We start from the raw sequence: 144179 nt of genomic DNA, 5'->3' as shown, positions 1-144179 counted from the left end.
CTAAGCTCCCTCAGGAGTTCAGAAAGCAAGGGGGGGGTCTACTCTGAACCTCGTGGCTCAATGGGAGGGTTCTCCTTACACTTTTGTGTCCACAGTCTCTCTGTGAATCATTTTAATTTGAGAGTAACTCAATTTTCCTTTGTATGTTTCTTCCATGCAGCAATTAGTAGAGTGAACTTTGACATTGAACTTTGTTAAGTCACACTTTTACAACATCATATTAAAACCACTTTTGCTAATACCTGTGCTGGTGATTCCTTAAGCATTCTAAATCAACCATTTGCAACAGTCTCCCAGCTAGAAATAAATGTGTTTCAGAGAGATTGGTCAGAAAAAAAAAAAATAGTATTAAATTGCATCTCTTTCAGGAAAAAGAAGAATGCAACTAGAGTTACATTTGCAATCCAGGCAAAGTTCTTGAGCACAATGACTTTATCAGCTGTGTATGAAAGAGACAAACTCATTAACATTCAAAATATGTACTATCACATTCTGTAAATAAGCAACACTCATAGACTACACAGAAAGACATAGAAACATTCTTTTTTTCTTTCTTTCTTTCTGTTCTTTTTCTCTTATCATATAAAATTATCATCTGAGAACTGTTATAGTATTTTTAGGCAATAAATTAAAAAAGAATATAAATCACTGTCATACGGCATTGTTATATGGTATGTCCTACAGTCATACCTCATCTATACATACTTATACTCTGTCATAACTTATTTTGTCCTTCATAAGACCACCGAGGCCTTCCTCAATTACCCATAATCAATAACATAAAAGGACAACTCTTCTATTCTCAGACAAATAAAACTGCTTTTCAAATAACATCCCCTTTCAGGTCTAAAAATTATAGTACTATTGTGCCTCATGGCTGAGGGTTTATGTGGGTTTAACTATGCAGACTAACTTTTCATAAAGTTTGCAACTTGAATCGAAAGATCATTTCTCCATTTGTTTTCACTACAGTCAAAGAAATCAATTCCCAGATTTCAACAGAAGCTGCATCAGACACCTATTTTCTGTGATACTCAACTTCATTCATCATTGTTATCTACTATTTATTCTTCACCACTTGAGTAGGGTTGTGATTAAAACACAACTAAACTAAACAACTCAAAGAAAGTTAAGTCATTAAAAATCATGGCTGCTTTAATGAAATAATATATGGCAAATAACAATTTATAACATAAGACAAATATTGTCTGCATAAGAATTAACAAACTGTAATGAATGAAATTTAATAAAATTCTGCAGAGTCTTCATTCCAACAGTATTTTTTTAAAATACAACATACAGTCATTTTAAAAAACAGCTATGGTTCATGGTAATTACAATTTCACCTATGACAGTGAAAAAGAGTATTAACATAGGGTTGTGAGGATCACCTCCTTCATTCATATGATTACTCTCACTTAGCTATTCCACTTTTTGTTTGGTTATTTGTCCATGTCATGTCTTTTCCTTTTTTGCCATTAAATGCTCAGAAAGAATTTTATATTCCATGTTTATAAATAACCTAGCACAACAGGACCCCAATCCTGGTTATGAGATTCAGAAATAATTCAACTTCTAATTATAGTGACTTCATCATTATTTATGGCTGGCCACAAGAACAGTCCCATTTAACTCCAAGTTAAATAAAATTGTAAACAACATTGCTGTCAGCCCCTTGTTTTTGTGATAGAAACTGCGGATTAAATGAATGCTTTAAGCATCATAATTTTCTCTCTCGTGTACGAGAGAACATGTTTTTATATAGCCTCTCTTGTCAATAAACTGAATGTACTATTTCATTCTTCATGAAAACCAGTGATCGATGTTCCACCTCAAAATTGCTAAGAAGCACTATGTTAGCCTCTAACCTCAGCTGCCCCAGTATCTGCTGGGGGTAAGTGGATGTAGCAAAAAATTTCTTGGTCCTTCAAGCTTGCCAGTGGTCTGATTTAGAGCAGCCCACGTCACATCTGGCTATAGCTGTGACCCCAGAGGGCTGCCTGCCAGCTGGGATTTGCCAGAACATCGTGTGCTTTGGACATTCCCCTGTTCCCACAGTAACGTTCTTGTCAGGGGCTGCAGGGAATGTGCTAAGCAATGAGAATACCCAGCTGAGGAGACATGGCAATTTTCCAGACATCTACAGCGCAGAATAAAGGAGCTCAGACTGACACGCTCCAAAGCTGTTTGCAAGAGCATACCCTATTATTCCAGGACTGAAAGATCACACCACACTACACCAGTCCTGACTCTGAAAGAGAGAAGGGGAAATGTTGTTTATGAAGGCATTTCTATTTTAATTAATAGGATAGCTAAGATAAGCAGTGCTAAGCTGAGACTGTATTCCGATGGAGAGCACTCAGGTAAATCCAGATAACAAGGCTTCATGTTTACAGGGCACCATTCTGTCTTGAAACAGTATTATCAACCTTGTGCACAATTTTATATGTGTATTTATCACTGTCCGTCAGTGGAACATCATATTTATAAAATCAGTGTATATAAATAAATGAGATATTTTGTGGTAATGAAATATTTTTGCACTTCAACTCTCTTTGCAAAGTAAAATACCTACTTGGGACAGGCCTGAACCAATATCCAGCAGCATGTTAAAGTACGTTTTTCTGAAAAATGCATTATTTGAATGAGACTTAAAAGTGAGGCTCTAACTTCCAAGAGCACTTAAAAATCCCAGTCCATTTTAAACGAGGACCTAATCAACCACCTCAGCTCATTATCTTCTGCTCATTCACTTCCTGTCCCAAACCACTACCCAGCATTGCTCAACAGCATTGGGCGGTTATTGAATTCCTCTCCCATCGATCATGGCGCTCCAGTGCTGTGCTTCCAAAGCTGTGAATAGTTTTGCAAATCCCTGATGAAATGCATAAAGCACTTTGGGGGAAGGTTGATAAATGAAAGCTCTGCAGAACTTTTTTGTTTAGCACAAGAGCTTAATGGAGCATGATCGTGGTGGGTGGTGTGCACCTTTGATGGGGGGTAAGGGGGGGAACGACCAGAAAACAATCTCACTGAGAAAAAGGACGAGGCAGAGACAGTAAACGTGAAGCCATGGACATTTTAAGAGGTGATTTCTTAAACAAGCGTATTCCAATATGCAGCACACATTTTCTATTGCTTTGAAATTGCATCTGCTTTTTATAAGAGTAGGGTGATTATTATATAAGAAAAGCCTATTTGCCTGAGTGTGTGGTTACACATTTTCTACTGACTTCACAAATTGTTCAAATTTCAGTATTTGTTGGCTTCATTATAAACCAGTGTTATTACTGGCAGCTACTATAAGGTATTAAAAAGACTTTTTTTATTGTTACTGTAGTGTGGCATTAAGGATCAGAAACTATCTGAAATAAGTGAAAGCTGAAAGGATAGGAGTCAATTTACATTGTATTCCAATTTAAAATCTTACTAAAATAAATTATATTTACTCACCATGTCAAGGAACCAACAGATCCCCCAGACGTGTGACGTCTTCTAAGATCTTATCAATTAGAACTCTCTGGTTCAAACAAAACCCTGCCCGATCACTCTGCTCAGTTGAAGAGATTCATTTTGACTGGCCTTTGTGCTTTCGTTCATCTTCTACCCGAGGCACTTTCTGGACTTGTTTAGGGTTGAATTTTTCCCCCCATACTTTAATATTTTCTATTGGCTTTGGTCTCATACTAACTGAAAAATTTTCCACCACAGTCACCCATGATCATAAAGCAGTAAGAAGGAACCCACACCGTGACGAGCCATGAATACATAAGCTGAACAGTTGGCATAGGTCAAACCAACAACAAACAGCTCTATTTTTGACGAGTTGCCCACTGTTAGTTGAGATATGTTTCAGTATCGCATTTCTGCCAGTGTAACACACAGTAACAGAGAGACGAACCAACGGATTTCAACCAATTGCTTATCTAAGCCTGCATGGTACCCAGCATAATGCAATCCTGTGGCATGAACGCAGGCTCTTTTGTAGCATCAGAGAGGGAACACATAGCTTCAGATATTGTTTTCAAGGGAAACAGGCTTGGAAGGACCCTTCAGGTCATCAGATCCAGCCCTGGCTCTCGCAAGCACCAATTCAGGCAATTGTTTTTGTATAAAACACTTCAGATAATCTGTGGCCTGCTTTGTTTTCATGGGTTTTGTTTCTCCTGTTCGTTTTGTTAGAAGACTGTTTCAGAAATTCACTACTCTGAGGGGTGGGAGCCTTCTCATTTCCAGCCTGGTTGCATTTTTATGACCAATATGTATCTGTCTGCTGTTCATGTCACTGCAGTTCTCGGCTTTTAATTTCTCTTTCAGTGAAAACCACAAATAACAGTGGAATTTTTTTCTCGGTGAAGCCTCTGCTAAGTCATTAGTTCTCTCACTTACTGTAGCTAATTTCGTGCATCACCATCATGAACAGATACAGGGGGCTGATTTTCAGAAGAGCAATCTTCCAGCCAGACCTGTGCCTGGAATCCCCACTGAAGTCAAAGGGCTGCCTGTTTTGCCACATTTGGGTGACCAAACTTGAAATAAACTGAAATGAATGGTAACAGTGCCCTTCACAAAGATCAGGTCATCCATATACAGACTCACGTATAGCATTTTGAGGAAATTAGAAAATCAGATAAAACTCCATTCCCAAAGGAGACAGGTTCAATCTCTGTTCATTGCTTATGTTTTTACTCTGTTTCATCAGTAAATTGAAACACAAAAAATTGGTTTATAAAATCTACAATTATAGACTCAGGTAAACTTTTTCTTTCACAATCCTAAACCAGAATTGTACAAACATGTGACGTTTTAGGGCAGCAAACCCGTGCCTATATTCATCCTGGTAAACTGAGACTGCAGAATGTACCCATATGCATTAACAAGTCGGAACATTTCAGGCTGAAAAGAATAAACCCATATACATGAATGTTATGCAAGCTGTTGATTTTGAAGACAGTACACAAACATCAATTATTTTTCTGTCTTCTAAACTGAAGTGCTCAAAGAACATGAGAATTGTCCATAATCCAAATGCCCTGAGTATGTACAGGGGCTCCCTAACTCTTCAGTGAGACACGGAATGCAATGGCTAAACTATTTCACTTCATAGGGTCGCGTTGAGTGCTAAAGTCAGCAGGAGCCACCTTGAACCCCTGAGGGCAAAACTTATCTTGTCAGGTCTGCTCTCAGGTACAAAACATTCAGAAAAATCAGGTTTAAGGTCAAATGAGGTGGGACAAAAGGACTGAAAACAAAGCCAACAAGACCAGCAAAATGAAGTGTTCATCTCAATTTATGGCAGCGCTACATGAAGACTATTAGAAAGCATATGTCCAGTTTGCTAAGTGTTACTGGGGGAGAGGGAAAGGCAGTCAGGGAAGTGTATGGCTTTCCACAGCATTACTAGCCTGGGTAAACTTCCAGTATCTACTGGTTTAACTGGATTTGAGGCAGCATCTGTAATACTATTATTTACAGCAGTGCCAAACTCTCAGTAAGTTGCCGCAACGTCGACTCTATTCTTGGCTAAGGACACAAGATACTTTCAGAGCCCTGCTCTTCATAAACCCTAGACAAGACAAAAGATTATCAGTTTCCCATCAGTAACACACTGCAGTTGTTCAAATGACAGGTTATTTTGACACCTACTGGCCAACTCAGAGTACAGCATTGTTAAATTTCCAGATTGAGACAGTGCCAAGAGCAGGCAGATGTTTAAACCAGCCTCAGTAAAGTAAAAAACCCTTTTTCTTTCTTTTTTTTTTCCCCCTACTGGAAGTCAATGTATGGTTGGAAACTGGAAAGGCAGGACAGACTGCCGAAGATCCCAGGCTAGTCTGAGTCACAGGGTGACTGGAGTACAGGGATCTTGTTAGGTCCTGCAGGGAGGAAATTAGAAAGGCAAAAGCCCAGCTAGAACTCAATCTGGCCAGTGCGGTAAAAGACAATAAAAAATGCTTTTATAAGTACATCAGCAATAAAAGGAGAGCCAAGGAGGATCTCCATTCTTTGCTCGATGTGGGGGGGAACATTGTCACCGAGGACAAGGAAAAGGCTGAAGTACTTAACGCCTTCTTTGCCTCTGTGTTCAACAGCCAGACCGGTCATCCCCAGGGTACTCAGGCCCTTGAGCAAGAGGATAGGGATAGGGACCAGAATGGAGCCCTCATAGTCCAGGAGGAAGCAGTTAATGACCTGCTATGGCACCTGGACGCTCACAAGTCTATGGGGCCGGATGGGATCCACCCGAGAGTACTGAGGGAGCTGGCAGAGGAGCTTGCCAAGCCACTTTCCATCATCTATCAACAGTCCTGGTTAACAGGGGAGGTCCCTGATGACTGGAGGCTTGCCAATGTGACGCCCATCTACAAGAAGGGCCGGAAGGAGGACCCGGGGAACTACAGGCCTGTCAGCCTGACCTCGGTGCCGGGGAAGATTATGGAGAGGTTCATCTTGAGCGAACTCCACAGGCAAGTACAGGTCAACCAGGGGATCAGGCCCAGCCAGCATGGGTTCACAAAAGGCAGGTCCTGCTTGACCAACCTGATCTCCTTCTATGACCTGGTGACCCGCCTGGTAGATGATGGAAAGGCTGTGGATGTCATCTACCTCGACTTTAGCAAAGCTTTTGACACCGTCTCGCATAATATCCTCCTCGGGAAGCTGGCAGCTCACGGCTTAGACAGGTATACTCTTCGCTGGGTAAAGAACTGGTTGGGTGGCCGAGCCCAGAGAGTAGTGATAAATGGTGTTAAGTCCAGTTGGCGGCCGGTCACGAGCGGTGTTCCCCAGGGCTCTGTTTTAGGGCCAGTCTTGTTCAATATCTTTATCAATGATCTGGATGAGGGGATCGAGTGCACCCTCAGTAAGTTTGCAGACGACACCAAATTGGGTGGGAGTGTCGATCTGCTCGAGGGTAGGATGGCCCTGCAGAGGGACCTGGACAGACTGGATCGATGGGCCGTGGCCAACTGTATGAGGTTCAACAAGGCCAAGTGCCGGGTCCTGCACTTCGGTCACAACAACCCCATGCAACGCTACAGGCTTGGGGAGGAGTGGCTGGAAAGCTGCCTGGCCGAAAAGGACCTGGGGGTGTTAGTAGATAGCCGGCTGAACATGAGCCAGCAGTGTGCCCAGGTGGCCAAGAAGGCCAACAGCATCCTGGCTTGTATCAGGAATAGTGTGGCCAGCAGGAGCAGGGAGGTGATTGTCCCCCTGTACTCGGCGCTGGTGAGGCCGCACCTGGAATACTGTGTCCAGTTTTGGGCCCCTCACTACAAGAAAGACATTGAGGTGCTGGAGCGTGTTCAGAGGCGGGCAACGAAGCTGGTGAAGGGTCTGGAGCACAGGCCTTATGAGGAGCGGCTGAGGGAACTGGGGTTGTTTAGCCTGGAAAAGAGGAGGCTGAGGGGAGACCTTATCGCTCTCTACAACTACCTGAAAGGAGGTTGTAGTGAGGTGGGTGTTGGTCTCTTCTCCCAAGTAGCTAGCGATAGGACAAGAGGAAATGGGCTTAAGCTGCGCCAGGGGAGGTTTCGACTGGAAATTAGGAAAAATTTCTTTACGGAAAGGGTGGTCAGGCATTGGAACAGGCTGCCCAGAGAGGTGGTGGAGTCCCCATCCCTGGAGGCGTTTAAAAAACGGGTAGATGTGGCACTTCGGGATATGGTTTAGTCTGGTCTACCCTTGATTAGTCTAGAGTGGGCTTGGTAGTGTAGGTTAATGGTTGGACTGGATGATCTTAAAGGTCTTTTCCAACCTAGATGATTCTATGATTCTATGATTCTAAAATAATTTGAGGGGATAGGGACAGGGGATAGGGAATATGGGGACTGGGAAGTGGGATCTTGCTTGGAGAGTGTAACATTTATATTTGTAAGCACTGGTGTGGTTAATGGCTCTAAAATAGCTCTTAGGCATTGATGCATGAAATCCATTGCCAGGTCCAGGTATTGAAAAAGGACTTGACTGATAAGAAAAGACTGGTTAGAATTGAGAGTGCTAGCAATGATATAAACAACTGCCATTTGGGGGGAAAAAAGGATCAATCACCACTGGAAGCTAATCAGAACACCATTGCCCCTAAACACCGTTACAGGATTATAGTATCAGGGTCCGTACAGAGAGAGGGGTGTTGTTATATTATAAGTCGGTTAAAATATATCATGAAAATAAAATCTAGGGGTGTGGGATGAAAAGGTTAATGAACCTTACAAGATTTTGACACTGGGAGTCAAAAGGCATGGTTATTGTCAACTCTCCTGCCAGGTTATGATAATTTTTTGGAGAGAACTGAATGCATTCATTTACGTATCGATCCCTAGATTTTCCAAGCTTCTTTCCAAGAGCTTCCACACTTCATTTTTCCCTGGCTGTGCACCTGAACAGAAGAGGGATCCCACAATACAAGGCAGAGCAAAGTTCAGAGAAAAGCTCAACTGAAAGCAGAACAAATGTTCCAGCCTTCAGCTGTTCCCAGACAGTTCTTTGGATTTAGCTACACTGTAGACAGCGTAAGCAACAAGTCATGACATAATTTTTGCAAGTAAGGAATACAAACAACATATTGCAAGAAAACAAGCAAGCAAGAAAAACATATTTACAAATCTTTTCTTTTTACCAAGGAAATTTAACAAGTATCACACTATGCAGTGAGGAGGGGTGAGAAATAAGCAAAAGCAATAGACTCTAAATTAAGTGTTGAAAGCTAGTACTATCCCACCTTAGCCAGCCAGACTTGGACATATAGCAACTGTTCAGTTGGAACATTGAAGAAATAAAGAAAAATTGATGAGAAGAGAGGGACAAGTTTTCCCAAGCTAAAAAGGTTGTGAAAAATCTTCCTGGTGAACACTGGTAGAAAGAGGGATCAAAGTTTTAATTTTTTTTTTTTTTTCTTCCTTCTTTAAACCTTTTCTATTATGTTAGGGGCAATTTATTTTTTTAACTGCACCATTAAATGGAAACGTGTTCTTCATGGACAAAAAAATTCTCCAAACCCAGCCCAGTGACTGGCCCATATAGTACAGGGAGTGCTGACATTTTCATACGAATTTCTGCTCTTCCTAGTCCTGTTTCTTTATCACTCTCAAGCTCCATATTTGTTTTTCCAGAGAAACACACTCCATTACCTTTTTTGGTTTATATTTTCACTGATTATTTTTCCCTGCCCCTTTTACCACAATCTTGAAATGAAACATGAACCTAATGATGTTCAAGCTTGAGCTGAACCTTGGAAGAGATGATATCTGAGTGGGATTGAAATGAGACAAAATTACTTCTCCCTTCCCTTCATTCAATTGCTTGGGGAAAGATGTCAACCTGTTTACAGAGATATGGGGACTGACTTACGTTTTCAAACAGCAAAGAATGTTTTTACAAGCAATGTGTGCAGTATTTGGGATACTGAGTCATTGCAGAAGGACTTTGTACCCTACTGAAGAGAAAGTGTCCTGTCTTGAGAGAGCTCATACAGAGCTCATACTTCATCTGGGACTCTTAGAGAATATAGCCATTTTTTGAACAATCAGGCTACCAGCTAATATCACCCCTGCATGGTGGCTATAAAAAAGCAAAGCAAAGCCACAGACAAAATACCACAAATTCCATTTTTGCACTTCGGCCTGATCTGGCAAAATGTGTCTCTTCAGGCTGTGCATCCTATTGAGGCAGGGAATACCTTTTTGCTCTCCTCTGAAAAGAATATAGTCGCAAGTCTCCGGTAATGTGAAGCATTGTGGTAAGAGTGATACGAGCATCAATATGCATACAAGACAAATTACACCGCGACGATTTATCCTGTACATGTAAGCAACAGCAATCACAGGCATCTGCAGAGTAAGAGGTGCTGACTGCAGTTCTTGAAGTGTTGTTAAACCCATTTTTGTTTGCATTTGAATTAGCTTCAGGGAAAACAAGTGCTGGACATGGACATCAGTGTGTAAAGTGTAGCCTGACCCTGAGCAGAACGACCCCTGCGACAGAAACATTGCAATTCCAGTATCAGACAAGAAGGTACAGACAAATGCAGATGGGCAGATGGGAAAGTATGAAGAAAACTGATCAAATCATCTTGAAGTGCAGCAGTCTCAGCTTGCCAGGTGCCTGCTGCTTTTTTTGTAGGCTTTGTGGGAAAACAGAATTCTAACTAGTGATACTTAAAATTCATCTGCACGTAAAGCTAGTGTCAGTCTCTCCTACCCAATAAAACAAGGAGAAAAATTCTTGAGTTCATGCCCTCCAGCAAATTCAGCTAAAGAACTAGAGGCAGCGTCCACTGCATCCAAAATGTTAGCAGCGCAGAATCAAGGTTCTTGAAACTTTATACCATCAAATGATGAAGTTAAAAGTCCCCGGTAGCTACTGAGCCTGAGGTCAGATATTCCACAGCTGCACTCCAAACACAAAAACAACTTTTATCTTAAGCCTCCCACGATACTTCAGATGCCTTAAGCAAAATTCTCCTCTTTCACATGCACACTGGGCTTCATCTCTGCTGTTCTTTGCTCTCCTCCTGTGGGCAGAGCCAGTGGGATTCCCACTCGAGCAGAGCAGGCAGAATAGCAGACCCGAGATCTTCTCTGTGATTTCCAAGGGGAAGAAGTTGGATTTTAGCAAGGCTGCCCAAGACGACCAGAATTGATATTATCACTGAAACTTTCACCTCCCTCCAGCATCAAAAATGCAAGTACCCTGTTCCAGTCATGTACACGGAAGAACAGGAAAAGTTTGTGAACAAATCTCATACCTTAATTGTGCTACCTCACCAAGACTTTATCTGCTCATTGTATCATTAAAAACCAAACAAACAACATACAACATTTTTGCTGGATAAGGAAAGATACTGTGCTATGTCTTTCAACATAATGTCTCAGGTATGTATTAAGAACAGCACTCAAAAGCACTTCAAAATGGGTAAGGCTTTAGGAAAAGCCTTTGCTTCCAGGGGTGAAGGCTACATGCAGGTACTGAAGAGAATAAGCATAGGAATGACAAGGCTAGTGTAACACTAGCCTTAGTGGTGCATGCTACTTGTTCTGCAGTTGTAGTTTGTATGAGTAGAAAAAAGCCATGTGTTGAGAGAGGGGAGAGAAGAGGGAGGCAGCAGTTGGCCAAACTAAGGCAATTTTGCAGCTATATGGGTTACAGATATATATGGGTAAAACAAAGGAAAGCCCAGAGCCCATTTTTCCTTCCACTAACTATCTGGCCTCTGAACTCCAATCATCTGCTCTCCCTACAGCTATAGTTCTCCTGGCTTATTTGAGGATTTAATTTCAAATTATACATGTGCAAAACCAGACTGAAATCCCATTTTACCACTGGTTTGATCACTACTGTCTGAACTATAATTCTAAAATACAGTGACTGTAATGTAGTTATGTTTCTTGTCTGCTATTTGTAGCATTATAAGATACAGAAGCCAGGAACCCACTGTATCAAGCCCTGTGCAAACATATCCCCGTACAATTCTTCCTCCATGAGTTTACAATTTAAGTACACAACGGTTGAACGATGTTAACACTACTGCTACTTCCTTGTTTTTTTCTAGGCTCTGAAAGACCTAAACATGAAGTTGACTGTATATGTTACAAATATTTTCTAAATATTATTTACCCAAGAGGCAGGATAACAGCTTTGAAAGTATAACTACAATGTAGAATCACTTAAAACACACACAACTTTCCCATGCTTCTCCCTTGCAATCCATTTAACGCAAACACCCACTACTGTTCCCTCCTAACACCTTTAAGTATTTCCAGTAAAACCAGAGCTTGTCTTTCCCTTCAATGCACCACATAACAATCATCTATTTCCTTTGCCCCACAGCAGCATCTTCTAGCTGCCCCATTTCTGACTCTGGCTTTTTTCCACACTACCATAAAGTTAATGGAACTTCCAACAAGACAGGGCAGAACCCCCTTAAAAGTACTTCTGTCCCAAACTAATTTCTCCTTTGCCACATATAATTGCTAGCAGGTTTCTGTAGTATGCTAAACTGCCTTTTTTTGTCTTACAGTGTACCCAAAGATGGCAGGTCCTGTAGGGCCTACGACTCTGAAATGGCTGGTCCAACAGACAGCTTGACACATTTCATAAAAGAGAAACAAAACTGGAGTTTATGATAAATATGATGCCACCTTCACTTCTGAATTAATTCCATCTTTTTTCTGTCTGAAAATATAACCTGAAAATTAATCCTTCCACTGGGTTTCCCAGTGCATATTCTCTTTCCACCTTTAAACACTAAACTCAATGAGCAAGGGACTGTTTCCGTTTTGTGTCTTGCACAGAATTGAGCAGTTCTGTAATTTGTGATGAATATGTGAAAGCGAACAAGGGAACGTACCACCTGAAGTTTCCATTGCAGACCACTGAGTAAATTCTTACAGAGACATTAAATATGAATTTCTGCAGAACAGACCAGAATAGTTTCTCCTTTGTGACCCACTCACAGACCTTTTGTGACTTAACCTTTTTCTTTCAGGAATCATATTTAGACTGAATGTTTTAACTCAGTGATTAAAGTTGCATAAATTTATGAGCTTGGTGGAGATTCTTACCTGTTTTTAAAACTTACCTTTTCTTCCCTTATTAGAGAACCTATTGCAGTCACAAATTATTTAGAAGTCATTATAATAAAAGAATACCTCAGAATATCTTTCTGTCGCACGTGCATTGCTCAGGAAAACCTTCCTCATTTTAGCCAGTGGCAGGTTTACCCTTACTGCTGTCAGTGGTTTCATCTTAATATACTGAATTTTAAATAATTCATTCTGGTGATTAAAAAGATCCAGAAATTTATTTAATGGACATTTAATTGCTGAAGAGGCTACAATTTTAAAGCTATTCATCATGTTTTAAGTAGTTTATTACATGTAACTAGCCCATTTAAAACTCAAGGAGCTTTGATTTCACTAATATTAATATTTGTCCTAAGTTACTACTAATGATGGATACCAGTGTGAAACGATCCCTTTTCCTTTATATATCTGACCTGCAACCACCCAAGCTGTGAGCCCGCTGCAGATGCACCAGAGAATCCATCTTATGGTTACAGTCATGTCTAGTTTTTCCTCTTTGCTTTATGACTTATCAAAACAGCTGTAGAAGTTTGGAGGGAAAGGAGCAGTTTTATATTATTGTGTATTCTAAATAGTGGACTACTCAGCCAAAATAAACTTTGGTCTTCTAGTAGCTTTAAGGCAGTATTGGCACACGTAAAACAAAACATACAACAATACATACCACGATGAGTGCCAGATGTTCATGGGAGAAAACACACAGCTGTTGGGCTTAGATCACCTGAACTCTTTTAAAAGCCAAAGACACCGGTCACCTTTGTTGAGCTGTCAGATTAGCAGAAGGACTGCAAAGACTGGAAGCAAGGAAGGGTCGTCTCAGTTACACTGAAGAATGCCAATTTATGCCTCAGCAGCCAGCTGTCATGTAAAATTCCTTATGATAGACAGGACTAAAAATAAGTAATTTGCCTTAAATGTACTGGTAGGCACATTGGAATAATCTAGCTATAGTTTCTTTTCTATTAGAAGCTGAGTGTTTCTCAAGTTTACTGTAAAAACCCAATTGACTCCAATTCTTCTGTTCTTCTATCCAGAAACAGTGTTAAGCAATTCAGCGACAGGTTATTCAGCAAGACTAAATTTCACCATGCCATCAATTACAAGCAAGTGCACAGCAAACCCCTGAATTCTATTTGATAATAAAATAATAGCTAGGAATTATGATTATCCTGCATACACAAACGTAAGATAAATAATGCATGATACATATCCTTGATGTGGAGTTTCAACAAAGATTAATTTTGCTAAAAAGATGAAGATGGATTACAACAAATCATTAAGCTATTATTAAAGGTGGAGTTACCCCAGTGCTGAAATAAACTCTGGCAAAACTAGCCCCGAAAAGAGCACTTCCCTTAAAAGGATATAGCTACAGGATTTTAAGTCATTTTGATGAAAACCAGTTGTAAGACTAAACACAATATTCCATTCCCAGTGTTGATTACAGTAAAAGCAATAAATATTTTCCTCAGTTTTCTGAGCATCCAAACAGCAGGATCGTGTATTCTTCTAGAGGGATTCAGGAGTTATGATGTTTGGATCACTTATCTAAAATTCTGCTAGGGTACACAGTCAGAAATATAAGCATACTATTTTTAAATCACTGTAACTAACTGAATAATCTATTTTTAAGCCTATTTTTCTTGAGCTCTTATGCTATGCATGTATCCAGCTGAAGATACCTAACAATCTGTTGTGTTTGCACATGATGTTTCAGTTTTTTCTCTGAAATTTTCTCTGCTCATATCCAAATTTCTATGCTAATTCTCACTAAAATTTGGAGATTAAATACTTCTAGATCCTTAGAAATTGCTAGGTTCTGCTAAGATTCTCTCATCTGCTCAAGACAATAGTTTTGTTCTCACTTTCTAGAGACATCCAACAGAAAGACACAGATTTTGAATTAACCAAACTGTGTTCATGGTGAACCTAGGATTTTACAGCTAAAAATCTTAAAGGCATTTTTTCAATACCAGTTTATTGGGGGAAAAAAACCCAAAACAACCAACTTCAGAAGACTGAGAATATACAACGGATAGCTTTACATTTCATGTGTTTAATATACATGTCCTGCATCTCTTATAGCTGTAAAAGCATGGCAACAGAATAAATGAACACAGCCACAATGTGCAGGCAAACACTCCACTACCATAAGCAGTCTCACTGCAATTACTGGAACTATTCACATCCATGTATGAAGAAGGCAGGACAATTATCATTGTACGTTTTATTCTCTCACATTCTCACCATTCAACAGGATCACCTTTTGCTCTTGATTACATTCGTATATAAAATAAAACTTCTTTTGGCAAGATGATCTTGCCCATAGTAAGTAAATGTAAAGATGTGCTTCTGATTAGCACAAAGAAACAATGTTTGAACAAAAGCAATCCTAACTCCTATCCATTGTACTACTAATGACGTGATAGCAGATCTAGGATATTTTCTTGTACTGAAGACAAAAGTAAAATTCACATGGTGCTAGCTCATGAAAGACTCGGCTCTGAGAGCCCACAGATTGTTCCTTGTTCTCGGTCTCCACACGCCTACTACACTCCTATGCTTTAATGCATCCATGCTGCATTTCCCCAGTACAACTCTGTAAATGGCAAAATTATACACATAACTTTTTAGTCTTTGTGAATCTTACTTAAGAGGACTTATTCTGTTCTCACTTGGAACCAATATGCTCTAATATTTGTCTGATAAGCAAGTTATGTCATGGTAGAAAATTCAGGATGTAGTAACCATGTGCTGAGAAGTTTAGATCAGTCTTTATGGAAAGACTTTATGCAAAGAGTCTATGAGACCCATCTGCTTTCCATAGGATGTGAGAGCCTATGAGATTCCTATAGTTTCATGTTCTACTGTTAGTTAAGGACTTTATTGCTTCCTAAATAAATACAGCAATTCTATCCATAAACTCACCACTGTAAAACATACTTAGTACCACAGGTCTGACATTACCCATCTGAACATGTGATTACCAAAAACAGGTGAACAATTTTTGGTTCAAAGCACTGTATTTCTATATGCACTGAAAGAAACACAGAGAAAAAAATGAAACTATCATAATGAAATGTAACAAGTATCTTAAATATTTTCACTGCTGTAAAATCTCATGGGTGGTTTGATGGAAACACCCCCTTTTATTAAGTCTAATAAATTCAATGCTTCCTTAAGTTGTTGCCTCAACTGAAGATTTTAATTGCTATAAAAGCACAAAACATTTATTCATACATCTGGTTAGAATTCCTTTTCTTTGACAAATTTAATCAGTGCAATTATCTATTTGACAGACACATAGTTAGACAAGGAGAAACCTCAACAAGATGTAATTTACATTCTTCAATTAATCTTTCTAAAAATTTGTACAATCTAACAGATAGATCAAACTCTATGCGAGTATTTGACCAAAGGCTATAAATCAACAGCGACATGTTTTCTTTCGGGCAGTAGCTTGAGAACTTAATATTCTTTCATGAAGTTAGACAAAGGAATTGTAAATCTTACACTTACAATAGCTCTCTTCCTCATAAAACTATCTACTACATGGAGAATATTAATGATGTAGCATTCTTAACCGTGACAAAGAAAGGATAGGTCTAAAATATATATTATTCTTGTTAAATCATTTTCTTTTGTTTATGTAAAGAACTTCATAGCCCTGCACTACTGCAAATTAATTCACGTTAACGCTGATGAACAAATAGCGAAATTGGCCAAAAAGCAGACACCACAGTTACCATCTAATATCACAGCACACTTCCCCAATTTCGTAGTGTCCATTAACATTAAAAAAAAAAAAGTGCAAAAAATTGTGATATGACAACAAAATCTGACCCAGGGCAGTGGTATTATTCTAGGAAAGGCTCCAACAGATGATTTATGCAGTACAGGAGAGAGGACTATGTCACTGCTGACCCTTCCTGTTACAGATGACACCGCACTACTGCCTGCCCATGGAGGCAGCACCTGGCAGCCCTGGCCAGGGAGTCTGTATTGCTCCACGGTCTCTTGAGCATGGACACCATGATACCGGGACTCAGCACACATACAGTCGGCTATCCAAGAACAGCTCTGGGTGTTCAGGCTGAAAGCATCTTAGTTTAGACCTGGACCTCCCAAGCTGCCCTCAGAAGGAAAAGTAAACTCACCGCTTCACCCCCTCAGTAATCAAACTACACGGTAGCTGAAGTGCGATGATCTGCAGCAGGTCACCACTGTCCTACTCTCAGCAGCGCCATAGGCCCAATTGGTCAAGAAAACAGACACATTCAGAGCTGCAGCACCCGCAGGACTCCCTGCCATCCTCCCCCGGAGGTGTGAGACACCTGACAAACTGCTGGTCTCACCAAGGGAGGGGCTCCTATTCTAGCTGAGTTCCTGCAAGCCTCACAGAGATGCCCAGAGCTGCTACCTGGTACAGAGATGTTGCTGATCAACTGAGAAATGGCATCTTCCTACAGACCAGCTTAAACAGCTTCAGCAAAAGGAAAGAATAAAACTTGCAGCTCTCCCCTGCTATGAGAAAGAGCACCATGTCTAAGTGGAATGCTTAATCCATTCACTAGGTAGGCAACCTTTAAAATAAAACCTTATTCACTAGCAGAGCATGCTACTGCGCTGCTGTCACAGTATGCTTTCAGATTAGGTACCTTTGAGAGACAAATAATACTGCTTAGTCTTTAAAGCACCACGACTGAGAAGCCATAGGAAGACAGTTTGTCTGGCATAGAAACGTAGTCTCTTGGTTGTGACCTTCCTCTTTCTACACTGCGAAGTAATAGGTGCTTTGACAACAATTAAGGAGCCAGCAACATGCAGCGCAATCCAGACTGTGCAGTGTAGAATTGGGTGGGAGGAAGAATTTCACTTAAATCTTCCACTTGTTAAACACATCTTTCCATCTGTCTGAGTCAGCAGCATCCCCCTCAAGGCTGATACAAAGCTCAAGAGGAAACAAAACTGCTCCAAAACATTTTCAAACTTAACATATCAAGCCAATATTTAAAAACATCTGAGGTTCATTCTGCTCTAAAAGAGGGGGTGGGAGTACTCCTTTCTGAACCGTGAGTGTACTTCAAAGGTACGCTCTTTTCAGTTCAATGTGAAAAGCAGACCTAGTGCTCTAAAGCTACAAAGCCCTAACGCCCTTGATGTCTTAAAGATTATTTCAAATCAAATCAAATCAAAATTAATACCAGATGGGGAGGGGCAAGGAGGCCAGAGAAAGTGAAAAAACTATTAACGTTCTGTTTTATCTGCAGTTATTTTTGGCATTTCGTATTGGTACTTTAATTTTTTTACCCTTCAGTCTGCTATGACTAACTAATTCCGAGCTTAACCGGTAGTGACTATTGGCAGTTTTGCTCACTTGTCAGATAATCACAGCAGTTAATTTTTCCAGATCTTTTATTTAATGGTGCTAGGCAAATACATCAAAATTTATTTGCAAATACTATTCCCTTGTTGATTATTTCTTCTTTTGATTCATTGCACTGGTATTTGCACCCTGCTTGTTTACTTAGGCCTTGGATCCTGCTAGCACGTATGTTCACAACTTATTGCTCACAGGGAGCCAGCCAGTGGGACTATGCATGGATCGAAAGCTATCTCATGCAAACCACGGATACATGCAGTCAAGCTTTGCATTTACAGGAAATAGAAAGCTCCTATTTCACAGCATAGAAATAACTATTACAAATCTTTAACCAACTTGGAAATGGAGAACAAGATAGCACATTTCTCAGTCTTGAGCTTTCCATAAAGAAACAAAAACAATAATGTGCAAAACCAATGAATGATCCTATGGCATGAATAACTTGCAGCAACCGGTATAAGAAAAAAACCCACAGACTAAAATGAATTTACGCAGATTACTGATTGAACTTTACGAACATGAACACACTCCCAACACAATCCGTTTGTGGTAACTTGGAATAATCTTGAGGGATACATTTTAAGAAGATGAAAAGGCCCCTTTTTATCATCTTGCTAGTCCAATCTAACTCAAAAACCCAACTATAATGTAAGATAATTTGCTTTAAAGTCTACTAAACATCACATGGCAGCCTTGGCTCCACCACAGGATATTTATCTATGTAAGTATAATATATTCAATGTATATTATATTATATTATGTTATATTCAAAAAAGCCATATGGAAGAACATTAAGGCTCCAAAGCCAAACACTGAAAAGTTATCAAAAAGCCAGAGTTCAGGTTGCCTGTTCCATCATAGCGCTGCTTGCTCATGCATATACATTTTGACACCATCTCCCATTACACGACCGCTTAATCTTTTCCCTAAAGAAATCCTCCCCCAGATATTGCATATTTTCTCCCTCCCTCACCCAGAAAGGTGCGGCACATTCTGTTATTTACTGCATGAAAGCCTTGCTGTGAGGACAGGATTCATTTCCTCAGTGGTGAATGTGGTGTTGCACATCCCCATAGTAACTGAGTGCTTCAACCACGCACGTATTTTCACAACACCCCTGTCTCCATCCTCCGTCACTCTGCTTGGTCCCAATCCCTTTGGCAGGCTGTTGCCTTCCACAGTTTCACACCCCAGTCACCCAATTCCTCATGTAATCTTGGTCTCAGCCACACCTAAAGAACAAGGTTTCCACCCAAGTCATAACTCCAGCAAAAAAATTTTAAAAGGTGGGGTTTAATCCTGACTTCCTTGAACCCCTTCTGATGAAGCTCCTCTCCAACTCCTGCAGACCTGCTTGAGAGGAGAAACACCAGCCCAAAGCCAAAGTTTAGCAAAGTTTTCACAAACTGAGTGCAGGGAATTAGAAGGGATAATGTAAGGTGGTAAATCTTTGCAGAAGAAGTTGCAGCAGTTCTGCCGATAGTTTTTATGAAAGAATACACCAGCTTCTAGGAAAAATGAATTTAAACTGAGAAAAAAAAAGCACATGGGGTTAAAAACATCCCCTGGAATAGAGAGAAGCGCTCACTTGCAAAGGCCACTTTCAAGGTTAGGGGTGCTTCATTTTGCACCACTTTAAGGGCCAGTTCCTAGCAAAACGTGCCAAGGAAAGAAAGGTGATTTTATGAAAAGCAGGCAGTGTTAACAGTTGTAGTGAAAAGTGGGGTTTATGCGTATTTTCTAATCCAAAAAGCAAAATATATTACATATTTTGAATTAACTCTTGCTATCTTTTCAGATTTGAGGTTTTTTTAAAAATAACAATAATATGAAATTATACTTCAAGATTGGTTTTGGGTTTGGGGGTTTTTTAAGCTTAAACACAACGTTAAAACTTCTTGTCTCTACAGTAACCGGAAAAAATATTCTTGGAAATTTTCTCCCATTAACACACATTTTGGCGGTCAAATCACCACACTCCTGCATGTCGAGGAACAATCTGTGTTGATGAGTCACTCACAAAACCAAAACCGGATTCCTTTTATAAAGGCTGTGTTGCTCTGCATCCCTGTCTGCAGGTTCTCCTCAACCCGACAAACTTAGCTGCATTAGAGGACACAATCTGTACAACGCAGACAAATCAGCTGTGGGAGCCGTGGGGATCAAATAGGTCTCTTCTGCAGTATCTCTGAGCACAAATTACACCAGCTCCTAAGAGGAAGCCATAGAGTGGTGTGGGGAATGCTATGCTAATTTAAATCTTTACTGTCCTAAAACTCAGCAGTCTGCTCTCTGTTGGCCTCTGGGAAGATGCCTCTCAAACACTGAGTCCCCAGCAGCTACTTTAAACCTCGGAGTCTGAAGAAAATCCTGGCGTTACCTCTGCATTTCAGAGTTGGCTGTCTGAGTGTAGATGCTCAGGGCCAAGACTGGTGGCCTTCGAGCCAAATGCTTGAGGCTGGAGGCCTGTCTGCACTCCTTCGGTCACTGTTGCACCTCTGAAGCTCCTCTTCGCAGGACAGCAGTGCAGCTGAGCACCTTGGATGCGGTCACATGAACAACAGTGGAGCAATTTCATTTATGTAGATCAGATGATACTGTGACAGCATAGAGGTACTGGCCTTCCACTGTGCAGTATCAGCTCTGGTAGCAAACCCCTGTTAGATGTATGAAGCAAAATTAACTTTTATCAAATAATTCATACAAGAATCACCCCTGCAATGTCACCTTCTAAAGACCTTGCAGCAACCAGGAGCACTCAGTCTTCACAGGAAGCCTCTCCACCTCATAACATCAGAGACCAAGGCAGATAAATTTTTCCTACTTGCAACTTTAAGACCAAGTAAAATGTCTCAAGTTAAAATAAAACTTAGCAGTACACTGACAAAAAAAAAAAAAAAAAACCACCCAGGCTTGGGTTTATTTCAGCTTTATCAAATCCCAGTGACTTTTTAGAACATTTATTCAGCTGGTCTGGATAAAAAGTAAGATCTAAAATATTTTGAAGTATCATCAGATGTAAGACTCTCTCATAAATTACAAATTGAAAGGTCAATGACTCTGTGAGTGTAAATGGTAACCAATTAGTAATCAAGGGCAGGAGTCCAACTATTATGAAATCCATATCTGACTCTATTAAGTAGCAGATGAAGTACTGTGTATCTGCATGGATAGACCCTTAGTCCTTTATGCATCTATTAGTTATTAAAATTTAGTGAATGTTTCAAAGACCACACAAGCTTAGTATAGAAGTAACCCTGAATCAAGAAGTCTCTGCTTTTTTGCCATAATTAGTTGCACTGCTCATGGTTTTAACACTTTCTAAAATGGGAACTCTTCAGGCGACGGATGTAAACCCACCTTATGCTTCCAGCTATCTCCTCAGGTTGTGAAATATTAATCTAAAGGAAAAGAAACCTTATAATCTCCCCACACAACAGGTACGGATTTCCCGAGGTCTTACTTCATGTCCATAACAGAACCAGAGAGAGAAGCCCAGGTCTCCTGGCCCCAATCTGAGGGCTCCATCCATGGAAGCCGGCTCTCTTTTGAAATGTCTGGTTGACAGCATTTAACCAGAATTGTTTTTCTGACTAGGTATCTGCCTAGACACCACTGTTAAGCACTGAATTAGAAATTTTTCAGTCAGTAACACAGAAGTTCCTGTACAGCTAACGCGTTTATAGTGAAGGTGGTGAAACACTGGCACAGGTTGCCCAGAGAGGTGGTGGATGCCCCATCCCTGGAAACATTCAAGGTCAGGTCGGATGGGGCTCTGAGCAACCTGATCTAGTGGAAGATGTCCCTGCTCATTGCAGGGGGGTCAGACTGGATGACCTTTAAAGGTCCCTTCCAACCCAAACCATTCTATGATTCTATGATTCTCTGAATCTAGCAGTGATGGCTCCGGCAATGCTGTCAAATGTGCACGTCGTGTGTCCCCAGCTATTGCCTCCTACTTGGATGTGCAACACCACCATGCAGCTTCTTCAACATTGAACATATATTGTGAATACTACCATTTACACTGTAGCATTCTGAACAGTAGGAATTTGAGGACAGGCTCCCTTTGGTCTCTCTGGGAGTCCAGGAGGCCTCATTTGGCCTCCACCTTGAGAGGGTCATATTAAACAGAAAGGCTTTACCAGAGTCCAATGAATAATTTTCATGAGCAAAATTAGTGTCACCAAGCATCACAGATCTTGCAGAAGAGTGGGCTGTTGCCTTTGTCAAAATCCAACCTATAGAGTTTCTCATTTCCACCTCTAAAAGCATACTGTCCCTCAATTTATCCTTTTATTTCCACATCCATGTTTGGCTCCTGACTCCTACTTACAATGGCAGCTCTTTTGGGTGAGGCCATCATTTCTTTCTGCATCTGAACAGCAACAAGCTTCAGGAATTCCAGATCACAATTGTGGTTTTACCACTTTTTTATAAATATAGGGATCAAATATTCTTACATGTTTCCCCTAGCAAACAAACAAAACAACCCAAAACACAAACGGGAGAGGAATGCTTAGATTTGAATGATTTGACCAAACGTATATCATTTACATGGCATAAGCATTTATATACATAACATACTTATACTGCAAATATAAATTAAAAGGCTATGCCTGGGGACTGTAGCTTCTATATGAGGAGGCAACCTCAGCTTTGATGCATGTAGGCATAATTACATTAGCGTCAGTTGCAGCCATATGCTAAACACATGCTTTTCTCACACAGAATTTTTTGATTCAGGAGCAAAACTACACAAGAAAGCTTCTAATCAGTATGGAACCATCTTTTCCATTAAGTTACACACCCTTCCTCAACTCACTTATTTACCATCAGATGGAAGAAGAGAAAAGCCAGGTATGTTAAAAACAGCAACTGCTCCTTTTGTAAAAAAAGTGCCAGAAAACCCAGGGAGGAATGTAAAGCATTTCTTTGCAACAGATTTCAGATAGACTGAAAGGGCATCCCTGTGCGTTTCCTCTCTCTTTCCTCTGCTGTTTCAAGAAACCACTACAGAGGTACAGAAAAGGGGCAGGTCATTTTATACTTAAGGTAATAATCTTTCTTCATTGAATTTAAAAAAAAACCCAAAACAACCACAAACAATTTTATAGAGAAAGAAGTTAGAGCGATCAATTTTCAAAACTTGGGGCAACCCTAGCCCTGCAATCAGATGCTCAGGTATTCTGTGTCTCATTTTAGGAATCTCTGAAATATCCCCTATATGGAACACAGTCAGGTCTGTCTTTTGGTGCCAGATGTTCTTTGATGAGGCAGCTGGCTTGGCAAAAAAAGGAGAAATTCTTGAAAATCATTATTATCTTCTGTGTTTCTTCCATTAATAGCAACATGCAAGGAAAATAATGTGAACTGAATATCTGGGAGCCCAGGAAAGGACGTGTTTGCAGACTGAGTTTCTGCAGGTGGAACTGATGTCAAGTGGAGGTCAGACAGTGGTGAGAAGGATGAGAAAAAGGTAACTTTTCTTTACAACTTTTGCACGGCCTGAGGAATGGAGGTCATAAAGAGCTATACATTGTCCTATGTCTGTGATTCCATGAGAAGCTGTCTTCACTGAAACACTGACCAGTTGTGCTTCTGTGCCCCAGCTCACTGTCGCCTCTGCTGTGCTTGAAGAATGTGTGCCAGGCCACATCAATCCTGTCTTCTAATAAAAACTGATTCTCTTATGCTCCTCTTCCACCTTTTGTAAACTGGATCGTTTTCCCAGTCCAGATTATAACATGGCCATATAAAAAATTGTGCTGCCTTAGTGACAGTGGAGCGGAGGGAGGATTTGAAATACTGTGGGCTGATACTACTGGGAATATCCCAGTGCTTTGGTGAAATGACGACAGCTGGTTTGCGTACCTACTCTACAGCCATCTTCCCATTTCCCTACTCCCCATTGCAGTTCTTATTGCACCATGTAATTAAAGCAGAAGGTGAGCTCTGGACAGGCATGTCACTCCTGCACCAGCAACAATGTTCCGGTGCTCTGCAGGACTCCTTGGACCTGCTTAATTTACTGTATCGATGTAGTCAACATAGCCTAGAGACAGCTATATTTAATATATCCCACTAATAATTGTAAGTATTTCCAGGTCTTAGCTATGTGATCTAGTATGTGCTTCTAGCAGTACTGAAACGTCTGGCTTAAAACACTAAATAGAGACAGGTGAGGAGACAACCAAACATCTATCTAAAACTTTGCTAGCAGCAGCTACCAAGACATATATATGTGCACGGGTGTATGCAGGCTTTTATATATATATTTATATACACACAGACATGCGTGTGTCTGTGAGCAATATAATGTCCTACTAAAGTACACAGCAATAGACGAATCAGTTATGCTCAGACTGGTTGCTGTTGAGGATGACTGCAGCTGCCAAGTATACAACAGAAACCACTGCTCTAATGAGTTGAACATTTAAGGAAAAAAAAAGGTGGTTTTGGTAAATTTTTGTTTTTACTAGAATAATTAGGCAAAGAGACAGACCAGTAAAAAGACTAATCTTTTTTCATTAATTCAAAAGAATCCCAAGACTGACTTACATGACTAGTCAGTCAGGCAAAGCATTCATCCGTCCCCAGGCTTTGACAGAATACCTCAGTGATCACTTGCATTAGCCTTCAGATGCCATTCGTGTGTCTGCTAAGCAGAAATGGACAACATTTTTTAATGTTTATGGCTTGTATGATGTAAACAATCAGCTAATCTTGCTGGAATAACTTTTATAAACTTGAACCTATTTGTTACCTGAAACACACCTGGTCCAGGTCCCTCCCCGTGTGTTTGGCTGTAAGGGGGACACCATCAGACTGCACAGCTGCACAACGGAAGCATTAAGAAGAATCCTAGATAATGTTACTCAATGCCTCCCGTGTCTGAACAAGGTATCAGTCAAAACTAAAACTGCCACAGTATCCAAGCATGGGACATTCACACAAGTGTCCATGGCATTCCTGCTGGGTGGAGCATTATGGTCACCCTGCAAAGAGTCCCAAGACACAGGCAGCTTACCTGGTTTGTACAAAGGCATACAGGAAGCATTTGCACCTCCTCCAACTTGGAGCCAGAGATGCCATTCTGCCAATTTCTTTTGAAAACACCCACCTGCAATGCCCAGTTCCAAATAAACTTAAAGACGTTGTCATTTGAATTTCTTGGTGAATAGGTGTTAATTAGACTAGCAATGTCCTATAAGCAGGAAAAAAAAAAAACAAAAACAAAAACAAACGAAAACCAAATAAAAAACCCACCAATATTCGGCAATTCACCAATTTTCATTGCCCAGCACTTTCACCATGCTGGGGGCAGGGGATGGAGCATAGGGACACAGTCACAAAGATCAGAATTACCACCAGCTATTAGACCATCCTCTTTTAATGGATATTGCAGCATCATACTGAATGTTACGCAGAGAGCTGGCTAATGAGGTCAGTGCATGCACAAGGATCTGGATTCAAATTTTCTTAATGCTGAGTCAGATTCAGTGGTCATGATCAGAATACCTTTTATATTGGAGAATAATTCACTTCTTTATTGCAGGAAATCTTTAATGCCTGACAAACCTGCAGTAGTAACAGATCTCTGGCTCTGTAAAATTCCAAAGAGAAATATAGGTAAGCTGCAAAGTGCAGTTTCCACACGTAAACTGATCTCTGACAACCACCTTTACCCTCCTTCTTTCTTTCCAGTTAAGTTCCCTGGTGATGATTCAAACCAGGTACAACACACAGCTTTGATTAACTTCATACCCAGAAACAAATAATGATGCTTCTAAGAACTTAGCTTGTATGCAGCCCTTGGCAACCCAACAGAAAAGTTATTTTTCGTATGTTGAATGACAAAGAAGATTTTTACCAGTAGCAGATCATTATTAATGATTTGCAGATCTTCATGGACCCTACAGTTGCCATAATCTACCATGTGTCTGTTGGCAGCATAAACATTTTGCCAGAATAGGCAAATCCATGGTTGCAAATATCTGTGCCATGATTTAGCAGATTTGTGCCTCTTATACTGGTTTCCAGTCAGCTGTCAGAAAATGTTGAAAGTTGTATTTACAACAGTTGTGGTATTTTACCACACTTGGAGCGTGTTGTATTTTACCATACTATTTGCTGCTCAGATGAACAACAGACATCGGAATCAACATTCTTTTACTCTTTTGGGGTGACCTTTGGCCTCATCCTTGCTACTTCAGCCTAGGAAACTGGAAAATGCTAAGAATCTGATTCAGAAAAGCTGAACTCTTGTTCACAAAAGCCACAAAATGTGCCCTAAGAGAGAACCATCTACTGAATAATGGAGGTTCATGTACACAGAGGGTAGTAATAATTTATGAGTAGTCATTCTGAAGTATCTGGGTACAAAAAGAGTTATAGGACTTTATCGTATAACAAAATGCAGAGCCCATCTAGCATTTCTCTACCTTTCCCCATGGCCACTCCACAGCTCAGTGTAGGACTTACATGATACAGAAGACCCTGCATGGACCCTGACCACAGCCTTCTTTCATGTGCATGATTTATGCCATTATGGAGATGAGCATATGTGCAGAAACCCACCTTTATTTTGAAATTGTTGCATTTTCCTTGAGTCTGTTTTGTCTCTGAAGGGCATGGATTTCCCAGTCCCCGGTATCAATCACTCTGAGTTTTTCCCCTATATTTATTTTAATGAAACTCTATTAGCAAGGCTAAATTATATGAACTAAATAAACTTCTCTGCAGTACATACTCAAATAGCAACAATAGCAGACAGCATTAGGTATAAAACAACAGCACAGGTGTTGTGTAAGTACCTATATAACAGCTGCAAGGAACTGGATTTGCTCTGCATGTGGAATGGGAACATTTACCTGGTATTTCCAGACTTCCACAACCTGGGTAGTGTCCAACCTGAATCAGTATGGTTAGTGACTCTGCACTGCAACAAGCTTCTCAACCAAAGAGGAAAAGACTATGCCCACACCCAGGAGAATGCAGAAACATCCAACCTGTTGTCACAACTAAACAACTACAGTAAACTTACACTTGCCAAAAAAAAAAAAAATTAAAAAGTAAGCTTGTGTCTTACCCAAAAGACAACAGAAGAAATTCAACTGCTGGTGACGTGTACAAATCAAAATCAAACTAACTGTATCTCAATCAATTAACTTACACCTCTGTGATTACAAAATCTGGCTGAACCTCCTGCAAGCATGCTCAGCTGCGCTTCAGCATCACCACTGGCTGTCACCTCAGTCTCTGCTGCTGGGGACCTGGCTGGCCACTGGCTGCTCTTGACAGAGGAGACTGGAAAGCCCTCTCATCAACTCAGCTGTTGACTGCATGGAGACAGAGTTAAACCCTGGCTTTCAAAGGTTGGCCATTTAGTCAGAATGATTAGCAAAACCATAGCGAAAAAAAGATAGGGAGCTCTCTCTTAAGACTCTTGATTAGAGTCAAGCTTAATTAGCACAAATACAAATTGTGCTTTTAATTTGAGAATGTGTAACCTGTTGAGTACAGGCTTATTTGCATCCCTGAATTTGTGGGTGATAAAAACAGGAAAGAGGTTAAACTGAAAAACTTCCATTTCCTTTCTTACATCAGTGTGGGATTCCTGGGGGATATGATTAGTTTTCTTGTAGTTTATGCTAGGTTGTGAGCTCACTCACTGTTATAAATGGGTTGTCTGTATAATTGTTACCAATTACATGCAAATTGCTGCTAAATGGCACAGACAGCCCATTCGTGCCAAATGTTGGTTTACACTTTGCTCTCTTTCCAAGACAGTGGGGAGATAAAAAAGCAATTGGATTGATGAGTGGGATGTCAAAATTTCTCTCCAGTTTCCATTATGCAGTTAAACATTGCCTCACCATTCTTTGACAAATACTGGAATACATCCAGAAATCACACTTCATTTTTTCCAAGATGGTGATCAAATACCTCTGCAAATCTGAGCAAGAAGTACTGGCTCTTGTTTATCCTCCATGTCAGATCTGCATTTCAGACACTACAAATGGGATCTTGGTATGTTTTCCTGCACTATCAGTCGGTATTCGGTTTGCAATGAGACTTGCCAAGCATCTCCAGATTCTTTTCTCTGTTTCTGATTCATTATGGATCTGAGGAGCATTTGTTCCAAAAACAGCAACTCGCCCAATGTCAAGTAAATGCTCTGATCGCACAACTGGACCACATTTCAACCTTTTTTTTTTTTTTTTTTTTTTTTGCAACTTCTGTAGCATTCATGACAGGCAAGAGTATCAGAAAAGCAATTGAATAGATGAGAAACACCTTTTTTAATTTTTTTTCTTTTTACCTTGGGAGCGGCTTTAGTTTATACCCTACACAATGGGTAGAAAATTTAAGAAATAACACTGAAATTCCTGAAAGAACTTTAGCCTCAAAGGCATTTATTTCAATGGAGCGAGAATTTCTGTGTCAGCAAAGTATGCCAGAATGTATTTAGCTTCAAGTGTGTACTTAAATCACGTAGACTTCAAGGGAACTTAAATACATGCTTAATTTTGAGCATATGCTTAAGTGCTTTTGGTGAATAGTATTAAACCACAGCATTCACTTCTTTGTGAAGGAGAGAATGCTTCCAAAGCAACATTTACTTCTCAGGGCACGGTGTGTGTCTTTTAAATCCTCCTTTGATGTTTCTTGGTCTACTTTGTTTTTAAAAGCTCACCAGAAATCAAAAAGGATTAGTAGGTCATGATCCTGCAAGTTACCTGGTATGGATCAGCCCAGGAAAGGACAGAAATTGAGTTTAGCTAGCAAAGAAAAAAATGTTTGCCTGGAGCAGTTTGCAGGACCAGTTTTCTGAGGCACAAATTAGTTAAAAACAGTTTGGTATTTTATTTTGTATTTATAATCATCATTCTAAAAGACATTTTAAATAAGAAAAGTACAAAGCAGAATATAGGATATTCAGCAGATCATAAAAAGTAAAGATGATTACTAATGTGTATTAAAAACCTTCACCTATGCCAGTGATACCTCATACAACGTAAGTAGTTTTTTCCACTCGTCCTTAAAAGAAAAATTTTCCTGAACCAAAGTATAATTACCACATTTTGTTTTTTAAATGGGGACTTGAATTAATATTTTTATAAAAACACTGATTGCCAATATGATATTAGAGAGTAGAGGAAGAGAAAGTCTTGAAAGTGAAATAAAAAAAGATCTGGATTCCTATTTCCTCCAGAATTCAGTGCTCTAAATGTGGTATCTGAGCAAACACAAGCTCTTGACCTCAAATCTATATTCTTCTCCGAGGTTCGTCCACTAGGATAAGGAACGCTGTGTAGTGGTTAGATACAAAACAAACCTGAAATTGGTACCTTCTGAGGTTTGGTTCTGACCAACCTTTGAAACAAGATTGCTTTCAGTCAATTGGTTATTTCAGCACTTGACATCACCCCCACATAAAACAAGGCAAATGGCCAATTAGCTACCTGGAAGTTTTCCAGTTCAAAATGGTGCCAAAAAGAACGAAGATGAAGTGGAGTAGAAAAAAAAAAAAAACTTTAAATTGGCTGAACAGTCGGCTCTCTATGGGAAGCTGAAAATAGAAATCAGTTCACAGAACTCAGGAGCTTCACTATCTTCTATTTGGGGAAGATCAAACTTCGACATTTGCAAGTTAAACAGGGATCCCCAAGGCTTCTAGAGAGTACTTTATAAAAAGAGGTTTTATATAGGACTGTGTATTTTGCAAATAAAACTGTAACACATTAAATTCTAATCACATTCTATTCATAGCATCTGAAATCAGAGTATAAATTTGCTTCCTATGGATAATTATCTGGACTGGAGTTTTAATGTCCTATGTATGCCATTACCCCTATGCAAACATGGATAGATTTTGGCTTTTTCATTTCAGCAGCATTCAGATATTTTGACATTTCAAGTGTTTATGAGTTGGTTTTAAATAAAGAGAGCCTAAAGAAATCAGATTATACGTTAAGCAGCAGTACTTGAACTGACAAAGAAAAGAATACAACATTGTGGAATAACCTCTTTGCTTGGTAAATAATGCTCAAATTCCAGAAGGCAAAGTAGTTAATCACGCCAGCTTTGTAAATGTAACTTCTATAACAGTTAATGCTGCTTTAAAGATATCTATCAGGCCCCTCACACAAACTCTTAAGCTACACCAGAAATGAATGCAAGTATTCTAAATAGGAAAAATTCTCCTGCAGAAAATTTCCCATTATTACAAAATTGTTAATTATGTTAAGGAACAGCAATTTAGTCTTCTGTCAGTGACAAAACATGAGCAGGACAGTACAGTTTTAGTTAGGTACACCGACATTTACTTCGAAAGGGTTGAAGAGACAGGTTATGAGGGATTTTGTTTTGCTTTCGGCCTGTTACAGCTCCTGGGGCAGCTCCGAGCCGTGCCCCAAGCGTGGCGCAGGCACGCAGTGACGAGGCTGCAGCGCCGCTTGCTCTTCCCAGTGACACCTAAACCTTTGGCCTCAGATCAACGCATGAAATAGGGAGACCTTTGGGCTGGGTTTGGCTGGGGTAGAGTTCATTTTCTTCACAGCAGCTAGTACGGGGCTATGTTTTGGATTTGTGCTGGAAACAGTGTGGACAACACAGGGATGTTTTAGTTCCTGCTGAGCAGCGCTTACACAGAGTCAAGGCCTTTTCTGTTCCTCACCCCACCCCACCAGCGAGCAGGCTGGGGGTGCACAAGAAGCTGGGAGGGGACACGGCTGGGACAGCTGACCCCAACTGACCAAAGGGATAGTCCACACCATACGACATCATGCTCAGTGTATAAAGCTGGGGGAAGAAGAAGGAAGGGGGGAAGGTTTGGAGTGATGGCGTTTTTCTTCCCAAGTCACCATTACGTGTGATGGAGCCCTGCATCCCTGGAGATGGCTGAACACCTGCCTGCCGATGGGCAGTAGTGAATACATTCCTTGTTTTGTTTTGCTTTGCTCGCATGCACAGCTTTTGTTTTACCTATTAAACTGCCTTTATCTCAACCCATGAGTTTCCTCACTTTTACCCTTCTGATTCTCTCCTCGATCCCACCACGGGGGAGTGAGCAAGCGGCTGTGTGGGGCTTAGCTGCCAGCTGGGGTTAAACCATGTCAACCTTCTAAACAGTACTCTTTACTACAACTTGTATGAAAAGGTCACGGTCATCATGAAACAAAGATTACAAACCTTCTTTTGTGAAAAAGCAACCATATTCGTAACATAAAATAAATGTAAAAAGCAAAAAATATTATTTTGACTTATTTAAATTGCCATCATCATCAACAAGCAGAATAGCCAACTTCAAACATTACTATGATATTTTTCATTATAAAGTTATTAGAAAATTTTGGCTACCAGGTTCATTATCAGGTGCATTTGCCAGTGTTTACTCTGACAAGCAAATTAGCTCTGCATTTAAAAGAAGCTGCCTGATCCAAAAGCCCTTTAGTTCCAGTGAAACCCAAACAGTGCTTTATGGAACAGGTTTTTTTGGTACATAGATGCCTAATGATGCAGATAGATAGCACCAACAATTTTCAAATTCCTCAAAAGAGCACACTTCATGTAATTTTTCTAGTAACCTTGTTCGTGTCCTTTAAAACTTTTTTTTTTTTAAAAAAAAGTTATTCTGGTTAAAAAGAAGCCTCATGTTTTCATAACTTTTATGAACTGTCAAAAGAACGATGTATTCAGAGAGGAGATCATAAACTCGTCACAGGGTCTGGTACTCACAGCAGGGAAAATACCTTCACACTGCTGTTGTGAAAGAGAGTCAATTTGACCCCACCAAATTTGAGAACCACAAAAGATAAGAAGTTGCATGAGTCTAGTAATGCTTCAAATACATGTTTTTAAAGCACTGGTAATCTAACGTACAGCCAGACACAATGTGCCTATTGGTATCCACCATGTCACACAAAACTGACCCTAGCGAGGAGCTGAACTTAGAAATAATTTTTAGCTGCAGAGCTGTTACTGAAATGGTTACAACAGCTCTGAGCAGGCAGATCGCTTCACCAGTGTGGATCCGTGTAAGATCAGTGTAAGATCAGGGCCTGAACAAGTTTCTTCCCTTCCTCTGGCCTCAGCTTCAGGAAAAAAACACGCTTCCCCCCCGCCCCAGCCCACTCCGCATGTCAATGGACATTAAGCATATGTCACCTCACTTTTGGAAAGTGTTGCATTATTTAACTTCATTACTGTTTGTTGAATTGCTTTCAACCACTTCTCACCTTGCAAAAAATTTTTAAGTGCACTGACATGGCACGTGCTTAAACTCCACCATATGTGAATTGTATGGATCAGTAGTGGGACATTACTTACGGAAGGAGACCAGGCACGGTGCAGTGGCTCACCTGCCTCCCCCTACCACCTCTCTGACTGAATCTGTCTCTATTCCTCCAGTCTCCAGAGCCCTTGCCTTCCCTGCAGAACAGTGTCTACTCCCTCTCTCCATGTTGCTTAATCCTCCAGAATTCTCTCTGACCTTTCTGCTCAGCCTGGTGGAACTTGGGCCATGCTGACGGCAAAGGCACCCCTGAATCTTCAACCACAGCTGCTGCAGTACTTCAAAGGCAGCTACCACAGCTAAGGATTTAGACTGCAGCTGGAATCCGAAAGCTCAAGGTGGGGTCCCCAGGGCTGAGCAAAAAGAGCAAAGCTCATCTGTAAGGATTAAAATGTGGACAGGTAATGGATCTAAATGGGGCAGGAAGGGTAGGGAAAGGCAGGGAGAGTGGAAGTCAGTATACAATACGGAAAACCCGAGGAGGTTAAGAGGGGCAGCAAAAGGAGGGGCTGGGGGCACAGAAGACAAGAGATTCCTGGTTAGCATAAATAATATACACGTATGTTAGGGAGGAAGAATGAGAGCAGCTTGGAAATGTAAACAAAAATATCTTCAGAGGAGGTAGGGCTTTAACATAGAAAATGGTGAAAAGATCAATGGGAATAAAACACAAAAGGATGTAAAAGTCAAAAGACAGCTAGAAAAACAGGCACTGAGAATAAAAGATTGTGATGAGACAGAGACATAAGATCCATCTGCAGAATAGCTTGGACTGGGACACATATCACAGCCTTCATTCTGCAGGTTACCCCAAACGTAAAAGCAAAAGTTTTTTATTATGCAGGGTAATAATGGGCTTTGTGTATCAAGTTATGAAAAAGCATTTTCTTCTAAAGATTACAGAACCGTTTCGTCTTTAAGACCATGCCCCTTATTACTTGGGAAGCAACACTATGAAGTTGACTCAGATGCACTAGAGAAAGACGGCCCCAGCCACCTAGCTGAGCCAGGTAGTGCCAGCTCCTCAGAGAGGGGGCAGTTCTCATGAATATTTGAACACACAGGCAGAGTTTAGGACACAAACACGCAAGAAATCTGAGGGTTCAAAACAAACCTTACCACATGCTTTGGAGGGCATAAACTTGTAAACTTACCAGCTACTTCAGCAAAACTGAACAGAAGTTCTCATCTGGTGGTAGTGGAAGCTGGTTCACCTTTCAGTTGCATTTAAGTAAAGCTATGCAGTGGGACACGAACTCCATGGGACAGGAGCAACACCACAGATTGTAAACCTAGAATAAATAATTTACTGCTAATTCACACCTACCTTAGCATAGAATAATTTCTCAATATCTCAGCTTGTTTCTTAGAATTTCCCACATTTGAATGACAAAATATTACAACACTAAGTCATTGCTGTGTAGTTATAAAACTACTGCATGCTGAATGGTTTAAAAATGAACTTAGCTTTTTCATGAACTTGGAATATACCAAAATAATAACAAATAGCACATTTTTGCCATCTGCAATCTTTTTTTTTTAGCATAGTTAAAATAGTTAAAATATCTTATTAAACTATTAATAGTTTAATAGTTCCAACTATTGAGCACTTGCTTGAACAGCTTAATAGGAACACTCACTTGAAGGACCTTATCATTTTCACTTGTGATATATAAGCTTCCTTCACTCAGCCTCATTAATTTCCTAAATCTCCAAATTTTGTTGTATTTTATAAGAAAACACTTTCTAGAGTTAAAACAGGGAAAGTTTTCTAGTTTGGAATCAAGTGGCTCAATTTTTTTTTTCTCTCCTTAGCTTTCTATTCAGATGCACCAGCAGAGAACTGCATGTCTAAAAGAGACTGTTATAAAAGGAACAGAGGAGAGATGTGATGATCACAGAGCAGACAGCTTTTTATTTGTTGTTTACTCTGAACTAGAAAAAAAGTACCAGGCCAAAAGTCATTCAGTTAGTTATTAAAAATGACTGATCCTAATTGATCTATCAACAGTTTCTAATGCATGCTGAATATATCACTCAACATTTACAGCCCAAACTGTTGACTGAGGTTCATCCATATTCATGAAGACGTATGAGCATATCTACTACTGCAAGAAGTAATGCTGATGTGGTAATAAAAATACACAAAACCACAAGCATTTTTCAGAGCATTCATGGAGACAGCTCGAGACTTCAGAAAAGTAACTATTTTTATATTACAGCTTTATCTCAAGCACTGTTTCTTACTACATACAATTTATACATTTTGCACTATGTGTATATATATTAATGGAATACCTTCCAAATTAGTCGGTTAGAGCGTGGTGCTAATAACACCAAGGTCACAGGTTCAATCCCTGCTCACTGCAGGGGGGTTGGGCTAGATGACCTCTCAAGGTCCCTTCCAACCCAAAGCATTCTATGATTCTATGATTCTATCCCTAGATAAAATATATTACGTGCCTAAAATTATTCCAGCAATAGCTTTCCCAAGTTACATTTTGCTGAGTGTCAGTTCAGATCACAGGATTTAAAAAATGCTTTAAATTTAAAAAATGCTTTGGCAAAATACCTTTCCATGATGATGTTTCTAAAAGTATTTTAAATGCAGGACTTCTTCATCCATGTTTATTCTGGTATCAGTCAAATAGATAGGAGGAAACATATAAACACAGTTATACTCCTTTATTTAAATATAATTTAAAAGAATACAGATCTTAATTTTTCAAAGTGTGTGGTCTCATGTTTGAATTTCGGCCAGTCAAAAAACTGCCTGCTGCTTCTCAACGCACAACGGTGCAACATGTTTTTGAAACCTCTAATTGCATTGTTGCGATGGTCACTGTTAAAACAAAGTTCCTGGTAATCCCAGAGGCTGTGTCAAGGTAGGAGGACCGCCAAAGGTATCAAAACAGAGGAGAATAGCATGGTCATTGAACTGCACACATTGAGCTTCTAGGGGGATTAATGGTTCTTGTCACAGGCTCCTGACTGTAGTTGACAATATCTGCCTTCACCACCCTCTGTCATAAAAGAAAACAGAGTAACAATCAGAAAATGTCATCTCATGCTGGCAAAGCTTTCAACAGATATTTTACTATGAAATACGAAGGGAAAAAAAATTAGGCAAAACAGACATTGTTTAGGGTTTTTTTTTTTTCATCACCTCACAGAAAGTCTTATCAGGTGCTAATTCTCGTTCTAAATACCAGTTTATCCATACTAAGCAGAAGGAAGTGCCTTGGTAGGTTTTCACACTACCAATAGAACATGACTTTTTTGCAAAAGCAATGAATACAGTTTTAATTCCATGAAAATTGATTTCTGTGGAAATAATAAAACAGTATTTGTTTACAAAGACTATGGTATGCATTCTTTAAGAGTAACTGCATAAATTGTAATTGGAAACTGTACGTAAGTTTGTCTTTCTATCTTTACTCCAAGTACTTCTCAGGAAAATATCGACAGAATTCAAATCAAATTTCAAATACAACCATATTTCAAAAAAGCTTTGATAGGCAGACTGACTAAGGACTAAATTAACATAAAAAGAACCTCTGCATACCATAAATATTTATTTTCTAATACAGATCCAATGGATATTACCCATTCTATTTACAAAGCATTTGATAAGACTGTTGGTCTCTCCTACATGAGAAGGAAATGAGATTCCAATTTTGTGTCCATTTCCATCTGAGGCAGCTATGTAACATTTTGAACATACAGCACTGAAGGACCTTCCTAATACAGTAACATGAAGTATTTCAAAGTTTCTATGAACTATCTGGTTATCAGAAACACCATGTAATTGTACACAGAGTTCCAAATTAATATGTTAAGTATCACAAGTGCTTACAGATACAAAATATATTTTTCCAATAGAACTCACTGTTAACAGTTGTTACGTCATGTAAAAGCAATGCAGCTTGAAAAAACCCCCAAGTTTTCCATCAATACCTGAACTACTGCATTGAGCAGACTTTGCTCTGGCAGTTGGAAGTGTTCTGACGTTGGTTATCTTCTTCAGGATATTTCACTAGTTCTGCCCTGACAACATGCTGTTAATCATGTATCAACATAATGGATTGAGGGCAAGGAGAAGAATGTAAAAAGAAAAGAGAAGGAAAAAAAATTGAGAGATTGATCAGTTGCTGAAAAGAATGAATGAATGACATAAAAAGACTATGCAGAAGCAAAATGAAAGTGCATTTCTCTTCAGGCCTTATGCTGATACAAGAGCAACATGTCTAGCTGAAAGTGTCACTACCAGCATCAGGGCTGCTTCTCAAGCTTCTTCAAGGACATGCCCTTTCGGAGCACCACAGTGAAATATTCGTAAGTGCAAGCAATGAAAGCGTATTGAAGCAAGAGAAGGGACAGAATAAAAAGGAAGGAAATTCAGTGGAGGAAAAGATGGCAATGGTCTATCCCTTTAAGGCTAGGGTACTTAAATATTGCATTAGTCAGCTTCCTACCGAAAATTGTAACAAGTGCATTAGATGTACACATGCATCTTTTCCATTACATAACTATCACATTGTAACTAAATATATAATCAAAAACAGTGACATAAATTAACAACCTCACATCTAAGTGCTGCAAAGCTTTGGTTTTTCTTTACTTCATATAAAAAGAAAAGGCTTTCATTTTTCCCCTTAAAGACAAACAAAACTGTTGAAAGTTTTCTCACTGTTAATACAGTGTTCGTGCAAAGGGGAGAAAAATTCATAGAACAATTTCAGCAAAGAAGTAACAGAGGAGGTGGGTCTGCTATAAAAGATACCCTAGACCGGTTTAATATTTTTTTCTTAAATACTTCAACTTTTACACAACATATTTTCAATGTTAAAATGAAGGGATAAATGAATAAATACTATTATTTTAAAGGAAACGATATATAAACTGGATTATATGAATATATAAACAGTATATGCTAAAGATTACCTCTGTAAATAAAACCTGTATGTCAAACAAGCAACAATAACTGAATTGGCTGGTAAGGGATCTGGATTTATTAGCTGCTGATGTACTCTTCTTGAGTTTAATTGATCACATTCATATTATCTTATCTAGTGGACAACACTCATGATTTACTGGACTCCTGGACTGCTGTTATCAAGGGAAAGGTTGGCAAATCCCATGTGAGGCGGTAGTAGGAGTTTTAGCATTAAACAGTGTTATCTGACCTCACAGGACCTAGTTTCTTCATACCAATGTTTTGACTAGAGCAAAGGAAAAAAAAAAAAAGGAAAGAAAAAAAAAAGTCTTGCAATCAGTAGGCAATTAATTGTTCCTCAAAACACTGGTCTAAATCCCATCCTGTAAACACAGGCAGGTTAGTGACCCATGTTTAGGCATGCTACAGCAAGAAACTGACTATCATAAATGACTTGGATTTTCTAAAGGAATTTCATCTAACTAAGAAAAAAAAAACCCTAAAAAAGTAAAAAAATACCACTGCAACATTTCTTTTATTAACTTCATGGTAATTAAAAACTTGGGCTTCTTTGTGTCAGTTTCTATGTCAGGCATATCATTTCCATGGTTCAAACCACTGTCAATAATGAGAAATAACCTTTCTTGGTGCAGGTGCTCCGAATTCCAGATCTGACTTTATCTGCCAAGCATTTTATTGTACAAAGCTCGCACACACACCCTAATTTGCTGAACTGGCATTTAGTTAAAGAGAAAACTACACATCACTTACAAAAATGCTAGCTTTTGCCAATGCCAAGGAACAAAGCTGTACCCCATGCAGGTTTTACACTATGGTTGAAAGTAAAAAATATAGAAAGAAAAACATTTGATTAGTAAAGGAGCTATTTCTGCAAATTTCATCAGACCCTTGCGATTTAAAAGGGAGAGTATTTTGCGGACTGAAAATAAGTCAGAATCTGCAGTTTTCTTACTTTGGAATGGTTCCACTTCAAAAACATGCTCTACTTTCCAGTCACGCATAAAGAGTAATCTAGTTCTTTGTTTCACAACAGTTTTGACCAAATAAAGGTTTGATTAACAGTCATCTCAGCATGTTAACAGACAAGGTTTAGTAGCTCTAGCTGAGATAGTTTAAAAACTTACCACCCCCAAATGTCTGTCCTATTCCTCTGCTGGAGATCACTGCTGCCAAAGGAGGGCTGGTGGAATGTAACGTGTACTTGCACCTCATCCGCTTCAGCACAAAGTCTGGCAGCTTCACTTAAAAACAGCTTTCAGCAGCAGTTTAAGCTAAGCTGCTCAACTTCACCCTGATGTGGCCAAGGCACATGATCACCTTCCATTTTCTGTTTCTGCTGTGGGAGCGATAAATTCCAGCAAAAGGGCAGTAACAAATAGCTTGGGTTGCATTAATATCTTAAACTGCTGCAGCTGTTTTCTAAAACAATGCATGGTAAATAATTCCATTTCTAATGCTTGTTCTTGCAGATAATTGACAGAAGTTTTGCTGTTAATTTGAAGGGGACCAAGAACCCCCATCCACTTTTCACAAGAGCTTCTGCAGTTCTGTCTGTCATCAAAGCTCAAAAGTCATGAGGCAAGCCCCACAAATTCATACAAGTTAAAATAATATGCTTGGGATTCCTATTACTTATTTCTAACCACCTGAGTCTCTTCTAAGATCTTCCTAGTGACTGTGACAATTATAATTGATCTTAAACACAAGAAATACAATCTTCAGCCATAAAATAAAAAATGTGAGAAATTATTTTTAAAGAGTATTCTCAATATTAGACAATCAGTAATAATGAAGAAATGCATAAGAAAACATAATTCACATATAGCATTTCACTGTTGTCATTTTACACAAACTCAGTATTTCATCTTACACTTTGTTACCACCTAGATTGAATGAAGACATCTGATGTCCTCTGACAAACATTCAAGCAAAAACCTTCTCATTTTTCAAAATTAGGAAACCTCACATTACACAAAATATGGAAAATTCAAAGATATAATCCAGTGTGTAAATAGTGCACATTTGTAAAAACTAAAATGTATTTTACTCTTTGTTTAAAAATTAAACCTAAGTCAACACTTGCATGCTTAGGGATTTAAGGATGAGTCACACTTACTATTGTATTTTTTTGTTTCTTTATAGCATTTATCTAGCATCCATCTATCTACTTTTACAGTCCAATAGCTAGAGTATTAAATGCCTAAAAATTTTAAGGAACACATTCACATAACTGTTCCATAATTTAAGGAAGCCCTGTGTCCATTTTACAGATGGGGTGGGGAAACAAAAAAAACCCCACCACCACACTAAGGCACCTGTACCTATCACACAAAAAGTCTGTGGTAAACCAGAAACCTAGTAATGACATCATCATCTAACACCACCTCCTTCCAGCTAAGAGACCAGCTCCATGCTTTTGGGAAACATCATCAACACATTACTTTAATTAGTCTTTTCCACTGCAAACTAATAAATTTCTCTCAAGAAATGTCCTTCTATTCATCTCCTTGAGGATATGAAGGTTAAAGTTTTCCTCCTCAAATTTTATGTAGAGACTTTACCTTTCCTGTCTTAAGAAGTGACCAAGGTATTTGGTTCCATCTAACAATGAACTTTGAGATACAGCTAACAGACAGACACTCCAATACAATTCCTATTGGTTTCTCACTGACTTAAATTTGGGCAATTCATATGGCCCACTCAAAATAGCACTCTGAAAGGAAGCAAATGTTTTACTGGTAACAACTTGTTTCAGAATAGACTGAAGCTACACTTGATTAGCAGAACCTTGCGAAGTCAGGCAGCTGCTTTCCAGCTCTCACTCTTCAGCTACAAGCACAGTGTAGCACCACACAGTGACTTCTGCTGTACCTCAATGGGGACAATGAAGTTTCTTTTCTGTCCAACTCCATTTACCAGCTTTGTTTCTACTTTTGTTGTTGTTTTTCTGTTGTTGTTCTTGTTTTTTTGGCGGGGTTTTTTATCTTTTTTTTTTCTAATCACTATAGCTTGGATTCACATTAACAGTAGTGTGGGCCACAGTGGGTAATTTATGCATATTAACTATTTATAGGCTATTGCTACTGCAATTTGCATAAGATCGACTTTGTCTGATCCACATATTGCATATTTCATTGATCTGCTCAACAAAATTAAAAATTGTAATTACAAAACTAAGGTAGGAAGAAGCCTACTTAAAGCTGCTATCAATTTGATATAGAAAGTTACGTACTCTTGAGTCAGGGCTATATAGAGGTTCTTGCTTTAAAAACAACCTAAAAATAGCCACTTTCTTTAGAAAGCTACAATTTTCTGTATAACGACATTTCTCATATTCTCTCTTTAATTTAAGGTATTTGCATACCTGTCTACAAGCTTACACCTGAGTTACTGGAACACACAACCACACAGCACAGAGAGGTCTAAGACTGATGTTCCAGTGCTAGTTAAACAACCAAAGAAAAATTAAAGAACTCTTTATGTGTTGAATTATCTATATGCAAATAAACATAGAGCTCAGAACAATAGATGGATGGTGCCTTAGTAGTAAAAGATCATTGGAAAGACACAATATTTTTCTACCTATAAATTACAGCTCTTCGAAGCTCCTTAGCTTTGCTTGTTAGGTAAGCACTATAAGTACATTTTACCATTTTACTGTTTGCAATACAGTTTTCTAGTTAACCACTTCAACACAGACAGTACACACTGCTGTGGCAAAACATTTTCAGAAATTACATATTTATTGTATATTTCAAAAAGCAGGAGACCAGGCTGTACATAAGAAATGTTTTGACTTTCTTTTGAACAGACTTGTTGACTTACTTTGTGGTACTTGTTCAATGTTGGTAGTAACTAGCAGTTCCAGGATATTACACCACTAGAACAGCTAGCTACCTTTTGGTTCAATAAGTAAATTTAAAATGAGCGTATTGTAATCTCAAATGTCATTATACAGTAAGGGTTGCCTCAGTCGTATAATCTTCATTTTTGAGGTTTCTGAAACTGGGTTTGTATAAAATCTTTTTGGTTTAAACCTGTGCACACAGTCTTCCTGGCAGGAAAATTATTTTTAGAAGCAGGAACTAGGAAGAAGGAGGTGGTAACAGAAAAGGCGTTATATTAGAAAACCTCTTGCTTGATTGCTTATTTGAACAATTAACACATATTGGATCTCCTAACTTTCACTGACAAAATCTAAGTGACTTCCAACTCTTGTAGATACAGTTAAGCAAGTACTCACATTTTAATTAAGATATAGTTCAAATTTTTAAAAACAGTGAAAACATCTTTTCCCCACTCATTCATAAGGTCATAAAACTCATTAGAGCTATTTTGCATACATTAGTTACTGAACAGCAGGAACTGCAACAAAGCTCTGCTACAGTTCAGAGCAGGACATGCAGCAGGGTTTTGCCATGCGTTCACAGCGAAATCCCTATATTCACATCCCTAACTCACTGCTAACCAATATAAGAGAATGGGGCACAACCTTCTTGATGACCTTCCTACCTATTGCTGGGAAACATTCTCCTCTCTCTCAGCCGTTTCTTACTGCAGAGCAAATGGCAGAAAATCCCCAAGATAACACTCATAACGCAAAGAACAAAACACAAAATGCAAGGGCAGAAACTATGCAGCTCCTTTAGGGGGAGATTATTTGGGACCAGTACAGTGAAAAAACAATTGCAGATGCCAGGGAGCCGTAACAGCCACCCAAACACATGATTCCACAGGTCTGCCTGCTGTTAAGAATGGGTATGCTGAACCAGAATAGAATTAATTTCTCATCTGCACTTCAGAATAAAATGGGAAATAGTGACTACAAAGTTGATATTCCTTCCCCAAGGCAGACAGTCACTACTGAGGAAAGTATTCTTGTCCTGTATTATACAGGCACACAATGAAAACTAAAATCTGAGATTAACCAAACACAGGATTTGACAGTTAATTCCTGACTGTATGACTGACAAATAGTATTTTTTCCTGTATGACTACAATGAAGATTGATTTAGAACATTTCCACTCACAGAAGCTTATGCCTTCTACCACTTACATCTGTAGTGTTCTAAAATGAAATTTGTTTTTAAATATGTAAAGAATTAAAAAAGAACAATTATCATAAAAACTGTATCTGACATCAATGTACAGTAATTAATGTATATATGAATGTCTTCCATGATACCTGTATATGCATACATATAGAGAGGTTTTAATTTCTAAAAGAATTTTAAGTACTATTTTTAAACAAGCAGCACTCAAACTTTTTCCTAATTTTTTGAACATACATTTTCTTGTTTCAGCAAGTTTATAATGATGGATAAATAAAGAATTATAATAATAAAATAAAGCTGTTGCAAAAGTAAATAATTGTCTTCAGGACAACAGATGCAGCTTGCTTTAAAGGACAGTTATTAATTTGCAACTAGACTATTTTTTTAATAGTAAATAAAATACTAGGAAAAAACATGTATTTGTGGAAAACCACCTGTGATTGTTCCAATTCTGCTTTGTTTAATTTGATGCCAAGTATGTCAGCAGCAATTCTCTGAAAACACAGGAAGACCTATGGAAAAAAATTAAATTGCATTTAAATGATTAAAACCAGACATTCTTGAGGTTCTTTCAAATACATCAAACCATTCTTGAACTGTAAACAATGAGATATACAAAATTATGACCTTTGCAAAACAGATCTGAAAATAACCTTATCTGGTACATTCAATTTTGTTTAAAAATTGGAGAAAATAACTCAACAATGGTACAAGGAATGAGCAGTATGCTGGATTGTTAAGCAACACTTCTGCTCTGCCTCTAGAGACCTAAGTTTAAACAAGCTTTTACACAACCCACCTCTCAATTACTATTCTCAGTGCTATAAAATATGAATAAGGGTATTCACTAATGTTTAGCCCAAGAATATTTTACCAGTGTATTGTGCAAGAGAGATGTAGGTTTCTGAAACTGAGAACAACAGAACTGTGCATCAACATCACACCAAAATCTCTACTGCACGTTCAAAAAGCATTAGCAATACAAAAGCCAAGCAATGATACATTTGTTCTGAAGAGTCTTGCAAAACATTACGAACGTTATACTGAACAGAAGTTATCTAGGAAACAAGCAAAATGGTGTACAGCACACACCAGCCTAGCAGAGTTAGACTTTGGACATGGTTTGACAGATAACATGGGGTGGTAATGCTATCTTAAATAACTCCTTTACTTCATCTCAATCCAGGCCACCAATCTTACTATTTAGGCAGCTGCATTTTAAATGAGATTAAAGAATGCAACAGATGGTAAAGAGGAGCAGCTTAAGCTTGCACTGCTGCTGAACACTGTATTGTCAAGCTACACATTATATTTTATGTACATGGTTATTTATAGAATCATAGAATCGTTTAGGTTGGAAAGGACCTTTAAGATCATCCAGTCCAACCATTAACCTAACATTACCAAGTCCACCACTTAACCAATTAAGGGTAGAGTAGCAATTTCATGTTTCCTGGCTTAAACATTTGACTGAGCTCACTATCTAAACTACTAACAAACATTACTTTTCATCTGCCATCCCCAAAAGGTAACGCCTATGGAACTGCTTTTAGTAATTTTCGATGAAAATTTAAAAAAATACCATTTACACAACCTCTTCTTAAACCTGACATGGAAACTAGTAATGAATTAGTGGCACAACCAACAAGCCTCGGTAGCTTCCAAAATAATTTCTCTTTCTCTGAACTACTTGGTCTAGTACTGGTCTATTCTACTAGCATCCACACAGCAAGAAAGGAAATCCTGAAGAGGCTTACCTTTTCCAGAGACCTACTTTAACCCATACCAGGCTCTCAGGTCTACTGAGCTAGATCACCTGCCATGAGGATGCTTTGTGCACAAAACATCAGGTGTGAGTTCAGTGCTTTAGGTATGCAATTTGATGGACAGTAAAACAGTTAGCTATACTAAATCTTTCATTATTTTTTTTCAAGTTTTTCTCCCCTGAGGAGACTTTTGGACTATTCTATGTACATAAAATTATCTTTTGCAAATGAGTCTGTTGGAAAGATCTGAGGTGAACAAAACAAATCACTTAATTTATCTTAACTAAGTATTTAAGACTCCTCTAGTCTATATCCACAGTAGCAATGGATGGCCCCTTCTTAAATCACTGTCTAGGGTAAACACCCTGTCTTTCCCACACAACTATTCAAATACATGAACATTTTGAAAAGCCAGTGAAAACAGTGAGTTAATTCAAATCTATATTGACACTAAAAATGAACTACTGTAAACTATACCTCATACCTTCTTTTGTTAGTAGATATTTAAAGAGATTTCTGGTTAATGCTTTCTAGGAATGTTCAGATTTACTTTTGTTTTTAAACAGTAAGTTAAAAAAAGTACAATCAGTTTATATAGTGGGATGCTGCTGTAATTCATGAATGAATTAAAAAGATGCACTAAAGATCCTTCATAATTTGTAACGTTAAATATATCAATCTTACAAAAAGAACTGCTTTTTCTTCCTATTACCAAATCCCACAAAAAGGTTGTCTCCTTGAGAAAGGAATACATTTTATCAGATGCACACTTCATCGACTGAAGTATTATAATTTTTTTCTTGTTTCTAGCATAAAAAACTTGAATTTTCACACTTTAAACAAAAATTTATGCCAAAGATTTGATGCAAACCATAAGGAGAATCAGGATTCACTGCATTTGTAACAGTAGTATTGTTAGACTTTACAGAATAACTATTATCTTATAAAATTAGGCAGTGCAATGTAGAAGTTACATCAAAGATGTTAAAACAAGCGATTCCATTTGTGTTACAGAATTATACTTCCACATAATTGAACACGGCCTTACTGTTGAATAACATAAAAATAAAGTAAATTATGTTGTCACAAATAGGAGACAGATACAGGACTGTCTTCGGGGAATGGCAAAGTCATTAGGCATGTGACAGAAAGCAAGCAAAACAATACAGTGTGATTTAATTTGACTGATACAGTCAACTGAAATAGAACCTTTTCTTCCACAGGCTTCCAACTAAAACAAATAACCCAGTTAGCTCAGACTCAAAAGATTGTTCAAAAATGTGCTCTGCAAAGAATTATAAATACCAGAATGTTCAAATTTCAGTGGACCTGCAGAGGAAGTGTCTCTCATGGCTCAGGACCCGTATTAAAAACTTTGATCACAACAAGGTCTTGTGACGTTATCAACTGCCAAAAGTTTCTATATTGATGGTCTGTAGCTGGGACTCAACCTGGACTGAAGGAATACATTTAACTACAGGCTGACAGCAGAGATCCAGCTGGTCTCAGTTCTCATGCTGATGTATAAACTAGACCATTTCCATATTAAAATCTATACCTCAAACTGCAAATCAGATGAGAAACCACTGTAATTAATAAAGAACATATACACTTATACAAAGATCTATTTTTCACACAAGCAAGTAGGCAAAAAGGACCTGCAGCAGCCAAAGTTCTCAATGGCTTGATATGTGAAGTATAATAAAACTGCTACATCATATCCCAGGATAATGGCTTTCTTTAAAAACCAAAGACATCTACAAGGATTTTATTTTTCTTACTTACAGAATCTCCTGTCTTGGCCGACACAAAATGGCTACTGAAATTGTTTTCCTGACAAAATCGTTGGTGCTTGTCAACTTTCACTGTGCGCATATGCTCCAAGTCAACTAAAAATAAGTTGAAAAAAGGAAAAATTACTACAATGGAGCCCATTTAGTTACCTGTCTTAGAAATTACTCATTGGAAACCATCAGATGTAAACTTTTCCTTTACAGATGTATGCAAATACAAGTTTCTTTCTTTTTACAATCATTTGCCAAAATAAAAATAACTAATTACCTCAGATTAATTTTATTTGCAAAACTAAAATGAAACCACAATTAAAATTATATGGTCAAATGCAACACATCCATATTGAAAAAAAGGACAAATTTATTTCTGGATACACACAAGAAATTTGTAACAACTTTACTGCTAATTATATACAAAAACCTGAGAGAGAACTAAATTTTGAGCATTCTGTTTACAAGCATAATGCATATTGGAGATTCCAGTGTAATCTAAAGACTTTCACAAAATAGAGTTCACCAAGCACATCTGAATCTACATATTTTTTCTAAGTAAAAAATGTAAATGAGTTATAAAGAATTTTATTGCAGAACATGGTAGAGCGAAAACATTCACTATAATAAAAAAATTAACTGAGTAAAACCACTGATGCTTAGTTATTTGTATGTGAAATTTTCAATCCCACAAAGATTTAATTCAGAAAATTAAAAAAAGTAAAATGCATATCACGCACATTTTCATTTTTATCATTTTACAACCACTGGAAGCAGAGCAAAGCTTTCAAATGGTATTTTATGTTGAAAAGCACTGGTTGCTTCCAAAACAACATGGAACTCAAGTCTTGCACAGGTTTTATTGTGTACATTCCAGTTTCTCCAAATCTGATCCTAAGGTAACTGGAAACTATATTGAACAGTTTCTCTTTTTATTGCATTACTGTTCCTATACGGGTGTTGACTCAATGCCTTCAAATTATAAGGCAAGTATATTCAGAAGGATTTAAGGACAACCAGGCTCTTTGAGTCAATACAGGAAAAAAAAACTTAAACTGATTTCCTGAGGAAGGGACCCAACTGACTTGTAAAAACTTGTAAATTTGCAAATCTAGTAAGCCTGCATAATAGTGTCATTTGATTATCAGCTGAAAAAATGCTCTCCTACTACATAAAAGGCTTTATTTTAAAATGATATTGGAGGTCTTTAATTTGTAGGCTCTGGAGATTTTCTCTTGGAGATTTTTAGTCTAACAGGGGATTCCTACACCCCATTTATACTGCTTACCTTGGTTAGTGTGGAGGTTTTGCCACATATTACTGTTCCTTGCACATCAGTAAAGCCTTGTTTATAAGAACAGGCCTAAAATCATCCAGTTACCACAGGCATTAATTTGTGAAGGACTAAAATACTAAGCTATTAACACTGATGTTCGTAGTACAGTTTTTCATAATACTAAATGTAGAATATATAGTTTCATAAAATATGGAGGAATAAATACATTTACTAAGATAAAACCCTAAATTGATAACAATTTTGTTAAAACTCCTGCAGTTTATGTAACAGCTACTTAACTTTTTTCTCTGAAAAATAACTACCAGAATAGAGCCTCTGTTGAAACTCTTTTAAGAATAAAATACAGCACACCGCCCAAACCATATCATTATTAACTATTATTTTTAGTCTTCACATATTAACTTTAAGTGCAGCTTGGAAAACACAACAGTGAGATTACTCTTTTGGGAAAAATATATATTTATTTTCTTTATTTGTATTTGACAAGCTCTGAAAGGAACCTTAACCCCACCTCCAAATTTCACTCACTGTATTTCTTCGACCATACCCAAACTCCAAAAACCTACACGCAATTACAATAAAAATAAGTAAATAGATAGATAGCATTTACACTGTATCCCTCTAAAATACCATGACATGCTTATGCAAGTCCATAAAGACAATCTCACAAGTTACAATCTCTCTTGAACTCTTTCCCAGGAAGGAAAGAAGAGGGAGTGGAAGGACACAACAGCATGCTAAAAGGTTGAGGAATTTTCAGGAAGAAAATGCTACTGTCATATTGGAAATCATATCCTCAAATGCCTCCTATTTTCTATCTGAAGAAACATCAAGAATAATATATGGTCAGTGGCGCATATACCCTACTACAGTAGAGAACTTAAAAGCACACAAGATCCTAGAATCTAACAGAATCGAAGTGAAAATCAAGGTGAAATTATGTTTCTGAATTTTGTGTACTTCTCCGTTCCTCTCCCCACTTACAAGTATTTCACCTAGTACCTTCTGAATTATGGGCAGTCTGCTGTGAACTGTACAGTTACTGTTGTGCTAGATAACTGCCAGGTAACTGTCCATATGCACACCCTCAGCCCACAGTAAATGCTAGGCAATTCATGTTACATTAGCTCTCAATGAAAGGGGGCACAGTTTTAGTACAAGAAAAGGGTTTCAAGTGTTAATAAATATTTAACTATAAAAAGTTGCAGTTTGCAGTCAGTGAAAGACGACTATGCTAACTCAAATTACTTTGCATTGCCACAGGCTAAGCGCACAATCATAGACAGTTACTGAAGATCAGCTAAAATACAGTGAATAGTTGCCCTCCAGTCCTTTTTGTTTTAAACATCTGACACTGGTCAGCTCGACAGGCAGAATTCTTAGCACACCAGGAGATAAGTCTTGTCCAGATTTTATTTAGACATCACAGCAAAAGACTTTAAGGAGGGATTTGAAGGAGAAAAATGATTTTCTAAAAAGATGTTTATAAGGAATGCAGGGACTTTATAGAAAGAAAACTAACAGCTGGCCAATGTGGGCTGGTTTGATGAGCCAATTAACAGCAGGAATAGATATCTTGGGATGAAGGATGATACTAGAATGCACTTAAGCCATGAAAAGTTTGAAGGCAAAGACAAATAAGTTTTGGATAGAAAGAAAGTGAATCAGATACATAAATACAGTCTGATTTTACAAAGCAGGAAAATGATCTTGCGAATATTCTAAATGACTAGATAACATTGCATTGGCCAAGAAAAAGGAATTACTGAAATTAAGATGCAAAATAAGAACATTTTAACTCCAGTAATGGTTGTAATAGGCCATATCTAACAAAGGTCTCAAAGAAAGAATCTACAAGATTTGGACATACATCAAACACAAACATTTAGAGAAAGGCCCAAAGTGAAGTTTATGTGCCAGATGGTACAGTCATCCTCCTCATCTGAAATGAATGACAAAGACAACAGCAGGAGAAAATTAATAGGCCCATTTTTACCAAGTAGAATTTAAATTGATGGCTAGAAATTCACAATGGGATGTGTAAAGGAGACACAAGGATTTTAGTTTGAAAAGTGAAAAGAGATTTAACTATTTGAAAACAGTGAATCTCTAAAGCACACAAATGTTACAAACCAGTACTTTGGATTAAGTGCTTGGATACAAACTCTGCTATCTACATTAATAAATTATGTTTTCTGTTCATGAAAAGCTAAAGCAACCCCAAGATGTGTAACTTTTACAGAATGCAGTAAGAACATTTCTTTGATCTATCATTTCTAAAATTCTAAAGGTCTTAAAAAGGGGACCAACAGGAATGGCAGTGAAAGTTAGAAAAGCAATAGTTAAAATGTCAAAGGAGTACAAGAACACTGCTAATTCCTTGACTATACAGGAACCACTTAGTATATTTGCATTAAATGGAATATTTAAATAAACCACATGAAAACTGAAATCAGGAGAAGCAGAGGGACATCAGGAGCAATGGGGGGGTGAGGGGGAGAGAGGTCATAATATTGTTTCCTTGATTGGCCTGATGAGGACAGGAAAAGGGGCTCATCTGCCCCCCAAGTCATTTTGAAGTCCCTAAGAAAAAAGCATCCACAATATGGGCTGCTGCCATTTGCTCATTCTTAAGCCTTCTTCTTCATGCCTGAAATATACACTAAGAAGCTCATGTGACAACTACAAAAATATTCTCCAAAAATTACCTCCATTGTCTTAGTTGTCCTCTTCTGCAACTCTGTTTCTAACTAACTAGTCAAGAGCTCAACCTTCTGTTTCTCTGGAATCAAACCAAACATCCACCTTTCAGCTTGTCTGGGGTGTAGAGTCATTTCAATTAAAGCTAGCAAGACAAATTGCTGCTGCATAACTAACAGATCTGTACGCATTTGTATGTACCAGGATTCCATAAAGATACTGGCACAACAAAAATAACATTAGGAACTTCAGGAATTCAGACATGACTTCCACCAAGCCAGACAGATCCAAGTGAAAAATCTCACCTCATAGATGAAACCAGCACAGACCAGTGTTTGCTGCAGCAAAAGCAGGTAAGGCTGGTTTCTCATGAACTCTGGAGAGTTCAATTTTGATTTTTAGGTGAGACTAAAGAGAGATCTAGTGAGGTGAAAAAAGAAAACAGCATCTAGGAGACAAGCATGAAACCCCCATAGAAATCCCAAAGATACTCCCTCTAAGGCATTCCTGAAGATGGGTGCAGTGGGGTGGGGTGGAAACGAACAGGTAAGAAGAAAACTGCAGAATCTATGTAAGGAAAAAGATGTAAACACCATCATGGTCACCTCTGTGGAGAGCAAGTGACATTTCAAAGATGACAAGGGCAAAATAGTCGTTTTAAGTTAAGACCAGAGATCTGATTAGATCACATCTTCAGGTGATTTATACAAACAACATTTTCATTATCCTTTGAATTGCTGCTATACATCACTTACTTGCAGTCAAAAGCTGATAGACAGTGCTAACTCAAAATGGAAAAGGAAATCGTATTTTAAATGATTGTCTGCAAGGCTAGATACCAAATGATAGAAAAATTCTGAGCAAACACTTGAGACAGTATAAATAGTTATTCAAAGTCAAATTTCTATATAATTTTACTTGAGAAATTAAGAGTCAGTCACTGAAATTTTAGTTTAGTGGGTAGCAGCAAGGGAATACAAAAACACTAGAAAGTGCTAGATAAAACACAAATGGGTGCTTTACAATCTACCCACACAGAGCCATTCAATAGCAATTCAGTCTTCATTGAATAATTCTGCAATTTTTGACTTGAGACTCTGAAACCACTAATGGTAAATGAACTAATGCCGTATTTGTTTCTCTTACACTATTTAGATATATGTACCATTCCTTCAATATAAAAAAGGCTTGCAACAAGCCATGTAGCACCACTGTGTGGGGTCAAATGAGCATTTCCATTCCATCACACCATGCGTATGTGGACAACCAATAGTCAAGCAGCTTAAATACTACTTTAGTTCACCTGCTTCACTGAAATGAACTAGAACAAATATAATCAGTTTGCCAGAGTTTGCTTCAAGGAATAAATTGGGATACCAAATTCCACAGCTGTATTGTCTTAAAATTAATTACATAAAAATATGTGTAACAATTCACCAGAGTAATACAACTGGTACAAACATGAAGCCAGTAAGTATTTTAAAATATGTATCATCAGTTAGAAGAATGATGAATGTTCTGGTTTTATAAGCTTTCAAAATGCCAAAAATGTAATAGTAGTGTATTTTTATTTAAATATTGTCACTCGAGCCAATAACTGCACATACTCTAACAAGACAACAGAACATCATTTATGCAGAATGTAAAGGCTGCTACTCATGCTATTTATGTCTGTTTCCCACAGGGCTGCCAGTCTCTTCTTCCATAACATCACTGGAGAAGAACTCCGTGTAAAACTACAGTTTTGTAAAGTCGGAAAACATCTATTTTGCATGAATCTTCCTTTCAGGTAATTCTGGAAGAAACACAAATATATAACTTGTACAGGTACTTCCAGGCAACTGAAAAAATAGTGTCAGTACTTGTTCAGAATGGCATAAACAGCTGAGTGGCATGCATAATGCAAGTTAAACAAGTCTGAATGCTTAATAGTTTGTTGGCATTCCTCCTGGATCGTGAGATTACACTTGTAAACTATAAGGCACTAAACAGTCATTTTAGATGATTGTACCAGTGATAACTAACCTAACCATTTTCTAAACTGTATGTATGGAAAGAAACATGAAAGGGACAATTCAGAGAATTTCAGGAAAGGGACGCCTCTCCACCCAAATCTGACCATCTTTCACTTTCAAAGCTTGCAACTGTAATAACTGCGAGGGAATCTGTTACAAAGGAGCAGTTCTCCTGTTTAAGCTAAACTTTTTCTTTTATCGATAATTACAGTATCTGCTATTAAAATTGATATTAACAAATAAATGAATTTACAACTATGTAGTTTTGTAGTTATCATGCATATTATAACCATTTCATATTTTAATATAATCAAGGATAGTTTTGAAGTTATAAGTAAACATCTATATTAATCTGCAGTACTGCAGAAAAATATATTCTTTTATAGTATGCTGTGAAAAAAGAAATATAAATCTTTCTGCAAAGTATTTGCAGCTGTTCACACAAGGTATACAATTACATAATGTTTAAATAATGAGCTATCACGATTAGCCCACACAGACATGACAAGTAAAATGCTTTAATAATTTATTAATTTGATTTACATGTGCTTAAAATTATGTACATATTTTCTCTTCTGAAAATACTTCAGGGTCATAAAACAGGCGGCTGTATATGACGATCTCTTTTTCATCCTATTTTTTGGTATCATTCCAGACTGATTTCTTAAGAACAAACCTAGTCTGATCACCTGAAAACCTAACAGAGGTGATGAAGACAATACTGCTTACAGTAATATCTTCACGCAGTATACACTGCTCAACAAGCATAGTCAGTTTAATTTCAGAGTGCGAAGGTTCTGCCTCCCCCATGCATAAGCAAAAGTGCATGAAAAGGGAACAAAAATGGGATTCCTCTAAGATGTGCCCAAATATCCACGGTTCTAAAGAATAAAATAGAAATCACGATGAATACTGGGAGCAGCATTCTGGGTAACAGGATTCACTGCCCAGTTTATCAGACCTCTGCCCCATAGCACCTCAGCAGAGCACAGCCCGGCAGGTCCCACAGCTCTGACCACAAGGAATCCCTCTCAGGCCTCTTCTGCCATAAGCAATATTACCAAGTTTTAATTCTAATTCTGCCACCAGTCCAAAGAAAATAGAAAAAAAAGTAACAAAAAAACCTCCCTAGCTTTTTATTGCTCAGCTTACCAGTAACCTACTGCTTTCCCACTAAAAGATGGAGCTATTTCATTATGCCTTAGTTTTCCAAGAATATTTGAATGGATTACTTGGAACTTCAAGCAAGTGCACTTTCATTTTCTAATTAGACACAAAGGTTCTTTCTGTACAAATTAAAAATTCATCTGATATAACAAATACCTGATGTTTTTAATAATGATCATTATCTGATATATCATAACCAGAATTATGCAGAAATAATAATAAATTAATTTGAAAACAAATTGTACCAAGTCTGCAGTACTATCAGACCTTGTGTATTACCTAGCTTTTTAAAAATCAGTTTTGATTTGGTACTTTTAAATTACTACAGCACATACTGCTTCTCGAATATTCAAACCTAAATGTCAGAGTGCAAACTGCAGCTTTTTGTAGTCACATTTTTATTAATACTTTCAATCTTTTTCTCACTAAAATCGTATAACTGCCAAGAAAAGAAAACCCTTTCATAGAAGTCCTGAAAACTATGCCACTACTCTGATTTAAGGAAGCTTAAAACGAAATATAAATATAGTTCCAGTACAGATTTTCTCAGTAATTTTTTTAGGTTATCAAGAAAACATCTAGAGTGTTGATCTGGTTATACTCATGTCAGACAAACTACATGTCACATTAACTACCTCCAGGAAGTTATTCCAAACACAAAATAAACTGTTTATGCCCCTTCTCAGATAGATAGCATGACAGATTGTTACTAGTTGAAGACAGATGAAATACATTAATTTGATTGCAAGCATGTGTTTACTTTCTCACTGTCATGTACACTCTACTGCTGATGCTTCCCTATGAGGACATAGTAACAAATCAAACATTGTATTAGAAGACTTGCTAAGGCAGAATAATAATAGCTGGTGCTGCACTTTAATACGTAAAAAACTATACTTAACATTTCCAGCTACAACAGGAAATTACTGGTTTCAGAAAGCTAAAAAAAATTGATAGCTTAAAAACTCTTGTAATTTACACAAAACATTGTAACACTTCCTCCTCTAAAAAAATTAGAACTATCAGGAAGTATGCTTGCCAACTTTTAAAGAAAAATAAAACTTTCTAAATGCCAAATCTATGATCTGAACTCCTAAACCACAAGACAAATTCCTACAGATATAAGACAAGAAAATGTATGCCTAATATACGAAATGAAAGGTGAGCAATTCCTAGGTCTCCAGTTAAAAACAGAAGGCATCTTGCCTGTGAAGTGAGGTTTGCCTGGTTTTATGCATACCTGTCTTACGGGCCTCCACTTATTTGTACAAAGCCTATGTGGAATTCTCTTTCCTCTCAAAGAATGACACATGAAGACATAAACTCTGTGATGAGCTGCTTAGAATAAGGCTACTTCACACAATAAAATCAGGTTGAAGATGCTAGTTGTTTGTTCTAACACAGGAAATAACAAAGAAGAATGTATTTAGCGTGGAAAGTTCTCTTTAATTTGTATTTATGGAGGTAGCTGTAGTCTTTATATCGAGTTTCCTACATAAAAACATCCCATATTAAGTAAGACTTTCTTAAATACTGTTAAATAAGAAAGGATTTCTAAAGCTATAAAACATAGTGGTTCTTGTGCATCTTTGGAAGACAAAAGGTTAATAAGGTTAGCATTTCCAACATTTAAAATAGGTTTCAACAAAAAGCAAGAAGAGCAACCAGAAGCAAACGTCTCCATCTCAGCACACCAAGTGCAGCTAACTACAGAGGTCAGAATGTGAGAGGATTCTTGCCTAATAACAAGCATGTATAATGTTTGGTAGATGACAGGTCATTTTTAAGATGGTATGTTAACCTTTGCAAATACAAACAGCAGGCATCTTTTCATACCAAAGTAAAATTTCTTATGAAGAAAAAAGAATACACCCAAGTTTCTTTTCAAAACTAAGATGACAGATGACTGGCTTACACAGCTTGAAGAGACAGTTAAAGAGAAAATAAGAGTATTTTTTTCTCAGCTAGACATTTCCCATTTTCATTTTTCAATAAATTCTTGGCAAAAATTCTTGCAATCATTTATCATTTGACTGAACAGACTAAGATTATACTGATAGTTAGAATCTGACCCCTTCTGTTAGGTACCTATACTCCTTATCCTTACCCCTAATGCAGACGTTTTGGGAAACAGGTATTCAAAAAAGATGGTATTATTAAACAAATACACAACTGAGTCACCTTCTAGTATTATCTTAGGATCAAAACATAATTGGAACAATTCTGCCTTTTTTTGCCTTTTTAAAACGGTGTCATAAGGACACAGAAGCAAGAGAGGAGAATGAAAGGCATGTGTTGACTGCCATCTCCCCACACTGCAACTCAAGTGACTAAGTACATTGAAGATCTATCTAGATGGCAGACAGTGGCATAGCAAAGAGATGACCAAGTTAACTTGAAATGCATTAATCTGGGCACAAGGAGTTTAGATGTGGCAGTACAGACGTCTGTGCACATGATTTTACCACATCTCTCCATTTACTGTCTGCAGTGTAGAGACCTACATAAACATGCCCTTAGGGTAAGCTTAACAAATCAAGTCGGGGTGTGAATGAAAGAACACGAAATGCTTTTGTGCATACTGGTCTGGAGAGTGAACAGCCCAGCTTCAGCAAATGCGTTAACGCACTCCCTCTCAAACGCATCTCCTCACAGGACTTTAATGTTCTCTAATTTCACACCTTTGGTCAATTAGTTTTTACTTTCCACAAAGAAATGTGTCCTAAGATTACAAGCTCCTCATGGAAAGACAGTTTGTTCACTGTTGGTTTTTATGCAGTCAGTAAGATTCTTACATTGCCCTTTACGCCAGTTTATAAGCACTTTGCAATTACTAACAGATCATTTGCTGACTAATTCTCTTCCCACTAAATTAGTCAAATACTATTCTTATTTTTACAATGGAAAAATGAAATGTGTATAAAAAGATAAATTTAAAGCCTTGCTTAAGAAATTTCACTGAACCATGAATTTATTGCTTTGTGTACTAAATCAACTTCCATCTTCTTTAACACTTGTGTTCAGGCTTCCTTATCTTTGTGCCAATGAGAAATTTGATAGCAATTAGTTTTACTTCCTTATGAAGTTAAAGCTGTTAATTTGGACATCTTTATAAATAGCTATTTCCTGGAGACAAGGAGAAATGAGAAAATGGCTGGGTCAGAAGAACACACACACACACACACCCCCAGCTGGATTTTTCCTGCTATATAAATTCAATTATAAAAATCACCGGGCAGTCACAGTGACCAGCACAGCACACACAGCTGGGAAAGGCTAATTTATTGAAAGACACTGAGAAAGCAAAACAAAACAATCTAACCTGTACTCACACAAACCATAATCCAGGATGCCCAACAACAGCTGGAATTCCAGTCCCCAGAGGCACACTCTAACACACTGGCATTAGACAATGAAAAGTCTAATGAAATTATAAATGATACAGTAATAGCATTAGGGTGACCATCTCAGAGAAATGGCAATTCTGTTAATTAAGTACCATAACTCAAATACAATACAGCATAAAAATACATAAGAATCATTTTTATATCTCTGCAACTGTAGCTGCAGCACTTCTCACATTCTTAAGAGTTTCTACAAGTAATAAAATACAATATTTCACTTTTTGGATCCAGAATCCTTCACAAACACAGTAATTAAACACACCATTGAAAATAAAAACAAGTTTCAAGTGCTATGTCATTTTCTAATTGCCAATGTTTTAGTGACACTAACAAGAAAAAAGTTCTACCATTTAGAATCTACATTTTCTCTCACTAATCTAACACTACCCTTTACAGAGCAACATATGAGAAACACAGAATTACTTGATTCATAATCTTGTAAGAATATTTTTAACACTACGAGGACTGCAATATATATATTTTAAGATGTTCATATCATATGAACTCTTCTGGACACATGAATTTCTACGAGCCTAACTTCAGAAAATACGTTCCTCTTTAGATTACACGTTACCATTTTTATAGCAGTTTCCAAACTTCCGTATACCAAACTTTAAAGACAGGCCAAGCACTCTGAAACAAAACTTGCTGACAGAATAATAATAATAGATCTTTCTTTGATTCAACATGAAATTATTTTTATCAGGATTACTGAAACAACATTAAAAACTGCTTAAATGGATTTATTTAGCTGAGCTACTAGTGACAAATTGCTGGACTTCAACAGCTTTTTTCACAAAATAATTTCCTTCCTTGTAATATTAAATCTACTTTTTAGGACAGAGGTTAAAAAAGTGTAAAAAAAAAATCTTAATTTCTCACTAATTCAACTACAGATATTCTTTGTTTTGGTTTAATTTAACTATTTCATAAACTCAGTAGAGTGTAAAAAAGATACTACAGTACTGTGATTACTGAAATTCAAAGTTGAGTGAATATTTTTTTTAAATGTTCTTTAATACCTTAGCGAAGACATAAAGCTGTAATGTACTAAACATTCAGAAGATGGTGCTAGTCCAATATATCTGCAAACCATGGATGGATCAGCTTTTTTCATTTCTCAAATATTTTCTCTGATTTTGATGTATCTACTACATCATCACTGAATATATCAATCCCAGGACAAGGTATAGTCATCTTCAGTTAAATACTAAGAACACCACTAAATGATTTATCATTCTAAAATTCACAAAGATTTAGTGGATTGGCAGCCATAAAATATAAAGCTCATTATAATTTCATCAACTCAAGGTCTTGGGATCTTAATGAAAACTTATACAACATTTCTTAGATCCTACCTTCAGTCACTCACATCTGTCTCCTTTTGCAGTCAACAGGAAGACTTTCTGGCCACAGTTTCAAGACCTACCGATGCCAGCACCAAAGCTCAGAAAATCTCACCAACCTGTCCCACTCCTCAGGTTTTTTTTTTTTGCCTGGGTGACTAGTTAGTGATAATGAAATATGTGAGTTGGCAAATGTGAAAGAGGTTTGTACAGTCCCACTTCCACTGTCTGGCTTGAAATCATCATATTGTTGAAATATAAATCGTTTGAATTCAGTTCTTTGTAATCTTTGAAACACTGTGGCTCAGCTCCCACCCTCATGTCACAGTGCACTATTCTCTCCTCACCTACTTAGGAGGCCATGCAACTTGTATGAGCTTATGAAGCTCAATGAGCTGATCCATGTTAAAAATAGCCCCATTTCTTTTTGCAATGTTCTGTTTAACGCAGATCAAGTCACAGATCCAATTTCCTGTGGGGCAGCGATGCTAGCTTCAAGCTGTAAATGGCTTCACCGCAAAACCAACCAATCGTGGAACTGCAGCCTCCATAAGCTCGGAAGGGCCAAATTCCTTGTCAGCATTCAAAAGGACAGGGAAGCTAACAAAGTCAGTCTCACTACTGCATATGAAAAACTAAATTTTTCATGTTATTAAAGGGAGATATCTCCTTATTAAGAGATTAGACGCAGTCTGTAATTATAGACAAAATTAAAAAACAAACAAACAAACCACCTACCTCCCCCCCATCAAACATTTGCATTGCTGCCTATAATTCAAACATTCTACAGTGCTTTGTAAGCTAGGTACAGTTGTACATTTAATTTCTTCCAAAAATAGTAAATCCGGACATACTATAACATCAAGTGAAAATCTTTATCCTTACACAGCAGTTCCTAAAACAGTGTTCTAAAAATAATGCATAGGAATATATCTGAGAGTAATATATTTCATGAAGCCGTGGAAATGAGCTATTAATACAAAACTTCTTCCTATAAAAAGCATTTACCTAATAAATAACACTTCCTCACAGGACACACTCCAGCCCTCTTGATGGCTGCTGCTGCATCCATCTATACAGACTGTTGCCACAGGTATCCTCTGTTGATTCCACGCCAAACAGCCATGTTAAAAAAATGGCTATCCTCTCAAGTGTGATGCTTTTATCCAGTACTCTGAATTACTTGCTCCTAACAGAGCCAACCCAGGTCAGCTTCAGGGCCCTTTCATGCCAGATTCCATTGTTGCTTCCAGCAGATGCAATAAAGAGTTGGAGACACTTAGTGCTTCTCCTACATATCCCTCTGGGAGCTCTCCCTCAGCAAAAATTATAAATGAACATGAAATCATTCACTGGGATATAAAAAACAAGCCTTAAATGTTCAAAGATCAGGCCAAGTCAGTATTATTGTTATTACAATAAACCTCCAGCATTAAGCAATTTCAAACATCAGTTCTTCCAAACTTTTTTCAATGTAAAGGCAAGATTGGCACATATCTGAGTGAAATTACTCAGTTACTAGGCAATTTATTACTGCTTAACTGTTCCATGTGTATCAAATCCTGTTTGACAGCAGCCCAGTTTTTCTTCCATTTGGAAGCTTTTGTAACTAATTATTACCAAGCCAAACTGTTTTCAACTGGCAGATAAAAAAATTAATAGTACAACTTAACTTTATATTAAATTACTTTTTATAAGAAAGAACCAAGACTGCTTAGTAAAGAAATAGAACATACTTTGATTAACTATAAAAGGAGAAATGAAAACCAAACATATTCAATCACTGATCATAAATTTATCACCTATTTCTTAAATTGAGCCACAGCATTTCAAAGACTACAAAGGACTGAATTCAAACGATTTATATTTCAACAATATGATGATTTCAAACCAGACAGTGGAAGTGGGACTGTACAAACCTCTTTCACATTTGCCAACTCACATATTTCATTATCACTAACCAGTCACCCAGGAAAAAAAAACAAAACTGAACTTCAATCAATACATTGATGATTGATTCATCATTGTATTGAGGAACTGTTCTTGTCTCTCTTTTTTCTTCCTGACATAAATTTCTATCATGATGGGAACACTTTGGTCCAAAACTTCATTAACTTAATAGAAGGCTATATTTGATTCAGATACTGAGGAAAAGCTACAAAAGCTCTTCTGCAATATTTATATCTACTATTTTTCCAAACAAATTAAAAACATCGAATAGTGGACACACTAAGACAGAATATACTAATATTGCAACTTTACAGTATTGACCAGTCTCAGATGAGCAAGAGGAACCGACTCATCAAGCTAGCTACAAGGGACTGAACAAAAATCGTTAACAACTTTTTCCAAGACTTCAAAGCTATATTATGCATAAAGGACCCAAAGGAATAAGAAAAGTACTTTGTACGTAATTTGATTGTTACAGATCTAACAAAGCAGGGTCCATGCTCTTCTCAGAGCTAACCTGGCCATCTGGCTGTGCAGAGCAATCCAATTCCCTCTTCTTGTCTCACTCACACACAAAAACAAAAATAAATTTAAAAAAACCTACACCAAAAAAACTGTTTTCAGGAAAGTAGATGGTTCAGCGGAAGGGGCTGGCCTGAAACTAGAGTTAGAAAAGTGGTAGTTTCCTTAGCTGCTTAAGTTAACATAACTGCAAATCAAATGGATGGTCCTGGCTTTCCCTGTGCTACTGGCCAAGCACTTCCAAACCTTCTCATGTGATAGTACCACTGCAGAATAAAAGGCATACACGAGTTCATTCAAACAAGAACTCCTCCCATCGTTCTGTTCAGTTTAGGTTGGATCAGTGAACTGAACCAACCCTCTGCGCTACCATGACTACAGCTGACACAAGCGAAACTGGGTTAAGTCAATTGCAAAACCACCTCCTCAGACTGGGCTGAGTGTTCGGGGGAACACAACACTAAGAACAGCTGAATTTGGACACATGTATGCAGTCTTAAAATTTTTTGTCAGGATTCACTTTAATTTGAAAATGTTAAGCAAGCAAGTTAAGGTTCAGCTAGGACTTCTTTTTGTAAATTTTTTAACTCTTTTTTTCTAAAATTTCCTAAAACCAAAGAAGATTTTAACAGTTTCTGCTTCGTTCAATTTTTACTTAAGTTAGAGAAATCAGCTACATCTGACTTACAGTGGAATTTAGATGCTAACGGTGTATTTTCCCAGATCATTTGGTCAGTCATGACCTCAAACAGTTAAACAAACCCACTCTACTTTTTATAGTTAGGAGTCCTCAAGGATAAGCAGCACTTCCTTTGCTAGGTTCGAAAAGGAAAGGGGGAATATGAGTCAAGAAGTTAACAAGTACCTCGTAAATAACCCCAAGATATTATCTACTAAAATTTAGCATGGCCCTGGTGATGACCTAGTTTCTTTGTGACTTAGTACACCCCTCCTCTTCTAATATACATTAAGAAGGCATGGAGTTTCTGCAGGCATAATTTCCATAAGTGAAGTTTTCAGAATTAGTACAGTAAACAGACTTTAGTTAATCGTTAAACATTCATCTAGGCCATCATTAAGCACTTTTTGAAAAATTGTGTCACCATCATACTTCTATTTAAAACGTATTTATAAAAATGTATTAAACTACGTTAGATTTTCAGAACTTTTCAGCAAAACAAACTTATTTAACAGTCTACGCTAGAAGTGGGGTTTTCAGAAGAGTCTGCGTGACTAACACAGCTGAATTTGTTAAAATCAGATACTGTAAAGACCCTGAGGGCCTAAAATTAATCACTAGGGACTACCCAGATACTCAGTGCCTCCCTCTATCCCACAGACTTCTTAATTACTTCATCCAAAGACTGTTGTATTGAAAAATAAATGAGAGAGTGCGGAGCCAGCACCAGAATCCAGGTCACGTTCTCTCACCTGCACTGTTCCAACCAACCAGTTACAAAGCAACACACACAAATACAGCTACGCAACCTAAGGCACTGATGGCAAAAAAGCAAGGGCGGGGGGGTGTTCAGTTTGCTGTTCTGGGGGATTTTTTGGAGGGTGGAGTGGGGGAGCAGGAGTTGTAACAGCTCAAGATCAGGAATTTGGTGGGGTTTTTTTTAAAATCTGGTATTTGACAGTCTGGTATAACCCACGCCAATAACCCGCCTCAAGGAGCAGTCAACAGCAGGTATCGAGGCAGGAAAATAAGAAACAGTACAACTACAATGATCATTCCTTGACACATACCTCACTTTCAGACAATCTGTATTCCTCAGCCTGACACTACATCTCCAGGTTGCTAGGAATACAGCTGAAATGTTATATAGTCACTGGTGGACCAGCCCTTCGCAAATCTCTGTGGTTTTCTGAACCTGTGTGCAATTTTGGCTTCTACAACAGTCAAAGAATAGGACTTCCACAATTTAATTATTCACAATGTGAAAAAGTAGTTTCATCTGTTTATTTTAAGCTTGCTGTTTAATAAAACAGCATGAGATTTCCTTGGGTGTGTATTGAAAAATCATTCTCTAGTCTCTTCTCATGGTTTTATACACCTGTTTGTCTTTTTCCTACTGCTAAGGAACTCAATCTTTTTTGTCGCTCCTCATATAAAAGCTTTTTCATTCCTCTGGTCATTATTGCCCTCCTATACGTACTGTGTAGACTGGGACCACCTAAACTTTTCCCAGTTCTTGAGGATAATTCTGTAATTTATACCCAAAATTCTTAACCCAGCACAGAGTCCTATGAGAGCTTTACAGTTTGGCACCAGGGATACTCACTGTGACAGAAGGAAACTACTCATTTGTCATTCTGTTTGTCCCACTTGTTTCTTGTCCTTTCAGAAATGATAGTGGGAAACTCTTAGGGGATTCTGACTACAACAATGCAAAAATGAGACATCCAAGAAATTGGAAGTGATTAACAACCTTTTTGGTTCTTGCTTGCTAATAATATGAAGTCATAACATACTTACGCATATAAGCAGAAAACAATGACAAAATAACTTTAAAAGAATTTACGTTGCCACCCAACTTATCTTCACCACCTGCCCATGCAAAGAAAACATGAGCATATTGCAAAGAGAGATATGTCAAACAAAAGCCGTACCAAACCTTCAAACCTGAAACATTAGGATGCACCCTGCAGGCTACACTGTTGGGGGCAAAAGTGATACTGAAGGTGTAACACAAGTGTGGAAACCCCAACATAGCAGTTAGAGGTGTAACAAAGGTTACAGTTGCCCAGGTGGCCAAGAAGGCCAACAGCATCCTGGCTTGTATCAGGAATAGTGTGGCCAGCAGGAGCAGGGAGGTGATTGTTCCCCTGTACTCTGCGCTGGTGAGGCCGCACCTGGGATACTGTGTCCAGTTTTGGGCCCCTCAATACAAGAAAGACATTGAGGTGCTGGAGCGTGTCCAGAGAAGGGCAACAAGGCTGGTGAAGGGTCTGGAGCACAGGCCTTATGAGGAGCGGCTGAGGGAACTGGGGTTGTTTAGCCTAGAGAAGAGGAGGCTGAGGGGTGACCTTATTGCTCTCTACAACTACCTGAAAGGAGGTTGTAGTGAGGTGGGTGTTGGGCTCTTCTCCCATGTAGTTAGCGATAGGACGAGAGGAAATGGGCTCAAGCTACACCAGGGGAGGTTTAGGTTGGAAATTAGGAAAAATTTCTTTACAGAAAGGGTGGTCAAGAATTGGAACAGGCTGCCCAGAGAGGTGGTGGAGTCCCCATCCCTGGAAGTGTTCAAAAAACGGGTAGACGTGGCACTTTGGGACATGGTTTAGTCTAGTCTACCCTTGATTGGCTTAGAGTGGACTTGGTAGTGTAGGTTAACGGTGGGACTGGATGATCTTAAAGGTCTTTTCCAACCTAAACAATTCTATAATTCTATGAAAGTAACAAATACCAAGACAAACCATTTTAGTGATGGCAACAGTTAACACAGGTTGTAATCTGCTAAGATTAAAAGATAACAGGCACCTCAACAACCTCAATTTAAAAAAAAAAAAAATTGCAACTTTGAAGAAACTTCAAAAGCATTTATGAATATTATCATTCTGCTGCCCCACCAAAAAGTCAAAAGACTTAATTAGAACATGTGGCTCAGGGGATATCTCACCTCAGTGGATCAGCACAAGTTACTATGCAAAGCTTGTTCTGCCACACTCACACATACAAGGTTATATCTATATGCCACATGTAGCCCAGGCTGGTGCTACAGCCATCTATCTGCCAGGTTTCCAAACTGTATGAAGACAATTCCACATCCAGATGCATGCTCTGAATGAGCATCAGTGCACACTGACACAGGAAGCTTGAGCTAAGCGAACTTATTGTCCCCCTACCACAGTGGGACTGGTCACGCCTGTTCAGACAGACTGCCACCATATCTGGGAAGGCATTGCAGCGATGATGTCTGGCTTATGGAATGGACCAGCTAGGACAGGCCCAAAGAAAATTGCCCAAACGAATTCCAGAGATACATACACATGGCTATTAGGTCACAGAGCATTTTACACTCTATCCCCTCCTCCTCATCAGTAAAGATAAAATGTTCTTTAAGGAACTATTTTTCTTTTTTCTCTGAAACCTCCTTACAGTACAGAAGGTGGATTAACAAGGAACGGTTTAAATCTTTCTTCTTTCTTTTAAATATTCAGCAACTGATAAATTCCCTGCATGTTTCTGTCCAACCAATTAGTCAAAACTGGTAATTCAGACTCAAAAAAGAAATCCTATGATTACCTCAAAATGCTTAAGTCATGAGCAGAACTATAATGCCTGCAAAATATGGCATTAGGGAAGTACTATCCTTCCACACTTAGTCTTGGAACTCGGGAATTTCAGTGAATGAGATTCCTCATTATAATCAGATGGGGACAGATGTACCTACACAGTGGGTGGGCACGGGTGGACATCAGTCCCTCCAACCTCTCTAATGAGCAATTTCCCCAGATTCAAAGAAAAATTTCATAAAAAGTTAAAGAGAAATGGCAAGTTGCCTCCTATTACCACTGGCCTAACTGCTTGGGCTGCTGCTTCCATAAAACACAGGTTTTTTCAAAGAAAATTATTGTTAAAACCATTTGGCTGGAAGTGAAGAGCTATTGAAAAGTACAGTCAAACTGGCAGCTTGCTCTTAAAATTCCCCCCACCACTTTTATAAGTATCGCTTTGCTTGTGGCTTTTAACAGCTGTTCACACACGCCTAAGCTAGATGTGAACTTTTATTTTCCCAAAACTAAACGGGAAGCTTTAAACAGCATCTGATTTAATTTTTTTTTAATTAAAAGTGGAGGGTAAAAGGGCCATGGAAATGGATGATGCAGCTGTGCTGATGCTAGGGAAAATAATTCCAGAACAAGAAGTGAGGTAGAGTAAACACACAAAGCAAGTTTCACAAAACAAAGTGCGCACCACACTAAGTGATTTTATTAGCTAATGGGAAGTTAGCTTTATGTTTCTTAAGAAATGTTTTCCAAAATTAAATTAAGTTGTATTTTGCAAATATAACAGAATTTGGCTATCTACTATGCTCTTCCCTCAGAGCAATCCTAAAATTAATACCAGAATGAAGTGGCTTCACAGGTTCCAATATTATTCCCAAATGCATTTGGGAACTCGGAAAACTCAGACACACAACTCAGAATTAGCTCACTAATATTGCCATATATTTACTGTTTTGGTTCTCAAAAGAATTTAACTTCCCCTGCATTGAGATGTCTTCTTGGAATAATTAAACATTTAGAATCAGATTTGCAACAGTACTGAGATATTGAAAGATGCAAGCAAGCATTCCTAGTGGTACTTTTTAAAGCACCAAAGCAACTACTGGGCAACTAAGCAATGATTTAACCACATTTGAAAATCCCACCAGACAGCAGTCTACATTTTTAAGCACCAGCATAGTCACAAAAATTCTGCTCTCTTGGCCTAATTACTTAATAAATAGCACTAGATACAAAATTCAAACAAACAAAAAGCCCACAGAAAGGAGAATAAAAATGCCATGTTTTATTTCTACTTGTACACCTTAAGTACAAAAGCACACAATGACAGTTATAATAATTGTAGATATTGCCACATATTTAAAGGGTCTCTTCTACTAAAACTCTTAGGGAAAACATAAAAGTATTTTTAACGCAGAAAATTCATAGGATTATGAAGGAAATGCCACATTAATCCACGTGGATTATGAACCATGCAGACTGTAACAGCTCCAAAAGAAATCTTTTCCAGTGCACTAGTACAACTACTGTTTAAACCAAAAGACCTTAGTAGTTCATCCATCAAGTTTATTCAGCCAGAGAAGCTGCTAGACTTTTTATAAGATGTCTACTATACAAAAAAAGTATGCAAAGTAACCCACACTTCTCAAAACATAACTATTTAAAAATAAGAACAAAAACCTGGTGTCCATATCGGGCTGATGAAGCAGTACTTCCAGAAGATCTATGAACAAAAAAGAAAACCAACAACATTAAGAGCATTCCCTTTGCACCAAGCACAAGGGACTAGGTGTAAAGAGAATGGAGAGGATAAAAATTGCAAGAAAAGAGACATGTAATCCAGCCTGGACAGCAGAGCCTAAGAGAGGGAAGCAGGTGGAAAATTTTAGTGATGTAGTCATCTGTTTGCCTCTCTTGTCCACCCACATACAAGAGACTCAAGGATGAGAAATAAAGCACTCATAACAAATATGAAAATTTGACCTAATCAAAACCAGGAATCCAGAATATTCTAGTCAGGTCCAATAAAAAACAATACAACCTGGATCCATGCCTAGGGTTCCTCTGGGGCATAACTTGATATTGTCTTTGATGATATGAAGCCCTGATTCCTGTTGGGTTAGTTCCCTGCTGAACCCAAGGCACAGTTTGACAAATGAAACCCAGGTCACAAGTAAAACATTTTATGCAGGTGCATATAAATTACATTTGTGCACTTTAACACATGAAACATAACAAATAAAAGTTCACCACAGGTAAACACACTGATAAAGCAAATATAGCACTGTTTCTCAGCCTTCTACAAATAAAACCATGCTTTAAGAACTGAGATTAATATTCTGTACACCACTGACATAAAATGATTCATAGTGCACCAATTAACAAAACATGTTTCATATTAGACAGAGCAGAATGAAAATTCAACTTCCATAACTATTAAGTGGTTATAAGTCATTTTTTGTTTAGTTGCCTAATAGTACTGCCCTCAGCACTACAAAGATACATAAATCAATTATAAAAGTATCACTCAATGAAAAGACAAAAGGAACTATCAATGACCAATATACATTTGACAGAAATACAGTTCCTTAATATTCCACAAGTTAGCTGAAAAATAATTGGCCGAGCGATCTCAGAAATTGATACACGCTACAAATAAGAGAGATGCACCCACACTATAAAATGCTCAAAAATGGATGGCCTCGAAACAGAAAATGCCTTGTTCCCATAAGATATTTCTTCATCTAAAGGATACCAGAAATCCTCTTTCTTTTCCCTCCTGTCAGTCAGTATGACCCTAAAAGTATCAGAAGCTAGCTCCCAAATGGAGCACAGAGATTCTCCTGTCTTGAGGATTCTTAGCTGGAAGTGTTCTCAGGTTAAACAACTATAAAAGCATATGGTTCTGCAACCTAATAAATAAAGGCATAACATGGTGAAACTATTCAAATTCAAATGGAAAGAAAGTGTAACCATTTTCACCAATAAAGCAATATAATCTGTTCAGGACAAGGAAAGTAGTTTTATTGCATATTTGCTCAGTATTCCCTTTGCACCTTGGTTTCCTAATCTCTGACTCTGTCGAGAGACTGACTTTGTCCCCAAATGGCAGCAGGGCTTGGGATCTTAGTAGACTCTGCACTGCTTGAGAGAAAAAATGATGGCCTTTTCACAATGATCTATTCTAGTTCAGCCTGAATTACTAGACACGAAGAAAAAGTTAGAGAGCAAAATATTATGACCTGTGCCATGCAGATCAAGCCTGATTATAAAACAAGGCTTGTGGCTAAAATCTCCAAAACAAATCTTGGTGACACTGACATCAAAGGCAAAACAGTACCGCTGACAGTGGAACTAGACACTCAGTTTTGAATTTATGATTTTTCAGCTCCCTCTCAAAGCAGATCAAGAATATGCTAAAGCTTATCCCCACATACCTTTCAATATGACAACAACGTAGGGTACTGTTCAGTGTAAACATCGTAATTAAAATAATCATTCTATGATCATTTATTTCAAAATGAAGAGATGAGGGAAGTTAACAGTTGTTTTGGTGACTGTTAAAGAACAAAACATTGGATTTGTAAGTATGCTTCCATTTTAGAGGAACCATGTACAAGGCAGTTTCCTGCCCATTTTGCTCTCTAGTGACCAGCTTCCATTATTAGTTCATTGCCACGCTCCAAGTTTAAATATATGAAGGAAACTTTGGTGTTCTTTCACTGCTTTTGAAGCCAATGAGACCGCTTGGAACAAGTCAGTATAAGTGTATACTGTGGGATTGTGATGTTGCTACAGTACTTACTCTTTCATGAATAGTAATTACTCTAGCAAGTGTGTAAAGCAGACAGGCCCAGTTGCATAAGGCTCAATGCAAGTTTTATGAACTGCAGAAAAGCATGATTAGTATGAGGGGAAAAAACATGTTTCACACTTTTATTGTAAAGAACATGAGAATCTCACAGAAACTGCCAGAACAGATGTTCATAAATTGGGCCCTTAATCTGCAGCACTTTCCAGGTTTTAAGCTATATCCACTGGTCTGTAGAACATATTCCTCCCTTTTTAATATAATTCTTCTGTTTAGTTTTTTTAATAAATAAGTTTATGACTTTAGTAGTGTTGCCAGCTGTTCAATTTTGATTTACTGTCAGAGTCTGCTTTAATATATAGTGGCTTTTGTGGCTTACCCATATAGATTACATTTTAAGCTTCAAGATATCACTATAAAGCAGCTGGAAAAAGTACTGGCTCTGCTTAGAAACCAGCATTATTGCCCTAGCGATCAACCACTTAAACATGCAACTACACCAGTAACTATTCTCTAAAAACCTTTTGGATACACCGTTCCCAACATAAAACTCCAAAACTTATGGTGTAAGAGAAGGTCATCTTAACATGCATACTTTAAAAAGCCAGCCCAAGAAAATTGTTAATTATTATATTAGGCAATATATTAGCTGGCAATAGAGATCTCTATGATGACTGTTCTTTATTGTTTCATTACATTGTTTCCTTTACTTCTACTGTGTAGCTTGAGACAGCTTAAGAAATAAAAACCCTTCACATAAAAAAACAAACCTCAAACATAAAGCTGTCCCTGCTCACGGCAGGGGGGTTGGGCTAGATGACCTCTAAAGGTCCCTTCCAACCCAAAGCATTCTATGATTCTATGATTCTATATGAGTTCAAACATCATTAAGTCCAGACATATTCAGTAATTGTTCCTGACAGACATCAGTAGTGTTGTAGAAAGTTACAGTTACTGCAGCATGAAGTTACTGTAGGATGACAAGAACTAACGGAGTAAAGAACGCAATAAGTAACTTCTAGGAAAACCCAGAACCTTTCTTGTATTCTGTATTTTACAACTGCTTTATACAGTGCTTTCTAGAAAATTTCTTTGCAGCACTGTTTACTGAATATTGGTGTGAAAGAACTGTCAATACTCTTCATAGAAAACCATTTTTAACCTCACAGAATTGCAATATAACCAGGCTAGGCTTTTTTTCCCCCCTCTATTTTCTCCATGTACAGGGTAATGTTATTAAAATAAACTACCACAACAGTATTCTTAGAATTGAACAATGGATCAAAATTAAAAACTCTGGAAACACTCTACAGTTGGACTAGTCCAGAATTATCAGTCAGAACTACTAGGGTTGTGGGGGTTTTTTTGTTTTGTTTTTTTATACTGAAAACTACTTTTTCTGCTCAAAAAGGTTCCTTTTTCCATATAAAACTAACTCCCTAAAAAAATTCCAACCAAGAGAACAGAACGGTTTGATTCAGAAAGATCAGTATGGTGCCTAATGAGAGGGGTTTTTTGTTTGTCTTACACTGTTATTTTCTCCCAAGTTTGGATTTGTCAGTTGGACAGTATCCATAATGCATTACTCTCACAAAGTCCTATCATACCTAAGAGGATGTGATACATCATAGAAGACATAAAGGGAAAAATAAAACAAAAACAAAACCAGCCTTTATATCCACAGCATCAGGAGCATAGCCTGTACGAGAATGGGAAGAGAAGCACCAGCACTACACTTTCCCATGAGACATAGCAGTGGCATCTCCAAATCAAAATACTTCAAGCTTTTCCAAAATGGTTTTGAGGGGGTACTGAGAAGTAGACTCCAAAATGCCACAATTTTCTATGTGGGCAGCAGAACATAAAAATATTTTTGAAACAGTTCAACTTAACAGCCTGACCAACAACTCCTATACACTGCTTTCTTCCTTCTGCATGCCTACAGCAAATGACTTTTCAAACTTCTGTAAAAGTGCAAAGTAAGTTTTTAGCAACTGAGGGTGTCTTTCTTTCCACAACATCAAAAGTGTACTACCTGTATAAATATATATTTTTTTTTACAGCCTTCATTTTAAATTATCTACCACAAAAAATGCTTAAGATTGCAAAATCCAGCATTTTAAAGTTAAAGTTGCCCTCAATATACATAATGATTATATCCCAGTATTTTTCAAAACCAAGCCCTTCTTAAGACATTTTACTATTCTGTGTGTTCCATTCAACTATTTAGTCTGTAGCTTTTTTTTTAATTCGTGTTCGCTTAGCATCTGAAACAAAAGAACAATGATCCTGATGGCAGTTTTCAAACAATATTATGTAGGAATGCTTAGGAATGAGTTCCCCAGTCAAAGTCAGAAAAAGGTAGTGTTACTCCTCTTTCTATATACATATTTCAAAACTTTTATGATTTCTACCATCCCATACTAGTATTATAGTAGTGTGATATATTCCTATTATCACACATAATTAAGTAAACATACTGGACAATACTTACCACAAAAGAAAGACTACATCGTATACATATATAAAAAAAGTAATCCAGAAGAATATTATAATCTAGAGGCTAGTCATGAAAACACCAGAGTAAACTTGGTGCAGCTCATCTGAAGTCACTATATGTGCTCTAAATTTACATCTATGTAAACAACCAAAATTTTTATCTTAAGGTCAGCAATTCCCTACACTGAACAAAAGAATGCAGCAAATGTGGTATGGCTCATTTTACAGTGGTAAAAATTTTTAAGTGTTAAAAATACTAATCTGGAGGAGATGCGATGGTTACTCCTTGTGTTCAGAGTATCAAAGGACAAATGGATGGAATGAAATTAAACCTTCTCACAACGTTCAGCAGAAGTTACATATTTACAATTCCCTTGTCATACTCACAAAATATACTGTTGTGTTGTTAAACAAGAGAGATAAAACTTTGAAAGCACTACTTCTGAAAAAAATTTGAGTTAAGCTAAAATATAACATGAAAATTTCATAGGGAACTCAGTATTTGTTAAATAGAAACTATGTACAATGCACATAAAGCCCTCCTCTTAAGACTTCATTTTAAATAAACAAACTAGATTTCTAATTTACCATTCATCATTGCTGTACTCCACCTCTTTAATCAACATGTTTCAGCAAATCTTAATTGATTTTTAACACTGATTTTTTTGGCACTACAGAATCTTAGATCTCTCCTTTGAAGACAACAAACATATTTTGAGGTTATCCTCCATATCATGAGGGCTGGAAGCACAGAGTGTACATAACACCACCACTGTCCACATTGAAACTACCTGGCTTATCTTGGTGAACTATTAAGATCAAACAAGTTTGATACTGGCTTAGTAGTCACTCCCCTCGTAACACCTGCAGTCTCACATTATAGACAAATAATGACATACCTTTTTTCAAATACCTTTTTTCCCTCAGAAAAACCTGACCTATAAAACAAACCAAAGTAGACAGCAGAAAGAAACTGCAGCTCATTCAGAACCTCATTAGGAGATACCATCTCAAATACTGGAACAATGAAGAATTCATAACCAGAGGTGCTAATGTCATGAAGGCATTAATATGCCTAAAGATCTCTCAAAAAAGCCACACATTTATCAGAGTGTACATGCTCCTATACTGAAATGGGCTTCATAAACTCAGAGTATCTCATTATATCAAGTGTATGGAGCTATAACTGTGGACTAAACTTGAAATAGTACCAGTAATTTCCACTGCTTCTCTTGCAAATCCCCAATAAATATGATAATGCCCTGACAATTATACAATTTTAAAATATACATACAATGCATTCCCCATAATTTTTCTTCTTTGTTCTTAAATCTGCATGGACATAGTTCATACTATACCACTAAGAGAGGCTGATTTGAACACTCTACTCATTTATTCATCTTCTATCGTATTTTGCTCCTAAGGGATCTGACAGCAAATTATTTTGAACAGGAGCAACATAGCATGATAATCCAACAGTATTATCTTAACTTTAATCTCTGTACGAAGTTCAAATTTTCTAAAATATTTTCAGGACAATGTTTCCGAATTGCATTTTTTATACTACAAACTCCTATTAATCATATTAATGGAGGTTATCCGTTATGATTACTCCCCATATTAGCATAGGCTATCCTTCATTCTCTAAATTGAGCTGAAATAACTACTGGTTACTTCCAATAAAAATCTTAAATTTTTATGGTTCACTGAAATAAATAGAAAAAGTTTAAGTTTTCCCTTCTGATTAGGAAGAAACGTCTCTTCCACACTTTCTGCCAGTACAAAGTAGTAAACATATTTAATTACTATATGCATTTCAGTTGAAATTGCAGTGTACACATAAAATACTGTACAACTGTTAATATATTTTATTAGTCTGACTCTGAAACTGTGAGGCATTACAAAAAGATTAGCTTACTGACTTATCTAGCTTTTAAATAGAAAAATAATGCTACAATAGCACTTGTCTTTTTCCCACTTTGTCCAAAATCCTGATACTAATGCTCTATTCACACTTGAAATTTGGTTATCCTCTCTCATCAACTTCCTTCAATAATAATATATGAGAATATATTTCCACGGTAGCAAATGGAGACATTCCTACAAATCAATGTGCTGCAGTGATACAGAAATAAAAGCTCATTTCACTGTAATGATGCTTCCAGACTTCCCTCAAGTCAGGTGGTTACTTGCAGTTAATGATCTGTGACATACCACACAAGTAGTCCTAAAAAGACTTATTATCCACTGCATGTGCAACAATATTTGCTTTATGGATGGCTAAATGAATGAAGACATTCAATGTAACTGTAAAAGTAAAATCAAAAGAAAACTTACAAGTAACATGTTTTCTTTGAGTAAAAGAGCTGTGAACATTTTCCATTAATACTTAACCTTTTGCTGGAGCAGTGCAACCGCATATAATGCTTGAATCTATAAAGCCCAAGAGCTGCTCAGGGTTAACACTGATTAACTGCCCCCAATCAAATGTTATAACTTTTAAAAATTTCAGAGCGCTTCACTCCACTAATGAAATCAAATTGCATTTATGTCATATGGCAAAGGTGGGAGCAGGACAACTTGCAAAGAAAAGAAATTCTGTCCCATCTTAAAAACAGGTATATTTTTCAATCCAATCAAACAGACATGAAATTGACTGTTTTAAAACTACGTATTTTATGCTGCACTGACTTGCATTAATATACTAATAGAAAAGAATAGCAAATTAATTTAAAATAAGCTACAATCCAACATTACAATATCTCCCATGACTCTCAGACTGTGCAGACATTCACACATTTTCTGTTTATAATTTTTTTCATTTACTAGACTCAGCTTTTGTCCACCATATGTCCACCGTAGATTAACTATTCCCCTAGGTACAATTAAGGGCTTTCCATTTGTTGTAAGAAGACCTAAGTATGAAGGACGCAGCCAGAAAAAACATTTCTACCTAAACCAAAAACAGAAGCACATTCAGCCTGGACTATGGTTTATGCAGCATCTTTTTTATTAGACGTATGTCTACATTGCTAAATAAACTACAGACAAAATCCATGGAAACAGTAAGAGATCTCTCAGCATTTCATTTGTGTATTATTATAAATATAGGATACACATACTGTTCTAACCTTTGTATTTAAACGGTTTACTTCTACTTCCATTTTGCAATGACATCCTTAAAGATTTTTCTGAATTTAAGCGTAACTGTTAGTGAATGAGAATATATTACTTTCTGGCACTTCTGTCACACTGACGTTTGAGTTCCAACTACACTAACAATATTCTACCAGGGCCTTGAACTTGGTCTTAGCTCTTGGTTGGTCTTAGCAGGAAAACTTATGTGCGCAAATAAAAAACTGAAGTGCAGCCTCAAGATTTTAAGTGCAGGAAGAAGAAACCAAGTTATTCACACTCAACTAAAACAAAAAAGCATAACATAAGAACAGTCTATCAGTTGGACTAGCTCATGACTAGCCTCACTTTCTTGTTAAAGCACCATATGATCCAAATGAGAAAACATTAATTTCAGCAAACAGTTTGTACAATGTCTAATCTGTCCTGGTTCAAATGGATGCAAATTCATTGATTTTCATAGAATTACACCTGCTTCTATCAGGGTTCTGTCTAGCTGTACAAATCTCAAACTCAGACAAGCGGTATAACAGTAATAGATCTTCTGTGGGCAAGATGTATATATTGTTCAGCTTCAACCCTCTACTGAATCTCATACTGCAGCAGAACACAAATCAAAAAGCGAGCTCACTACTAGCTAATCCCATCTGTGTTGAACATCAGAAACTGGTCTTAAGACAGGCAGGGCAGAAAGTTATGATCATGATCATTAATTATCTTTTGAGCGGGATGACAGAAAAGATTTCCCCTTTCTACTCTATTCTTTTTTTTGTTAGTACTCTGGCACAGGCCACTTGGCTTTTGAGAGACACCATCAAAATCTATTATACATGCTCCAGTAATGGCTGCAGCACTGGAAGAAAGTCCACAAGTCTAAAACTCTGCCTTTAACCAGGTGATTTAGCAGCTGCTGTGTCCACTATGACTTCCCATCCAAGAGATCATTTTATGAAGGATTCTGAAAGAAGGGTCCAAGTAAAACATGGGCTGATTTGCAACCAGGTGTAACAGATACATTTATCACAGCAGATTACACGGACATTAGGGCCAGAATGGAGTACATATGCCCAGATCCTTGTGACCTATCCTGCGAAGTGTCTTCCCTTCTCAGCCAATGGAGTATGTCTAAGTAAATACTACACAACAGCAATAAACCTTCCTTCTTTTGTTCTGTATAATTATCTGTGAGCTCAGCTACTTTCTAAAGAACCACACCTGAGGCTCAGGCTCCATTTATGTATCTCTGTGTGGCATATATCACAGTTTAGTAGACTTGCCCACATGGCAATTTAACAGACATAATTAAATACATCACTTCGGCAGTCATGGCAGCCAGCACCTTTAATATTACACCAAATATGATTTAGGATCAAAATCTCGCAAGACAGATGCTTTCTCAGACAAGCAAGGTCACTCAAAAATGTGTATGCTTCTAGATGGCTCCCATCCCTAAAGTAATACAGAGCACATTCAGACACTAGGCTGGAAATATATTATTATGGTGAATAAAAGATCATTTTCACCTGTGATTTTCCCTTTCATTAATTTAAGTTTCTTGTTAAAAATGATTTTTAAAAAGTTACCCAACCATTGAAACAAACAAATCCATAAGACCGCAATTTTCTATTAATCTTATGAGTTTGTTGAGACAAACATTCTATACATATTTTAAAACAGGGTAGCATTCTACATTTATTCAAATGAGTTGGTAAATTGACCGTAGCACAGGACAAGGTTTTCTTTTTAAGGGAGTCTCTACATGTAAGTGATTTACCCTCCAATCCCAGCAGCATGTGTGAGGCTCAGGTGACTGGACCTGCTGTCAGGCATACAGGAACTTTAGTTTAATCAGGCCTAAGACTCAAAAGAAGAGAGGTCTTTGCATTTGCTGCTCAACCCTTGTCTTAATTACAGGTGAAGGACCTAACAAGTGCAAGTCCACAGGAAACAAGAACAGAAAATAGCTGGGGGAGGTTGGGAGGGACAGGAGAATGAATGTATAGTTCTGAATTTTAATAAGCCAGAGTCTCAAAATGAGTATTAATGAAGAAATTTTCTGAGTACCACTGGGGAGACTAAGTGTATAAGGCAGTAACAGAGTCCAAAAGCAGCCTGGGTATGTCCTGTTACCAGCCAGATTCACATTAGTACATAGTACACCAAACATTCATTTGTATCTGGGCTGAAAAATGTTTCTTTCTCAGCTCAGATAAGATAGGTAAAAACATTTTATGTTGTATGTAAATGCAAGTTAAAGGGTACACTAAAATGTAACCTTTAAACTTCACAATGTAACAGCATACCACTTCCTGTTCAGAGATAGCACTCCAAGATCAATTAATCATGGCTAAGACGAACAAATGGTCAACATTCTTAATTAGTGTTGATGCATTCTCCTCTGTGCCCTCATCTGTCATGAAGACTGTTTAAAAATCTGAGTTATTAGTCTTTATTGAGGAGTGGATCTGGTTAATATCTCTAAGAATAGAAATCATTCATCCATCCACTATACACTGGTACCTGATAATTCCTACCCCCTATATAAGCTACAGATAACCACCGCCCTAAGACCATCTTGGTAGCTATAAATCAAAATGAGTGTAGCTCCCATGCAACCTGGGTTAATTTTTGTTTACAATATATCCACTGAAAATGTTGGTAAGACACTTGAGGAGTCTGCTTATAGATTAGTGCAGAGGAAAATACATAAAGTAGTCAAGGTAGAAAGGAAAGAAACACATTAGTCATACAAAACACAGTAAAACCTCTCTAATTCACACTAATGACTAGAAGACCCATTGCGATTACTGAACTTGGTCAATACCAAATTTAAGCAAAGATCCTAAATGCACAAAACAGAATTCATTCACTTGATAGTTTAATTTATACTATACAATGTAAGTCAAAGTATTTGACAGCAACATATCTACAAAAGTTTTAAATTACTGCATTGAAACTCAAAAGCATTTGTTAATCTTAACAATAAGGTTTACTCCCTTATTTCTGGTGCAAATGAAGTGGTATTAGCAACACAGAAATAAGCACACTTCAGATATACTTTGTATTAAATAAGATTAAAATACCACAAAGTAAGTTACAAGGAAAGTAAAATTTAAGATTCAATGCCAACTGTAAATTTTAGGATTATTAAGATTTTATAACTTACAATTAATATAAAAAGAAAAATTCTACATTAAATTTTACAATTCTTTTTGTTGTTTACCAAGGACACAGACAAAAATCTATGGAAAGACAGAGAAGTAACTGATAATCGGACATAAGTGCAGAAAGCAGGTCTGGGCAAGATCTTGATTCAAATCAGTTTCCTACTCTCTCTGACCAAATGTGTACGTCAGGCTATGGAAAAAAATACATGGGAAGGAAGAAAGAATGAAAAATAAAACTAAGCACCTAGGAGGAAGGCAGTCACCTTAAATAAATCACTGCTTTCACAAAGGAAGACCGCATCTCTGAAGCTCTTGTTCTGCCAATTATTTTTAATAAATTAGTGGGCAACCACAGTCCTTCATTTTAGCTAGTCCTGAAGAAAAAAAGAAAAAACGGGGCGGGGGGGGCGGGGAGGTCGGTCCAGAATTTAGGAGATCTCAATTCATACTACTCTATTATTTTCAAATTAATTTCTGATGGATGAGAGACTGGAGACTGATTGGAATTTTGTATGTAGAAATTACAATTGGTGGAATACTGAAGAAATTCCTGCAAACTTAACACGTTTAACAGAATGACTACAAATTGATACAACAAAACACTAATAAATCATGCAGTTTTACAGACAATTTAACAGCTAGTACACAATTATGCACCACATACTGCTACACCTGAAGTAATTAGCTTTCAATGACAAAATTACCCAAGGATATTATTTTCATCTAATAGAATTCATGTGTACAGTTTTCTATATTTCATTGTGAAGGAAAATATTTTCCATTGTTTTCTTGCAAGCTTTTTTTTTTTAAACTATGGCTTTATTGCTGTTTCTGAAGCACTTCAGCAGAGATCCCAAGTGTATTTACCCCAAAATGGAAAAATGTGCATTTCTTTCAGACAGTGAAAATGTGCAAATGAGAGCCTAAGCCCAAGCTAAGTATACTTAAAAGAGCAGCACTAAATTTAAAACAAGGTTTCAAAATGGATGGTTTCAGCTGGGCTTCCAAATTCATATCTAGGTATCTAAATACTGGCCCAATGCTTTCCAGTTGCTATGAATAAAAATAACTGCGTTCTTGGCAATCTTTTAAAACTTTTATCACAAAGAAAGTTAAGTGTTAGAATAACTTGCCTGTGGATACAGATGTTTCTAGTCTTTAAGTGAGCATACCTGGATATTTTCCTAAAAGACATGTACAGCTCAACAACAAAAAAGACAGAAACTACTGACTGAAAGTATTTCTCCTGTATGATGCGTGAGGTCAAATAAGTTCATCAAATCATCAAATGGCTTTTCTTGCCATTAAACCTATTATTGCTCTTGCATTGTGTACGAGTGTCTTATGACTTACTGAGGAAAGAAGTTGAGCTGTTCTGAACACAGTGATTGTGATTCCACCTGAAGAACTTGTTAGTAGTGGCAGCTTTATCCTTTCATAATATGCAAGAGTCAACACCATGCTTCTGTATAAACACTTACCTTGTTCTCTATTTATGTAACAATAGAGGCCTGACTACAGTTACCTCTCACAGGTCATTACAGTACTGTGGTGGAAGGTCTCCTAGTTATTATTCTCCTGTTACAGAATTCAGCAAATCAATACACTTCTAAAAGCTTAATTTTTATAATGCTGAAATAAAGCAAAAAAATGACCTCTGTAAACTGCACCCTCTGCATGCTCAACATGTGCAACAACAACAAACATCCTTAAGATCACATGAAAGCAATAGTTTGCTTTTTTCTTTATACACAGCTTCTGAAGGAGAATGAGGTAGCAAGCACAGTGTTCCTTCAGCTGCTATTTTCATAAAATTAAAGGCCTTTCACTAGTCAGTGTCAGCCTTTATCTGGAAACTCACCTACGAAACCATATTCTATTTGCAGATGCTCCCAAGGAAATACTTGGATTTTAAAGAATTGCAGGCATGTATATGAGAAAAATATATATACTTAAGGTATATAACAGAAATAAAACTCCTTCAAATGGAAACCAGTGTCTGATTTTCTACCTCTGTGGTGTCACTGCAGCAAAAGAACATCATTTATCCCATGTTACAGTGTATCTTACTGTAAATACTTCATAAGATTTGCAGAACTCCAGCTAGGAAGTCCAATTTTGGGGCAAAATATAAATCAGTGAAAAACATTTTTCATTTGAATTTCAACAGAATCTGTATTATTGACTCTGGTCTGCTAGAGTACAACACTGTCTATGTTATACTTTCAGAAGTGCTATTTATATATTGTAACTCTAAGAGCTTCTCTGTTTTCTTCCCAGAAAATAAGTAGTCTTTCATAATTAATATCATCAAATGTTACAGCATCACAGTAGCAACACTACAGTTAATGGTTCTGAAGGGAAGTGTTGTCTCTACATTGTTTTCAAATGCTTTTAAACAATATTAACTTGCTGGATGAGGTCTTTTTTCCAGGTTTGTTCAGGATACAGACATTGCGACATGGACACAAATTACTTGGATAGTCAACAAAAATCAAATCTGGTTTTTGCTGTTCAAAAAAACATATTTACAGTGTTAAAAAAAAAAAAATCTGTATTTGTTTCCACCACTGTTTCTAAAATTGCTTTATGTTGCTTTTATCATCTTCAGTAGTAAAAGGGTAAGACTGCCAGGATCAAGATCTCAGATATGCTAATAAGGACATTTCTGTAAGATTTCTTAGCTGGAAATGGGGGAATTTGGAATCCACCTAATTAGGAAACTAACTAGGTGATGGCTATTTAAAGTGGCATATTTTGGTGGTCAGAAGAAAACCATTACATCACACTTACACGATCAAAAAGAGGACAGGTTAAAAAATCCCAGAACAACAGGAAATATGCATGTACAAAACTACAGATAGCATGCAAAAAAAGCCTAATAAGCAACTCATAAATATTATGCCTAGTGTGTAGTGCAGTTATTCTAAATAATATATACCAGTACTTAATTTAGCAGTCTCTTGACATACAGAACCATGAAATATACTGTTATTAAATCCAGGAATGCTTCCCAGTTCTCCATTCTAGGTACATGTCATGTCTATATTCTGAAGCCCTATCAAATTCAAACATGGGTGAGAAATCTCTCTCTGCTCCTGTGTGCCGCTCTCCAAGTAAAGAAGACACAGGCAGAGAGGCTGTAGGCTAGGCAAAGCATGATGCAGCAAGTCCCTCAACCTAACTGCTGAGAACCAGAGTCCTGAGGTACACCCAAATATGTCATCTGTACACAGCAACAACACACAAGACAGTATTTAGTTTCATTTTACTAAAAATATATGCCCTGCGCCATTTCTTCGATAGAGCACAACATCCGAAGTATTTCAATTAATATTTAAGTATGAATAACTTACTCTTATTTCCAACCAAGGCCACAAGTGGCTGTGTTTCTGATTCTTCATTCACTTTTTTTACCACATTATACCAGTCTTCTAAATTTTCAAAGCTCTGGCCGTTGGTAATATCATAAACCAAGAGAATACCCTAAATAAAAAGATGTATTTTAAATGTTACAGGTTGTAAAAATATTTTAACATGGTAAAATTTGCATCAGTCTAAATTATTATTATTATTATCATAAAATAGAGCATTAACAAATAATGGCATTGTATCTTTTGAGGAATAATTAAAGGAATTATAAGCTTCTGTAATAAACACATTTTATTACAATATTTCTCCTACATTCCATATGTTCCAAATTCAGATGCTAACTGAACTACAAGGACAGAAAAAAAATGGTAACTCGTTAAAGACCACAATTAGTTACGTTAGAAATATTCCAAACTGCATATGCTTTATGAAAAACCCAAAAAGCACTAATAGTAAGATAAAAATCACACTGTAGAAGGGCTTTCATTTTAGCTAATACTATTTGTAGTTTCACTGTTCCCTTTTTGGAAGAAATTAAAAATAAAAGCAGTTAAACCGTACATTTCTGCATATTGCCTGACTGTCGCGTCTCTGCTCTCCTTTAGGGAGAAAGGCCAGATCCCTTCCTTCACTGCTGTAAAAGACAAGCAAGAAGTACTGGCAAGCTTTAAACTTCCAAAGGAGAAATTAAAAATGTGGTCAGAAGTCAAAAAGAAGGGAGTCCCATATATTTCAGAGGTTTTGGGCCAGGCTACAAGCAACAAATACTCAAAACAGACATTACTGAGGCTTCTTCAGAGCTAATATCCAATATTATAAAGCACATCCTATTAACAGCCCAAATGCCCACCTTCTCCCCTCCATAATTCTAAGGTCAGACCTCACAAATCACTCTCCCCTCAATTATTGAGTCTTCTGCCCCTACTTTCCACTACACCCTAATAAAGTAAGTATCACGTAAATGAGGAATAAAGTCAGAATTGGTTTCTGTTGCACTTGTTCTCATGGAGTTCACATCTGGAAAAAAAATCCCTGCAACTGCACACTGTACCACACATGAAATTTTCATAAATATTCTAAAAAAACAATACAATGCATACAAAATCAGCTGGTTCAATGACCCACTGTCAACAGAAAAGATTTTTCAAGTCAGGTTTTTCAGGCATTCGTCTGGGCCCAGCTTTACTTGATAGTTTCATGAGGAGTGTCTTAGATCACAAAATAGAGTGCACACTTATTAAATTAATTTCACAGATGACAACAAACTGGTGGAGACTGCAAGATTATTTGAGAATTTAGTTTATATGATGAGAAACAATCAAAAAATAATAGGATGCAATTCAATAAGTGCCATGACAAGTTCAAAGGAAGCAATAATCAACTGCACAATAGGAAACATCTGGCTTTGTAGCAGGTTCTATACAATAAGATCAAGGGGTTATAGTAGACCAGAGTTGAATATATCAAGCTTATTTTGTAGCAAAAAGGCAAATATCACACTGGCATGAAACATTCCAGGTGAAATAATGCATCCAGCTTTGGACACTGAATGTCAAGAAAAGAGTAGACTAGACGAGACCAGTAACAGTATCAGAGGTTTAGAAACCATGACTGACATCAGAAAATTGAAAAAAAACAGACTGTTTCAACAAACACAAGACTGATGGCAGGCATGATAATGCTGCTAAAAGTTTCAAGAGAAGGTAACAGGACTTCTCTTTTTATATGCTCTTAATACATAGTTTGCAGATGACACTAAATTGGGAGGACCAGCCAATATGCCTGAGGGCAGGGCTACCATTCAGAGGTATGTAGACACACTCAAGGAATGGGCAAACAGGAACATTTCAACATGCAACAAGGACAAATGCAAAGCCCTGCAGCTGGGGAGGAATAAACAATGCAGGCTGGGGGGGACTGACTGGCTGGGGAACAACTGAAAATGACCTGCGGGTCTTGGTAGACAGCAAGCCAAATATGAGCCAGCAATGTTCCCTGGCAGCAAGGATGGTCTATGGACTGTATTAGCAGAGGCACAGCCACTAGACCAAGGGATATTCTGTTCTACTCAGCACTTGTTAGATCATATTTAAAGTAATACATCTAGTCTTAGGTCCCTCAAAGACATCAATAAACTGGAGTAAGTTCAGCAGAGGGCCACCAAGATGATCAGAGGCTGGAGCACTTGTCCTATGATGAAAAGCTGAGGGAACTAGAATTCTCCAGCATGGAGAGGAGGTGGTCCTGGCAGGACCTAAAAGCAGCCTCCCCATACCCATAAGGAAGCTATGAAGGAGATGGAGCCAGGCTCTTCACAGTAGTGCAGGGCAGGAGGATGAAACACAATGGACATAAGTTGAAACAAGAGAAATTAAAACTAGATATAAGGAAAAGCTTTTTCACCATGAGGAGAATCAAGCAGTGGAATAGGTTGCCCAAAGAGGTTGCTCAGTCTCCATCCTTAGATATTTACAAGGAGCTGGATAAAGCCTTGAGCAACCTAGTCCCATCTCACAGTTGACCATACTTTGAGCAGGAGGTTTGACTAGAGACCTGCTGAGATCCCCTCCACCCTGAACTTTCTTACAATTCTGTGATCAATATGACATGTATCAATGTGTTTAACTTACAGCAAGAAGATTATAGCAAGGGTACCTACTAGGAAAAAAAACATGTAGACAATAAAAATAGGGAAGCTCTGAAGTACATCACCTTCAGGGACAGCAGAGTCACCAACACTGGAGGATTTTTGAAGGTTTATAAAAATGAAATCAACATTATACAGGTATAGCTTTGGAGGAGGGCAACAAATCCAATTGAGATCCCTTCAATTCCCATTTCCCTACAACAGCAATACAAATCTACCTCTTCTCCTTCGATGCCATCAACTCCTTGGCAAAATGAGTTGTTCCTTATATACATATGGCTGCTATTAATTTTCTAGGAACAGCTTTCACCAGTTCCTTCAAGGAAATTAAGAATTATGACACCCATCTTTTCCCTTGCTATCTTTCCTCCTTTACTTTACTAATCAAATCTAGTATTAAACATCCACTTCCCTCTTCCAACTTTTGCACAATTTATTCCTTAATATCTTGCATTTCAGTTAACTCCTCCTGACTATTTTTATAACTACCCAAATGCCTGTGCATGTTATGTATTTGTCTTTCATAATTTAAGACTTGCTCTAGGAAGCACATACTGATGTTATGCTCAGTGGAAAAGAAGAAACTCAAGCTGAAGGATGGGTATTGTAAAGGTTTTAAAAAAAAAAAAAAAACCAAACCACAGACATAAGGCTGAAAGTTGTAAATGAAAAAGTGCACATGGCATGATTCTTTCACCAGGGGTCAAATTTTCTTGCCAGCTTTCAGAAAAGCAGAGCAGACTATCTAAACCATCTTCAGCACTGAAGAGTTTAATCAGAGTTAGATGTAAGACAAAGTGAATAGAATCTGAGCATTTAAGGTTGGTCAACTCTGTTTCTAACTAATTCTTCATCAAAATGCTACTCTGCTACACATCCTCTAGTCAACTGCAGCCTACCTACACCTTTGGAAGAAAGAGTATTCACAGTGGATTTACTGTGAAAGAAATCATTGAACAAAGTTTGCAACTAGAGCTCACCTAACTTCCTTTTGGTCCCCTTCTCCATGATCTAAAACATTGCCTCTAAAGCATATTCTTTTCTTAACCATTCTTTTTTTTAATCTTATCAATATTTGCTATACTTAAGAAACAAAGATGGCAGGTATGACATCTTAGAGATGCAAAAAAAAGCAGCATAGCATCCAGGTCATAAAGAATACTTCCTGCTTAGATTTTTGTCACAACAGCACTCTATAAGCAACTTAGTATGATATAGATAATTAATGAAGGACTAGTCACAGCTCCATAGCTAAAATTTATTTCACCTTTTTTTATTTAACATAGAATCCCCATCACTGCTTTCACAAAAATACATCATATTTTCCACAAACTTACAGTATATGGAGTACAGAATGAGTAGATAGTATAAAAGCTGTTATTTTCCGAATATGCATGAAAAATTAAGGTGGAAAATTAACACCGGCCTTTTTACACAAAAGTAGTGCATTTCCCTGCCATGAAAAAGGTTTGAAACATATGGAGAACAACATGCAGAGAACAGCATGTTAATTCTCTAGTCTCCAGCAATGTGGCAAATAGTCCCTGCTTGCATAATTGCACTCTAGTAAGAGTGACACTCTGCCTACATTAGTGCATATGTGAGTGCTTTTTGTTTTGGAATTATAGAGTATTTTCAAAAATAGGTCACTAGAAACTGAGAATATTGCAGAAATTATTTGCTGGTCTCTGGGGAAGGTAAAGTCTGCAGTACTCTTATTCTATTAACAAGCCAATTTATCAGATAGTGTTTGCCCGCTCTTAAAGATACTTTAAACCAGATATGTGGGTAGGGGCAGCAATTACAGGTAAGAGAGAGGAGCGGTTCCAATATACCTACCAGGAAAACAGCAGCAGCGCTATTATACAACAGAACTGCAATTATGGAAGTGTTGTAACCAGGCAATATATTCACACTAGACAATCAACATTTAAAAGGTGTCAAGTTTATGTCAAGATTTGTCACAATAAAAGAAAGCTACAGAAAACACTAATTAAAACCGTATGTTTTCTTCTTCAGGTTTATCCTCAGCTGCCCACATCCTATGACTGACTTTAGTATGAAGAAACTAAATTAACTTCCAAATTTTCATTAATATTCATGAAATATGTCAGATAAAAATTCTAAAGTATTCTTTTCTAGTCACAGAATATTCATTTTAGAAAACAGTAACTTCATCATGATGTCTTGCACATCTGCAGAAATGCTATTTTTACAGGTGAAAACAGTTTAGGGTCTACATATACTTAACCACCATTGTCTTTGCTGATACTGAGGATATGGTCACTCAAATACACATGATCAAGTTACCATAATTGAATGAGCTACTGTCTATCAGCTGAGCTATGGTAAATGACTATATGATTACTCTTAACCTCTCTCAATTCTGAGATAAATGTGTTTTAATCAACACTGACAGAAAGCTGTTTATTAGAACCTTTCATTTGTAAAGATCAAAGAGCTCTTCTTCCCCCAAGCTTGCAGAGTTCTTCTGACCCATCAGTGAAATCCAGCTACCAAGACAGTATGTGGCAACTATATTGTTCTGGATGAGCAACACCAGAGAAAAAAAAAAAAAAAAAAAGGACAAAAAAGAACTGCTTAAAGGCAGCAAGTGAACTGCAATTTCTCCAACTGCAACCACACAAGCAAATTAAATAGGTTCCCATCCTCAAATCTGAAACTCTTATTTTAAAACATGGAACAAGAAATCAGGCACCTCAGTCCAAAAATGGCACCTTAACAGTAACTTAACCAAAAGAACTATCCTAGAGAATTGATTCAGCTCTCATTCAAAGAGAAGGAAACCTCCAGTGGCAAGGTTTGCAGCAAAGTATAGATGGATGCTCCACTTACTCCCCCTGGTATCCTGATCAAATTTCAACTGAGATCAAGTAAACTGTAGACTTGCTATTAAGATAACATTTTCAGTTGCTGTAGATTCTCAAAACTTCCATTTCCAGCTGGTCTTAGTATTTCGTGAGTAGGTCTGCCATACATTTGGAGCAGAAAAGAAAGAATTCAGCCACTTGTGATTTCTGAATCTCACGATGATCAACCAGATTAAGTCTATTCAAGGCTGTAGGCATCTGCAAATACTGGATAAAAGCATGATGCATACTGTAGGCATGCTGCAAGCTATTCTACACATGTACTTAAAATCTGAATGATTTAGATTTGGAGAATACGTGCAGATGAACACAATTTCTGCAACAGATCCAAATCATCTACTCTATGTGTAAGTGTACAGCTTGTGTACTTTACAAACACGATGTTTAAAATCCCGGTTGCACCACACACGCTGACAAAGTGCAACACACCATAAGTACACATACTTTCTTTGTAGTAACCTTCACTAGAATTGCTCCAATATTTTAAAGACTTTCGTGTACTGAGGAATCCAGAACTGAACACAGTAGTCCGAATGTAGCCTCAAAAATGTCAGAGAGGACGATAATCACTTTCCTTGATTTGCCTACTTCATTCTTACTAATGCAGCCCAGTATTCACTTAGCTTTTACTGTTGCAAGGGTGCATTGCTGACTCCCATTCAACTGGGTTTTTTCCAGTAGGACCCCCACCGTCTTTTCTCCAAAGCCATTTCACAGAATGACTGAGGTTGGAAGGGACCTCTAGAGGTCATCTGGTCCAATTCCCCTGTTCAAGCAGCATCACCTAAAACCAGCTGCCCAGGACCATGTCTGTCCGATGGCTTTTGAGTATCTCTGAGGATGGAGACTCCACAACCTCTCTCTGCAACCTGTGCCAGTGCTGGGTCACCCTCACAGTGAAAAAATGTTTCCTGATGTTCAGAGGGAACCTCCTGTGTTTCAGTTAGTGCCCACTGCCTCTGGTCCTGTTACTGGGCACCACTGAAAAGAGCCTGGCTCCATCTTCTTTACATCCTCCCTTCAGGTATTTATATACATTGGTAATATCCCCCTGAGCCTTCTCTTCTCCAGGTTGAACAGTCCCAGCTCTCTCAGCCTTTCCTCATAGGAGAGACGCTCCGGTCCATTAATCAGCTTCGTGGCCCTTTGCTGGATGCTCTCCAGTTGATTCCTCGATACTTGATTCCCAGCCTGCATAAGGTTATTCCATCCCAGGTGCAGGACTTTGCATTTGTCTTCAGTGAACTTCAGAAGGCTTATGTTGGTCCATTCCTCCAGTTGGTCATGGTCTCTCTCAATAGCACCCCTACCCTCCAGCATATTGACCATTCCTTCCCAATTTGGTGTCATTTGCAAACTTACAAACAATGTTTTGTTCCATTGTTCAAAAAATTAATAAAAGACAAGACCCCAGTACCAACCCCTAAGGAATACGACTTATAACCAGGCACCAGTAAGACACCTAGCTATGGACCATCTCCCAGCTGTCCATTCAGTTTTTCAGTCACCTTATGGTCCACCCATCCAGTCTGTATCTCTACATTTTGTCTGTAATAATATTATGGGAAATTATGTCAAAGGCCTTGACATCCACTGCTCTCCCCTCCACAGAGCCAATCAACTAACCAGAGAAGGCAATCAAGTTGGTTGGGCACAATTTACCCTTGCTAATTCCATGCTAGCTCTTCCCAATTCCTTTCTTGCTGCTTTGCTGTCCATTCACAGGAATTTTTATACATACTTAAAAGGATTTTTCTTTCTAAATAGTCCTACTTGTTCTACTTTATCTTTCCTCTTTCTTCTACGAAGCTACAGATGTTCAACATGAAATAAGCTTCTGCCTAGAAACAAGCTGAAAGCAGTGCCTTTCCAAATTATTCATGGTGTTTCATGAATAGATGAAAATAAAGATAGTTTTATGTGTCTTTAAGAGGTGCTGTTACAAAGCTAATAGAAAACTGTGTTACAAGTCAGCTTTGATGATAAGAAGCCTATTACAGACATTGGCAATACATCCCAACAATGGGAGACAGAACAGCCATTAGTTCATTAAAAAAATTAGTTATAATGAGGGTTGGGGGAGGATTAAAGGAGACGAGATTGGACGTAGGGTCGTAATGTGCTCAGAAAGACTAAAAATCAAACTTTTTTAACTTTAGCCTTACTGATATCAACGTTTTCACTACTTTGGGGCACTGGCATTAACTTTTTGACCTGTTTTGGCTGGTAAGAAACTCCTAAGTTTATCGCCAAATTCAATACAGAAAAAGTTAATAGCCTTTTATTTCCTTCATTGAGTCTACTTTGGGCATATGGCAACAATTTGTGATTAATCAAATTCCCTCTGTCATGGAAGCCACTTTCTCCTGTTGCTTGGTAGATCTTTAACAGGGCAGCAAAATGTTTTTTATTAAAAAATAAGAAAATGCTATAAAACAGATGCAACAGCTAAAAACATTTAGACATTTTTTGAAAGTGACAAAATGTTAAATTGACAAGTTTGTCATTATTCTATTAACTAATAAATCCTAATCTCCTTAATTAGTCATTCCTGTGCTATACTTATTAGTACAAAGTTTCTGTCCAGTAAAGTTGCAGGATTCCATATTCCTATTGCTTAAAGTATCGGGGGGAAAATAGGTGCATTTGTTTTCTTTTCAGATAAATATAACATTTCTGTAACAAAATGTTATGCCTACTGTTCTCATTACAAACTCCAAATTAAAGAACAGAATACATTTTAGGATCACTTATGTTAAGAAGTTTGGCATATAGCACGCCCTCCTAAATAATCTCATAATTCAAGATACTGTTATAATATTTAGCTTTTACTTAATCATACCATTCACTTTAAGTTGCTTAGTTAACCTCAAGATAAAATGAATTTTCATTGGATAAGAGTTCTGCAAAAATATTTAGCTACCTGGTTGCCTCCTTTTGTTTGCCCTCTTATAACCCCAGTTGCATTATGAGTTTAATGGTGTAGGATTGCTCTTAATTTCCTCCTTCTACTTTTTTCCCCCAGGAGGCATCTGTTCTAAAAGCAGCCACTATATCTACCATGTGGATATCCAAATAGCCTTTACTACTTACTATGATTGCTTTTCTTAACTCAAGACACAAAGCATGGAAACATACGTCTGTTCTTGAGAGTTATTCAGATCTACAAATGCACACCCTTGCTTTGCTTTTTAAGTCAGCTCTAAAAAACTAACTACATACCAAAATTAGACTTGCATATGAATATCAATTAAGTGTAGGTTAAGCAGAGATTCAACATTTTTGAGATCTATGAAACAACAACCTGTAAGATATGTATGATTTTAAGAACAAAGTTTCAATGAATTTGATATAATTACTATAGATACAATTATCATCATTTATACTGTACCTGAGCTCCATAAATATATTTATCCAGCATTTTGCCTCCTATTGTTTGCCCCCCTACATCCCATACTTGAAGAGTAACATTCAAATTTCCTGAAAAAGAAAATGATACTGATATTGTATAACCTGGAAAATTTAGATACAAATAAAATTAAAGATATATTCTCTCAGCAGGTAATACAGCACTAGCATATCAACAGCAATGGCTTTTTAGAAGTATACAATAAATAGTAACCAAATTTCAACACAAAGATGACTATGATTTGGAAAAAAGTCACTTGTGCGCAGCTAAGTCATTAAGATGCAGTAATACTATAGCTAGATATTAACATATTTAATATTAACAGAAAAGAATTGGAACTGCATAAACTATAACATTCCTGACTAGAAATTATATAACATACTTCAGTGAAGAAACACGTACAACTTTACAGAGAAAGTTCTATAGCACTTGGATTTGAAAGGTAACACAATTAATGCCAACTTAAGCTCATTATTTCATACTCTATGTCCCTCCCCCGCCTCCAAATTTTCTTTACAAATCTAGAAGTGGGGAAAATCTGCACAGTAACTGCATATTGGTAATCTAAGTTGAGGATGCAAACTATCCTATGATTATTTCTTCCACCCACCACCCCAAAGCAGGCAACTAAATTGGACACAATTTACATAATTTCACCTTCAAAGAATCTACACCAAGAATAGATCTTCCTTTCTATTCTAAACAGTCTTCAAGCTATGTTGAAACTATTAACAGGTTTTCAGAAACAAAGTAACAAAAAATCAGTGTAAATACAGAATATTTAATATCCTGCAAGTCATACATATTCTGCAAGCTAACCACTCAGAAACCCTCTCTAACTAAACACACACACAGCAATGTATGTCACCATGTGCCTACAAACATATTAAAGTATAATTTGGCTCATTTTGAAGGGTGAGAACTGTTTTCAAAACGTACTGATTACCTGGAAGCACCAAACTTTAATACAGCAAGGTGTGATGAAATTTTTTCTAATCTGCATACAACTCACATGACTTACATGTTAATAACAATTTACATACTCACAAATAATCATAGCTGCCTATTAATTTTATTCTTGGACTAAAAAAAAAAAAATTGCAACAACTTCCACATCACAACTGAAAGATGAGTGAAAAAGAACCCAGTATTTTGGGCTGCTAAGAAAGACATACTCTTAATTCAACTATTTTATGTTATTAACAACCTTATTTTACACAATGCTATCTATTCAGCCATCAGTTTATAACTAACACACTCACATTAGTTATGCAAGGGAGTGTGCTCCATGGAAATACATCCCAGTGCTCAGTGAATATAAACAGCAAATTAGAACTATATAACTGAATATAGGCTACTTGTGGTATTAAATACACCACATTACAGTTTTATGATGTATCTTGCTTTAATCTGGTTAAAAGCACACATTTCCTAAAGTGCTACTTCGGTGTGAAATATATAGAGACGAATGTGAGGCAATCTATTCACAGTACTTTTAAGCTACACTGCATTTTATCTAATACTAAGATAAAGAATTTCTACATAGAGCTTAGTAAATACATCATAAACACTCCAGTTCAATAAAGGCAACCTTTCACAGATTAAAAAGCTTATTTGTTTTGACAGTGCATATACTATGTATTAATTCATTATTTTTAAAGCTTGGAACCTAAGTGACTGCAAACAATGCAGGAAAGTCTTCCATAAAGTATGTGGTGTGGATAAACTGGTGAATCTGCAGTCTGAAATTACTATGCATCCTCAGTGGGTATACAAACTAAATATGCTCAAACGTTCACCATGCTGCAGTATTCTACCCCTAACTTGGTTGTATGTATTGTACTGGAAATTAACCATGTCATTCATGCCAGCTATTTGGAAAAAAAAAGCTTTATAAATATTATCCCTTTCAAACTCAACAATTTTCAGATGCCTAATTCTGTGTTCAAATGCTTTAAAAAGTTTCTAACTTCATTATTCCTCCTAAGAATAGCAATCATGCACAACATTCTGGGCTTAGTACCTGGATAACTGTATGAAATTATGTGAGAAACTTCAATGCAGGAAGTTAAATTAAATGGTCTCACAGTGACTGTTCAACTGAAAAATCTACTATTATGAATTATTTACTTTCCTTCACTAACAACAGAAAAAAGAAATAGGGGAAAAAAGGTTGGAATGCTCATTTAAGGTGGAGTGGTTCTAATTAAGACCTCACTAACTACTGAAATTCATGCTGTCCATCTCCAGTACAAAATGCTTCATTTTCCCTTTTTTTCAGTTCAGTCCTGTAATACTTGCTTTGTGCTCAGATTGATTTGGGGGGAGAAAGAAGAATGTTAGGATTATTCTGACAGAAGGAAAAACTATGGACAATTTGCCTAGCAATATTTAATTAACAACTATGATAATAGCACATGAAGTTTTCTGCAATGAGTTTGAAATCTTCTGTTTTTTCATAGATTTAAGAGGAACATACAAACTGGAGAATGACAACAAAACAAAAAGAAACCACACACAATAAGACAGTTCTTAGAAACAAGGTTAACATCCCAATAAAAATAACTGCAGAATCCCATAAAAATAATATGTAACACACTGATAAGGAACAAGAAAACACTAGCACTTCTTTACTCTGTAGAAAATGCACACAAGTGCGAAGTTAAAATAACTGAGGCAACACAGTGCAGGTATCTAGATTGTTTCTGGTATGAACTGAAGCCACTGGGCTGATTCAGTAGTGATCCTGCAGAAGTATACTTGGTGCATTAGTTAACCTTACTTAAAGTGCTGCACAGTCAAGATGGAACTAAAAACATGAGCCTGCCCACTTTTTGCACTGACGGCTTAAAAAAATCCTTTTAACAGAAGAATCCTGTTTACTTGACTGCACCCACAACCTTCCTAAAAGTATTCGTCTATGGCTCTTAAGAATCTCTATCAGCAGACCCTCTGACTCACAGATACACTATTTAAGCAGTAAAATGTGCACCGTGGTTGCATCCAGACTATACAAAATACTGCATCAATAAATATACTGAAATTGATTTACATTTGAAAAAAATATTTTGAACAAACTGCATGAAGAGAATTTGTCAACAGTTGAACACTAAAAGTCATATTGTTCAAAATTAATGAAAGCATTTACTATTTGTATTAAACCATATTGTTTTACCATGTAAAATATTTACTTTTTTCCCTGCAAAACTGCATCAGTTACTACAACAACTGGAGACAAATACAGCTTTTATTTTAAAAAAGCCAAAAGAACCCAGAAAAACAGTACTTATTTTACAAGCTAAAATGCATTTCTAATGTGTTCTAATGCAAACTTCCGTGCAATTCCAGAAATCAGTAATTTTAACTTCTGAGATCTTTGCTCACGTTTATAAAGAATAAAAAAAAATTCAAATACTGAACCACAGTTATTCATCAATTCTCCTACTAAATAAGAGAAATCGAGGCTTTTTTCCCTCCTGATACACACATTATAATTTCTGTGCAGCAGTATGAATTAACCTTTCAAGTAAACATAGCAGCTCCGCAAACCCAGAACTAATCAAGAAATTAGAAAAATCCGCTTACTTAAGTAATACTTCCCATTACAGTATTTAGAAATTTTACCTCCCTCCCTGTTCTCTTCCTTCCCTCTCACTCCCTATCACCAGTTCAGCTTACCTATAAAACACAGAAATCCATATATACCTAAACACATATATAGGCATAGGCAAAACCAGAATGACAATCTACAGAAAAATGCTTCTTCCTAAATATGAATACATTCCACAAACATTATTATTTTGTTAATGATAAATGAGAAAAATAGATGTACAGATTTTGTTGCTGGTTTTGGTGCTATTTTCATCTGTATTCTGATTTTATTACAAAATAAACTAGAAGAAAGTAAAACATGAATGAATCAATAGTTGATAATTTTCCAAATTTTCTACTCAACAAGAATATTTAGAACCCCAGTAATGTACTAATAGCTTATGTATGCTTAACAGCTGGAAAAAAACTTGCAAAATACAAGTTCTCAGCATGTACACTGCATGATTTGTGTACACATTCCACTTGCAAGTACTGCTGCTAAGTATTATGCACACTGGTATTTTTAGAGGCATGAGCAGGACAATAAAAAAATTATTCTGTTGATTTTATGGAGAAATAAGCACTGAAATTTGGTACTTTATCACTCACCAGATAATAAAAAAGTACAGCAAAATGGCCAAACCAAAATAGTGAATGCAAGAATAGTCTGAAAAGATTATTCTGTTTCACTTAAGAAAATATATAAACATAACCAAGAAATTATTGGCAATATAATTTTAACAAAATAAGTTCAAGAACTGTATATATTTTCTTGTAACTTCAGGTTATAGCTAAAATGCTTCATTTCTGGGTTTGCTTCCTTTCCCGCCCTTCACAAGGAAAAAAGACAGAACTACAGAACTTGCATCAACTTTATCAAATCTCACTACAACTTTTAATAATTACTGTTCTAACTTCTTCCGATTTCTGAAACTCGAAGAAAATGCATTTAATGAAATACTTTCATACTTAGAAATTGAGCAACCACAAATCAATGAAAAGACTTATTTCAAACCCCCAATTGTTTGGAGACAAACTTCTACCAGCAACTATTCTTTTTTAATTATTTTTTTGCATTTTCCATGCAGTGTGCTGCAACTGGCATCTAAATAGTTTCTTTGCCATCATGAAGTGAAACATCTTGAATGCTCAAACTGTATTTTTATGAGTGCCGAGGGACCCTAAATTTTAGTGGTCTATTAAATGCCAGCAATTTCATGCTGCCTTGCATAAAACAGCATTCACATATTAGAGCACTGCGATTCCATAGCTGCATTATGCTTCTCTCACACAACTCAAATACAAGTTGTGCATTTCATTAAAAAAAAACTATTCCTTTCAAAACACACATACTTTTTCAATGAATGTATTTAAAGTTCCATTTCATTGTTGTATGTTACACTACCCACATGGACAGCGAGAACACTCAAGTAGAGATAATAAAAATCATGAATATAGATAGCATTCCTTTTATTTGAATTCTGTATTTTACTTAAAGATATAAGCTGCAAATGCATAACACTTTGTCACCTGGCAAGAACATACTAACAAAATTTTCTCTTAAATTAGGTAAAAACCTAATTTACTTTGCCATAAAAAGCACTGTACTAAGCTTATTTAGTATACATTACTTTGAAGAATCTGTTTCTGCAAGTCTTACTGCTGCCCAGCCTTTCAATGTTAGTTTTTATTCTCTTACCTGGCAATATTATCCTTTTCAAGAAGAAGTCCAGTCCTATGGTTTGTTTGTACTGTTTTCCAAATGTCTCTTGGGCAAAACGCGTGGCTAAGGATGTCTAAAACAGAACAATATCAAATTAAGTTGTCATTTGAAACAAAAAACTTGATGTTAAACCAGAAGCATGAAACACAGTTAAGCATTTTTTAAATCAACGCATGCTGACAGTGTTCATGGATTTGGATTGACAAGCATTCTAGCCAACTTCAACATAATAAGAGGAGGTGTCAAAGGCTACTAATTTATGCAAAAAGAAGGAAGGAGCGTATTTCCTTTGTATTTCAAAGATACTGTGATATTCATATTACAAAATATTACACAGATTTGAATGAGGTATCATTAGTATGCTCAAATTGACACAAATCTAAGTTACACTATCCATACCTGAAGAGCTTATTATTTCTAAAAAGCGTTCATTTCCAACACAAGGGTCTTTCCCTGGTACAGAACACCATGATCCCAGACCAACTTTCTGGGAGGGAACAGAGATCTGCATAGTGCAGAGTCCCACAGGGGCTCCAAAGTGTGGTGGGATTCCTGCCACTGTACATCAAAGTTTCAGGATCAGGGATTACATTAAGTCTAAGATAGGAAGAGTACTTTCTTGTACACAGAAAAAAACTCAACTCATGTTAAGAATGCACATTTGCAGAATCATTCCTTTAAGTAGAACTTTGGAAACTTATTTCTTCAATTTATATTTTGTGCATTTATTATAGTAGACCAACACACTGCTGACCTAATAACGAATCAGCTTTTACTACATACTGCTAAAAGGATACACCACTAACCTCCATAAAGTAAGGAAGCAAGGCTTTTATATTCTTTCACTAGCAATTTAAGTTCTCCATGCACGGAAAAAAAAAAAAAAAAAAACCACACACACCAAAACCAAAAAAACACCAAACCAACCCCAATGGAAAGGGAAAGAAAGAAAGAAATCCCCACAATTTAAGGCTGGGAAAAAAGGAAAGGAGAAAAGAGAAGTGCAATTATAAAGAGTACAATAGTTTGTATTGTGGAAAAAATTACATACTATACTTAAAATGAATGTCACATAGGTAAAACACATCCTGCATCAAATTAGTTGCGTACACTTACAAATCTCTTGTTGACATGACATCTGAAAATATAAAAACAAAGCAGTTGCAGGGGAAAAAAAATCTAAATACATATTTAGATTGGGGGTGGGGGGAAGCCTAGCAGCCTCACAAAACCCTTACACTGTCTAAGAAAACTCACAATGGGCAAGAAGGAATTTTTTTGCCAGCTTTCCATTCATCAAGACCTGAAGAGATGACTCACATAAATTGTTATTAGAAATTGCTGTTAGAGCACATTTAGTTAAAAATGCAACAGTAAAATAATGTCAATAGTTCTGAAAAATGAGAATAGGCAAGCTCTGTTAATAGAACGGTTATAACAGAGATCTAAATTATGCTAGTAATGTCAAATATACACAGGAAGAAAAGGTAACTTACTCTTTTTTTGCATGAAAACGTGATCACCAGAGCTCCAGCACTAAAGCTCTAGTATGAATGGCAAACATTTATTCAAGGCAAACATTTATTCAACTATTTAATTACATGTGAAGTAAATAACACAAGATTTACTGTTTTCTTGTTTCTATATCACATTTATATTCCTATCACTGTCTCATATATATAAAAACATAAATTATGTTTTGATATCAGAAGATAGGAAGTAATCCAAAAAATCAGTTAAAGACTATGGCAACATTTTCATTTACTTCACTGAACTCAAGCCCCGAGAGGATTAAAAATAAATAAATAAATGGGGGGAAAAAAGCAAGTAAACTAGAAATAGCATTAAGTACGCTTATATATTTATATCACTGTGAAAAGGGTGAAGACCACAGAGGATGAATCGTGAGAAGATTCTTCTGCCTACAGCTATGCACAAAACAAAATTCAGTACAGATTTAGACTGTAGCAGTAAAAAAAAAAAAATCAGAGGAACTGATTCTTTTAATCACAATAGTTAGCATGTCAAGTTTACACAGACATCATTTTTAATCTGTCATGACCTGAAAGATGTAGATAAGAACATTGCAATAAGAACATTGCAGGACTACACCACACAGTCTTCTCCTTGAAATTTTCCTTTTTGGAAAAGTAACCAGTACCTAGAGTACAGATAAAAATATCATCTGACTATATCATAGTATTCTATATTCTCCAACACACTAATTTAGATCCCCATTAAATAAGCAACCACTCCCTTCTTGTTTTAAGGGCTCAGTAAATATTAGCTTTATCACTCTGTGACACTCAATATTCCCTGAGGGCTTCTAGGGGTGTTAGTAAAAATAAACAACATACATTCAATTAACAGCCAACCAATAAGAGCAGCAAGTAATCAACAGCATGGCAAAGTTCTCTTAAACAGTTTTCCTCTACTGTGCTCTTGAATGCAAAGGAATTTATAGCAAAAAAATCATTGACTAACTCCTTTTTAATTTTTTTTCTAATAAACATTAGAGGTCAAGGAAGGTGTTGCATTACCAGACTAGAGTTCTCTATTTATTATTCACAGAACAAGCATTAATCCACAAAATACTAAAAGCAACAGTCCAAACTTCTCCCCAACAGTAAACAGAGGAGTTATGTCAATGCATATTCAAGTACTTCTACAATGCAAATACTCCCTTCAATCCTAAAATTGTTCTCTGCCATGCTTGCCATAAGATTCTGCATGACAGTTTTGGCTGTAAGGATACATTGAGTACAATCTATGTAAAAAACGACCAAACTTAAATAATGGTTCAGTAGAACTGTAGCTATAAAAATAAATAAGTGATCAGTGACCATTTTTAAAAAAGATTATGCTCTATCCATAAAATTGGAGCTATTGATCTAGCAATCAGAGGATAGTATGGTATCAAGAAGGCCTTGCTCCTTCACATCTCTACTAAGACAGCCAGGCCACCGACTTTCATAGCAGACTTTCCATTAGACCCAGTTTGGCATGTTCACACAATTGTCTTAAATACTTCAAAGCAAATGTTTATATGCTGTTCTAAATAGCAATACACTATTGGAAGTTGGTGTTACAAACTCCCTCCTTTCAGAAAAAAAAAAGTCTTTGGGTTCTAACATACAGCAATCAAGACAGCAGTAAAAAATAATACATAAAAATTACAGTATTCTAAGCGCAAACTACAATGGGATATTTGGGAAGGTTTTTTGGAAGCAAAGATGCAATTAAACCTCACAGATGAGGCAAGACAACTTCTTGCTTCTATTTTTCAATGTCAACAACTCACAGTATAAGCTGCTGAAAAGCTGTTCCTAAATACCTATATGTAGGTATATGTAGACAAGTCAAACAGAACAAGCAATGACAGCCAGCTCTAACTGACACTGACTACTCACCAGGACAACGTGGAAACTTGTAGGGGAAACCCTGCCAATGACAATTCTTTGAGTAAAATCCTATAGAAGAAAGCTTTCAGAAAGTGATGCCAAAGTGTAGTATCATAGTTGTAAGAAAGAAAAGCTAAAAACAAAATTCATGCAAGCATCTAGTTCTGAAGCCATGAATTTCCATTCGCATACCAACTTTACTAGCCAACTAAGAATCCACTTTCCAAAAACCAACACGTATCTATCCCTTCCCTCACTCCCTTCCAGAACGTCAGTGCCATTCCCCAAGCACGCCAACATTCACCCCTCAGTCATGTCCTACCCCTACTGGCAAGGATTTTGAGACAGACAAAATGAAAAGAAACACTAGGCTAAATAATTTAATGCTTTAACTAGCATAAAACCACATGACTGTCCTACACAGAGAATTTGCAACTGAGAACAGTCTAGCTTGGGGGAGGGGAGGGGGTATTTTGTAAACAAGAGAAGTAGTTTTGTCATCTGAAGGTGATGTCTTTCCACTCTACTCCTAACTACTGATAAAATTTTGTTCACTGAAAAACACTAAATTATCAAGGCTTTTTGACATTAGACATGCATCTATGAAGCTAGGCCAATCTGCACAGGATATTTGATGAAATTTTCCATTTGCAAGACTGAACAGTGACAACAATGCTTCTGTCAACACTGATGAAGTTTTTGAGCCCATGTGTAACAAGATCCAGAATTGGCACAATGCTTAAAGATCTGACATCCTAAAAAATCCTAAAGCAAGCAGGACACCAGTCTGTATTCCAGCCTACATTTTAGCTCCTGCAAATTCCCACACCAGGTCAAGTATTCACTCTCTCATTTTCATCATCCATTGTTAAGAGGAGAAGGAAAAGGTAGGATGTTTCTGCTACCATACTTTAGCCGGAGTTGCAACAGATGGCAGAAAGACAGAACCTCCGCTGCTTTGCTCCTCCCACACACGTATTTTTCAGGACCTCCCTTCCCATGAATAGCTCCAAGATTTTCTTCCAGAGGCCCAAAACCTTTTTCAACCATAGCAAATCAGAGTTATTCTAGCTCAAATCAGCATCATTATACACTTCAATATTAAGCCAATCTGTGCATAGCAAGAGTAGAAATATCTGGATCATAACATCATTTTTTTCAATCCATACTAGTACTGCTGGTTTATTTTAATGGAAAATCATTTTGGCTCAGGAAGAGTGGGTTGATTTAAACCTAGATGCACAAGGCTGCTGTGTGTATATATGTTTCCTTCTGTAATCCAAATCAGAGAGCCAACTGCTATTAATAATTGCTGTTTATTTTCATCTCACATTGTCCCTGCTTCCGATTTCTTTTCAGGTTGTTTTCCTAGTTTGTCTAGTTCATTAAAATCATTGTTATCTTCTTACTAACCAATCTTGCCTCCCTCAATTTTTCTTTTCAACAATTTACCATTTCCTTACCGTCTCTATTTTACCCTAACACTTCTTCAGCTTTTACTCTGTCTCACTCTCTCACTCCTCTCATTCCTTCTTCCTTTTTTACTCTTCTCTCCTCAGAGCTTGCTCCAGCAGTGCTTATTCCTACCCTTAAAATTCTAAGTATCCAATTATTCATTCAACCACCACAAAACAAATTAATAGAAGCACAACATGGATAGAGCAATTCCTAGCTAGTGGAAACAAAACATTACCCTTAGCTTGAACTGACACTGATTTGTTTTTAAACTGCTACCAACCCTTGCACACAACCTCAATCACGTTGCTTCTAAACAATGGGTGAGGAAAGAGAAATGAAGTTTTCATCCTCAGCCAGCTGACTCACAAAGACATAAATTTTTTTCCCTGGAGAACTGAAGACCAGACAGACCCAGATGGCCAAGAGGGAGGAAATAAAAGCCTTTTTTTTTTTTTTTCCTCTTCTTTTTCTGGCAGGGGGGGAAGCAATGGAAAGAAGTCAAATGTGAACATCTCACACTAAACACAAGATGCAATATTTCAAAGATGTATTCCATTACTTCCTACACTCCTCCTGTCTGATGATCCCAGTGACAGAGAAGGAGAAAAAACAATATCTTGCACAGTAAATGAGAGGCTAAGTATGCATGTGTGTAAAGACCAGCTGTGAAACAGATGTGAGAGGCAGGCTATTTAGAGTTGAAAACATAGACATACGCATGTTTCAACAAGTAAGCGGAACGAGTAGCCAACAAAGGAGAGGAACCTCAACGATTTAGTCTTCTGAGGTGCTGGAAATAGCACTAGGTACATTTTATCCTTCCATTCCATGACCCAATCACTTCTTTATTTTTACAAGATCTTACAATAAATCTATTATTGCAAGTGTTTGCTGCCAGGCCATCAGGATGGCTGGAGGAAACCTCTATTACAGCATCATCTAGGGGGGACAGGAGGAAAAGCAGCCCACCGTAGCATAGCTGCTGCTCACGCAAAATAAACTGCACTTGAAGCACAGGATTCCTAGAGCCAGCAGGAGATTCAGTGAGTGGCAGCTCCCATATGAGAGGTAGGAACCAGCAGGAATATACATCAAAACTCAAGAACGCTTGAAAATCCACGTTTGGCAAGACGTCTTGCCACAAGGTGCTGAACAGCAGTAGTGAAAGGATTCCTCAGTCTGAATGGAAAACTCCTGGGGAAAGCTACCAGTGAAACAGCACTTCAGCTGTCAATCCTGTGCATTTATTATGCTCTCATCACACAGTCGCTTGGAATTGCCCATCTACTGACTCAGATGAATACAATACCACTTCAGACTGGGTTTAGAATCACTGGAGACAAGAAATGTTTTGTTTCTTCATAGAGTTCTGCATAAGTGAGCAAAACCATGTATGTACTTTCACTAAGAGCTTATTTCTATTAATGGCAGGCAGTTCATTTAAACCACCTCTAAGAATACTTCTACTTTTCATCCGAAATATTAAGCAGGCAGACTTTCTGCCTCAGCATGTTTTCAAGTTAATGATAGAGGAAAAATTGTATTCTTCAAACACGCAATAAAATTACAATTTTAGTGTGTATCTCACAAAAGGATTCAGGCTACATATTGCAATAGGTACATTCACACATGTAAGTAAAGATGAGTGACTATTTCCAGTGGTAAGAAAGCATCTTTTGCCTTCTTTGGTCTCTATTCGTCAAAATTTTGCTTTTAAAAAGACAAGTATAACTTGTTTATAAACAAACTGTTTACAAACAGTACGTAATTATGTCGATTATAGATTGGGGGGGAAGGTAAAAGTCACAACAAAAACTAAATTGACCCAGAAGCGTCTTTCCAATCTCTGAACCAGGAAGTCAAATAGATGCAAACTGTTCTAACCGCCTCAGGAGGCTGTCAGCTCCGAAGCCGAAACGAAGAGAGCCAGGAGCCCCAGCTAAGCGACCTTCCCTGCTCGCCGTTTCGGCGGGAACCGCGAATCCACCTGCTGGGCCCTGGGCCCCGACCGCCGCCCCCCGCCCCGCCGGCCACTGCGGAGAACCTGGGGCTGCTCCAGCAGCTCCCGCCCAGCGACCACCCGCGCCCCTGCGCGGTCTGCAGCGCGCTGACGGCACGGGGATCGCCGGGGAACGCCATGCCAGGCAGCGCCGTAGTATCAGCCGCTCCTTTTATGAAGGCTCAAGAAAATCGGATTAAAGTCGTCTACGTCTGTTTGTTGACCAAGCCTCCTCGGGTGCCGCGAGGGCACGGACGCCCCGTTAGAGGGTCTCGCTGCCGAGCAGGGGGCGAAGCGCCCCGGCCGAGGGCCCGCCCCTGCCTGCCGGCCGGGGAGCGGCGGGGGCCCGGCCCGGCTCCCCACTGCGCCCCGGCCCCACACACGCGGGGAGACGACGGAGGGGGAGAAGTGCGGGGCTGGGGGTGAAGGGGGAGCAGGCAGCCGGCGTCGCGCCGCCGGGTATCGCGACAACGACAGCGTGATAGACTGGAAGTCGCCACGGACTGCTCCCTCCTCAGCGGCAGAGCTGGGGGGAGCGCTGAGGAGGAAGGGGCTCGGGGCACCGCGGCGGAGAGGGGAGGAGCGGGGCGCTGCCGGCGGGGGCCGGCACTGACCTTGCCAGTGGTGCCGTCCCCCAGCACCACTAGCTTGAGCTGGCGGTCCGGACTCTCCTCCTCCTCCGAGTCCGACATGGTCCCTACGCCCCCGGCGGGGAAGGAGAAGAGGCGGAGGGCAGCCGGGCGGGACGGGGTGCAGGAGCGAGGAGGGGAAGGGGGAAAGGAGTGAGCGCCGCTCTCACGGAGCCGGCAGCTGTGCCGAGGCCGGAGCCGCCATCTTCCCTCAGCGCGCCCGCCGTCGCTATGGCCCGCACGGGACGAAACCAAGGAGAGAACGGAGGGAAGGGGGAGAGGGCGGCTGGCGGGCGGGAGCTACAGCAACAAATCCAAGAGCGCAAGCAGGGGGCACCCCGACGCCCTCGCTTCCGCCCCCCCCCCCCCAGCGGCGGAGCGAATGGTTCAGCCCGCCTCTCCGCCACGCGCAGCGGTGGTTTCGCCCCGAAGTGACGCCCCGCGCGGTAACTAAGGAACGTGAGGCCAGAGGTCGTGGGGTGGGCGGGGCATGGGGCGGGGCCAACGGCGCCAACGGCGCCAACGGCCGTGCGCGTGGGGCGGGGCGGGGCGGCGCGGCCGGAGGCGGGGGCGGGCGCCGCTGTTGCCCCTTGGGGCGCTGGCGGCGGAGCGGGCGGCGGGTCTCCGGGGAGGGCGGCCCCGGCAGGCGGCTCGAAGGCTTGGAAAGGGAAGGTGAAGCCCGGGCGGTTCCCGGAGAGGTGTCCTGTGAGAGCGGAAAACCGGTGGTCGGCCGTGCTTGTAGCGGAGGCGGTCCGCTTCGGCCTAGGGGCGGCCTTTCCATTCCAGCCGCATCCACCTGCACGGCCGGGGCCCTGTCGTGGCCGGGCTTCTGCACAGCGACAGGGTACATTAATATTTTTTAAAAAATGCGCTAGCGTAGAAAGCAAGTGTGGTAGCCAGCACTGCACCGAGTCCAGCCTGATTTCCCCAGCTGTTCTTGGCAGCTCTTTGCCCAACCTTCCCCTAAACCCGCCAGATAGGGATGCCACCGTTTTCTTGGGCGATCTGCTCAGAACTTGTATATCCATATAGGCAACTAGTAAGAAAACTTGCCTACATAGCCCTAACTGAATTTTAAGCCATTATTTTACTATGCGCGATGACCGTGGAGAACAGTTTATAACCTCTTTTGCAGCAGTCTTTCACATATTTGAACACTTAGCATGTCTTCAGTCCGTCGTCTTGTCTGTAGACTAAACAACTCCTCTTCCCTCAGTCTTGCCCTGGGTTGTCTGTGGACTTCTGATTATTCTTGTTGCTTTCCTTGGGCCCCTCTCCGCTCTCTTGAAGTGGTGTGCCAAAAACTGGATACAGTACTTTGGTTGAGACCTTATGAGTACTGAGTAGAGTGGAAGTATTACTTCATGTGTCTTACATACGAGACTCCTGTTTACATATCCCAGTATGATGTTTGCTTTCTTCACGGTATGACATTGCTGACTCATACTGTTTCTGATTTACTAAAAAATCTCTGAATCCTCTCCTGTTATCAGAATTTTACACACTTTTGAGGTTTTATTCCTGTTTAACTGTAGTGCTTTCTGCGTGTCCCCATTGAATTTCATCCTATATTTCAGGCTACTCGCACAATTTGTCAATGTAATTTTGTTTATAATCCTGTCCTGCAAAATGCATGCCATCCCTTCCAACTTGGTTATATCTGCAACTTTAAGAATCATATTCTCTATTCCAAAGTCATTAATAAGATATCCCATAGTACCAGATCTCTGCGAGCCCCTGTTTGACATATCCTTCCAACAGGACGAATGATGACAGTTCTTTGGGCATAGTTTACACAACAACTTGAACAAAAGAGCCAGCTAAAGCTGTTTATAGATGTATTTTAATGGATTCAATTTCAAGCTAAGAATTTTTAGAACAACTTTGTGTAATGTGTGAATAGAAATCATTCCTGTTTCAGTCTGTTTCAGGTTTTCTTTTTGAAATGTATGTCAGAAATTTCCAATATTACAAGTACACTGTTTTATTCAATCCTCAGCAGGATCAAGAAGATTCCTTATTACTCACGTATTCAAGTGTTTGCAGAATTGAGGCCAAATGCTTTCCCAATGACATTTTGAAAAAAGGGGAAAAAAAGCAGAAAAGACTTTAATTTCTAATGGAAAACCAGACGTACATCTTTGTCACTTTCTTCATACTTCAAAACAAATTAGATGTGTTACTCATCAACTATTTTCCACTTCAAATCATCTTTTAGCCTAATTGTACTACAAGTTCTCTTAACTAGGAACTTCGGCAAGATCAGCATTAGGGCTCAGCTGAACAGCATTTCTTGGAAGGAAGAGCAACAGGGACAGACATGGAATTTTCCTTTATGATTTCTGACATACTGAACGGTCGTTCAATTGGCATTGGACGTTTAAAAGCTCTGCATCTCCCATCGAGGCAGACGTGATTGATAAACTGTTGATGGAACTGTTCACATTCCTGCCAATTCTGCCTCAATCACATTAAGAAAGAACATAAAAGATGAACTCAAATCTTCACAGTGCTTTTGGGGAGAAGCAGGGTTCTATTCAACCCCCAAGACAAGAATTAAGGGGGTTCAGGCTGCGTGTGCAAAAGCAGGATGAACAGAGAGGAAAGTGCTCCAGGTCTCCAGGCTACATGTATCCTCATTTGCAATACGACAAAGAAACATGTGTGTTATAATACACATCCCCAAACTTAATTTTCTTCTTAGATGATGCTCATTTTTCCTCCACAAATCACCTGAACTTATTAAAAATTAGCGTCATCATCTAAATGAGTGAACAGTGCAGAAAGAACTGTTTCATCCTGAATATCATAGAATCATATCATAGAATCATAGAATGCTTTGGGTTGGAAGGGGCCTTTAGAGGTCTTCTAGCCCAACCCCCCTGCAGTGAGCAGGGACAGCTTTAACCAGATCAGGTTGCTCAGAGCCCCAGCCAACCTTGACCTTGAATGTTGCCAGGGATGGGGCCTCTACCACCTCTCTGGGCAACCTGTTCCAGTGCTTCACCACCCTCATTGTAAAAAATTTCTTTCTAATGTCTAGTCTAGTCTAATATGGCATTCATGGGCTTAAAGTTGTCTTAAGGCTGTGTATATGATCTATTTAAATAAGCACTTATATATTAAGGCATAATTTTGGAAACACAAAGAATACTTGATATGGATAAACATGCATGTTTGCTGTTGACTACCAAGAAAGATAAATGTAAACTACCCCAGGAGACAGCATAGTAACATAATCGGACTACTCAGCCCCCAAGAGCCTCCTTGCAGTTGTTAAGTGTATGGATGACAGGGATGTACTAAAATCCCTCTTGACTATATAAAAAAAAATCAGTGTACAAGATTAAAGCTGCCCAGTGGAGTTAATGCTATAATTAAGAATAAAACTACAAAAGACTGTTGTTTACCATTATTTTACTTTATAATAGTATAATGGAGCAAACAGACTACAAATCTTTGTACATCTCATTTGTTGATGTTCAGCAAGCATGTTAACGGCAGGGTATTGTTATTTTATGGGGAGTGGTACAGGTTGTTGGTACCAGCACATCCCCCCTAGGAAGGTTTTCAAACTGAAATGTTTTTGTCGTTGCAATCTTAACTACTTTGTTATATGCTAAATATGAGCAACATTTTATAGATGAAAGGAAGCTAGTCTTGAACTGCTTGATACTTTGCAGGTAAAGGAAGTATATCAAGCATGTTGAAATGCACTGGAATTAACAAACAGAGCACACTGCAGTCAAAATTACTTTTTTTTCATTGATGGCAGTATGCAAATAATTTGAAACTCTTCTGCATTTTTAGAATGCTAAGAAAAAAATCCTTGAGCAGTGCCTTTGAATAGAGCTTTCCCTGAAAAATGCCTGGGTCACCCAATGACACAGAAAATAAATACATATTGTTTAGTGGATATTCAGTCAGTATTTTGATATGTGCTCTTTTGTTTTTCATCATACGTTCTACATACTTCATATTATTTCTTTACGAAGAAATTTCACTGGTAATCCACTGGTAATTGAGAGTATTGTCAATGATAAGTAAGATGGCAAGGATTTGAAAATTTCCATATTTCATTTAGGCTCCAAATGAGGAAGCAATTGTATCCCCATTCTCTCTCAAGTTTTGGCCTGTTACTTAGCTGGAGCGTTTTCTACTGAATTAAATCAACTTTTTTAGTATGTGAAACCAAGTGGTACAGACAGTTTCCTATCTCTATATTTCAGAAAAAGGGAGGGAAGAGCTATATGACTTCATTTCAATTCCCTAAAACAATGGTTACTGATCAGTGGAGCCGTGGGTGTTTGAAAACACCTTGCAGGAGTCCATGCATGGTTGCTGAGAAAAGCAAACCCAGAAGGCTTAGAACTAGCCTATGTATATTTTCACTTTCAGCTGAGGACTTCTAAAAGTCTGTAAGACCGATTGTTGCTGTAGCTCTGTATCACTACTAAATGTTCCACCTTTATCTGCTGGGCAGTGAGTTTAAGAAGTGTTTTCATTTGGTTTGGTTCTTCGTCTTCAGATTATCACTGAAGTTGTTCCAGTTCAGTTTTAGCTGAAAAGGATCGAGTATTTGAAGGCATGGCAGCTCTCCCTAAGTGGGATCGCTACAACTGCCAAGTAAGTTTGGGTGGACAGAGGTAATGGAGAGTGGTGGGAGGGGCCAGAGAGGTTTAGGAGAGGAGACAGGCAGCGGTGGAGGAGTCAGAGGCTTTCTGTAGGTAAGGAAGCGGGTCTGGAAGGGTTGAGTGGGTGTTGTAGGAAGCTGGTGCAGGGGGAGATCTGCAGGAATTTCTGAGGGTCAGAGACAAGTGTGGGAATTTCTTATTATTCACTCTCCAGTCAACCCCTCTGTACAACATCTTCCTCCCTCCCAGGAGACAGGGCCACGTACCCAGCTCACTCCTCATCTGGGTCAAAAGGAACTTGCCTTCCTGGCACCTGCTTATTTCTGTGCCTCTCTTGGAGGCCACCACTTCCCTCCCTCACATCTTCCCCTACACCCTTCTGGTCACATTTTTCAGTGCAAGACATTGCTTTTCACTTCTGCTGTTGTTCTGAGCTGGCAATCAGAAATACCCTTACTTTTCCCCACCATTTTTCCACCATTTTGTTCCAGTTTAATTAGAAAATAATTGTTGGTTATCACTTCCAGTTTGAAGAAGAAATAGCACAGTTCCAGCTTTGGTTCCTTTGCCCCCTGTTCTTAAGTTACCCTGACTAAATAATTGTGGCATCCGCAGTTACATTATTTTTGCAAATGCGTATTGTACAAATGCAAACTGGACTTCTGTGAATGTGTGAATTTTTCAGAATATAGCATAAGGTTGCATTTCCTACATGCAAGTACCTACAAAAGAGCCCAAAATCACTACCTACATAGGAAATAGCTATAATAAGAATCATTTATGTCATCCTTCCCCGTGTCAGAGCTGTATGCTTCTCCCAGGCTCTGGGGAAAGCAAGCTGAATGAGGTGGAATTCTGGGCTGACGGAAAAAGGAACAGCATGTGTGAGAGTCTGCAACCCTTTTGCCATCCTTGTCAGGAATGCAGGGTCATTAGCTAGAGAGTCATCTGTGCTGTCCTCTTCAGCGCTTGATGGAAACAACACATTTCTCACTGATCGACGGGAGCTGTGTGCTCTGTTACCAATACAAGCCATTGTTTTAACTTTTGTCCTGCTATTTCTTCCTGTGCTTACACAAACACATGCATTTGCTTTTGTATTTCATTGATAATCAATTTTTCTATTTCCAGTCTCTGTAGCTGGGATCCATAGACCCTCCTCTTCTTCAGGGTGGAAATTGCCATTACATCTGTTTGAACGAGGAGAGTGTCCTTCTTGAAATGAAAAGGAAAATCGTTGCAAAAAAAGTGGAACATGTATTAAAAAAAATTTAACAGATTTAATTGTGTTATTGTGTTGATTTTGCCACTCTGGAGCAGAGTAGAAAGCAGCTGTTACTTGTAATTGCACTAGAGATTTGCAAATAAAAACCGAACTGTTTCTTCTTCATCAGTATCATCTCTAATGTTTTTACCAGATAGTCTTTTCTTCTGCACTGCTTGATTACTGTGCCTTGAGTCAGACTCGGTGATTAATGTGGCTGACTAGACTGACAACTGAGTGGAAATGGTAAATAACCACTTGTTTTTATACATTTAAAAAACAGTTCCTACTCAAGTTGGAAATCCTTGCTTTTGGAAGGGCATTCTCCCATCTTGCTTCCTGCTAACCTAAGGTCATTTAAGGAATAACTGCCTTAAGTGCTTGTTGATTACAGTGATGTAAACGTCTCTGGCCCAGACGCTGCAGTGAACAAGACTTTCCACACAGGAATATGGTTAAACTGAAGGCCGCAACTTTTATGAACTACATTGCCTAATAAAACAGGGAAGAACCACTAGCCAGCTGTTCCCCACAAACTACCCAGTAAAACAGGGCCAGTGAGGTTCACCAAGCACGAGACTATGGAGGCCAAGCTAAATGTTTAAGAGAAGGCTAACCGCATCCTCCCTCCCGCAAAAGTGACCAAGGCATGTGGTCCCAAACAACGTATCTCCTTCTACACTGTCTGTACTGGGGAGAGAAGAGTAAGTTAAGTAGTAGCTTTTTTTCTTTGTGTAAGGTGCTAAATTTTCCCTTCATTGTGGAAAAGGAAATAGCTAACCGACACCTGGCTAGTATTTAAGACATGAACAGTAATTCTGGCCACAGCTAACATAAAAACCCACATTGGAAACTTGCTCTCCAGTTGTGTGAATGCGCAAACAAGTTCTCTGGTCTTTCCACTAGATGAATTTGCTAGTAAAGCCACACCACATTTGCAGTGTGGTAAACGCTTTTTCTCACTGTTGAAGGAAAGCATGCTAGCCAACTCAGAGTAGAAAATCCAGCAACAGCCAGGCTAAATAACAAAAACAGTTAGAGAAAGAGAAGGGGTCAAAAAGACCTTCAGAATGAGAACTGATTTGTAGAAGAGGCAGCTGGAATTCACACAAAGTACATCTAACTTCTACTGAGAGGATAGCGCGAATTTGAAGTTTCCCACCTGAACTCAGAGGATCACTGGGAACTCCTGTTCCTTGTCTCCAAACCACAGTGCTTGTTAGCATAATGGAGAAAGCTGTCTTTCTCACAGTGTTGACCTGTTACCAGCCCAATAAAAAGCCATTAATTTTTTCTTCCTTTTATAACAACATGGAAAATAATTCTAGGATTATTTTCTAGCATCTAGGACTGCAGATTTGGAAGGACCCACCTGAGTCACTGGTGTCCTGTTGTAGAATTCCTGAAGGAAACCATCAAGTTCCATCACACAAGCAGGAAAGTAGTTTTCCCCCACCGCTCTTGCTGGAAGCTTCTTCATGACTCCATGTGGTGGGTTGGCCCCACCTGGCAGATAAGCTCCCACCCAGTCACTTTCTCATTCTCCCTCAGCAGGATGGGGGAGAGAATCAGAAGGGCAAAAGCAAGAAATAAATATTGAGATAATGACAGTTTAATAAGTGAAACAAAGGTGCATGCACAAGCAAAGCGAAAAAAGGAATTCAATCACTGCTGCCCATCAGCAGGTAGATGTTTAGATGCTTCCTGGAAGGCAGAGTTTCAGCATACATAACAGTTACTTGGGAAGACAAATGCCATAACCTCAAATGTCGCCCCTTCCTCCTCCTTTCCCCCAGCTTTGGTTGCTGAGCACTACAATTACATTTGCTTTTTTCACAAATAAATCACATTTCCAATAGACCTAATAGCCATCTCATTCGCCTCTTAAATTGTTAGCTATGATGTCTTATCTTCTCCTGGAGATTTGGGTACTAGTTTCCAAGTGTATGACCTTGCACTTTATATGGCTGAATCTTACACCACATCAAGCATTTCAGACCACAGAGTTATCCAGTTCTTTTGGCCCAATATCTTGAGCCTCCTCTATAGCTTCCCAACATCCTCTTGCCAGTTAATCAGCCCAATCCTGCTTTTTGTGGGCAGCTCGTTAAGAAATAATTTACACAAGATTGCACCTCAAGCTTATCGTTGAGGTAGCCCATCCCCTGCAACTTGATACTTCTTTCATATATCCATCCATCATAATTTTCTCTTTAGCTTGTTCTCCATCTTCACTTCATCTACTGATTTCCACCTTTCTAACTTAATGAGTAGCTACTCTTTCTTTTATCAAAGTCCACATAGATGGTATCTACCATATCACCCTTGTCTAAAAAATCTTTCAGCAAAGAAAACTGTCACATTAATCTGACACATGAAGTAAACCTGTGTTGCAATGTACCCTATTTTCCACTTGCCTGGAGGTGCTTGTTAACTATTCTTTTTCACACTGAACTTTATGCCAAGAGAAGTCTCTTGGAAGTACATCAGTAAATGACTTTATATAATATATCAATCTGTCAAGTTGTGACCTACTTGTGTACAATTCACAAGAAAACAAACTCAAATTTCTGAATAATTGCAAATGATTTTTAAGACTTCCGTGACACTGAATATATCCCTTTCAGCATTTTTATGATCAGCCTCTCCAACAATAACTATTCGCTATTCATCTCCATCCAAGGAACTGCACATACATGAGTTGAATGAATCTTGACATGGGAAACCCACTGCAATCCCCTTTCTGCCAAGTCTAACTGACCTGCTCAAAGTCATATATGATGTCAGCCTCAACGGCAAGATTAGAGCTCAGGGTTTCCTACCTTGACCTCTCCAAAAATGCATTCATCTCCAACACTAAACTGCAGATGTTAGTCATGACTGCTATACCTAAACATGCAGTTCTGTGTTCACTGCAGTGCATACCAACCATGCTTTCAGTGTGCTCAAACCTAATGAGATCCTCAGACTCCTAGGCTTTATTTTACTAGTCTTTATATAGCATAGAAAAATATTTTGGGTTGTGATCCACTTGGCAAAACTTGAGTCCCTGTTCCAGGAGCTTTTTTCCAGAAAGAGATCTCTCCAGACTTCGAATTATGTTGGTTATGCATCTGCATAGCTCTTCAAGAAGCTCCCATATTGTAAGGGAAAACACATTAGCAGTCTGAGTACAGAAGGACTCAGATGTGAAGAGATGACAGCCTACTCCTCCACTGTGCAATCTGCTTGTCTATAAATATCTGGGCAGCTGGAAGGTACTGATGGTCCAATACACTTGTCTGTCATACTGAATAAAATTGTCTCATTGTTTCTTGGTTCTTCCCCATGACTGTGGCAAGTTTCTGTTTCTTTCTTTACCCCTATTTTGCAATTTGCAATTTTTAAGGAACAAATGTGATCTATTGGCTCTACCTCACCTAGTGAACTGAGATCCTTATGCCTGACTGCAGATTTTAGCTGCTATGAATATACGAGCAATACAGTCAGGTGTACACCTCTGTCTGGAATTACTCAGCTGGATGCACACTTTCCTGTGAAACTTTCATGGGAGAGGTAGGTTTGCACTGCCTGCAGACACCCAGGGCTAATTTTCTTGAGTAGGCAACTATTCTGGTCCAAAATGGATTAGAAATGCCTATGAAGTGTCATTTAATAGCCTCCTACTCAGGTATGTGCTGCTGTTAGTGACTATATACGATACAGGTCGAGAGAGGAGGAAGCCTAGCATTACCTCCACAAACCATCTGGCCATTCATCAGCTGTGCCATTTCAGTGCAACGTGTCAGTGAATGAAGGCAAAGATGACTGAAGCACTAACTACCCCAGTGTACTTTGCCAGAAAATGATCCCCATTCGAATAATTAAGTGTAACATGTCTTAATCAGCTTTGAAATGTCTATTGTGCCTGACAGGCATTCGTGTCACTACCCAGTGTGGCAGAGGGTTCTGATTCATGTTGAGAGCAAACAGCTGCAGCGATTCATGATGTTATCATCCCCACCCTCTCCGTAATTTGTTACCACACCACTGTCCGTGGTTACCACCACAGCAAGAGACTTGGCAGAAATGAACGTGTGCCCACACCTCACCCACGCAACAGCCTCATGCCTTCACGTGAACTCATCTTCATCAGTGACTTAAGTTATGACATGAGCAGTAGGGCTGGGCACAAACCCCTACTGTCCCTTCGGCTGCTGTGACATCCAGCAAACTGGAGAGCTGATGTCCTGGCTGGGCAGCTGGGCACCACAGTCTAATTCAGCAGGTGGCCTGTCGTAGCTCTAATAAACATACTCTCTTGGATATTATTGATATTATTTAACACAGTGAAGCTCACAGCTCACTGGTAACATGTCTCAGCTGGAATGACAAAGGGCTAGAATTTCAGATACTTTTCCTGTTCGTCTTTCTTATTGAGCATAACAACCTAAATTCAGAACTAACTGCCAATAATCCATAAGTGAGTATCACCAGCAACATCACATATGTGGGTAACTGAGTTTCAAAACCCTGCTTTATATTGATTGTCTTCTGGTGTGGCATCAAAAGTCATGACTCGCCCAAAACGCTTTCGTTCAACGCTGGTCTATATGCTCCCAAACTAACTTCCTCCCAGGAAATTTTACATCTTTGAGGGCAGTTCATTTACCGCTGCCAAAACTATAGGCGTTCTTGATGGAGCTGGAGTAGCTTTATGGCATGATTATCTCGGATGTATGTTTAGCCGAACTATAGAGATGTATTAGCAGCCAGGTGAATATAGAAAATAGTAAGGACGAGATAGTTAGGAAAAGCACACCAGGAAAAAATTAAAAGCAACAACTGTGACAGAATTTACATAGCTAATTCTGCATTCAAGTAGACCAGGATGAAAAGGTTTTGAGAATATGCAAGTGTTACTAACAAGAGATTAGGTATTATTTTCAGTGTCTTGCGGATTCCAGCACATATCCTTTTATCATCTAATAGTGGAGCAGATCCTGTTGGGTTTAGTTTAGTTTGGATACTTTACTTAGGCAAAATTCTTGCTGGCTAATAACAGAATAAAATTCATGTTCAGTTTGGCAATATATTAAATGAATGAAGAGCTTGTCCAGCTTATTACATGGACCTGATGAAATACTATGAAAAAATACACATTTAGAGTACTATGAGAACCGGGGTTCAGACTTACAATTAGATGTGCTGGCTCTTTAATCCTTCTCACCATGCAACACATTTTGAAATGTTTGGAGTGATCTTCTGTGATGACTCATAATTGAAGTACATGGGTTTAGGAGAAAATTTGAAATATTGAAGTGATAGTGTTCCTTTAATAGACAAACGGACGCTCACACCCACAGACGCACATACTAACGTACGTATCTGTGACTGCTGGAGCACATCAAGTGAAGTGGCTGGATTTTAGATCCCCACTGGCAATCACAAACCTGTTGGATTCTGTGCAATTCTATCACTTCACTTTGGTGCTTCAGTGGCAGCTGCAATCTTCTGAATAAAATTGCTCTCATAAACGTCTGAGCTGTTTGGCCAAGATCCTTTGCCTACACAAAGCTGCCTTTTCAAGCTCTGTTAATCCATTAAAATGTTACCAGAGATCTCCACTGATCTTACTTTGTCATGCAGGAACTTTTCCAAAATGTTCCCTGGCAGATTTTAGCTTTAACCGATAGGTGTTGATGTGTTTTCATTTGTCCTGAATTATTTGATGTCTGTCTCAAGTGCAAACCAAGGATCCTTGAGCCAAACTCTTGCCATGCACATGCAGAGAATTTTTTTGGAGATCAGAGGAGAAAATCTGGCTGGTCCGAAGGGTGATATCACTGCTAACCCTGTTTTATTTTCTGCCTACTGAGGATGAAGAGAAGAAAGCTTTATACAATATACAATATAAACACAACAGAGGGCATGAGCCTGTCAGGCTATCATTGACGTGAGACATGCATACCTGGATCCTGACAAGGATATTTTGTGAGTAAAAGCAATAACAAGGCTTTGAAAAGCACACATTTAAGAATGGTGAATGCTTTAGAGCTGTGCTTGTACAGGTTCTGATTTAAAAGGCTGGAGGCTTCAATCTGAGCCACTAAAATTCAAAATGACAGAAACTTACAAAATTTTACTGCTCTGCATTTAATAAAATTTACATTTACAAGCTGTCAGTTTGAAATGCTGAATAACTCTTCGTTTAGAACACTGAATACCCGTTGGGACTGTGTTTAAAGTCCATGCCTTCCTACTTACAATCTTTCTTGGATACTCAGAATAATCCTTCAGTCCATGCACTTTTGGTATCTCTCTTAATTCAGCTTTGGACGAAAAAAAAATATATTGACTTTGCAGGAAGGTCAGGGAAAGCCATGTATCTTGTTGCCATAAGAAAAAAACCAAACCAAAACAAAACAAAAACAGAAAATGGGCATAATTAAAAGCTCCCTTTCTGCTTGTTTGAAGTGCTAATATGAGAACATTAAGGCCAATGTACCATCTACTGCCTGGTTGCTCCAGCTGTCTGGATTTTTTTGTTAATTTACGGACTCAGTTATGTAGACTCTTAAATCCACAGCATTGGTGGGTGGTAAGGTAGATGGTTAATGAAGAAACGTAGAGTAGGAAACTCCTTTAATGCCTGTTTTATATGTATCTTGGGTAACATTTTTGGGAGAACAAGGATTAAAGATTGTAACTTTAAGAAACTCTCAAGACAGGAATAAATGTACATGGTTTAAGGCACCCCTAAAAATTATGAGATGGCTAATATCTCCACGATTCTGTGGTCTGTTCTAAAACAAAAATATTAAGCCAAATATTTGGCTCTGTATAATAAAAACAGATTATCTAATGGTTTCCAGTGGGAAATATGAGAAAGACCATTCATAAAGACTTTGTAATAGTTATGAATTATAAAGACTTCCTCATTTTCAGTATAAACTGAGACCCCAATAGAAACTGTTAGATATTTATTCACATGCCCTCAAAGGGACTGCACGTGGACATTTTTAATTAACATTATTTGCAACACCTTACTCAAGTTGTTCATTATTAATTTGACATGTTTTGAAGTCCTGACCAGAAAGTTTTCATCACTTACTCTGATTACACCATTCTTATGTGACTTTAATACTTTTAAAAGGATACAGTGATTTGCAATCTCTACTTATTTTAATTAAAAAAGAAAACTGTGTTTAAGTAATCTAGATCATGACATACCAAAAAAAAAAAAAACCCGCCAAACAATCAGGAAACATTAAATAAACTCTGGGTCATTCTCTTTAACATGCCACCAGGCCTTCTCTGTAAGGAAAGAAACTAGATAATTTAAAAGTAAAGGCACAGTTTGACAGCCCTTCTGCATTTCCAGAGATGTCTCTGTTGTCCTCATTTTACCCTTCCCTTTCCAGCTCCCCAAAATGTTTCTGTGTGTAGTATGGGTATAGAATAGGTATATGGCCCTCAGTTCAACTCCATCTGTCCTCACTGTCCAGATGTCTGTGCCAATCAGTTCAAATGATTAAGCTAGGGTAAAACTTCCTCGTCTTGACTCGTTTGAATTATTTTCTTCAGCTTTTCTCGTTCATGCAGTTTTACCTATTGAAGCCCTTCACCAAAACTGCATGGTGAGTCTGTGGAGACCTATTTGAGGCTACAGTGGTGGTAGCAAAGGCAGAAAACATGCAGGAAACTATTGACATGTCCTTCATGTTTGTGTCTACAAAAGATAAACTCTGCTAGTTTCTTTCCTAGGGAATGGTAAACATGACTAGAAGGAAAGCGCCACTGGAGAGACCTGAGAGATGAGCAAAGCCTGAGCTGAACCGTGATAGAGAAAAACCTGCTCATCCTTCGAAATATCCAACAGGCTCAATTACACTTAAACTTTGCTCTTTAGTTAGAAGCTAAAATGTTGAAATTTAATGTGTTAAATAAAGTGGGCACTTGGCACCTCCCTTTCAGAGCACGTGTTGAACTGTCTGCAGACTCAGCTACAGCTTTTTCTTTGCAAATTACACCTTTTCATTGAAACTTAGAGACAGAGACTTTGTTTTTGTAAAGAATAGGCTGAAATTGTAGAACACAAGATGGCAGTGTCAGACACCACGTACCAAGCCAGCAGGACACTACAGACTGGTTCAGCTGGATCTCTTGGGAGTGGGGACAGAAACAAGCAGCACTGAGGACTTCGTGCTTTCCTTGGTATCTCTCTGGAAATCTTGCTAGGAAGCTAAGAGACCTTTGTGTTCCCGGAATACCTAGAAAATACCCTGCAGAAGAAATTAAAAAAAACAGTACTCTCTGCAGAACGGGTCTTGCTTCCTTGCAGATCTCTGAGATCTCCAGGTTTAAGGTGGTGTGTTAAGACATAAAATAATATGTATCTTGCAAAGTTATCAAGGAAAATTGACCTTCTGTCTCTGGAACATTGCTTTTCTTTCCCTGGGGTTACCCTAGCAGAAAACAGAGATCTAGGGTGGGTTTGTTCCCCCCCACCACCCCCACCCCGAATTCGTTATCTCTCTAGCTGGCTAGAGTGACACATATAGTAAGAGCCTAATCTTTGTCGAAGACATACAGGAAAATTTATTTGTGAGTTCTTAAATGCCGTGGTTTTGTCTCGTTGCTTGTTTTAGGAAGCTCGCTACAATCAACGAGGGTGAGCACGTGAAGGTCAGAGGGGAGAAGGCGCGAACGTGATCCGAAACGTGGCAAAACCCCCAGATCAAACCTGGCAGAAATGGAGCTATCTGGAGCCCAGACAGCTGGCAGAGTCTTGGTGGGGAAATAAACTTTAAAGACCCTTTACACACACCAGTATGTCCAAACCCAGTGAAGGTCATGAACAGTTACTGTTCTGCTGAGTTCGGGGACTTCTTCCTGGGGTGTCCCTGATGACGTCCCTAGCACTGCCGAGCGCCTGAGCCCCAGTCCTGCTCCCACTGGGGGACATTGGGTCTGTCCCTTTGCATGTCTCAGTTCTGGACACCCCAGCCTCCCAGCTGCAACCCAGAAACACTTTCACTGAGTGTCATTACTTGAGCGAGGACACTCAAGTCGAGCACTTTTTCCGTTGGCCTAAAACGGGGCAGATCCCTTGGAGGCAAGGGGAGGAAGGATGAGATGGTGTTTGAGGCCCCCGGTGGTGCAGACGCAGGTGGGGAGCTCAGGGGCACCCGGGGCCCTGCAGAAATCGGGGTCGGTGGCACAAAGCACCCGGGGAGGGGGGCAGCAAAGGCACGGGGCTGGAGTCCCACATGGGAGGGGGAGCGAGGGTACAGAGGAGGGTCCCTGCTCCCAAACCCCCTGCGCACCCCATCGCCTTCCCCTGGGGTGTGTTTGGGTCTGCCTGAGGACCGGGGCGTTTCAGACCAGCCTGCCTTTCCCAGGCGAGAAGCCCTCGCTCCTGGCAGTCGGTCGGCACCAGCTGACTGGCAATGCCCCTAATTTTTAGCAGGCAGTGAACTGCTGCTTTTTTCCATCGTCTTTACCTCGAAATCCAGGGCTGAGACAGTTATATTGTTTAGTTCTTGGGGAAACTGCAATAACACCTCAGACACGCCGTGGAAGTTTTAACTAGAAATAAACCTCCTAATCAAAATACCTCGCCGGGAACCGAGAAACCTCAGACAGGCAGTCCTTCCAGTCCTTATTTTAAATCATATTGGTGGAGAAATCCTTCCACGTTCTCCGTTAAAAAGGCTCCGAGAACCACATTTCCTCCCCCCCAGCTGCCCCAAGCAGGCCTCGCTGTGTCTGCTCGTTGCGGGGCCGCTTCGCTGCGGTCGCCACGGAGGGGGGGGGGGGGTGCTTTATCCCTCCCGCAGAGGAGCGGGGCCGGGCCGGTGCGGCCGGCAGGCCAAATTCAGCACTTTCCCGCCGATGACAGTTCCCTCTCGCCGCCCCGAGCCGGGGTCCGGCGGCGACTGCTCGCCCGGCAGCTCCCCGCGCCTGCGTCCCCGCAGCACCCCCCGGCCGCTCCGCCTCCGGAGGCCACGGCGGCCCGCTCGCAGCGTGCCCAGGGACGAAACGGCAGGGGAAAAAAAAAAAAAAAAATTAAAAAGGGTATTAAACCGGAGCTGTCGGGTTTGGGTGGGTTTTAAGCTTTTGCGGTGAATCATAGAATCATAGAATCGTTTAGGTTGGAAAAGACCTTTAAGATCATCCAGTCCAACCATTAACCTACACTACCAAGTCTACTCTAAGCCAATCAAGGGTGGACTAGACTAAACCATGTCCCAGAGTGCCACGTCTACCCGTTTTTTGAACACTTCCAGGGATGGTGACTCCACCACCTCTCTGGACAGCCTGTTCCAATGCTTGACTACCCTTTCCGTGAAGAAATTTCTCCTAATTTCCAACCTAAACCTCCCCTGACATAGCTTGAGCCCATTTCCTCTCGTCCTATTGCTAACTACCTGGGAGAAGAGCCCAACACCCACCTCACTGCAACCTCCTTTCAGGTAGTTGTAGAGAGCGATAAGGTCTCCCCTCAGCCTCCTCTTCTCCAGGCTAAACAACCCCAGTTCCCTCAGCCGCTCCTCATAAGGCCTGTGCTCCAGACCCTTCACCAGCTTTGTTGCCCTTTTCTGAACACGCTCCAGCACCTCAATGTCCTTCTTGTATTGAGGGGCCCAAAACTGGACACAGTATTCCAAAACTGAAGGGGAAGCGACGTCGAAGGCAGCGGGGAGGGGCTGTGTGCGGGGAGACGCGAGCTCACGAGTGGGTTGGTAGAGGCGCTCGGGGGGGACACACCAAGGGCATGGGGGCACTGAGAGGCCCCGGGTAACCCCGCGGCATGCCCGGGCTTGCGGCCCTCACACCGGTGATCGCCAGCCCTCGGACAGATCCGCTTGCCCCACTGGAAACACGCGTGTGTTTGCGTGACCCTGTCTGTGCTCCCCTGCCGCTCTCGCCGGGCCTGGGGCTGCGCCGGTGAGCGCGGCGCTGCGGGGAGAGCGGCGCGGCGGCGGGACCGGCCCCCGCCCGCCCCCTCTGCCCGTCCCGGCCGCCGTGGCTGCCGTACCCCCGGCGCGCTCTGCCCGCCGAAGGACCCTCGTTCTCCGTCTGGCCCTGTAGACGTTAGTGCAGCAGAAATACCGAGGGCTTAAAAAGCACGCTGTGCCTGCTGGGCCGCACAAGCGCGGAGCTCCCCGCCTTGCAGCGCCCGGCGAGGGCGGTGTGCCGTGGATGTTGCGCCGTGGCCGCTCCGTCGTGCGGGGCTTAAAACCCAACGCCGCGGCTTCAACGCAAGGAATCGCCCAGGGTAAATCCTCACCCGGTTGCTTTTGGCAAACCGTGTCCCGGCGCGGAGGGGCCGGGGGCAGCGGGGCGCGTCCCCCCCGCGCGGGGCTGGGTGCGGGGCTGGGTGCGGGGCGGCCGGGGCGAGCGGGGGCCGGGGCGGCGGCGGCGGCGGGGAGCTGCCGGTCCCGCGTTCCAGCGGGTGCGTGGGCGCCCGCAGGGGTGCCTGCCGTCGGGCGCGTCGGATTCCCAGGGGAACCGTGGAGGTAAATGCCCCAGGAAAGCCGACGGACGCGACGGAAAGCGCTCCGCGCCCTTTCTACAGCTGAACCTCGCCGCCACCCTTTTCTGCCTGCCCCGTAGAGGACGGTTCAAGGCCACACGCCCCCACGCCGAGGAGGACCGGGGCTTGTCGCCCGCGCTGGCAGCCGGTCCCCTTTCGCGGGGCACGGAGCAACGCGCGGGCGCTCCTGGCCGCGCTGGCGGGGGCGCAGCGGGGAGGGGGCAGCCCGCGGGGACGCCTCCGGTCCCGGACCAAGCCGCTTCCCCCAGCCGGGGCTTCTCCCAGCTGCACGGCCCCCCCGCCCCCGGCCCCCCCGGCCCTTCCCCAGGCCGCTGGAGCTCCGCTGGAGCTGGCGGCTCCGCATGGGGCTCGCTTCTGTCCCCGCCGGCTGCCGCCCGGGGGCTTGCGGTGGCCAACGGCGGAGCTCCAGCGGCCTGGGGAAGGGCCGGGGGTGCCGGGGGCGGGGGGGGATCCCAGGTGCCCCTCTCAGAGGAGAGGGGCTTGCTGCAAATGTCATCAGGGCCTCGCAGCAGGGCCCGGCGCGTTTCAGCCACATATGGTGGGTGGATTTAGGTGTCAAAAGCCGGCGAATTAGAAATGGTAATTGTCCGTCATTATGGGTGAAACGCGATCTATCACAACAACTGGAACATGTCTGGGCGCTAGCAAAAATAATTTGAATGATTAGCGATCATTATGGATGTCAAGCCGCGTCCATTAAGTTGTATGAAGAAATTATCCTTGACGTGCGAAATCAAACTACAAATACACAGGCCTGGCATTGAGGAGACCTTCCCTGCTGGGCCGCGGGAGGCCGGGAGCAGCCCGGCAGGGCGCTGGCAGGGCCCGGGAGAGGCGCCGGGGCGGCCGCGCCGCCGGGGCCGGGACGCCGGGCGAGGGCTCTGCCCCGAGCCTGCGTGGCCCGGCTCACGGCGGGGGGGGACGGGGGGGACAGCCGAGAGGCGCTGGGTCGTTCAGAGGAGGATCCCCAGGGAGAGGGGGGCGAGGGGCAGGGAGCCGGGCGCGATGCGGCGGCGATGGGCGCCGAGCAGCCAGCAGGCACCTCCTGGGGGAGAGAGGGCAGGAGAGGAATGGGGGGGGGGGGGGGGGGGGGGGGCTGGACCCTGCTGGGAGGGATGTCGGAAGATGTCCTCTGCAAGGGACACGTCCGCATCTCCCGTAGCTACACCAGTCCTCGGCGGGAGGGGACGTCCGGGGACCCGCTTGCCCCGGTCCCGGGGGGGCACCGCGCCCCGGCCCCGCCGCCGGCCCCGCTCGCAGCCGGCGCCGCCGGCCCCCGCTCACCCCCGCCGCGCCTGCCTGGCAAAAGGGCTTTGCCACCGCTCCGAGAATGAGACTCTTCCCGAGGCGAGATCAGTTTACAAGTAATTTCCACGTTGCAAAGGGTGCATATATTTTTTCTAAGCTAAAATGTCGTTTTTTGCCTTTTAAAGTTCGCCCCTTACGGCAAGGGCTTGCGATAGATTTTTTTTTTTTCACTGCACCTTCGTTTCTGATCCTTCTTCAGCGAAATGATTTGTTCGCAAAAACGAAGCGGATATTTCAGTATCTTTTGGACGTATTTTGGGTAAAACTATGCCCTTGTGATCCCCCGGGCCATAGCCTGACACGGACATCAAAGCACAACTTCCCAGGGTACGCGAATCCACGGCGCAGACCGCACTTTCTAAAGCAACGCGCAAAAGCTTTTATCTAAGAGCGAGGAAAATCGTCCGTTTCTTCCAGACTTTTTATTTTTTTTAATCCGATAAATTAGTAAAGTTCAGCCAAATTAAAGGAACCTTCACAGTCACTTGACAAAACGACAGTCTGCACCCCTGCAGAATGGTGTTTATAACCAGCGAATGAGCGCATATATTCTTTTCTTGTTGCGGTCGCTGGGAAAATGCAGTATGTCGGTAGAAGTTCCCCGCTTGCAATTATTTTTTTTTATTCTTAACTCAATAAAGGGAGCGGCGAATCGTCTTTTTTGTTGTTGTTGTTTTGCTTTTAATTAGGCGAGTAAAAAATACTTGCTTGCTGTGTTCGATTAGAAGTACTGTGCCGCCGTGGAGAACAGAGCGGCGACGCCGCCACCTCGGTAAATCCGCTGGCGACGTCCCCCACGGAGGAAAACGGCCCCGCGGGTTCCCGGTGGAGCCCTTGGGGCTGCGCTCCCGCCGCCGCCCGCCTCGCCCCCGGACACGCCGCGCCCGCGCCCCTTACCCCGCGCCAGCGCCCAGATCCCGGGCGCGACCCCGTCCCTCGTTTGCGCCGTCCCGAGAGGAAGAGCCCGGCACAAAGCTCGCCGTGAAGCCCAAGTGCTGCCGGCAGCCAGCGGGACGCCCCCCCCCCCCGCCCTCCCCTCCCAGCCTACCCCGGCTTTATTCGTAGCTTGCAAATCTGTATTATTCCCGCACAAGCCAAAAATAATATTAGCCCTCTCCACGCGCATTTCATCCCTAATTATCACTCGAGCCCTTTGCGACACGAAGAGTTTCCCCCGCCGGTTTAAGCGCAACGCAGCGCATAGAGGGGCGAAGTGTTTTACCCCTACCCGGGAGAAAAGCGGGGGGGGGGGGGGGGGGGGAGGGGAGGGGGGGGTCTCGCCGTCGGGCGGCGTTAACGGGGAGCGGGTCACTGCGCCGAGCAGGGTCCGCAGACCGCCAGAGCCGAAGGGCAGCGTCGCGTTCGGAAGCAGCGGGCAGGAGGGACAGCGTCTTTCTGAGCCATCACCGCTTCCAGGGTTTGCTTTTCCCACAGAGCAATTTAGGAAACAAAGCAGTGACCCGCGCCCCCCCCGCCCCCCCCGCTCGCACGCCCGTGCCGTCCAGCCCCGGGAAGCCGAAAATCAGACTCTGCTTTGCCTTTCCGCCCGTTTTATGGTTTTCTGGCCATTCTTGCTCGGTGTGGAAGCACTGTTTTGGTTTCCAACCGGCCGTGCATGAAAAGGCTGCGTGTAGCCTTTTTAGCTCCCATGCTTCCCCCCCCCGCCTCTTTTTTTTTTTAAGAAAGAAAGAAAAAAAAAATTGTTTGAAATACCTACGAGCACTATTACCAAGGTATATATTTTTATTAATAGCCGTGTCCCTACTCTGGCGGGAAGGACATCAGTCACCAGTCCTGGTGGCCACTTGCACCCCTCCGGAGGCAGCAGGTAGTCCCTGCAGGTCGCCCCCCGCCCGCGGCCCGCAGCGGGGCAGCCCCCCTGCCGCTCCCGCAGCCGAGCTGCTGCCCGGGAGAGTTGAGGAGAGGAGAAGAGAGGAGAGGGGAGCCCGCCCGGGCTCGGATGCAGCCCTGCTTCAGCGGAGGATCCGTTTCTGGCTGCCGGCCGTGTCTTTCGGGAGCCCAAGCGCCGGCCTCTCTACTGCCGAGTCAGATTTTAGGCAGAAAGACACGGGCGCATCGGAGAGCCCCGAAACGGCGTAACCAGCGGCTCAGCAGCCACCACTCCCCGCTATTATTTTTTCAAGGAGCGCCCCGACAATTGCATTCATGGCCGGCATCGCTTGGGACCAGCCTTGCGGCTCAGCCCCCTCTCAGCTGCGCTGCAGGGCTGGCGAAGGAGCCGGCGAGGGCGGCGGGGATGGTTCTTCGGCCGCCCCGAGGGCTCCGGGCAGCGGAGCCAAACCCCTCACCCTCCGGCCAGGGCTCCCCTCCCGGGGCCGGGGGCCCGGCTGGGCGCGGGGGAGGCGGCGTGGAGCGGGGCGGGCGGCCCTCGCCCCGGGCTGCCCCGGGCCGCTGCCGGCCCTCGCCGGGCACCGCCACGTTCGCCTCCCGGGCGGGCCGGGGCGTGAAGTCGCCCTCTCGCTGCGCTCCATCCCCCGGGGAGAGCGAGGGTTTGCGTGCGGATTGCTGAAGTTCTCTCCCTCCCTTAAAAAAACAAGCAAACAAAAAAAAACCCCAACCCCCCCCAACAAATACAAACCATGTTAAAAACCAGGACAAGTCCCACCTGCGGGTGAGACCCGCCCGCTCCCGCGGCCCTCGGCAGGGCACCGGCGGAGCGGGGTGAAGGCGGCCCCGGGGGCTCCGGGCACAGCCTCCTCGCCCACCGGCCCCTCCGCTCGCCCCTCTGCTCGCCCGCGGAGGGGGGAGCGGCGCCCCGGCCCGCAGCGGTGCGGGGTCCCGGCGCTGACCGCCCTGCGACTCGGCTGGGAATCGTTTCGTTTGCCCCCCCGGTTCGCCTCGCTCCCCGGTTCATCGCGTCGTTACCCGCCGCAGCGAACGACGCGAAGGCAGACCCTATTTTTGGGAGGCTTTCGGGCAGGCGAGGAACGGTAGCATCCCCGAGGAGGTGGCCGGGCCAGAAAGTCGCTCTGTATTTTTCCCGTCACCTCGGGAAAAACCGGGCTGCTCGCTGGAGCCGCCACCGCCACCTCCCTCGCCCCCCCGCCGGCCGCGGGGGTCCGGCTTTTCGGCCTCCTGGGCCAGCCCTCGCCCCGGCGGGGCTCCCAGCGCTCCCGGCCCGCTGCGGCAGGAGCATCCCCGCCCGGGGCGGCGGGGCCCCGGCAGCGGAGCTCCGCGCTCCGGCGGCTCGGTGCTGCAGCCCCGGGGGAGCCGCCGGGCGCCCTCGGGGCGCCTCGCCTTCCCACTGCCGGGAGAAGCGGAGCGGAAAAGTGCCTGCCAAAGCCCCGGGCCTGCCGGGGAGAGGCCCTTAACCTCCGGGCCACCTTTGCCCCCTGCTCCCGGGAGCCCCTGGGAGGCCGGGCAGGTGCTGCGCTGCCGGGGGGGGGGGGGGGGGCTGCCCGTGCGCCCGCACCTTCTGCTGCTCCTGCGGGGAAGCGGCGCCGGTTTCTACCTGGCAAGGGTGCGGGTGCGTGTGCGGAGGGGGGGATCTACGTGGTTTCCTGTTTTATTACCCTGCGAGCGAGCGGGAGGCATCTAAATATAGGCAGCCTCCCCGCCGCAGAGCTGGGCTGCGCGCCTGTGCGAGCGCTGAACGCAAACGCCGGCGCCTGCGGGGACCCCCCGCAGCGAGCCCCCACGGTCCGATTGACCCACGCACAGACACGCAGCACCCGCAGCGAGCCCCCACGGTCCGATTGACCCACGCACAGACACGCAGCACCCGCAGCGAGCCCCCACGGTCCGATTGACCCACGCACAGACACGCAGCACCCGCAGCGAGCCCCCACGGTCCGATTGCCCGCAGCTGCGGTAGTTTCTCTCCCCCTCTTCCTATTGCCGCTGGTTTCCCTAAGACTGGAGCTTGTCCGTGGCCGGATGCAGAACGATTCCCACCGCTCCTGGACGGATTCGGGGTTTGGGAGAGAGGACGAGGTTGGGACGTATCGTCGGGGGATTCTTCTCCTGCTGCAGGCGTGGATGTGCTGATGAGCTGAATGTGTGTTCGGGAGAGGTGGAGAGAGCGTGTTAGAGCCCAGGTTTCGCTGATAAACGCCGAAAATCCAGACTAATTCCTTTGGCCTTGGTACACTTACGCGCGGGTTACTAGGGATTTTGTCGTTAAGAAAAGACAAAAAGACTCAGAGCGTTTGCTTTCTGTTTCAAATGGTAAAGTTATCAGTAAAAACAGGAATAGAAACGCTTCCAAATTCCCGTAAAATTCCATTAAATTATCGATTAAATTTTCCCGATGCAAAATACTGACGTTTCTCAAATACCGGATCTTATCAAGGTTAAACGAAGACACTCTTGATGCGTAAATATTCGATATTAAACACAGTCCTAAACTTCCACGTAACTTCACTCGGACCATCTTTTTCAGCAATTTCTGTCTCGAATAAAATGCATCTTACTTTTACCAGACTCAAAGAAAGCTAGTTTGACGCTTTTTTCTGCGTATGTTACCCAGTGTTACAAGCCGGGGAACGCCGGGGAAGCTCTAACGACCGACGCTTTCTTTTCATATCAGGCGTTTCCTACAGCGCTACATCCGTCAGCAAGCACGAAGCAAAATAATAAAACACGGTGTCCTACGGGGAAAAAAAAAAAAAAAAAAGAAGGCTTCGAAATAATCCTCTCTCTCGAACAGGGAGCCCGATGGGAACCATAACCAGCTTCGCCGAAAGCCACCCCCGCCGCCTTGCCTGCCCATCCCCAGCGGGGCCAAACCCTCCGCTGGTGTAAAGTGTCCCATGGAAGCTGGGATGGGAGTCAGCGGCTCTGGGTCCCCTGTGGGGTTCCAAGCCTCCCACGGGGACGCGGGGCTGCAGCGGAGAAACATCCCCAGGGGCAAGAAAAGGAGCAAGTCGGGCTGTCTGCGGGGCAGCAGGGGCTCCTCTTCACCTTCGCAAGTGCACGGGGGCCCTGCTCCTGCCATCCAAAACTTTCCCAGGAGGGAAAGCGGTGGGAAAGGCGGAAGGAAATAGTTTAAAAAAAAAAAAAAAAGAGTAAGAAAGAAAAAGTGTTTCAGGATCGGGCCTAATAAATGTCAGTCCTCCCGTATATGCCAAGGTCTGCTCTACAGAGCACCCTTCTCGCCAGGACCGCTGCATCCGGAGCGCTCCTTTTGCCGGCAGGACAGCCGACCCGCCCGGCGGAGCAAAACCCAAGCCAAAGCGTTCCCCCCGATGCCACGACGAGTGCCCCACGGCTTTAGGAGCAGAGAGCTCGCCCCGAGGCCGCGCTGGGGCCGGGGCAGCCCCCGGGGAGCCGCCGCCGCCGCCGCCGCCTGCCCCCAGCGCCGAGGGCAGCCGGGGGGTGCCAGCCGGGGGGTGCCAGCCGGGGGTGCCAGCCGGGGGTGCCAGCCGGGGTGCACCTCCCCTGCGGGGCAAACGCAGCCAGCCCGCACCGCGGGTCGCCCGAGCCCGGGGAGGGCGAAGTAACAACCGGGGAGGGCCGGGGCGAGGGGGCTGACGAGGGAACGGGCCGGGCGGCTCGCAAGGACGGCGGCCGGGGGCGGTGGAGCAGCAGGGGCTTCCTCCGAGCCGCTCCCTGCTCGGGAGCCGGAGGGAACGACCCAGCGGGGAGGGGAAGGAGCCGGCGCCGAGGGAGAACCGGCGGCGCCCGGGCGGCGCGGCCGCCGGTGAGCGGGCCCCGGTAGGGCTCCTCCGGTCCATCTGAGCGCCAGCGCCCGGCCCCGGCCCCCCGGGTGGGGCTGCCCCCCCGGCGCAGGCCGCCCGCCCCGTCTGGCAGCGCTGGCCCCGGCGGGGACGGCCGGAGGACGGCAGCCGGCGGCGGGGATGCGCTGCCAGCGCCGCGCCGAGGGCCCCGGCTCGCCGCGGAGGCTCGGAGGGGCTTCAGTCCAAGGCGGGAGGCTGCCCCAAGCGGCTGTCGCGGTTGTGTCGGGATACGGACGGCCTCGGCCGTTTCGCCGAGGACCGCGAAGCGCCATCCTGCAGCCCCAGCCGGAGCCTCCGCCCGCCCGCGGCCCCCGGCCCCCGGCCCCGGCCTCCCCGCCAGGCTCCGGGAGAGAAAACAATCCGCCGACCCACGCACTTTCCCCGGGATCTGCCACGGTGTTAAACCCACGCGGCCCGTGGAAGCGGGCAGCTGCCGGGCCGCCCGCTCCAGCCCGGACAGCGAGGCCGCCCTCGCCCGGGAGAACCGACCTGATGTGCCCGGGGCTGCTCCGAGCGCACCGCGGCCCCACCGCAACCCGGCGGCTGGAAATTCAACCAGCGACCCCGGCTCTCCGGCAGAAGCGGGGAACGGCGGCATCCTGGACGCGCCTCATCAAGCAGCTCCGCCAGGCGCCCGCCCCGAGCCCCCTCCGCTGCCCACCGGGGGAACCGGCACCGGCACCGGCACCGGCACCAGCACAGGCACCGGCGGAGCGGCCCGGGCGGCCGGAGCGGGAGATCTCCGCCAGCTCCCGCCATCCCCACCGCCGAGCTGCCAGCTCCGTGAGAGTGGGGAAAGGAGGGACGGGGTCTGAACTACAGCCTGAAGTCTGCTGGGGGGAAAAAGTCGCTGGGGAAATCCGTGTCCGCTCTCAGAAACGACACAAGCGGCAGAGCTAAGTGTTAGACTAAAGTTTATAAATTAAAAAAAAAAAAAAAAAGTACAGCGGGTAGCTTACAAACATTCACAATTCATTTGACGTAAATAATCTAGTTGAGTGCACAGTGCCATTAAAAGAGAAAGGGAGGGGGAAGGAAAAAAAAAAAAAGAAGGGTGGGGGAAATAAAAGCAATGAGTTACCTTGAAAGAAAGAGACTGTAATTACATTGCTGAGCAGATCAGAAATCCCCGCCCCTGAAGGAGAGGTCTGCAGAAGAACTGTTAAAAGGCACTCGCGGTATTAAAATTTCCCGTTACATCGATTTCTTAAAAAGCCTGACTAGAAATATTCACATTGAATATAAAAATAATAATAACAACAACTTTAATACAACTGGAAAGTGCGAAAAATCCGTAACTCCTCCCTCCCCGAACACGGAAAGATCTCAGGAAAAAAGGAAAAGAAGAAGTCTGGAGTTTCGATATAAGTCTCACCCTTTTGTGACATATTTATCCTTTGCCAGGGATCATGGAGTACAGGAATAACATGGGCAACAAGAGCAGGGGGGATCTGAAAGAGGCTTCCTTACATTCAGCACCATACAAGGCACACTCAGTTTGCAACGACTCAGAAGACCAAGGACTCAAACAGACGTCAAAAATAATCCTCCTTACAATCCACCGAGGGAGTCCTTGATCTCCTCTTTTGAGCTGCGTTTTGGTTTTGCGGGTTGGTTTTTTTTCTTTTTTTCTCCTCTCCTTTTTTTCTCTCTCTTTCTCTCTCCCACACAAGATCGAGTCTCTACCAATCCGAAGCAAAATAAAACAAACAAACAAACAAAAAGTCTACACCAAATACACTGACAACATGGATACCATGAACTAGTCGTGCCGAATCGCGAGAGTCCTCGGCTGGCGGGGTGGGGATGGGGCGAGGGTCGGGGCGGGGGTGGCCGAGAAGTCCTACGTTGGAAGAGGAGAGGGTGAGGAACCATCCAAATAATATTAATAATAAAAATAACAATAAAATAATAATAATAAATACTGTCCGAGGCACCGAGAGCTGCAGCTGGGGCTCTGGATCTGAGAAGCTGGCTGGACGGACGGACGGATGGTGGGGGTGGCAGAGGGGAGATGGGGTTCCTGGCTGCCAGCGTGTGTGGCGGGGGGGGCCGGGGGGGCGGGATGTACGCGTGCCCCTCACTGGGTGCCGGCGGCTGCGGCGCAGGTGGACAGAGCCCACCCGGGCAGGCAGTAGTAGGGGTAGTAGTAGGAGGGCTGGAGGGAGAGCAGCGAGGGCGGCCGCAGCACCTCGCCGGGGTGGTACTGTCTCTGGTCGTCGCGCACCAGCACCTTGACGGCCACCTTCTTGGCGGCGGGGGCGGCGGCCAGCAGGTCGGCGGCCATCTGCCGCCGCTTCGTCTTGTAGCGCCGGTTCTGGAACCAGATCTTCACCTGCGTCTCGGTGAGCTTCAGCGAGGCGGCCAGGTCGGCCCGCTCGGGCCCCGAGAGGTAGCGCTGGTGGTTGAAGCGCCGCTCCAGCTCGAAGACCTGTGCGTGGGAAAAGGCTGCGCGGGAGCGCTTCTTCCGCGGCTTCGGCGCCGCCGCCTCCTCCTCCCCCGGCAGCAGCTTCCCGCACTTGCCCGCTCCGTCCTCCTCCTCCGGCGGGCTGCGATCTGCGGGCAGGGCGAGAGCACGGCGGTCAGGGCAGGCAGGCACCGGGACGCACCCCCCCCCCCCCCGCGCCCCGCTGCTCCGGGGGCCCGCACCCGCGCAGGCGGCCGGGAGCGCTGCTTGCGGGCAGCCTGCGGCGGCGGGGAGCGGGGAGGCCCCGCCGAGCCGCTGTCCGCCGGGACGGCCGCCGAGGGCAGCCGGGGTTTCTCGCTCTCCTCCGGGCGCCCTCCCGGGCTGCCGCCGCTCCGCCCTCCCTCGCCCCGCGGGGGGCGTTTCGGGGGCTTTTGCCCCCGGCACAGCCCGGGCCCGCCGCACAACCCCGCGGGGCCGGCGGAAAGCCCCGATCGCCTCCCGCTCTCCGCGGTGCACCCCCCCCCCCCCCCGCCGCCCCGGGACCCTCCCGCCCGCCCCGCGCGGCCGCGGAGAGGCCGCCGGCGGGGCCGCCCCTACCTGAGACGGCGGCCGACATCTCGCTGTCACTGAGGCCGGCGGCGTCCCGCTCCGCCGCCTCCGGGGGCCGCGCCTCCTCCGGCCGCCCCCCGCCCGCGGCTTCGGCGGGGCGGGCGCTGCCCCCGGCGCCCTCCTCCTCGGAGCGCCGCTCGCCCTCGGGCTCCTCGCTGAGCGCCGAGTCCGAGTCCCAGCCCGCCGGCGTCCGCGGGGCTCGGCCGCGGGCGGCGGGCGCGGGGAGCGGCGGGCCCTCGGCGGCGCCGCACAGCCGCCAGCCGCCGGCCGCTCCCGGGGGCGGCGGCCGCCCCGCCGCGTGGCGGGCGCGCTCCTCCTTCTTGTTGAGGATGGCCTGGATGGAGAAAGGCGTCAGGGCGTTGCCGCCGCGCACGGCCATGGCCCGGCGGCGGGCGGCCCCGCGGGCGAGCAGCGGACCGCGCCGCGCCTTCAGCTGGGCGACCGCATCGCCGGCCGCGGCCGCGCCGGTGCCGGGCCCTTCTCTGCCGCCGGGAGGGCGGGCGCCAGCGGGGGCAGCCTCTCTGCGCCGCTGCCGGCCCGCCCGCCCATAGGGCCGGGGCCGGGGCCGCCGCGCCGCGCTCCGCCGGGCGCCGCCGCGGGTCCCTGGCGGCGCGGGCGCTGCCTCCGCCCCGCTCTGTCCCGCCCCGCGCCCGCCCTCCGCTTTTTCTGCCGGCGGCGCCGCCATCCCTCACCGCCGCCTGACAGCGCCGGCCCCGCGCCTTCCCATTGGGCAGCCGCCGCGCAGCCCGCCCGCCGATTGGCTCCCCGCCGCGGGGCGATGCGGCTCCGCGGGGCGCGCGGCGGGGCGCGCCGCGCCTTAACCCCTTGCGGCCCGCGGGGCTCCCGCTCCCCCCCCCCCCCCCCCCCCCCCACCGCCGGGCGCCGCGCTGCCGGCCGGTGCCGCCCGTGGCGGGGGCGACCCTCGGAGGGAGGGTGCCTCTCCTCGGCGGAGAGCGGCGGCGCGCACCCGGGGAGGGAGGGATAGGAGTTTCAGGGTGTTTCCCCCCTTCGCCGCGCCGCGGCCGAGCCGGGCCGTGAGCGCTGCCAGCCCGGCGGCGGGGAAGGGTCCGGTCACGGCGGGGAACGTCGCGGGGGAACGGGAACAAGGCCGCAGGCCGGCGCGCATCTGCTCGGGGAAGAGCCTCGGGAAAGCGCTGATTGCGGGGGCCGCCGGGGGCCGCCGCGCCGCGCCGGGGCCGGGGCCGGGGCCGGGGCCGTGCGCGCTGCGGGGGAAGCGCCCAAAGCCCGGCCGCTCGCCCTGGGCAAGTGCGAAAGAGCCTCGACCCGTGCGCCGAAACGGGCTTTTCACCGGCTCGTTTGTTCAAAAGCGTGGCCGCTTTTGTATTAGGGTCGGTCTTCGCCCCACGGGGCTTTTAAAGACCGTTTTAGGAGGGCAGCTTCTCGCGGAATGAAGACTGCTTTCCCTGAAACGATGCTTTCCCTGAAACGATGCTTTCCCGGAAAGAAAACGGCCCGAAACAAGAAGCTTTCGGAAACTATTGCACGCACGTGAATTGTATAAATGCGACTCGTTGCCAAAACACCAGTGTGCCCCCAAGCATCACGCTGGTCTTTATTTCAGACATTATTGGCATTCTCACAGCTGACAGAAAAATCCCGGCGAGGGCATCGAGCAGGTACACGAGAAATGAAAAGCCAGCGCTTCACGACCGCGATTTTTTTTGGTGCCGGGGAGACGCCGCAATGTAGCGAGCTAGGGCATATCAAAATGATAGCCCCAAACTCGGCTTTGCTTCGTGAGCCGAATTCGCAGGGTGCTACCCTGCTTCTCCACGGGCGTGCGTCCACCTCCAGCATTTCCCTACTTGATCCCGCAGAGACGAGAGCCTGTTTGCAGTAGACCACGAAGCCACGATAATTGATTATCAACGATTCTGGCACGAATTAAATGTTTTCAGTCCACATTCTTACCCGCAAAATAAATTAATAAAATAAATAATCCCGCTTGCGTAGGCAGCACGAAGCCGGAGAGCACCTTTGCGTGACTGAACGAGAACAGGCTTTATCCTTCTGGACGAATTCAGCCCATTTTAACAACCTTGCTTGGACTCACTCATTATCCCTTTTTCCCACCCAGGTGTTTCCCGGGAAAGCCATCGCTTCTACCACCCAAGACTTCGGTGCCACGATACACTCAGGAAATATCCAAAGGGGATTTTTTTTTTTTTTTTTTTTTTTTAAGAGCTGGAGGGAAATAAGAGGCATCTGGGAAAGCTGCGAGAGATCCACTTACGAGGCGATGTGTAGGAAGGGTGCCCTATGCGGACATTTTAAGGGGTGCTAAACAGCCGAGAGTTGAAATTTGGGGTCTCAGAGGAGATGCGTGGACGGCAACGCGGGGAGAGAGGGAGGGCTCCGCGCTTCCAAGGGGAAAGGCTGGAGGTGCGGGTCGCTGGAGCCGTGGTTTGGGTTGACGGCCGGAGAGGGGCTCTGGGCACGGCGGAGACGGGTTGCTCCGGGCAGGACTGGCCGGGGCAGCTTTCCGGCGTGCGCTTCTTCTTTCGGGCTCTGCTCAGGTGCGGCAGACGGCCGAGCAGGAGGCAGGGCAGGCGGCCGCTTTGGGCCGGGGGCGCGGCGGGGGGCAGAGGCGCTCTCCCCGGTGCAGCCGCCCTCCGAGCTGCCGCACAGGCGGCTTCCAGCCCGCTAACTCCCTGATTTACAAGGTTTCGCGTCCAAGCTCTTGGAAATACCTGCGGTTAGTTTACAATGGCTGTAATTCTTTGCTAATTTACCCAGCTCCCTCCCTGCCACCTCCTTTCCTTTTTTTCTTTTTTTTTTTTTTTTTTTTTTTTGTTCTGTCCCCCTCTCCCGCCTCCCGGGGCGATGTGTGCGCCCTCCTCCCGAGCAGAAAACTGCTGTTTGGGGGAGGAAATGCCCGGGGAGGAGAGGCAGCAGCAGCGGGGGTAAGGCGCAGGGGAGCGGCGGAGGGAGGCCGGGCAGGGCCGTCGGTGCCGGGGCTGCGGCGGCCGGGGGCCAGCTGGGTGGTCCCGCCGCGCCCGCCCTCCGGCCCCGCCGGGGGAGACGGGCAGCGGCAGGCCGGGAAGGAGCGAGGGGTGGCGGGGAGAGAGGGCCCGCTCCCAGCCAGTGGGGGAGAAACCGGGCGCACACCCCCCTGGCAGGAAGGGGCTCGGGGGGCGCGGGAGGAGGCGGCGGGCCGGGCAGCAGAGGGGCAGGGCAGCGCCTGAAACGGGGGTGTCGGCGGGGGCACGATTTCCACCGTGCCGCCACCCCGGATGAGGGCTCGCAGCCCCCCATGCCCCGCGGTTTGGAAGCGGCCAAACCCCATCCGTTGCGTTGGACCCCGCCGTTGTAGGGCGGTGGGGGGAACCCCAGGCCCCGCCGCGCCCCACAGCCGCCTCTCCCTGCGCCCACCGGCGACCCCCGGCTCCCCCCGCCGCCCCGCGGAGGAGCCCGGCTCGCCGCCCCTCGCCCTCCCGCTCCGCGGCGGGCAGCCGGGCTGCCCCACCTAGAGGCGTCCCGGCCGCACTGCCCGGCGGGGCCGCGGTGACACCGGGCGGCGGGGCGGGCCCGGGCAAGGCCACCCCGGGCGGGGACACCGGGGCCGAGGCAGGGGACAGGGGACACCGGGGACAGGCCGCGGCGCGGGCTGGGGAAGCGGGAGCGCAGCCGGCGCGGCCGCCGCGGGAGGTGGCTTCGTGCCGCCACCTGAGACGCTTCTCCTGCCAGGTGTGAGGAAGTGCAGAGGTACCGCGCGCAGCGCCGGGAAGGAGGCGTCCTGCTCCCGCCGCCCCCTGCGACAGCATCGCATTCACACGTCGAGGACGGCGCGCACGACCACGAAGGAGGGGGCAGCAAAACCTTCGAAGAGGCCCTGTGAAGAGCACACACCACACCGCGCTGTACGAGCAGCCTGGACGGCTCCTGGGGGACCGGGAAAATGAAACCTTTCCTTCAGGGTAGGGATTGGCCACTCCGGGAAATGAGCGGGCTGCTCCCGCAGCCAGGCCGGCTGAGGAAGGGGTCCCACGGCTGCCCCGGCCCTCTGCCACCCCCAGCCCGTCCCAGCTCACAGGCGGGCCGAAGAGCTTCATGGCCCAGGGGTACCCCACGCTGTAGCCCTCTTGCAGCACTTCCCAAAGCCTGCGTGGGGGTATTACCTTTGCCGTACCTAATCAGAGGCGGGATTTTTTTCCCAGACAGAAGCTGGCTCCCCAAACTCGTCTCTAGTTTGCCTCCCAATATACACACGGAGATGCAAATCCTTGCAGGATCTCTTGCCGGGTCTCCCGGGGGCTTAGGTGGAAGATGGCGATGGTACAAGCAGTGCTTCCTCCTACAAGGAATTTTCATCCCCTGTGACCGTGCATGATGGGGAAGATTTGGTTCACGGTTTTTACCTCGGCCGTGCTCCTCTCCGGCTGTGCAGCAAAGCCACGTAAACGTGTCCTGGACAACTCACTGGTTTTGCAGGAAAATCTCAGGTCGCCTGCTTTTAAACAGGTTCTGACTCTATTTCTTAAATAAAACCGATCTGTTGCCAAGTAAGTGTAACGATAGCTACACAGTAGGTGATAGCTGTGCATCTCTAAAGTTCTGAGCAGAATTCCTCCATGCGCTTCAGGAGGGACCTCACGTGAGCAACTGCTGCGACACTCAGCCTTCAAATTGCTTTTTACAGTTGACGTCAGGATCCTGTGCTGTTGCTGAGCTGTCAACTGCAAGATGCTTACGGACTTCCGTGAGAGGATATACCACCTACAATTAAGAGAAAAACCAGAGTGATTTTTAGAATTCAACTGAATAATAAACTGGAGAATGTGCAAATACAATCCAGACAATGAGAGGATTAATCTTACTGACTTGACAAGCTCTTAGCAAATTAGCTCAGTAGGTTTTAATAGTTGGTCTGCAATCCCCTTCTCTGCTCATATTCCTTATATGGGGAAAAGCCCATGTCCTTTAAGGCTGGGAGGCTCAAACACAAACATTCCTATAGGAGTTTACAACCAAACTGAAAGAAACGCTTGCATCTTGCTGGTTGCATATATACAGTGACACGATCTGGTCCAGTTTTATTATTGCTCAGAGCTGCTCTTTCTGGGTAAACCAACCCAAATCTCCCTCTTCTTGTTTCATCTTTGCAATAAAAAGTGGAGGCTTGGCATGCAGAGTACCAAGCATGAAAAAAAACCCTACCAACATTTCATTTCACCGCATGGCAGGTTTTTTCCTGAATTATTCCTCCTTGCAAGACCCTGAAAAGGAAAAGACATAGGGACTATCTAGTCATCCCGCTCCTGAGGCAGAGTGAAGATGTGCGGTCTTTTCCTCCACTTAGTGCCAGGAGGCCACTAGCTGGGTACGCACTGAGAGCCCTGTCCCACAGTTGTGTTCAGGGGAGACCATCTTTTGAAATAAGTCTCCTCTTGGACTCTTTCCTTATTTTTTATGCAAAGTGTCTTACTACCCCAGTAAATGGCTGTATATTCCTCATCTTCTGACATATTTATCTGTAGGACAGAAATGCAACCTGGACAAGATTAATTTGATTTACTAATAAAAAGCAAACCGGCATAGCCAAATGGCCAGATGCATCTTGTAGTCATTAATTAAAGCTTTTCAATTTTTCTGTGAAGTAAATATTGTGATATTTAGCCCCTGTATTTAGCTTTTTATCTGTTTCAAGCAATTTTAAAAGGAGGTGGGAGTCTATTTATTTGCACTCTCTGATAGAAAAATTGAAACAGAAACAGATTGAATGATGTGCCAAAGTCATATATGTGTGTGTCATCTGTACAGCGTCTGGTCTATCTCGTTGTTCTGAATTTTTCCTTATTATTTACTAGAACATTTTAATGAATATTCGCCATATTACAGTAGATGCATTTGCTGTGTGCAAGTCTGTAGGCTTTTAAGAATGCTCATAGCACAGATTAATCATTTGATGTTTATTTGGTACAAGATCATATGAAGTCCAGGTTTCCTTTACCATTGCTCCTCAATCTGTAAATAAGTAATAACCTTTCCTACTTCTTGTTTGAAATAGTTGAGCTCGCTTTTCACGTATGATGGACTAACTTGGTAATTAAATCAATGGCTGCATTGGGGTAACATTTAAATATTTTTATTGCTTCTGACACTTAGGTAAATCAAGTAAGCCTGCCAGCCTCTCAGGATACTGGAACTGTTTACATTTATAAAGTGATTTCACATCTTTGTCTAAGAGTCACATCTTTATTGATAGCAGGTCAATAGTAATTTTATATTAATTTTTTGATCTCTTTATTATTCATATCAGGAGTAGACACCCATCAAAGGTAATATCTGGGAGTGTTTGGGACTAATCCGTTATAAATTTACACAGATCCCCAATAAACTCAAAAATTTCAGAATTTGAGATCAAGGACTCCTTTGTTTCACATCCTCCTCACACTGAACAGGAAGCCTAAACTGTGGAGGTAGGACATGGCATTTCTGTGCATGTCTTGCGCGGTCTCTTGTGTGCAGTGCTGGCTATTGGGGGACCTGCTTGGAGAAGCAGATCCGACTCAGGAGCTCCAATACTGGACGCAGGTGCCTCAAATGCAATGTGTTGCAGAGATCAGAATCATGGTACGTCTGTCCTGTTTTGGATCCAGGCCTATGCGATTAACTTTACGTGTCTGAAGAGAAGTCAGAGGTGGGAGTCCACCAGGTAATTGCACAGGGTGGTCGGTCTGCTCCCTGGGAGCGTACCCATGCCTCCGCTGAGCAGAAGGGAAGCCAGGCAGGTTAGACTGAGCATCTTGCTCCATGGTAGTTCCATTCTCTGTAGGGACCCCAGCCTCTCTGAGAGCTTTTTGACACTTCTGGTGGAAAACAAGGCCCCCAGCTCTACATGCCGTGTGACGGGGGAATCCACACCTGCAGCTGCCTTACATGGCCACGGCGCTGGCCTTGCCGCAATCCATGCCCGATAACCCGTGGTGGAGCAGCCAAGCCAAGCTGTTTGAGCACAGAGACCTTGGATCCAGCGTTGGGTTTATGAAGTTGGGGCAATTAGCAGGTTCACCGTGTGAGTTGTTTCCACTGGCAATGATTTTGTATGTACAGTGACTGTACATTTCATCTGAACACGGCTTTTATATTAAATCACTAATTCTTTTGGCTTGCTCGGTGAGAATACAAATACTTACATAAACTTCATAAACAAATGAGTGACTCTTTTTTTGTTCAGTTCACATGGAAATTTAATTTGCCGCCTGAAAATTAGCAAGCATAACACAAGTTGTCTGCAGGCAATACAGATATTGTTCGTATTTTCTGTGTGTATCTTAGAGAATAGAGACTTTGAACATGTGAGTTATGGATGACTGCAAATATGCACCCCGTCCTCATTCTCTCCTCTCAGAATTCCCGTCTTCGTTAGCGTTGTCTTCGCCTAAATGTAGAGATTCTGAATTATAGGTTGTCTCCTCCTGAGCATTTTTATGGTGTAGAGTGGGTTCTCAGGGTATTCCTGTCATAGAGGTAGCTATTTGTATAATTTATTAGCCAGACACATTTTGGGATTTACCTAAAAAGAAAAAAATATTAAGGCAATATCAAAATAAAATATAAAAATGTGTAACATGACAAAAGCAGTTTGCACCCTACTCATTACATGAACAAGAGTAAATGAGATGGTTGAAGAAGTCTCCAGTACTAAAGGACTCACGTGACTTAATGGAAAACTCTTGTGAAGTGAGAAGGACCAGACATGCGGGTAGACATCATGTCAGTTATGAATCCCTTGGAAAACCAAGAAAGTCCTTTTATTTCTCCAGGAGGTTTTTCACAACAAAAGGATGCAGAAGTCTGCCTGCAAGTGAAATGGGGAAGGCAAAGGAGTGCTGCCTGGAAGGACATTTTGGTAATACTTTCAAGATGGCAAGTTGTGATTTCCTGCATTATGGATGAGGTTATTATTGGAATGAGAGCTTTCTGCTCTCCCTGCTCGGGAAGGAGGGTAGTGCGTGGTGGGGCCTTCTGGTGCTTTATAGTATTGTTTGGATTTTATGAGAGCTTTTCTCTGTACACTCAGTGTTCCAACTCCATATAGTGCCACTGTAGACTGCTGCCTGCAGGAAGCATTAAAACCCTGTCTTCAGCCAAAAAATGCTGCTATCAGCTGTCCTTCCATATCTCTGGAGGACTTCTGATGTGGCTATATTTCTCTCACGTAGTGTACACTTTGTGCCACACCTCTGTGTCAAAGGCACTCCTTTTGAGAAGGGTTGTGCAAGGGGATGTGCTATTTTGCATTAGATATGCTCCCTCATCAGGAAACACAACTCTTAACAAAGCAAAGTATTATGCTTCATAGCTCCAAAAAGATGTTTGCCATATAGTCTTCTACAAAATATGCAACAGAGTCATGGTAGTCTCATCTCCTTGTACTGTCACGATGATTGTCTGGTTGACTGACCATCCCGAACAGGAATGGTATATATGCACATTGACCAGCTGTGCTCCTGCTGATATTCATGTCTCTGACTTTGCCCATGGTTATGGAGGGGACAAAAATCATCCAAAGGCAAAGGACCTTCACATATAATAATATTTCTTTCACAGGGTTTAATTTAGCTATTTTAGTGGCTGCTCAAGACCTAACTGTAGGAAATCTCTTCAGCCGTAAGGTGTGTTGACCCAGAAGCCCTGAGCACTGCTGGAAGACTCTGGAAGAGTGGCAGCACCCTTGGAGACAAGAGCTGACATCCCTGCAGTCTATGGGGGCTATGGCAGTACTTGGAATGGAAGAACTTCCACCTTCGAACCACAAATGCCTTGCTGCTTAGTTTGCGTTTGGCCAGACGCACTACTACAGCTCCTAGGGCTACTTTCTAATATATGGTGACTTCAGAGAAGCAGGCCTGGGCAGGTCATGTAACTTGCTTTGGTATAAGGTAGCAGCTGCTTTTATGGAGAGGATATTAAATGTCAGAACACCTGGATAATGAGATAGTAAGTTCCTTTCAGTAAGGAGAAGACAAGAATACCAGCTGTGGAGCTGCAAACTAGCCTGTCATCCACAAATCAACGTCATGACAGGAGTGTGTGCATGGTTTTGTTTCAATAGCCATAGCCCTTTGGACATGGTATGTGGGAGTGGTATTTCTCATGAACATCTCAGTGCCATACTCTTGCATTTAATAAACTCCTTTTCAAAAAGTGTTGATTCTGAGCCTCATGATAAGACCAGCTTATGAAAATATTGGGATGTCATTGGCTATAGCTAGCTTTGATATGCATCCCTTATCCTGTGCCTGAGCATCTGGGCCCCAGCTGACATATAGAAATCCCCTGTGCATTTTCTCCAAGATGCAGAGAGTGTTTGATGATTTCCTTCATGAACAGGCTTTATTTTTGCACCTGCTGGCTCAGCTGGTGTTGGATGTTGACTCTGTCCCAGTTCTTGCTTGCCGGGTCCTGGGAGCCTAAAAGGTGATTACATTCACATCAACGTTAACTGCAAAAGTTGACGGATAAGGATGGCTAATGAAAAGGGGATTATAATTGCACTAATTGATATTTTCACAACTTTTCTTATCATCTTTACTCTCAGCAGCTAGTAAGAGTAGAAGTAAAGGTCCCTTAGACTGTGTCTAACCTGTTTGGATGTCAGCACATCCGTGTACTTTTGCCATCCATGGAAGTGCTTGGTCATGGCAAGAAGATTGAGAGGAGGGAAAAATGGAGCTGAAGGAAAGACTTTTGAAGAAATAAAAGTAGGACACGGGCAGAGGGATAAGTTAGAGCCTGCCTGATCCCAGAGTATGCAACAAACTGATGAGGGAAAGGAAAAGGAAAGGGGGAGAGGAAAGGAAGGGAGAACTGAGAGCTGACAGGGACCCTGTGAGGGAACCGGAGGGCACGGGATGGGAACAAATAGACATTCAGCAGTGAAAGACAGGACAGATCAGAAGCGAGGATGGAGGGAATTAAACTGGAAAAGTGCTGGGAACAGGGGGCTGGAAAATGAGAGAAATGGGAAGGTCTGGGCAAGGAAACTGTGACTGGAATGCATAGCATCTATTAAACCTCCAAATCTAACTTGTTACACTTGAGAAAAAAATGTTAAATGCATTGTCCTTCAAGAAGTTTGATGTGCTTATAAACATAGACCCATCTTATATGGAATTCAATATGCATATATTGTATCTGTAAACGTAACACTAGATGGATTTAGACCTATGCATGGTACACTATACAGTATATTCATGGATATACAGTCGAAAAAAGGTATTCCTGCCAAAACTGGTGACATCCCGCCTGTGCTGATCTGTGCAGCGCAGCAGCTCAGGAGGAGCGGGCGGACAGGCAGGTCGGGATGTCCAGGGCGCGGTGGCCCCAGGACCGTCGCATGCCAGCCCCTCCTTGCTCCTCTGTCGAGCCCTTACGGGATGCTCTAAGCCCCCCACCCCCCGGCGCTGGGTCCAAGGCAGCGGCAGAGGAGAGGTCGTGCGTGTGCGTGCGTGTGCGCCCGGTGCACACTGTGCTACCTGGCAGGCACCAGTTGCCATCTAGTGGCTATTGTCGGACTATCTATGCGTGGAAAATTTTTTTTCCAAACAACCTGCAACGCAGCAATTGCTTTTCTGGAGCAGATTTGCACAATTTGCCCCCCAAAGCCTCCTGAGCGACTTGGACGGAAACGAAGAGTCTGATGCACCTAACGGAGAATGCGCTGCCCTTTCTGTAGCATGCACAGAGCTTGGCCTTGCTTTGCAATCAGGCAAGTTTCTTGCCTGCCTTCTAGGTGTGGGTTTTGCAGGAGGAGAAGGCTGGGAAAGTCTCAAAACCAGCTGAGTGAGACCTCAGCCCTGCTAGGAAAAGGCTGGCTCCCTTACTGGCAAAACGGCAACACTTCCAAGGAGGTCGGCAGCACCAGGATCTTCAGATCTCGCTTGGAATAATTCTAGCCCCTAACAGATTATTGGAATATGCTGAAAGTTTTTCTCATTATACATTAGTGTATTCACCCTTGCCAGATCCCAACCAGACCAAGACACAATATTCTAGCTGTTGTGTTCTATTTGTATTCTATATTGTATTCTAGCTGTTCTAGCAGGCACAGAACAAATACTGGTCCAATGGCTACGTTGCACATCGGCTCCACACCATCTCTCTCCCCTGGTCAGTGAAAACTGAAGAGCTGGTGGAGATGGACTGGTTCAAGTCTGATGCCCTTGAGCGAAACCAAAAGTAACTGGACTTCTTTCCCTTTTTTTAAAAGCTGCCAGTTACTTTCCCATTCTTTTTTTTTTTTTTTTTTTTTTTTTACAGAAGAAAAGGTGACAAAAGCTGAGAAAATTTGAGGTGTGTGAAAAGAAGGAGAGAAGCGAAAGAATGAGATCTGGGAAAGATGCCCTGTATTCACTGGTGTCTTTGAACAACCAAATTATCTCAAGAAATCAACTGGACAAATCCCAAGAGAAGAATTAGGTGAACTTACTTAGAAAAGTGAAATTAAAAAACCCCAACATTTTATTATGTTCTTAAAAGGGAGACCTCTATGAAGGAATGGAAGAATTTTCCTTCTCTGTCTCATAGACTGCCTCAGTACAACACACCCCCACATCCAGTACTGTGGTAGCATTTGCTTGTCTTTGTGTTCACTTGTGATGGATTATTCCATTTGGGATTATTGCCATTGTGGTATATAATCATAGTAGCAAATATTATTTAATTGTACTTTAAGTACTTAGTACTTACACCCTGATCCTGCTGCTGTTTTCACAAGCAAAACTTCCCCAATTCTGAAAATACAATAAAACTCTATGAACATCTATTACAAAGTTATAGCGGTAGCTGGACAGCGTTTTGTTCATGCAAGAAAAATGAAGCTAGCAATATGTCTGTAACAGTAAAGCTTTGTGAGTGTGTTATATGGCACAGCTGCCTTTCTCCTTTCTTGGCTACACTTGAAGAGGCTCCTTGGTCTGTTAGCTCCAAGCTAAGGCAAACTAATCTATACCTGCAAAGCTTTACTGTAGGGCAAAAATCTGAAGCCTTTATATGAAAAAAAGTCAGGAAAAAAAAAAAATCATAGATATCTTAACAGTGGGAACTCCCCTCCCCCTCTATTTTTTTAATGAAGGACACTTTTCTTGTTTTATATGTTTATTGCAAAATAGAAGAAAACTTTGCTTTATGCTTCTTTCTAAATTGAGGCTTCTTTTTCTTTTTTTTTTTTCAGTGGGGAAAGAGGGAAAGAAAATATATGAGACACTGAAAGCTGAGAACAAAAATGGTTTTAATTTTTGAAAACAGAAAAGTAACAAAACTAGATTAAGCAAAATGCAAGTCTTCAAGGGGATAGCACCCTGCTGTAAAGAGATACAGCTGTATAGGAATAAAAGGCATAAATTGCAACAGAGAATTTCAGGTTAGAAAAAATGTTTTAAATCTAATCAGCAACAAGGGTTAGGTTACATGGGGGATTGCCGTTGCTGGAGATCTGTAGGATCTGATTAGACATCACGTATTTGGAATAATCTGGAACAACCTGCCCGCTGAATCAGCCAGTCTTTGCCTCCTCCCTAGACGGTGGCTACCAGGCAGCTGACTTCCAGCGGTGCCGGTGCCGCACGTTCACAGAGAAATGAACTTAGCAGTTAGGACCTCCATCCCCCTCTTTGGCAGCCCCGCCACACCTACCGCTGCAGGGAGCGGGCACGGGGAAGGGTACAACCTCCCAGTGCCTCCCCGGGGCCCAGCAGCCCTTCATGCCTTTCCCTGGTGGCTTCTCCCTACGGCTTTCATGCCCAGTCTCTGTCACTCAGCCCTGCTCTGATCCAGAAAAGGAGATGGCATCTCACTGGGAGTGTGCCCAGGAGTGCCGAGTCCCGTTTTACTTTGGTTAAAGCTTCCCTGAAAGGATATTTCCTGTGCTTGAGGGCCAAATAGAGTTCTAAGTTCAAAATTAGTTGAAAGAAGTGTTATCATCCGTTTAGGTTTTTGTTTTTTTTTTTTTTTTTAAATGGCCTTCTGTTGCCTCTTTATTTAGCCTGAAAAATCCTGGCTGAATAGAGTTAAATAAGCACGATGTTACCGAGCAATTCTTAGCTCTTGTTTATATAAAAAGAGCAGAGTGAACCTATCATTGTCTGAAAGGAAAGTCACATTCCAGATCTCTGCTTGCTTTGGGCACAGAAGCAGGAATGACTATTTAATTCTGACATTTCAAAATTTCTCTGCTGGAACTGGTGCTGGAGTATCATGAATGTGATCACTGGGCATTCTTTTATGTATTCCTCTTTATTCATTCATCTTAATATATGTTAATTTATATAAATCATTGCATAGCATGTGTGACATTACAATAAAATCTAGAAAAGAAAGGGACATCATTAGAAGGTTAAGTTGTCCAGCTGACAATAAGGCTGATAGCTTTGATATTCCTCTGTTATTCTCAATTACATCCTCAGTACACGCCCAGAGGCACAGCCAGTGCCTGTGCTGTCTGACTGTGTGATCAGCAAAGGACCGGTTTAAAAATAAGGCTCAAGTTTGATCCATTCATGTGGTTTCCTAGGGAGGGAGAGCCCAAATTACGCTGAAATATGTGGTAGAGCTTTTTATACTTTAGCTTGATTCCCACTGGCTGATTCAGCCAGGTAAGAGCTGCACTTTGTGCGTGGCTTAGCTGGAGCCACGTATAAACATTGTCCTTTCACGACGAAAAGCCCCAAATGGAACTCGCCACGACTGCAGCAGGTACGTAATCTCCAAACTGAACTCACGACTGACAGAAAAGTTTATATTTCCCTGTGGAAATCATATTTATTTTCAATGTATTTGGTGACATTAGAGATCAGGGCTCTCGGAGAGCTTTTCTATGTTACAGAGGTCCTTAGCTTGCTGATTCAGAGATGTTGCTGGTGAGGACAGAGATGCACACCCACAGTACACCTGCGTCTTACACTCACTGTTAACTCTCAACAGAGTTATGTTAGTGCCTGCGAACGCTCAATAAATAAAAGCTAAGCTAAGCTAACAGCAAGAACAGGGGTGACATTATAGCCACCAGTTCCAACAAAGTATTTCTAATAATTTTTCAGTACTTGCTTCTTACCTCTACTTTCTAGCCTGTGTCTGCTCTACCCATCAAATCCTGCATAGTGTAAGTTTTTTACGTTGTACTAATAAAGATCTAGATCTCAGTGCTAGCAGGGATTGGTAAAGTAACCCAGTCTGTCCTCCTGCATAGTCTAGGTCATTGGTTGCCTCTCTTGTCATTTCTACATTACATCCACACTGAGGTTGCCAGTTTCACAAGCAGTGGTTGTGAGATGTTGAAAAAAGTAGTACATCAAAAAGCCAGTAACATCTCCCCCCGCTGCTCCCGCTTTGCTTTTCAAGTGCCAGTATATATATATGTATATATGCGCTGCCAACCCAAAACAAATACACAAAATAAACAATAAAACCTCATTGTTGGTGATGTTTTTTTTTCTTCTATGAATTTTTTTTTAAATAATCTTCACATAAGCTGTGGAGGGAAAGGGAAAGGGGAAGGAAGTC

At 41.6% G+C, this 144179-nt stretch overlaps 2 protein-coding genes across 4 annotated transcripts; both read right to left on the bottom strand.

Annotated features, from left to right (window-relative positions):
• Nucleotides 1-35193: 35193 nt before the first annotated feature.
• RAB28 (RAB28, member RAS oncogene family) lies at nt 35194-102253 on the bottom strand. 3 transcript variants are annotated; one of them, XM_075709650.1, is made up of 7 exons: nt 102176-102253; nt 94680-94776; nt 89372-89460; nt 80427-80556; nt 45826-45929; nt 42709-42786; nt 35194-35286 (listed from the first exon to the last, which is right to left on the bottom strand). In XM_075709650.1, the coding sequence occupies exons 1-7, from the start codon at nt 102251-102253 to the stop codon at nt 35194-35196; spliced, it is 669 nt and encodes a 222-aa protein (XP_075565765.1). The 3 variants fall into 3 exon arrangements, with proteins under 3 accessions (XP_075565765.1, XP_075565764.1, XP_075565767.1); XM_075709649.1 differs by lacking the exon at nt 35194-35286 and adding an exon at nt 36226-36321; XM_075709652.1 differs by lacking the exon at nt 35194-35286 and adding an exon at nt 37967-38029.
• A 26464-nt stretch (nt 102254-128717) lies between these two features.
• NKX3-2 (NK3 homeobox 2) lies at nt 128718-130032 on the bottom strand. The gene is made up of 2 exons (XM_075709707.1): nt 129642-130032; nt 128718-129193 (listed from the first exon to the last, which is right to left on the bottom strand). Exons 1-2 carry the CDS (start codon nt 130030-130032, stop codon nt 128718-128720), a joined length of 867 nt encoding a protein of 288 aa, XP_075565822.1.
• Between the last annotated feature and the right edge of the window lie 14147 nt (nt 130033-144179).

Source organism: Pelecanus crispus, chromosome 4 (assembly GCF_030463565.1).
Source record: "Pelecanus crispus isolate bPelCri1 chromosome 4, bPelCri1.pri, whole genome shotgun sequence".
Lineage (NCBI taxonomy): Eukaryota > Metazoa > Chordata > Aves > Pelecaniformes > Pelecanidae > Pelecanus > Pelecanus crispus.
Note: the sequence above shows the minus strand (reverse complement) of the source record. Positions and strands in the feature narration are given on the sequence as shown.

Excerpts from the sequence above, each read along its gene's own strand:
- RAB28 (XM_075709649.1), bottom strand. The coding sequence starts at position 102,253 with ATGTCGGACTCGGAGGAGGAGGAGAGTCCGGACCGCCAGCTCAAGCTA. Across the intron at positions 89,461-94,679 it reads GAAAAGGATAATATTGCCAG|GAAATTTGAATGTTACTCTT; the intron begins GTAAGAGAATAA and ends TTTCTTTTTCAG. Across the intron at positions 36,322-42,708 it reads CAGAATTGGAACAATCACAG|CATGTTGTCAGGGCAGAACT; the intron begins GTGGTTTTCCAC and ends CATGATTAACAG.
- NKX3-2 (XM_075709707.1), bottom strand. The coding sequence starts at position 130,032 with ATGGCCGTGCGCGGCGGCAACGCCCTGACGCCTTTCTCCATCCAGGCC. Across the intron at positions 129,194-129,641 it reads GATGTCGGCCGCCGTCTCAG|ATCGCAGCCCGCCGGAGGAG; the intron begins GTAGGGGCGGCC and ends CCCTGCCCGCAG.